General features: G+C 45.2%; 6 protein-coding genes, 1 long non-coding RNA gene and 1 pseudogene across 12 annotated transcripts; 5 read left to right on the top strand and 3 right to left on the bottom strand.

The window, feature by feature from the left end:
* Window positions 1-45,554: 45,554 nt before the first annotated feature.
* On the top strand, window positions 45,555-50,091 carry LOC109868139 (ras-related protein rab7-like). The gene is made up of 6 exons (XM_020457600.2): window positions 45,555-45,877; window positions 46,591-46,669; window positions 47,069-47,195; window positions 47,579-47,797; window positions 48,041-48,169; window positions 48,483-50,091. The coding sequence occupies exons 2-6, from the start codon at window positions 46,617-46,619 to the stop codon at window positions 48,570-48,572; spliced, it is 618 nt and encodes a 205-aa protein (XP_020313189.1). The 5' UTR covers window positions 45,555-45,877; window positions 46,591-46,616; the 3' UTR covers window positions 48,573-50,091.
* Window positions 50,092-56,717: 6,626 nt separating this feature from the next.
* On the top strand, window positions 56,718-81,367 carry LOC109868829 (cGMP-dependent protein kinase 1-like; annotated as a pseudogene).
* Window positions 80,817-83,561, top strand: LOC109867927 (stanniocalcin-like). The gene is made up of 5 exons (XM_020457259.1): window positions 80,817-81,049; window positions 81,314-81,456; window positions 81,572-81,679; window positions 81,968-82,071; window positions 82,232-83,561. Exons 1-5 carry the CDS (start codon window positions 80,932-80,934, stop codon window positions 82,527-82,529), a joined length of 771 nt encoding a protein of 256 aa, XP_020312848.1. The 5' UTR covers window positions 80,817-80,931; the 3' UTR covers window positions 82,530-83,561.
* A 1,969-nt stretch (window positions 83,562-85,530) lies between these two features.
* On the bottom strand, window positions 85,531-103,535 carry LOC109868541 (fibroblast growth factor receptor 1-A). Of its 3 annotated transcripts, none has more exons than XM_020458173.2 (17): window positions 102,973-103,503; window positions 98,061-98,290; window positions 94,488-94,577; window positions 94,184-94,356; window positions 91,592-91,715; window positions 90,448-90,638; window positions 90,203-90,347; window positions 89,888-90,078; window positions 89,581-89,726; window positions 89,291-89,412; window positions 89,049-89,159; window positions 88,670-88,860; window positions 88,362-88,484; window positions 88,025-88,095; window positions 87,744-87,881; window positions 87,533-87,638; window positions 85,531-87,430 (listed from the first exon to the last, which is right to left on the bottom strand). In XM_020458173.2, the coding sequence occupies exons 2-17, from the start codon at window positions 98,167-98,169 to the stop codon at window positions 87,209-87,211; spliced, it is 2,253 nt and encodes a 750-aa protein (XP_020313762.1). In that variant the 5' UTR covers window positions 98,170-98,290; window positions 102,973-103,503; the 3' UTR covers window positions 85,531-87,208. The 3 variants fall into 3 exon arrangements, with proteins under 3 accessions (XP_020313762.1, XP_031658941.1, XP_031658942.1); XM_031803081.1 differs by lacking the exon at window positions 102,973-103,503 and adding an exon at window positions 102,325-102,481 and having other exon boundaries at window positions 85,895-87,430; XM_031803082.1 differs by lacking the exons at window positions 85,531-87,430; window positions 87,533-87,638 and having other exon boundaries at window positions 87,740-87,881; window positions 102,973-103,535.
* A 10,639-nt stretch (window positions 103,536-114,174) lies between these two features.
* LOC109887141 (BTB/POZ domain-containing protein KCTD9) lies at window positions 114,175-118,558 on the bottom strand. 4 transcript variants are annotated; one of them, XM_020478624.2, is made up of 12 exons: window positions 118,186-118,558; window positions 117,842-117,963; window positions 117,705-117,748; window positions 116,714-116,831; window positions 116,578-116,636; window positions 116,351-116,479; window positions 116,194-116,261; window positions 116,026-116,121; window positions 115,769-115,918; window positions 115,454-115,559; window positions 115,213-115,346; window positions 114,175-115,135 (listed from the first exon to the last, which is right to left on the bottom strand). In XM_020478624.2, exons 1-12 carry the CDS (start codon window positions 118,231-118,233, stop codon window positions 115,019-115,021), a joined length of 1,191 nt encoding a protein of 396 aa, XP_020334213.2. In that variant the 5' UTR covers window positions 118,234-118,558; the 3' UTR covers window positions 114,175-115,018. The 4 variants fall into 4 exon arrangements, with proteins under 4 accessions (XP_020334213.2, XP_031658948.1, XP_031658949.1 ...); XM_031803088.1 differs by having other exon boundaries at window positions 114,175-115,168; window positions 118,186-118,536; XM_031803089.1 differs by having other exon boundaries at window positions 114,175-115,105; window positions 118,186-118,518.
* Window positions 118,559-118,645: 87 nt separating this feature from the next.
* Window positions 118,646-119,334, top strand: LOC116356618 (uncharacterized). Its single transcript, XR_004205030.1, has 2 exons — window positions 118,646-118,758; window positions 118,905-119,334. It is a non-coding gene; the product is annotated as an uncharacterized LOC116356618 (long non-coding RNA).
* Window positions 119,335-122,930: 3,596 nt separating this feature from the next.
* Window positions 122,931-127,161, bottom strand: LOC109868576 (E3 ubiquitin-protein ligase MARCH5). The gene is made up of 7 exons (XM_020458231.2): window positions 127,010-127,161; window positions 126,506-126,592; window positions 126,228-126,430; window positions 125,946-126,076; window positions 125,574-125,748; window positions 123,524-123,690; window positions 122,931-123,434 (listed from the first exon to the last, which is right to left on the bottom strand). The coding sequence occupies exons 2-7, from the start codon at window positions 126,532-126,534 to the stop codon at window positions 123,258-123,260; spliced, it is 882 nt and encodes a 293-aa protein (XP_020313820.1). The 5' UTR covers window positions 126,535-126,592; window positions 127,010-127,161; the 3' UTR covers window positions 122,931-123,257.
* Window positions 127,162-127,551: 390 nt separating this feature from the next.
* LOC109868695 (beta-centractin-like) lies at window positions 127,552-135,373 on the top strand. Its single transcript, XM_020458418.2, has 11 exons — window positions 127,552-127,778; window positions 129,435-129,499; window positions 129,616-129,691; window positions 129,782-129,907; window positions 130,130-130,254; window positions 130,362-130,578; window positions 131,962-132,054; window positions 132,175-132,349; window positions 132,465-132,526; window positions 133,203-133,243; window positions 133,333-135,373. The coding sequence occupies exons 1-11, from the start codon at window positions 127,731-127,733 to the stop codon at window positions 133,433-133,435; spliced, it is 1,131 nt and encodes a 376-aa protein (XP_020314007.1). The 5' UTR covers window positions 127,552-127,730; the 3' UTR covers window positions 133,436-135,373.
* The last annotated feature ends 8,806 nt before the right edge of the window (window positions 135,374-144,179 follow it).

Below are 144,179 nucleotides of genomic sequence, written 5' to 3'. Positions count from 1 at the left end.
ATATAGAATGATTATTTCCTTTATGCTGAACTGAAGGGATGCTTGGAGCCAGTGGTGTGCATGAGGTTATATATTTATGTATGCGTGTGAACCTTCTTTAGGGATGTATACCTACCTTGTGTGTGTATGCACATGCGTGCCTGTACATTTGTGTGTCCGTGCGTGCCTACACGCACCAGTGTGTAAGTATGAGTGAGCAAGCAATATTCTTTCCTGTGTGGATGCTGAGGCGTGAAGTGTGTGAAATCAGGGAGGCATAGTTTAAATATTTCTTTATTTCCTTCTCCTACTCTCTCTCTCTCTCTCCCACTGTTATACGCTCCCTCTCCCACGCTCCCACGCTCCCTCTCCCACATCTCATTCTCTCTCATTCTCTCTCTCCCCAAGCTTTCCTTTCACCCTCTGTGCACTTTTTCACTCTCTTAATTTGTCCCCCACACTCTCTTTCTCTCTTTATATCTTCTTTTGTTGCAGAAACAATGAGGTCCTGACACGTCAATCACTTTACATTACCTATCCCTATTTAAATCGGTAGAGTTGAATATGTCATGGAAACACATTGAACTTTAGATTTGAATTCGGTACCTGAAAACTTAAGCAAAATTTTTGGGTGGTGAGCTACGATTTTTCTTCACAACAAGTCAGTTTGGTGGAAACAAACCACTGAAGGGAAAATGAGAGCTTCAAGTTCCTTGGTGTCCACATCGCCAACAAACTAACATGGTCCAAGCAAACCAAGACAGTCGTGAATAGGGCACGACAAAACCTATTCTCAGAACCCCTCAGAAGACTGAAAAGATTTGTCATAGGTCCTCAGTCTTTGCATTGCCCCCCCCCCTTTACACCGCAAATTGCCCCCGCACATTGACTCTGTACCGCTACCCCCCTGTATATAGTCTCCACATTGACTCTGTACCGCTACCCCCCTGTATATAGCCTCCACATTGACTCTGTACCGCTACCCCCCTGTATATAGTCTCCGCATTGACTCTGTACCGCTACCCCCCTGTATATAGCCTCCACATTGACTCTGTACCGCTACCCCCCTGTATATAGTCTCCGCATTGACTCTGTACCGCTACCCCCCTGTATATAGCCTCCACATTGACTCTGTACCGCTACCCCCCTGTATATAGTCTCCGCATTGACTCTGTACCGCTACCCCCCTGTATATAGCCTCCACATTGACTCTGTACCGCTACCCCCCTGTATATAGTCTCCGCATTGACTCTGTACCGCTACCCCCCTGTATATAGTCTCCGCATTGACTCTGTACCGCTACCCCCCTGTATATAGCCTCCACATTGACTCTGTACCGCTACCCCCCCTGTATATAGTCTCCACATTGACTCTGTACCGCTACCCCCCTGTATATAGCCTCCACATTGACTCTGTACCGCTACCCCCCCTGTATATAGTCTCGCTGTTGTTATTTCACTGCTGCTCTTTAATTACTTGTTACTTTTATTTCTTACTCATATTTTTTTAACTGCATTGTTGGTTAGGGGCTCGTAAGTAAGCATTTCACTGTAAGGCTTACACCTGTTGTATTCAACACATGTGACGAATACAATTTTATTTGATTTGAAATGCACATATTTTCTTTATGCGGATTTGAGAATATTTGCATGAAAATCTGTCACCAACAAAATGGAAAGCTAACTAATGATGGTGAAGCTTGGAGAAATTTTGGGAGTGACACAGGGTTGACAGAGGGACAAAATGCAGAATTGTTGTACTTTAGCAAGCCTGTATTCATATTCAAAATGTATTGAGTTATCGATGTGGTCTACAGTGCCTTGCGAAAGTATTCGGCCCCCTTGAACTTTGCGACCTTTTGCCACATTTCAGGCTTCAAACATAAAGATATAAAACTGTATTTTTGTGAAGAATCAACAACAAGTGTGACACAATCATGAAGTGGAACGACATTTATTGGATATTTCAAACTTTTTTAACAAATCAAAAACTGAAAAATTGGGCGTGCAAAATTATTCAGCCCCTTTACTTTCAGTGCAGCAAACTCTCTCCAGAAGTTCAGTGAGGATCTCTGAATGATCCAATGTTGACCTAAATGACTAATGATGATAAATACAATCCACCTGTGTGTAATCAAGTCTCCGTATAAATGCACCTGCACTGTGATATTCTCAGAGGTCCGTTAAAAGCGCAGAGAGCATCATGAAGAACAAGGAACACACCAGGCAGGTCCGAGATACTGTTGTGAAGAAGTTTAAAGCCGGATTTGGATACAAAAAGATTTCCCAAGCTTTAAACATCCCAAGGAGCACTGTGCAAGCGATAATATTGAAATGGAAGGAGTATCAGACCACTGCAAATCTACCAAGACCTGGCCGTCCCTCTAAACTTTCAGCTCATACAAGGAGAAGACTGATCAGAGATGCAGCCAAGAGGCCCATGATCACTCTAGATGAACTACAGAGATCTACAGCTGAGGTGGGAGACTCTGTCCATAGGACAACAATCAGTCGTATATTGCACAAATCTGGCCTTTATGGAAGAGTGGCAAGAAAGCCATTTCTTAAAGATATCCATAAAAAGTGTCGTTTAAAGTTTGCCACAAGCCACCTGGGAGACACACCAAACATGTGGAAGAAGGTGCTCTGGTCAGATGAAACCAAAATTGAGCCAAGAGGCCCATGATCTGAATAATGGGCTGAATAATTTTGCACGCCCAATTTTTCAGTTTTTGTTAAAAAAGTTTGAAATATCCAATAAATGTCGTTCCACTTCATGATTGTGTCCCACTTGTTGTTGATTCTTCACAAAAAAATACAGTTTTATATCTTTGTTTGAAGCCTGAAATGTGGCAAAAGGTCGCAAAGTTCAAGGGGGCCGAATACTTTCGCAAGGCACCTTATATTAAAGTGCACTTCATTTACTATAACAGGCTTTTAAAATTCCACATTGGTGCATAATACCTACTTAAAATATCAAAGGCAGGCAAAAGGCACCCATTTTGTGGAATGACCCGCTTATGTAAGAGTGCTGGTGAATAAAGTATTCCTCAACAGGGCTAATGTTTACTGTAGAGACCCACAGTGTCCGTTTAGAAAACCATACTGGGCTGCATCCTTTGTCACCATTGTATTGACCACCTCCACCAAAGATACTGATACTCCACCATATCCCAAACAAAACATATTCAAATTGCTTTCATAGTGCTCGGGAGTCCCATAGGGTCGCTCCCAATTGGCCCAGCATCGTCCGGGTTAGGGGAGGGTTTGGCCGTCATTGTAAATAAGAATTTGACTTGCCTAGTTAAATAAACACATATATTTAGTAGTGCCAAGACATTCATGTCAATCAGGCATCAATGACTGAATAATGTGAATTACTCAAATAGTTAACACTAATACTAGGACAAGGTAGTCTGTCTGTAGTCACTTCTGGTAGGTATTGTTGTGAAGCCAGATAGCACCAGCAGCACTAGTTGTGGCTTCTTCTACTGATGATTGATCATGTCTTTTGAGCAGAGCGTTATGGGCCCTGGTCAAAAGTAGTGCACTATAAAGGGAATAGGGTATAATTTGGTACACATTCACTGTCAATTGTTAAAGGGATAGTTTGGGATTTGGGGAATAAATGTTTGTCTCTGCGTCCAGTATGAAGGAAGTTAGAGGTAGTTTCGCAAAACGATGCTAATGAGCTTAGCTCAAAGAATGGAAGTCTACCTCTGACTTCCTTCATACTGGACAAAGACACCTAAAAATGGTATCCACGTGTTCATCTGACCGGTTCTTCTTTCCTGTTGTTATTTCAATGTATAGTGTGTATATATATATATATATATATATACACACAGTACCAGTCAAACGTTTGGACACACCTACTCATTCAGGTTTTTCTTTATTTGTACTATTTTCTACATTGTAGAATAATAGTGAAGACATCAAAACTATGAAATAATACATATGGAATCATGTAGTAACCAAAAAAGTGTTGAACAAATCTAAATATATTTTAGATTCTTCAAAGTAGCCACCCTTTGCACACTCTTTTGACGGAGAGCACAACACAGTGTTTATGCTATGTTGTGCAGCTGCAAATCAGCTGTTGCCAGATGAGATAGCACAGCTGGTAAGGTAGGCTACAAAATACATTTGAAACATTACTTGTAGCTTAGTTACTTAGCTCACTCGTTAGCTAGTTAATGAACTAATTAGCTATTAAATGATTTGGTCAAACTAGTGCATTATCTTCATAATTCCTCTAATGAAAGTGTCTGCCCTGTACATGTGCCTGTTTCGCTGGGGACTACTGCAGTGATAATGAGCCAGACACTTTTTACTGCCTTTCCCACTGTACCCTTGTAGAATTATTAGCTATAAGAAAACCATAGTTGTCCTGTGTATTACTCAGGGACTAAAATTAACAACTGCCACCTGCCAAACGCAAGTGTGTGTGTGTGTGTGTGTGTGTGTGTGTGTGTGTGTGTGTGTGTGTGTGTGTGTGTGTGTGTGTGTGTGTGTGTGTGTGTGTGTGTGTGTGTGTGTGTGTGTGTGAGAGAGAGAGAGAGAGAGAGAGACAGAGAGCCCTGACATCTGACAGGTTGAGATGTCAGGGCTCTAAATCTCATCGGAGGGTTTCAGGAGCCAGATGAGACAAGACAGAAGACGTCTGCATGATCTAGCAGGATATAATATAATATACTGCCTCTCTCTTTCTCTCTCTCTCCATTTCTCTCTGGTTTTCATAACCTCTCCTGTTTCATGACACTCACACACACTCCCTCTGCCTGACAGTTATTTTCATTGATTACCTTTTTGTTCCTTCTCTCTTCTTGTTTATATTCTGTCATTATTCCCCTCTTGTGTATATGTCATTAGTCACCCTTCTATATGTCGCTAGTCACCCTCTTCTACATGTAGCTAGTCATCCTCTTCTATATGTCACTAGTCACCCTCTTCTATGTTACTGGTCACCCTCTTCTGAATGTCGCAAGTCACCCTCTTCTATATGTCACTAGTCACCCTCTTCTATGTTACTGGTCACCCTCTTCTGAATGTCGCTAGTCATCCTCTTCTATATGTCACTAGTCACCCTCTTCTATGTTACTGGTCACCCTCTTCTGAATGTCGCTAGTCACCCTCTTCTATATGTCACTAGTCACCCTCTTCTGAATGTCGCTAGTCACCCTCTTCTGAATGTCGCTAGTCATCCTCTTCTATATGTCACTAGTCACTCTCTTCTGAATGTCGCTAGTCACCCTCTTCTATGTCACTAGTGTGGGAATTGAGAATATGTTTTGTTTTCTATGCAGGCTTGTGTTTGAGCTAAAGCTGACCAGTTGTGCACCATATAGTGTGACTATCTGAGAGGCTGTGGTTAAGTTTGGGCGTAAACGGTAGTTTGAGCCATTGACACATGCATAGAAGAAGTGTTGTGAACAGTCAATTTTAGGTTGGAACACGAAAACAGGAACTGAGGCTGCTGCCCACAGTCTCTAGGGTGCGATCACATAGATAATCTGCACATCAACAACTACGACTGCCAACTGGAAGCACCTGGGGGCTGGGACCAGCCTGTGTGCCAACAATAGGTTGAGCAAGTTTAACCTCTGCGCACAGAACACGTTAGCGGGATTAAATTCGACAACATACAGTGATCGCTACATAAATAGTCATATTAAACATTCATGAAAATACAAGTGTCTCACGTGTTTCGAAAGCCTAGAATCTTGCTAATCCAACTGCGTTGTCAGATTTAAGAAATGATTTACTGCGAAAGAATACGATGCGATTATCTGAGGATAGAGCCCCATAAAAAGAAAACTATTTCAACCAGCACAGGCGTATCAAAATCACAAATTGCAATAAAATAAATCGTTTACCTTTGACGATCTTCCTCTGTTTGCAATCCCAATGCTCATTGTTACACAATGAATGGTCTTTTGTTTGATCAAATCCATTTTTATAGCCTAACACAAAACATTTTGTTACCCGCTTGTGTCGTGAATTCCGTCTCATTCAATTTTTGACGACACATTCTATGTAAATACACACACTAAACGTGACTTTTCCAGTCATGTTTGGTTTCATTGCAATCAACTGGTTTTTTGTAACACAACCAAACATAATGGATCATTTCACGGGACATATTGACTGAAAGAAACCGATTTGAAGACAACAAGTAATGACATCATTGTGCACCAATGATATGACTGCTGTTTCGTTGATTGACTGTATTTTAACCCAATGACCACTGATCGTCTTGAAATCTAGCTTGGTCGATAGCCAATGAGCTGAGGTAAACGGCAATATGTAATGGTTATGTGTTGGAAGACCAACCCATGTAGTAAACTCTGGCGTAAAGAGGGTCATTTGCCATTGAAGATTCATACTGGAAGGAGCAGCGCATGTTACGCACAGCACTTTTTTGGTAAAGCGCATCTTCAGCTGTTTATATGTCAATCAGTATGGCGACTAAGTAAGGGAAAGCTACATCTAAGTCTAGATATACAGATGTACACACAATTTTAGAAGAAATTGACCGGGAAAGTGAGACAGAGATTGTTGGAGGACGATTCATTTAGCTAGCATAGCTTTGATTCCCAAATGGAGGAATAATTTTTGAACGGAGAGGACATCATTTTGGACTGGTAAGTTCTTCTCATGCTAATGTCGTTGTTTGAAATTAATAATATAAAATATTATTTGTGATTAAAAAAAAAAATTGTAGCAATATATAAAAATGTAATGAAATGTGTAAAGTACACGTTGGCTATACATTGTGGGTGGGGGTATCTTTGTATGTACAGTATGTGTATGACCCATAGCCTATGTTTGTGTGTGTATATATATATATATTGTGGATTAGAGGGAGCATGGCCGAGATGCGTGTGTCTGCCGCTCCACCCCACCCCCACATTAAATAGCCTATTTGAGGCTGTTGAGGGGAGGGCAGGCCCACAACAATGGCCAAAGTTAAATGGAGATAGTAGATACAGCTGGTCTGTTGTAATATAATAAAGACAGTAGATCTAGCTGGTCTGTCATAATATAATAGAGACAGTAGATCTAGCTGAAATGTCATAATATAAAATAGACAGTAGATCTAGCTGGTCTGTCATAATATAAATGAGACAGTAGATCTAGCAGGTCTATAATAATATATTCAACCTTATGTTCCCTGTACTCTATATATATCTGTTTATTATACCTGTTGATACAGGGCTCATGTGAAACTATTCTAACTGAACATTTTCTTTCACAGTGACACTGACTCTGAATGGGAGCCCCCAGTGCCAAGGTGTCCATCCCCAACTGAAGCTGGTTCATCCAGTCGGACACCTGTTGTCTCAGCGCTACTGGGGCATGGACCGCAAAAAATGTCCCCATTCCAACTACAATAAAGGACTACAACAAGAGCATGGGAGGTGTGGACCTGTCATATGCGCTGATAGGCTATTACAATGTTCTCCATAAGACAATGAAATGGTACAAGACTTCCTTCTATCATTTCATCGATATTGCTGTGGTGAATGCATTTATCCTACACAAGGAAATGGCTAAGAGCTGTGGAAAGCCCCTCATCTCACAGCTAGCCTTCAGAGATCTGCTCATCAAGGAGCTTGCTGGCTACAGCACCACTGCACCACGTTCTGGCCCCTCTATCTCTGTCCCTTCTGCTCCTGCCACAAGTGGTGTTCATCTGCCCAAATGTATTTCTGCATGCATGGATGTGACTCAGGGCCAAAAGGGCACAGCATGGAGGCGTCGCTGTGTTCTTTGCAAAATGAAGTCCCCCATCACCTGCACCACATGCTTGGTGACCCTCTGCTTTACAGCAGAAAGAGACTGCTATGGCACCTGGCATCAGCAGCACAATATTGTGTAGAGGACTGAGGGTCTTCCAAATATTGAAAGTGTTATTTTGTAAATGTTTTTTTGTTTTCATGTTTTTTCTAAAAAAATTTAGGAGGGTGTGTTAGAATACTATTTTGGTATTTTGTATATAGTTATTCCATTCAAAATGTATAACTTCACCAATTTGGCCACTTGGGTACATTCGGGCTACTTGTGTGGGACACCTGGGTTTTTTCATGATAATGTCATGTAGCAAACTCATTTTGGAAGTTATCATTCTGAAACTTTGCACAAGTACTGTTGCCCTCTTATGCTTTTCACTGAAATAGTCCCCATCATCCTATCTGAATGTTTGTTTTATCTTGTTCATTTTAAAGATGATGATACAACAATAAAAAATAAAAAAATGTATGTTTTTTTCATTGTATTATCTAAACCAGATCTATTGTGTTATATTCTCCTTCATTCAATTCACATTTACACAAACTTCAAAGTGTTTTCTTTGAAATGAAACCAGGAATATGCATATCCTTGGTTCTGGGCCTGAACTACAGGCAGTTAGATTTGGGTATGTCTTCAGGCGGAAATTGAAAAAAGTAGGGGAGTGGCTGTAAGATTAAACCACACTCAGCCTCTACTCTGATAGGCCAGCTCAGAAGCGGGAACTATTTCTGTCAGAGTATTTGAGAAGAATCTTGTTAGGAACAGACCAGTCTTGCCGTGTGTAGTATTACAGTGAGCCCATGTACATGAAGATTGCATTTACCATTTATCATTTATCTTTTGACAATAATTAATAAAAGTTCAACAAGAGCATATTAGTTGACTCAGTGTCATACTCTGTTCCGAAACCAGATTTGATTGACGCAACCTAACAGTAGTCACCCTCTTCTGAATGTCGCTAGTCACCCTCTTCTATGGAGAGAGTGATTAAGACATGGAGTGAGAGAGAGGGAGAGAAAGAAAGAAAGGGAGTGAGAGAGAGAGAAAGAAAGCGAGAGCGAGAGAAAGAAAGGGACAGCGAGAGAAAGAAAGGGAGAGCGAGAGAAAGAAAGGGAGAGCGAGAGAAAGAAAGGGAGAGCGAAAGAGCGTGAGAACAAGCAGCTGGACTGGAGGGGGAACTGGTAGCCCGTGGCTATCATAGACCAGGGGAGAGGGAGTACAAGATCCTCTAATTAATACCTGGCTGATGGAAAGAGGGAAGAAGGGAATAAAGTAAGAAAAGAGGGTAAGAAAGGAAGAGGGAGAGAAGGAGCTGCTCAGCGGGCAAGCTGTCAGCCAACAGAACAGCAGCAGGGGGAAATGGTGAGATGTAGAGATGGAGGGGTAAAGAGGAGGGAGAGACAGAGAGAGAGGCAGGAAGAAGAGGAATAGAGGAGGAAAGGAGGGAGGGTCAGAAGGAAGAAAGTCAGTGACGAGAGAAGAAGAGAGGACAAAGATAGAAGGCAGATGACCAGGGTCCTGTGAGTGTGCATGCATGTGCAAACCTGTGTGTATGTATTGTATGTACAGGAAACGGCAACCCCAACATAGTGTCTTAATAGAGCATTGGGCCACCACGAGGCAGAACATCTTCAAAGCACCATAGATTCTATATTGTCTGGAACTCTATTGGAAGGATGGTGTTCAGTTGGGTTGAGAATCTGTTGACTGAGAAGGCCATGACATATGGTAGCCTAGTGGTTAGAGCGTTGGGCCAGTAACCAAAAGGTTGCTAGATCGAATCCCTGTGTAAGGGGTGCGTACTGGCGGCAGAGAAGTCAGGTGCAGGAGAGCAAAAACTGTTACAACGGCGTAGTTTAATAATAAAAATCACCGTAAACAGAACAATCAATACAATGGGTACAAAACCTGTTGCACACCAGAAAATAAGGCACACAAGCACTTACAATAAACAATTCTGGACAAGGACATGGGGGGAACAGAGGGTTAAATACACAACATGTAATGATGGAATTGAAACCAGGTGTGTGACAAAACAAATGAAAAATGGATCAATGATGGCTAGAAGACCAGCAACGCCGAACGCCGCCTGAACAAGGAGAGGAACCAACTTTGGCAGAAGTTGTGACACCCTGAGCTGACAAGGTACAAATCTGTCGTTCTGCCCCTGAACAAGGTAGTTAACCCACTGTTCCTAGGCCGTCATTGTAAATAAGAATTGGTTCTTAACTGACTTGCCTAGTTAAATATGGTTAATATCATTTTCGTGCTCATAACATTCAGTCAACAGTCGTGCACTGTGGAGGGGGGCGTAGACAAAATAATGACCTGCCCAGCATTTTTATACATGACCCTAAGCATGATGTTAATTGCTTAATTAACTCAGGAACCACACCTGTGGGGAAGGACCTGCTTTAAATATACTTCGTATCCCTCATGTACTCAAGTGTTTCCTTTATTTTGGCAGTTACAGTACCTGTACATATGAATGCAAGGTACTGTACTGTATGGTGCTGTATGTACAGTATATGCATTTTATTTATTCATTGCTTTTCTCTGTTACTGAACAAAAGTATCAGAGGACGTTAAAGCGTCTTCAGAATGCATCTGTTAAGGTTAAGGGGATTACCAGGGGAAACAAAAAGAGGAGCAGTCGTTGACAAAGTCAATACACAAATAAATCTGGTTGCAACAGGGAGACACCACTCTCCCTCCCTCCCTCTGCCCCAGGCCAGGCGGAACACAGAGACACCACTCTCCCTCCCTCTGCCCCAGGCCAGGTGGAGCACAGAGACACCACTCTCCCTCCCTCCCTCTGCCCCAGGCCAGGCGGAACACAGAGACACCACTCTCCCTCCCTCTGCCCCAGGCCAGGCGGAACACAGAGACACCACTCTCCCTCCCTCCCTCTGCCCCAGGCCAGGCGGAACACAGAGACACCACTCTCCCTCCCTCTGCCCCAGGCCAGGCGGAACACAGAGACACCACTCTCCCTCCCTCCCTCTGCCCCAGGCCAGGCGGAACACAGAGACACCACTCTCCCTCCCTCCCTCTGCCCCAGGCCAGGCGGAACACAGAGACACCACTCTCCCTCCCTCCCTCTGCCCCAGGCCAGGCGGAACACAGAGACACCACTCTCCCTCCCTCTGCCCCAGGCTGGCGGAACACAGAGACACCACTCTCCCTCCCTCCCTCTGCCCAGGCCAGGCGGAACACAGAGACACCACTCTCCCTCTCTCCCTCCCTCCGCCCCAGGCCAGGCAGAAACACAGAGACACCACTCTCCCTCCCTCTGCCCGAGGCCAGGCTGAACACAGAGACACCACTCTCCTTCCCTCCCTCTGCCCCAGGCCAGGCGGAACACAGAGACACCACTCTCCCTCCCTCCCTCCCTCCCTCCCTCCCTCCCTCCCTCCCTCCCTCCCTCCCTCCCTCCCTCCCTCCCTCCCTCCCTCCCTCCCTCCCTCTGCCCCAGGCCAGGCTGAACACAGAGACACCACCTCCCTCCCTCCCTCTGCCCCAGGCCAGGCGGAACACAGAGACACCACTCTCCCTCCCTCCCTCTGCCCCAGGCCAGGCGGAACACAGAGACACCACTCTCCCTCCCTCTGCCCCAGGCTGGCGGAACACAGAGACACCACTCTCCCTCCCTCCCTCTGCCCCAGGCCAGGCGGAACACAGAGACAACCACTCTCCCTCTCTCCCTCCCTCCGCCCCAGGCCAGGCAGAACACAGAGACACCACTCTCCCTCCCTCTGCCCGAGGCCAGGCTGAACACAGAGACACCACTCTCCTTCCCTCCCTCTGCCCCAGGCCAGGCGGAACACAGAGACACCACTCTCCCTCCCTCCCTCCTCCCTCCCTCCCTCCCTCCCTTCCCTCCCTCCCTCCCTCCCTCCCTCCCTCCCTCCCTCCCTCCCTCCCTCCCTCCCTCCCTCCCTCCCTCCCTCCCTCCCTCTGCCCCAGGCCAGGCTGAACACAGAGACACCACCTCCCTCCCTCCCTCTGCCCCAGGCCAGGCGGAACACAGAGACACAATGCTCCCTCCCTCCCTCTGCCCCAGGCCAGGCGGAACACAGAGACAACCACTCTCCCTCCCTCCCTCCCTCTGCCCCTGGCCAGGCGGAACACAGAGACACCACTCTCCCTCCCTCCCTCCCTCTGCCCCAGGCCAGGCTGAACACAGAGACACCACTCTCCCTCCCTCCCTCCCTCTGCCCCAGGCCAGGCGGAACACAGAGACACCACTCTCCCTCCCTCCCTCTGCCCCAGGCCAGGCAGAACACAGAGACACCACTCTCCCTCCCTCCTTCTGCCCCAGGCCAGGCGGAACACAGAGACATCACTCTCCCTCCCTCTGCCCCAGGCCAGGCGGAACACAGAGACACCACTCTCCCTCCCTCTGCCCCAGGCCAGGGGGAGCACAGAGACACCACTCTCCCTCCCTCCCTCCCTCCCTCTGCCCCAGGCCAGGCGGAACACAGAGACACCACTCTCCCTCCCTCTGCCCCAGGCCAGGCGGAACACAGAGACACCACTCTCCCTCCCTCTGCCCCAGGCCAGGCGGAACACAGAGACACCCACGGAACTCTCAGAATCCTCACCAACACTGGCTCCCCTCTTACCCGCTCTGAGTGGGCACACCAATACCATGCCAGCTTGTGTGTGTTCATTTTCATGTGTGTGTGGGTGTGTGTGCGTGCTCATGTGCTACCTCTCTGTCACGGCACCCAGTCATATCCAGAGTAATGAGACACAGGGGGAATAAAAGCTGGAGAGAAGAGAGGGATGATGGGACAAAAACAGATGAAGGAGGGAGAGAAAGTGGAATGCCATATATCTGCAGGCCATAATGCCGTCCCTGGAAAGAGAAGAGAATCAGAATGTCCTGCTTTTAACACCCACACACCCACATACACCCACATGCACATGCACACACACTCACATACACACACACCCACATGCACACACACTCACATGCACACACACTCACATGCACACACACTCACATACACACACACCCACATGCACACACACTCACATGCACACACACTCACATGCACACACACTCACATACACACACACCCACATGCACACACACTCACATGCACACACACTCACATGCACACACACTCACATACACACACACTCACATGCACACACACTCACATGCACACACACTCACATGCACACACACTCACACACAACAGTGGGGTGCAGTCAGGGTGGGCAAGGCAGTGCTTACACTGTGATAATCAAAAACATTTTTAACTGTTATAAAAAGCCAAACAAAAAATGTAATTATATAAAACGTTTTTGTTATCTAATGTTTTTTTCTCAATGATTCTGGTGGTTTTTATGCAATATCAGAAAATCTGCTAAAACTGCATCAAATCCTCAGGAAAGGCAACAGCGTATTCATGGCTTCCTTTCCTCCATTCAAATCATTGAAGTGCTTGGCAACGCCTGACTCCAGTCACTGTTAATAAACTATTTCATATTTTGTGTATGCCTAAACATGTTCTGTGTGTAACGATAAGCTCTTCACATTTGAGTGTGTCTACATCATTTGGGCGTGTCTACATAACGTAGCTAGCAACAAAAAACGGACAAGTGGACTATATTGCACTTCAAATCATTTTCCAAGTTGTAACAATGTAATGTGCCGTTTGGAGAGGACAGGAGAGGATAGATAGATAGATAGATAGATAGATGGATACTCATTTCAGTCAAAGTGGAGGGATGGAGGACTTCCAGCTACATGGGAAGGTACTCACGCGCATTGCCTTGATGACCCAGGACCATTATCCAGTGAAATTGGGAATCAACTCAGACCTGGGCTTCATAGTAAGAACACAGTTAATTTGTTCTCACAGCCTAGTATAAAATGTTTTTAAAAATTCATAAACATATTTTCCAACTGATCTGATCTCTCCCCTTCTCTGTTTTCTCCCGGCCTCTTTCTCCTTCCCTCCATCTCTCCCTGCAGATTGTTCTGATGAAGCATGTGTTCCTCCCTGATGAGGTCACTGCCAACAGGGCCCTGGTTGAGGAGAGCACGCATTGATGACCCTCCAGCCTGTGCAGGAGGCCTTCCTTTAGTCAGCTACTCCACTGACCTGCTGCCTCTGCTCACTGACTAGGGTGAGTACTCATTCATCCCTTTCCCACCTCATCCTGTCTTTGAGTTGTTGTCTACCTCATCCATCAATAAAAGGATGTGTATGTTCTTGTGGACTATCTGGTCCGTCTTCAAAACTTGACAGCAGGAGTGCATCGACAGGTGCTGTACACCTTTCTGTGTACAGCACATCTCCCTCTCCCTCTCCCTCTCCCTCTCCCTCTCCCTCTCCCTCTCCCTCTCCCTCTCCCTCTCCCTCTCCACCTCCCTCTCCACCTCCCTCTCCATCTCCCTCTCCACCTCCCTCTCCATCTCCATCTTCCTCTCCACCTCCCTCTCCATCTCCCTCTCCATCTCCCTCTCCATATCCCTCTCCCTCTCCCTCTCCCTCTCCCTCTCCCTCTCCCTCTCCCTCTCCCTCTTCCTCTCCCTCTCCATCTCCCTCTCCACCTCCCTCTCCATCTCCCTCTCCATCTCCATCTCCCTCTCCATCTCCCTCTCATCTCCCTCTCCCTCTCCCTCTCCCTCTCCCTCTCCCTCTCCCTCTCCCTCTCCCTCTCCCTCTCCCTCTCCCTCTCCCTCTCCCTCTCCCTCTCCCTCTCCCTCTCCATCTCCCTCTCCATCTCCCTCTCCATCTCCCTCTCCCTCTCCATCTCCATCTCCATCTCCCTCTCCATCTCCCTTTCGATCTCCCTCTCCACCTCCCTCTCCATCTCCCTCACAATCTCCCTCTCCATCCTTTCACCCTTCCTCTTGTCAGTTCAACATCTAGTTTTGACATTTGGGTTGAAATTATGTGCAAACAATGCTGATTCAACAAGTTTTTGCCCAGTGAGTAATTATTGTCATTATAACATACAATAGAACTTTAAAAGTATTTTTTACATGAAAAAAACTACATTTTTACAAAGCTTTTTAACTAAAACAGGTTTGGCCTCCATCCAACAAGAGAGCCTTGTACTTCCAGTAGATTAGTCGTAACCCCTTAAACTGTTACATGTACACATTTAACTGTGCTATAAAATGGTAGTGGTTTTCTCTCTCACCATATTGTTTTCTGAGGTATCACGTTTCCACAGTGTGTCCTGACCTGACAGACACAGCAACTCAATGACATGGAGAAAGAAACACACAATCTAATCTAATATACTTGGCTCCAGTCTCCCTAGACTGACAAAATGAAATGCCCATTAACAGAGCAGATAAGAATATGACTACACAAATTACACAAATGGGATCAAATAGGAAATGTATGCTGCAGTTTAGACAGAACACTCAGACTTCCTGACAAGGTGTTTGTAGCACCTTAGGTGGTGTGGACCCGGGACAGACATGGAACAGGACACACATGGATGCACGCATGCACTCACACACACACAATGTGTCAAACAATGTGTCATATCATATGATCATATGATGTTTCTGCAGACTTCCTGTTAAGTTAATAAAACTATAAACATACTCAGTTTTACAATAACAGAAAGAAAGAAAGAAAGAAAGAAAGAAAGAAAGAAAGAAAGAAAGAAAGAAAGAAAGAAAGAAAGAAAGAAAGAAAGAAAGAAAGAAAGAAAGAAAGAAAGAAAGAAAGAAAGAAAGAAAGAAAGAAAGAAAGAAAGAAAGAAAGAAAGAAAGAAAGAAAGAAAGAAAGAAAGAAAGAAAGAAAGGGGATAAATGAGAGTGAATAGAGGGATAGAGAATAAAGTAAAAGAGAGAGTGGTGAGAAGTTGAGGGTAAAGAGGAGAGAGTGAAGAGAGAGAATGAAAAGAGAGAAAGTGAAGAAGATCTATCCTCTATTTCATGCAGTCTTGACGGACAGACCAATTATGGGAGAAGGAGAGAGAAAGGAGGAGAATAAGGGAGAGTACAGGCAGAAATCGACAAAAAGAAGATAGAACATGTAAAAAGAGGAAGAGAGGGTTTTCTAGTAATCTGGTTGCTGTCAGAAGAGAGGGTTTTCTAGTAATCTGGTTGCTGTCAGAAGAGAGGGTTTTCTAGTAATCTGGTTGCTGTCAGAAGAGAGGGTTTTCTAGTAATCTGGTTGCTGTCAGAAGAGAGGGTTTTCTAGTAATCTGGTTGCTGTCAGAAGAGAGGGTTTTCTAGTAATCTGGTTGCTGTCAGAAGAGAGGGTTTTCTAGTAATCTGGTTGCTGTCAGAAGAGAGGGTTTTCTAGTAATCTGGTTGCTGTCAGACATGTTAGAAAAAAGTGTGCTGGACATTATTATGTTTGTGCTTTTCTAATAACCAATTTCTGTGTTCATGCAAGTGACTGATGGAACGCCTGCACTGTAGTATGTATCTGCAATTTGGCAGTACGCCCAGACCCTTGTTTTGAGAATGATATCTCACTTTGAAGGTTTCGGCTTGAAGAGAAGAAGCTTCAAGAGTTATTGGTCTGTCACATGAATGATAGCAAACGTTACTGATAAATTGATTTATGAATAATGAATAAGCTAAATCATGCAAATATTATTTTCTGTGTCTGTATATAAGAGAACTAACGGGACTGCCCCGTTGGAGCTCCTGATCGACATGAGTATATATGGTGCATTGAGTTGGTTGGAACCTCTTCAGCATGCTGATAATAAACAATGATTCATTTAAGATTGACTTTGAATGTACCTGTGTAAGAATTTCCACAACAGAAGTTAATGTGCGGTTTAGTACAGTCTAATGGTGTCTGTCTGTGCTGGTTTCTCTTGACATTTCAGTTTAAATTTACTCTATACATCCATAGGTCAGTGTTCTATTGATCTCCTGTCCTCTTAAACAATGATGATACGAATACCCACATATGCAAGCACACATGCACACCTGCAGATAAACACACACCTTGCTATCCCAGGTGATCTCTGTGTGTAAATATACAGGAATCTGCAGTTATAGAGGATGAAATGTAGTGGGAGAGAGGTATGAAGGGCTGAACAGCAAGCCAAAGAACATGAAGGATTATGAGAATGAGAGAGGGAGAGGGAGAGAGACAGTAAAAGGGAGAGAGAGTGAGAGTGAGGTATAGAAGGGAGGGAGAAAGAGAGTGGGAGGTTGGGAGTTGAATTAATTGCATTTTCTGGAGTGGTTAGAGCAATATACTATAGAACACTGTGTGGTTAGTAAAAAAAGTAGCTAAGGCCTAGAATGTCCATTCAGCCTCTTCTGCGAGAACAGAAAGACAGACACACACACACATACGCACACAAACATATGAACGCACGTACAAACACACACTAGCAGACACACACACGCATGCACTCACACTAGCTAGAAAACACACACTCACTCACACACACACACACACACACACACACTGTGACTCTTCTCTCACTCTCCTCTATTTGTGTCTTTCTCTCTGACTTAATTTGCAATACAAACCATTTCTCTTTTTAATATTCTCTCTATGTTAACACAGTTGGCTAGTTTACTGCTAACTTGGTGACAGACAGGGCCGGCTCCAGGCATAAGCAACATTTGTGGTCGCTTAGGACCTCCAGACACTAGGGGGGCCACGGCCCCAAAAACAAAACAAAAAAAAACGTTTACATTTTTACTTACTAGGGGTCTCAACTTACTGTTAATTTCTAATTTAGTTATGCATCATCAGTTTTCTGTCAGTCATTCAATTTGCCATGCCAGCTATCTAAACTGGGCATGTGCCCAGGGGCCCTGACCTCAAAGGTGGCCCCATTTATTTGTATTTTTTTCACTCAGATATCATAAACAAGGCAAAGTCTTGGCAAAATGTGTAGAATTGGAATTGCAGGAAATTAGTTGTAAAAATGCAAATGTTTTTCTCTCTGCCCCATGGCAAAATGATTTTTAAAAATTGCATTTCAAAAACAATTATAATAAATAAAAATGATTTTTTAAATAAAATTGCTAAACTTCTCTCCTGCCAAATGGCAACATGTGTAAAATTGCAGAAAGCTTACATTAAAACTGCAACATTTTCTTCACTCCCCATGGCAACATGTGTAGAATTGACTTTAAAACAAAACTATTTTCCCCAGGAGGTGGTCTACCACTGATCTTATAGTGTTGTTTCACTTGTCTCACAGCGATGGTTCCCTTACAATCCATGTCCTTATTGGCAAACATTTTCACACTAAGTATGATATCACCTCCACAGCAGACGTATGTAATCATTGTTTCATTTCAGAACGCCAGCTGCTCGGGGTGAAAGATCATGGCAATAGAGGTGCAATCTGGGATCCGGTTGCAGTGAAACGTGTCACAAAAGGATTTTATCAAATCACACCCTCCTCCTAACGAGCTCTGATGTCATCAGTAATTAACCTTCTGACTGGGCTAATCTGATTAAACAATCACATAGTATGGAATTACAAAAATGGGAAATTATTATAAGGGAATAAAGCCTAATTTCACTAGTATCTTGCACACCAGTGAATCCCAAACCACGGTTAGGTTCTGTGTAACCTTGTTCTACTTTAACTTTTTATGGCTGTAGGGGCAGTATTGAGTAGCTTGGATGAAAAGGTGCCCATTGTAAACAGCCTGCTCCTCAGTCTCAGTTGCTAATATATGCATATTATTATTAGTATTGGATAGAAAGCACTCCGAAGTTTCTAAAACTGTTTGAATTATGTCTACGAGTATAACAGAACATATTGCAGGCAAAAACCTGAAAAATTCCACTTCCTGTTTGTATTTTTTCTGAGGGTGGCAGATTTTCAACCAAACTCTCATTGAAATTACAGCGAGATATGGATGAGTTTTCACTTCCTACGCCTTCCACTAGATGTCAACAGTCAATAGAACTTTGTCTGATGACTCTAATGTGAAGGAGGGTCGAATGACACAGGAAATAGTCACCACTGCCACGAGTTGACCATGCATTCACTATGCGCGTTCACAGGGGAAGGACCTGCGTTCCACCGGTCATCTGAAGTCATTCTAATTCTCCGGTTGGAAAGTTATTCAAGATATATGTAAATAACATTCTAAAGATTGATTCAGTACATCGTTTGACATGTTTCTACTGACTGTTACGGAACTTTTGGACATTTCGTCACGTTATAGTGGACGCGCTTTGTGATTTTGGAATTGTTTACCAAACGCGCTAACCAAAGTAGCTAATTGGACATAAATAACGGACATTTTCAAACAAATCAAGCATTTATTGTGGACCTAGGATTCATAGGACTACATTCTGATGAAGTTCATCAAAGGCAAGGAATTATTTATCATGTATAGTCTGGTTTCTGTTGACTCCAACATGGTGGCTAATTTGGCTACTGTTCTGAGCTGCGTCTCAGATTATTGCATGGGTTGCTTTTTCCATAACCTTTTTTTGAAATCTGACACAGCGGTTGCATTAAGGAGAGGTATATCTATAATTCCATGTGTATAACTTGTATTATCGTCTACATTTATGATGAATATTTCTGTTAAAACGATGTGGCTATGCAAAATCACTTGATGTTTTTGGAACTAGTGAATCTAATACGCCAATGTAAACTCAGATTATTTTAGATTTTTTTTCACAAAACATGCATGTATTGTGTAACATGAAGTCCTATGAGTGTCATCTGATGAAGATAATTCAAGGTTAGTGATTAATTTTATCTCTATTTCTGCTTTTTGTGAATGCTAAATTTCGCTGGAAAATGTCTGTGCTTATTGTGGTTCGGTGGAGACCTAACATAATCGTTTGTAGTGCTTTCGCTGAAAAGCCTATTTGAAATTAACAACAAGATTAACTTTAAAATGATATAAAACACATGTATGTTTTAGGAATTGTAATTATGAGACTTCTGTGGTTTGAATTTGTCGCCCTCTATTTTCACTGATAGTTGTCATATCGATCCCATTAGCGGGATTGCAGCCATAAAAAGTTTTAAAGCTGCTTCAACTTCACGTAGACACACACTCACAGATTGTTCAGGAGGTTGTTCTGGTGACGGTACCAAATCACCTCTACCGGCGCCGAAATCTGCCGTTAATGAGTGGCCTGGCGGGACACACAGACTCTGAGGTGATGTCCATATTGCATGTGTGTGTGGAATATTGCACAATGCTTCCCTCCCCTCTCCTCCCCTGTCCTCCCTACTACTCTCCTCCCCTCCCCTGTCTTCTCCACTCCTTGCCTACTACATTCCTCTCCTCCCATACTACTCTCCTTCCCTGTCTTCTCCTCCTCCCCTGTCCTCTCCTACTACTTTCCTCGCTACTACTTTCCTCCCTACTACTGTCCTCTCCTCCCCTACAACTCTCCACTCCTCCCCTACTACTCTCCTCTCCTCCCCTGTCTTCTCCACTCCTCCCCTGTCCTCTCCTCCCTTACTACTCTCCTCCCCTCCCCTGTCTTCTCCACTCCTCCCCTGTCCTCTCCTCCCCTACCACATTCCTCTCCTCCCATACTACTCTCCTCCCCTGTCTTCTCCTACTACTTCCTCTCTTCCCCTACTACTGTCCTCTCCTCCCTACTCCTCTCCTCACCTACTACTCTCCTCTTTTTCCTTGTCCTCTCCTCCCCTACAACTCTCCTCTCCTCCCGTCTACTCTCATCTCCTCCCCTACTACTCTCATCTTCTCCCCTGTCCTCTCCTCCCCTACTACTCTCCTCTCCTCCCCGACAACTCTCCTCTCCTCTCCTCCCCCACTCCTCTCATCCCCTAGTCCTCTGCTCCCGTACTACTCTCCTCCCCTACTACTCTCCTCTCCTCACCTACTCCTCTTCTCCCCTGTCCTCTCCTCCCCTACTACTCTCCACACCTCCCCTACTCCTCTCCTCCCCTACTACTCTCCTCTCCTCCCCTGTCCTCTCCTCCCCTACTACTCTCCTCCCCTACTACTCTCCTCTCCTCACCTACTCCTCTCCTCCCCTACTACTCTCCTCTTTTTCCTTGTCCCCTCCTCCCCTACAACTCTCCTCCCCTACACCTCTCCTCTCCTCCCCTACCTCTCTATTCTCCCCTAATACTCTCCTCCCCTACTTCTCTCCTCCCGTACTCCTCTCCTCCCCTACTACTCTCCTCCCCTGTCCTCTCCTCACCTACTCCTCTTCTCTCCTGTCCTCTCCTCCCCTACTCCTCTCCTCCCCTACTACTCTCCTCTCCTCCCCTACTACTCTCCTCCCCTACTCCTCTCCTCCCTACTACTATCCTCTCCTCTCCTCACCTACTCCTCTCCTCCCCTACTACTCTCCTCCCCTACTACTCTCTACTACTCCCCTAATCCTCTCCTCCCCTACTACTCTACTCTCCTCACCTACTCCTCTCCTCCCCTACTACTCTCCTCCCCTGTCCTCTCCTCACCTACTCCTCTTCTCCCCTGTCCTCTCCTCCCCTACTACTCTCCACTCCTCCCCTACTACTATCCACTCCTCCCCTACTCCTCTCCTCCCCTACTACTCTCTTCTCCTCAGCTACTCGTCTCCTGCCCTACTACTCTCCTCTCCTCACCTACTCCTCTCCTCCCCTACTACTCTCCTCCCCTACTACTCTCCACTCCTCCCCTACTACTCTCCTCTCCTCCCCTGTCCTCTCCTCACCTACTCCTCTTCTCTCCTGTCCTCTCCTCTCCTCCCCTACTCCTCTCCTCCCCTACTACTCTCCTCTCCTCCCCTACTACTCTCCTCCCCTACTCCTCTCCTCCCCTACTACTATCCTCTCCTCTCCTCACCTACTCCTCTCCTCCCCTACTACTCTCCTCCCCTACTACTCTCTACTACTCCCCTAATCCTCTCCTCCCCTACTACTCTACTCTCCTCACCTACTCCTCTCCTCCCCTACTACTCTCCTCCCCTGTCCTCTCCTCACCTACTCCTCTTCTCCCCTGTCCTCTCCTCCCCTACTACTCTCCACTCCTCCCCTACTACTATCCACTCCTCCCCTACTCCTCTCCTCCCCTACTACTCTCTTCTCCTCAGCTACTCGTCTCCTGCCCTACTACTCTCCTCTCCTCACCTACTCCTCTCCTCCCCTACTACTCTCCTCCCCTACTTCTCTCCTCTCCTCCCCTACCTTTCTCCTCTCCGATACTACTACCCTCTCCCCTACTTCTCTCCTCTCCTCCCCTACTACCCTCCTCCCCTACTTCTCTCCTCTCCTTCACTACTTCTCTCGTCTCCTCCCCTACTACTCTCCACTCCTCCCCTACTACTCTCCACTCCTAATACTCTCCACTCCTCCCCTACTACTCTCCTCTTCTCCCTTGTCCTCTCCTCCCCTACTACTCTCCTCCCCTACTTCCCTCTCTCCTCCCCTACCACCCTCCTCCCCTACATCTCCCTCCCCTACTCCTTTCCTCCCCTCCCCTACTCCACAACACTCCTCCACCACTACTCTCCTCTCCTCACCTTCTACTGTCCTCTCCTCCCCTACTACTCTCCTCCCCTCCCCTACTCTTCTCCTCTCCTCACCTACTCCTGTCCACTCCTCCACTACTACTCTCCTCTTCTCCCCTGTCCTCTCCTCCCCTACTACTCTCCACTCCTCCCCTACTACTCTCTACTTCTCCCCTACTACTCTCTTCTCCTCCCCTACTACTCTCCTCTCCTCACCTTCTCATCTCCTCCCCTACACCTATCCTGTCCTCTTCTCTCCTACTACTCTCCTCTCCTGTCCTCCTATCTCCTACTACTCTCCACTCCCCCCCTACTACTCTCTACTCCTTCCCTACTACTCTCCTCTCCTCACCTTCTCCTCTCCTCCCCTACACCTCTCCTGTCCTCTTCTCTCCTACTACTCTCTTCTCCTGTCCTCTTATCTCCTACTACTCTCCACTCCTCCCCTACTACTCTCTACTCCACCCCTACTACTCTCCTCCCCTACTACTCTCCTCTCCTCACCTTCTACTGTCCCCCTCCTCCCCTACTACTCTCCTCCCATCCCCTACTACTCTCCTCTCCTCACCTTCTCCTCTCCTCCCCTACACCTCTCCTGTCCTCTTCTCTCCTACTACTCTCCTCCCCTGTCCTCTCCTCCCCTACTACTCTCCACTCCTCCCCTACTACTCTCTACTCCTCCCCTACTACTCTCTACTCCTCCCCTACTATTCTCCTCTCCTCACCTACTCCTGTCCACTCCTGCCCTGCTATCTTCTCTCCTACTACTCTACTTCCTCCCCTACTACTCTCCTCTTCTCCCCTGTCCTCCCCTCCCCTACTACTCTCAACTCTCCTCACCTTATCCTCTCCTCCCCTACACCTCTCCTGTCCTCTTCTCTCCTACTACTCTCCTCTCCTGTCCTCTTATCTCCTACTACTCTCCAGTCCTCCCCTACTACTCTCTACTCCTCCCCTACTACTCTCCTCTCCTCACCTTATCCTCTCCTCCCCTACACCTCTCCTGCCCTCTTCTTTCCTACTACTCTCCTCCCCTGTCCTCTTCTCCCCAGTCCTCTCCTCCCCTGCCCGATTCTCTCCTCCCCTATTCTCTCCTCTCCTCCCCTATTCTCTCCTCCACTGTCCTCTCCTCCCCTGTCCTCTCATCCCCCCCCTATCCTCTCCTCCCCTATTCTCTCCTCCCCTATTCTCTCCTCTCCTCCCCTATTCTCTCCTCCCCTATTCTCTCCTTTCCTCCCCTATTCTCTCCTCTCCTCCCTATTCTCTCCTCTCCTCCCCTATTCTCTCCTCCCCTCCCCTATTCTCTCATCTCCACCCCTACTACTCTCCTCCCCTACACCTCTCCTGTCCTCTTCTCTCCTACTACTCTCTTCTCCTGTCCTCTTATCTCCTACTACTCTCCACTCCTCCCCTACTACTCTCTACTCCACCCCTACTACTCTCCTCCCCTACTACTCTCCTCTCCTCACCTTCTACTGTCCCCTCCTCCCCTACTACTCTCCTCCCCTCCCCTACTACTCTCCTCTCCTCTCCTCACCTTCTCCTCTCCTCCCCTACACCTTTCCTGTCCTCTTCTCTCCTACTACTCTCCTCCCCTGTCCTCTCCTCCCCTACTACTCTCCACTCCTCCCCTACTACTCTCTACTCCTCCCCTACTACTCTCTACTCCTCCCCTACTACTCTCCTCCCCTCCCCTACTACTCTCCTCCCCTCCCCTACTCCTGTCCACTCCTCCCCTGCTATCTTCTCTCCTACTACTCTACTTCCTCCCCTACTACTCTCCTCTTCTCCCCTGTCCTCCCCTCCCCTACTACTCTCCTCTCCTCACCTTATCCTCTCCTCCCCTACACCTCTCCTGTCCTCTTCTCTCCTCCTACTCTCCTCTCCTGTCCTCTTATCTCCTACTACTCTCCAGTCCTCCCCTACTACTCTCTACTCCTCCCCTACTACTCTCCTCTCCTCACCTTATCCTCTCCTCCCCTACACCTCTCCTGCCCTCTTCTTTCCTACTACTCTCCTCCCCTGTCCTCTTCTCCCCAGTCCTCTCCTCCCCTGCCCGATTCTCTCCTCCCCTATTCTCTCCTCTCCTCCCCTATTCTCTCCTCTCCTGTCCTCTCCTCCCCTGTCCTCTCATCCCCCCCTATCCTCTCCTCCCCTATTCTCTCCTCCCCTATTCTCTCCTCTCCTCCCCTATTCTCTCTCCTCCCCTATTCTCTCCTTTCCTCCCCTATTCTCTCCTCTCCTCCCCCTATTCTCTCCTCTCCTCCCCTATTCTCTCCTCTCCTCCCCTATTCTCTCCTCCCCTCCCCTATTCTCTCATCTCCTCCCCTACTACTCTCCTCCCCTATTCTCTCCTCACCTCCCCTATTCTCTCCTCTCCTCCCCTATTCTCTACTCCCCTCCCCTATTCTCTCCTCTCCTCCCCTACTTCTCTCCTCTCCTCCCCTATTCTCTCCTCCCCTCCTCTATTCTCTCATCTCCTCCCCTACTATGCTCCTCCCCTATTCTCTCCTCTCCTCCCCTATTCTCTCCTCTCCTCCCCTATTCTCTCCTCTCCTCCCCTATTCTCTCCCCCCCTCCCTCCCCTATTATCTCCTCTCCTCCCCTATTCTCTCCTCTCCTCCCCTATTCTCTCCTCTCCTCCCCTATTCTCTCCTCTCCTCCCCTACTACTCTCCTCCCCTATTCTCTCCTCTCCTATTCTCTCCTCTCCCCTATTCTCTCCTCTCCTCTCCTATTCTCCCCTATTCTCTCCTCCCCTTTTCTCTCCTCTCCTCCCCTATTCTCTCCTCCCCTCCCCTATTCTCTCCTCTCCTCCCCTGTCCTCTCCTCCACTATTCTCTCCTCTCCTCCCCTATTCTCTCCCCTCCTCCCCTATTCTCTCCTCTCCTCCCCTATTCTCTCCTCTCCTCCCCTATTCTCTCCTCCCCTCCCCTATTCTCTCCTCTCCTCCACTACTACTCTCCCCCCTATTCTCTCCCCTCCTCCCCTATTCTCTCCTCACCTATTCTCTACTCTCCTCCCCTACTACTCTCCTCCCCTATCCTCTCTTCTACTCCCCTATTCTCTCCTCTCCTCCCCTACTACTCTCCTCCCCTATTCTCTCCTCTCCTCCCCTATTCTCCTCTATTCTCTCCTCCCCTTTTCTCTCCTCCCCTATTCTCTCCTCTCCTCCCCTATTCTCTCCTCTCCTCCCCTACTACTCTCCTCCCCTATTCTCTCCTCCCCTCCCCTATTCTCTCCTCTCCTCCCCTGTCCTCTCCTCCCCTATTCTCTCCTCCCCTATTCTCTCCTCTCCTATTCTCTACTCTCCTCCCCTACTACTCTCCTCTCCTCCCCTATTCTCTCCTCTCCTCCCCTATTCTCTCCTCTCCTCCCCTATTCTCTCCTCTCCTCCCCTATTCTCTCCACACCTCTTTTCTTCTTTGTATCTCTCCATCTAAATAAATGGAACTGAAGTACTGCATCTTCAGTGTGTCAGCCAGCAACATAGAGCCCAATATTAGACCAATAGCTTATACCACAATGTGATGTTTCCCCATCTCAGGCTACCGCTACTATTCTGATACATATGTCTTTGAGATTCTGCTATTGAAGAGCTGGATGTTGCACAATAACCTGACTCACGTCTAAGAAAAAGTAATTCAACCTACAGGAGCTACTGCTGAAAGACGAAGCAAATCCAGAGTCTTGTTAGGTAACCATATGTGTAGGTTGAGGTTAGAATATCGTTCTATTCGGTTTGAGTCGTATGCATGACTATATCGATCAAATCAATCACATGTATTTACAAAGCTCTTTTTACATCAGCAGATGTCGCAAAGTGCTTATACAGAAACCCAGCCTAAAACCTCAAACAGCAAGCAATGCAGATGTAGAAGCACAGTGGCTAGTAAAAACTCCCGAGAAATTCAGGAAGCTAGGAAGAAACCTGGAGAGGAACCAGGCTCTGAGATATGGCCAGTCCTCTTCTGGCTGTGTCAGGTGGATGGTCAAATAATAATCACAGTGGTTGTCGAGGGTGCAACAGGTCAGCACCTCAGGAGTAAATGTCAGTTGGCTTTTCATAGCCAAGCATTCAGAGGTCGAGACAGCAGGTGTGGTAGAGAGAGAGAGGGAGACTGTGTCATCTTCCATTTTACAGTAAGACTGATGATACCTAAATGCATTAAAAGTAGAACACCAATTAATCATCAAGGTGTCGGAAGTGTTCCTCTTAACTGCCTTTCCACCATTTCCCCACCCCACATTAATCTCCCTCCCCAGGGGAACACTTATATGGATTTGTGTTTCCCGGGTCATCAATCTAATTTGACAGGAGATGAACAAGATTAGAGAGAGAGGACAATCAGAGGAGGGAGGTGTTAATCTAAGGTTGTGCAGTGTGTGTGTGTGTGGTATTACGTGAGTGTGAGTGCACGTGCTTGTGTGTCTTCGTGTTAGTACATGTGTGTCTGTATGTGTGTTTGTGTGTTAGTACATTGTTTTGCTTACAGCATCACCTCGACTCCAAGGTGTCAGACACAGACAAGACTGTATGATCAATCACACTACACTGATAATAATGTCTATATACTGACAGGTTAACTATGTGTCCATAGACATCAAATGCAGACACAGCATGTTAGTGTTCGAAGATAATGTGTTTTGCAGTCTTCTTCAAACCTTGTCGAGGAGAGCATGATGAAGTGTATGTGTTTACACCAGCCCAGCGCCAACACAGCACATTACACACATTAACAGTCCAACTTGATTAGCTAAATCATGTGTGGTGGTGCTGGGCTGGAACTAAAGCCTTCACACCCTGAACACTGGTGAGGTAGATAGAGGAGAGATTTATTTTTGACTCCCGTCTGAGCCACCCACGGCCCACCTACAATTCAGCACAGGCACAAAAGCATCTATTTGCAAGCAGCCATGCGTGTGCTTGCTGAAAGGAGTAATCCATTAAAAGCCTGCAGTCACACACTTCCCCGCATTAGAACTGCTTCTGTGTAACTTCATCTCAACCTCTACTTCTCTCTTTCTCTCCCTCCCTCTCTTCACTCCCTCCCATCTCCCTCTCACACCTTTTTTCTCTCCTCCAAGCAGCAAAGATCATCCGTCTTATTCCCTGTTACAGTTGATTGTATATCATTTCCCTCCCTTACTTCAAGAGGAATAGAATGGTGACCTCAACACATCATGATATCACAGACTGTCAGCTCTATTCTAGTCAATACAGTTCTACCTGAACGCTTTGTAAGTTGGGCCCTCCTGAGTAGCAGGTGAGAGAGAGAGGTAGAGAGAGGGGAAGAGAGGGAGAGAGAGTGGTAGAGAGAGGGGGAGAGAGAGAGAGGTAGAAAGAGGGGAAGAGAGGGAGAGAGAGAGATTCAGTCATGCAGACAAGCTTCATAGGTTTAGATTTGTAGACAGAGACTGAGCTCCAAGAGCAGCTGACATAAACTCTGCCCACATTCTAATGTGAAACAGTTACTCACACACATCCTTCATTTCCTTAATTGTACTGGGAGGTAGTGTTTTTTTAGGAGAGTTATGCCACGTTCACTTGCTAGTCTGAACTAGGAAACTGTGTAATTTCCGACTTGCTAACTGGTTGTTGTTATACACAAACCACGTTCAACCAGTTAGCAAGTCAGAAATTCCAGCTTCCTAGTTCCGACTAGCATGTGAATGTGGCATAAGTGGAGAGAAGCCTGAGAGGTGGCTTTGGTCTCGTTTGTTGGACAGATGTTTTTTGACTGATAGGCTAAGATGTAGAGAGACAAATAATAACTGCTTTATTATCAGATTATCGATTTTTCTCTCTCATAACGTTGACACAATGTAAATCTCAACAACATGGGAGTAAGGAAGAATATTAATATAATTTTGTCTGACTGGAGAGAGCAAGTTTGGATTAGATGTCACTTATCTAATTCTCACTGTGTAGCTGAATATGTAATATGTAGAGAGAAGCAGTCTTGTTTGTGTACTGATTGTGATCGGACTCCAGCTGTGCACTAAAGCCCAGTCTATCTGTGAGATGTAGATTAGCATGGGCTGTGTGGTTCAGAGTTAGGGCACCAGACAATGGCTGGCTCTTGTAAATATTTAATTAAGGTAAAAATTACATAGTTTGATTGTAATGTAAAATATTGTGCCAGATTGAAGGGGGAGAGAGAAAGAGGGAGGAGAGGGAGAGAGCAGAGAGAGAGACAGCGAGTAAAGAAGGAGAGAGAGGGAGAGAGCAGAGAGAGACCGCGAGTAAAGAAGGAGAGAGAGGGAGAGAGCAGAGAGAGAGACAGCGAGTAAAGAAGGAGAGAGAGGGAGGAGTGGGAGAGGGAGAGAGCAGAGAGAGAGACAGCGAGTAAAGATGGAGAGAGAGGGAGGAGAGGGAGAGAGCAGAGAGAGAGACAGCGAGTAAAGAAGGAGAGAGAGGGAGGAGAGGGAGAGAGCAGAGAGAGAGACAGTGAGTAAAGAAGAAGAGAGAGGGGGGAGAGGGAGAGAGTAGAGAGAGAGACCGCGAGTAAAGAAGGAGAGAGGGGGAGGAGAGGGAGAGAGCAGAGAGAGAGACAGCGAGTAAAGAAGGAGAGAGAGGGGGGAGAGGGAGATAGCAGAGAGAGAGACAGCGAGTAAAGATGGAGAGAGAGGGAGGAGAGGGAGAGAGCAGAGAGAGAGACAGCGAGTAAAGAAGGAGAGAGAGGGGGGAGAGGGAGATAGCAGAGAGAGAGACAGCGAGTAAAGAAGGAGAGAGAGGGAGGAGAGGGAGAGAGTAGAGAGAGACCGCGAGTAAAGAAGGAGAGAGAGGGAGAGAGCAGAGAGAGAGACAGCGAGTAAAGAAGGAGAGAGAGGGAGGAGAGGGAGAGAGCAGAGAGAGAGACAGCGAGTAAAGAAGGAGAGAGAGGGAGGAGAGGGAGAGAGCAGAGAGAGAGACAGCGAGTAAAGATGGAGAGAGAGGGAGGAGAGGGAGAGAGCAGAGCAGAGAGAGAGACAGCGAGTAAAGAAGGAGAGAGAGGGAGGAGAGGGAGAGAGCAGAGAGAGAGACAGTGAGTAAAGAAGAAGAGAGAGGGGGGAGAGGGAGATAGCAGAGAGAGAGAGACAGCGAGTAAAGAAGGAGAGAGAGGGAGGAGAGGGAGAGAGTAGAGAGAGAGACCGCGAGTAAAGAAGGAGAGAGAGGGAGAGAGCAGAGAGAGAGACAGCGAGTAAAGAAGGAGAGAGAGGGAGGAGAGGGAGAGAGCAGAGAGAGAGACAGCGAGTAAAGAAGGAGAGAGAGGGAGGAGAGTGAGAGAGCAGAGAGAGAGACAGCGAGTAAAGAAGGAGAGAGAGGGAGGAGAGGGAGAGAGCAGAGAGAGAGACAGCGAGTAAAGAAGGAGAGAGGGGAGGAGAGGGAGAGAGCAGAGAGAGAGACAGCGAGTAAAGATGGAGAGAGAGGGAGGAGAGGGAGAGAGCAGAGAGAGAGACAGCGAGTAAAGAAGGAGAGAGAGGGGGGAGAGGGAGATAGCAGAGAGAGAGACAGCGAGTAAAGAAGGAGAGAGAGAGAGGAGAGGGAGAGAGTAGAGAGAGAGACCGCGAGTAAAGAAGGAGAGAGAGGGAGAGAGCAGAGAGAGAGACAGCGAGTAAAGAAGGAGAGAGAGGGAGGAGAGGGAGAGAGCAGAGAGAGAGACAGCGAGTAAAGAAGGAGAGAGAGGGAGGAGAGGGAGAGAGCAGAGAGAGAGACAGCGAGTAAAGAAGGAGAGAGAGGGAGGAGAGGGAGAGAGCAGAGAGAGAGACAGCGAGTAAAGAAGGAGAGAGAGGGAGGAGAGGGAGAGAGCAGAGAGAGAGACAGCGAGTAAAGAAGGAGAGAGGGGAGGAGAGGGAGAGAGCAGAGAGAGAGACAGCGAGTAAAGATGGAGAGAGAGGGAGGAGAGGGAGAGAGCAGAGAGAGAGACAGCGAGTAAAGAAGGAGAGAGAGGGAGGAGAGGGAGAGAGCAGAGAGAGACAGCGAGTAAAGAAGGAGAGAGAGGGAGGAGAGGGAGAGAGCAGAGAGAGAGACAGCGAGTAAAGAAGGAGAGAGAGGGAGGAGAGAAACAGAGAGCATAGAGGACAGAGCTGACAGCTAAAAGCAGCGACAGTCTGATTGGAGCAGAGGGAAAGGTCAGGGGTCAAGAGAGAAAATTAGCCGGGGTTGGAGTGCTGTCGTCATGGACTACAATTAGAGCAGAATTGACAGGCAGATTCAGACAGAACTTCCTGTTCTGTTCGATTCGTGAATGATTTCTTCTTTAGTCAAATCAAATTTTAAACAACAGGTGTACTGAGTACTGAGTCCATGTGCAGAGGTACGAGGTAATAACATGGCTATATACACAGGGTACCAGTACGGAGTCCATGTGCAGGGGTACGAGGTAATAACATGGCTATATACACAGGGTACCAGTACGGAGTCCATGTGCAGGGGTACGAGGTACTTGAGGTAGATATGTACATATAACTAGGAATAAAGAGACTACCCATTATCCATTGATTAAGATGATATCTATGAGAGTAAAAGGATGGATATGGGTGCATGTGTGTCTCTGTTTGCATTTGATGTTACAGTTGTACTATATTGAAAGAAAGTCAGTAAGCCTAGTTGGGGGTAAAACATGTATTCATAAATATATTCATTCATTAATTTACCTGAAACCAAACAGGAAACACTGTTTCCAATTTCACCATGGTTTATCTCTTCCACACTTTTCTATTGATCGTATTGATCTGTTCTCTTCTCCTGAGCCAGAACCTTGACATCTCTCCCTGCTTGGCCAGTAGGGTGTGTCTGTGTGTGTGCGTGTGTGTGTGTGCGCGTGTCTGTGTGTCTGTGTGTGTATGCATACACCTGTGCATGAGCATACATGTGAGCGTGTCAGAGCCTTAGCTTATCTCCCTGCTTGGCTAGTAGGGTGTGTCTGTGTGTGGGTGCGTGTGTGCGCGTGTCTGTGTCTGTGTGTGTGTATGCATACACCTGTGCATGAGCATGCATGTGAGCGTGTCAGAGCCTTAGCTTCTCTCCCTGCTTGGCTAGTAGTATATTTGCTCCAGCTTCTTCACACAGATCTGTATACAGAAGTATCCACGTATCTGCGTTCCACTGTATTCATCTGTTCTGTCTCCCAGATCCTCCTCCTTCTCTCTACCTCTCTCTCTCTCTCTACCTCTCTCTCTCTCTCTCTCTCTCTCTCTACCTCTCTCTCTCTCTCTCTCTCTCTCTCTCTTTGTAAAGTTAAGACCTTACCTCACCTTCTCTTGTGATAATTTTCCTCTATTTTACTTCCGGTTTCCAAAAGTCCCATCCTATATCTGGGCTAATTAGTAATGATGACTGTCCTCTACACGCACACACACACACACAGAGACACACACACACACACACACACACACACACAGAGACACACACACACACACACACAGAGACACACACACACACACACAACACACAGAGACACACACACACACACACACACAGAGACACACACACACACACACACAGAGACACACACACACACACACACACAAACACACACACAGAGACACACACACACACAGAGACACACACACACACACACACACAGAGACACACACACACACACACACACACACACACACAGAGACACACACACGCACGCACACACACACACAATACACAGTGTCACACAGTCAAGTTAATTTCCCTCATTGCTGTTACTAATGAACTCTGACACACAGGAGGATGGGAGGCGTGCATAGATTCCATTAGATTCCAGGGAAACGTTTTAATCATCGACTTTTACATGTGTTTGATGAGTGTGATGACTGCACCAGAAGAGGGAAACACAGACCTGATTGCTGAATGTGACAACCTCAGTCTCTCTTCCCAGCAAACAAATGCTGAGTGTATGGTTGCTTCCCAAATAGCACCCTATTCCCTATATAGTACATTACATTTAACCAGGGCCCATAGGCCTCCTGTCTAAAGAAGTGCACTATGCAGGAAGTAGGGTGTCATTTGGGCACATACTATGAGTGCTCCTGCAACAATCTCCCATCTGAATAACTATTCTTATTCTAATGAAGTATAATTACAGTAGACACGGTTGATTAGCAGGATTGTCATGGCAACATTGTATTTGTTCATTAGAATTACCCACAAACAGACACAGAGCGGAGAAGACACTCTCTGTAAAACAAAACACACTCAGCAACCCCTAGAAGGTGTTTAGTTTTCTCAGAAAACCAAGCAACTTTCTAGAACAAGCAAAGAACCCTTAACAAAACCTGATGAACATCTATTTCCAGGAACAACACCTTGTGAACCCTACTCTCCCTCGTTATGTTGTTAGAGAGAGAGAGAAAGAGAGAGAGACCCACTGGACACACCACGTCATTTACACTGGGAAATGTGGGTAATATTTGGTTGAGACATTGATCAATGCGATTTCAACCTTTATTCGCACACTCAACAAGACAGCCAGAAGTTTGTTGAATTCCCCATGTGTTATCACTGCGCTTTCAACCATTTAATAGCACAACAAAGTTCAAATGGGAATACAATGTCAGATGTTTAGTATTTATACAACAACGTAACGTGTCATCACTGTGCTTCATCTAATAGCACAACCAAATCACCTGGATTGCTGATGAGATGACATTAGAAGTACCTGGTGTTCCAGATTCTGCTCTGATTATTACAGCCATATTGTTAAGATCTCCACACACCCGGGACCTCAGCATGATATCTTGAACATTAACACTTTTTTACATAACAAGACGTTTATAGTTACATTAACCTGAAAATGTGGCCGTGGATGTGTTACTCATTCTAAGGTTGAATAAATACTGTTACATTAGTTTGTAAGATAGTCTTAACTGTAGGCTGTTTCATGTATTTCAAAAGTGATATTGAATTGTGTTTGGTTGTCAACGCAACAAAATATCAACATTTGAAGGCGATGTATCTTTTGTGCCACAAACTTAGTCTGGCTTTAATTCCAGTTTGTCTACAAATTAATACTTGATATGTTGGATTCATCTCAACCCCCAAACAATTGACAAAAAATACGTTTAAGAATAGGACTAAATCAAATCAAACATTAAATGCACTTTAAATAAAGTTTGATTTGATTTAGTCCTATTCTTTAACTTAGCTTTTTGGTTGAGATGGAGAAGTGAGTCCAACATATTAATTAACAACTTGAAGATTACATTTGAAATCAACCAAAGCTTGAAACCCTTGGCCTATTGTATTGTACCACCCTGCATACCACTCTGCATACCGCCCTGCATACCACTGCTGGCTTGCTTCTGAAGCTAGGCAGGGTTGGTCCTGGTCAGTCCCTGGATGGGACACCAGATGCTGCTGGAAGTGGTGTTGGAGGGCCAGTAGGAGGCACTCTTTCCTCTGGTCTAAAAAATATCCCAGGGCAGTGATTGGGGACACTGCCATGTGTAGGGTGCTGTCTTTTGGATGGGACGTTAAACGGGTGTCCTGACTCTCTGAGGTCATTAAAGATCCCATGGCACTTATCGTAAGAGTAGGGGTGTTAACCCCGGTGTCCTGGCTAAATTCCCAATCTGGCCCTCAAACCATCATGGTCACCTAATAATCCCCAGTTTACAATTGGCTCATTTCTCCCCTGTAACTATTCCCCAGGTCGTTGCTGTAAAAGAGAACGTGTTCTCAGTCAACTTACCTGGAAAAATAAAATGGTCTATTTTTAGTTTAATTGAAACAATATCTGTTGATGACAAATGCGATATAGGCATAAATATTGATGATATATGACCTGTAAAGTATGGTTACATTTCATTTGCACTGTTAAAACGACCCTTTGGAATGACTTCGATAGAAACAGGAAATCCATTTAGTTATTAAGAGATCTCTCAATAATCATTGTCACTATAGCACATTAGTAGTCGGCAACATATTAAAGCTAAGCAGGGCTGGTTTTGGTTTGGTTAAAACCCTGGATGGGAGACCAAATGGATAGCTGTATATAAATCAATTATTCAATAGGAGGTGCTGGCCAGCCTATTGTTTTTTTCTGATAGTGGATATAACTTTGGAGATCTGACATTGTTTCCAAAGTACAAATTCAACAAATATAGTTTGTCTATTTCGAAAATTGGTTACCATGATGATATAATCCTGTGGTTGAAATTTCACCCTCAACACAACAGATTACTTTCTTCAAGTAAAACAACATTGATTCAACCAGTTTGTGCCCAGTGGGGAGTGATTAAAAAAATAGAGGGAGAGGAAGAGAGAGATCGAGAGAAGGAGAGTGAGACAGAAAGAGAGAGAGAGAAACCGAACGAGAGAGTGAGACAGAAAGAGAGAGAGAGACCGAACGAGAGAGAGAGAGACAGAAAAACAGAGAGAGACAGAAAGTGGGAGATAAAAAGAGAGAGCCAGAAAGAGAGATAAAGAGAGAGGCAGTATCGTTGGTATGATAATGTCATTAGCAGTCCCAGACCCAGAGAACCATCAGCTTGCTAGAGGCAGTGGGCCAATAAGCCATTAGCACTGGCTAATCACTAGATGGCTAAAGACGAGCACATCAACTGTGTGAATGTGTTCGTGCATATGTGTGTGTGTTGTGTGTGTGTTCATGCATGTGTGTGTGTCGTGTGCCTATGTGTGTTCAACACTGAGTGAGTGAGTTAGTGTATCCCAGCCTATTGTCAAGTATTAATTCTACTCTATAGATCAAGTTTGATCATTACTGTATTATCCATTGAGGTTGTGAACTAGTTTAGTGGGGGAAGCAATTTAATGCAGAGAGAGAGGAAATAGAATTCTGCTTATAAAAACCCTGGGCTGCTGTGTAGCACACACACACACACACACACACATCTGTAACCCATGGGGGAAGGAAAGGAAGGGAAGAGAGATTGGAGGCATGATGGAAATAGATTTGATCATTTAAGTGTCACAGAGACAGATTGCATTTGTGTGTTTTTTTTTAGAGAGATAGAAAGGTAGTGTTAGAGATGGATAATGAGGGATATGGAGTGGTTGTTATGTGGAGAGATGTGAAGAGGTTTGGCCTTATGTAAATGTGCTGGCTGAGGCTAGCTGGCTGTGCACAGACCAATCAGTCTGAACCCTGTCTGATGTTCTCTTACTTGTGGTGTTGTTTTCTCTCTGTGTCTTTGTCCTCGTAACAGCTTCTATCCCCTAGACATACAGTAAGACTGTTAAATGGCTAACAACTAATGCTCTCGCAGAGACTATTGACTAAGCCCATCCACAGGGATCTACCCACTCAGACACACACCCTCACTGTTAGTCTTACTCCCACGCACACCAGTGGAGGCTGCTGAGGGGAGGACGGCTCATAATAATGGCTGGAACGGAGCAAATGGAATGGCATCAAACACCTGGTTTCCATTGATGCCATTCTACTAATTCCACTCCAACCATTACCACGAGCCCATCCTCCCCAATGAAGGTGGCACCAACCTACTGTGATGCACACACATACTCACATACACACACTCACATACACCCTTACATGCTGACCAGCCCGGACACGTCGCGTGCGCGATCGTCGCAAAATAAATGTAGAAATCCATGTTATTGAATTATTGCACCCACACTGCTCGCGCGCCAACGAACGTCTGTGATGCCAAGGGCTAAAATTAAACTCCTTTCTATTTCTGACACAGATCGCGCTGAATGTCCTGCCTCTCCCATCTCCTCATTGGTTTATAGAAGCAGGTACCCACGTGCCATCTCCTCATTGGTTATACCCACGTGGGTGATTGAAAGACGAACTGTTTTGCCGGTCGTCGTGGTAATACTATGAAAGTTTAGATGCCGATCGCCATATAAGTTCAAAGATGAAAAAGCCTGGAAGGAGGAGACATGACTAGAAACGATTCGGTTCGCCGTGGGCTTCATGAAATGGGTTTCCATGGCCAAGCAGTCGCACATAAGCCTAAGATCACCATGTGTAATGCCAAGCGTCAGCTGGAGTGGTGTAAAGCTCGCTGGCATTGGATTCTGGAGAAGTGGAAATGCGTTTTCTGGAGTGATGAATCATGCTTCACCATCTGGCAGTCCGACAGATGGATCTGGGTTTGGAGGATGCAAGGAGAATGCTACCTGCCCCAATGCATAGTGCCAACTGTCAAGTTTGGTGGAGGGGGCATAGAGCCCTGACCTCAACCTCTTCAAACACCTTAGGGATGAATTGGAATGCCGACTGCGAGCTAGGCCTATTCGCCCAACATCAGTTCCAACCTCACTAATGCTCTTGTGGCTGAATGGAAGCAAGTCCCCGCAGTAATTTTCCAACATCTAGTGGAAAGCCTTCCCAGAAGAGTGGAGGCTGTTAGAGCAGCAAAGGGCGGCACCAACTCCATATTAATGCACATGATTTTGGAATGAGATGGTCAATGAGCAGGTTTCCACATACTTTTGATCATGTAGTGTATCTATTTATCCTGCTACTGGTCGCTATTAATCCTATTTACATGTATAGTGCATTCGATAAGTGTCGGTCTCCACACAATACCCCATAATGACAAAGAAAAAACAGGTTTTTAGAAATTGTTGCAACAAAAAAAAGAAATATCACATTTCCATAAGTATTCGGACCCTTTACTCAGTACTTTGTTGAAGCACCTTTGGCAGCGCTTACAGCCTCTAGTCTTCTTGGGTATGACACTACAAGCTTGGCACACCTGTATTTGGGGAGTTTCTCCTATTCTTCTCTGCAGATCCTCTCAGGCTCTGTCAGGTTGGATGGGGAGCATCGCTGCACAGCAATTTTCAGGTCTCTCCAGAGATGTTCGATGGCTGGGCCACTCAAGAACATTCAGACACTTGTCCAGAAGCCACTCCTGCGTTGTCTTGGCTGTGTGTTTAGGGTGGTTGTCCTGTTGGAACGTGAATCTTCGCCCCGGTCTGAGGTCCTGAGTGCGTTGGAGCAGATTTTCATCAAGGATCACTCTGTGCTTGGCACCTTTCATCTTTCCCTCGATCCTGACTAGTCTCCCGGTCCCTGCCGCTGAAAAACATCATCACAGCATGATGCTGCCACCACCATGCTTCACCGCCACCACCAGTGATGCTTGGCATTCATGCCAAAGAGTTCAATCTCGGTTTCATCAGACCATTAAATCTTGTTCCTCATGGTCGGAGAGTCCTTTAGGCACACCAACCCGGCTGTCATGTGCATTTACTGAGGAGTGGCATCCGTCTGGCCACTCTACCCTAAAGGCCTGATTGGTGGAGTGTTGCAGAGATGGTTGTCTTCTGGAAGGTTCTCCCATCTCCACAGAGGAACTCTGGAGCTCTGTCAGAGACCATCGGGTTCTTGGTCACCTCCCTGACCAAGGCCCTTCTCCCTCCGAATGTACTGTATTAGTATATTAGCATAAACATTTATATTACTGAACAAAAATATAAATGCAACATGCAACAATTTCATTTTTTTTACTGAGTTACAATTCATATAAGGATTGAAAAATCAATTGAAATAAATGAATTGGGCTTAATCTATGGATTTCCCATTACTGTGAATACAGATGTGCATCTGTTGGTCACAGATACCTTTAAAAAAAAGTAGGGGCGTGGATCAGAAAACCAGTCAGTACCTGGTGTGACCACCACTTGCCTCATGCAGCGTGCCATATCTCCTTCGTATAGAGTTGATCAGGCTGTTGTTTGTGACCTGTGGAATGTTGTCTGACTCTCTTCAATGGCTGTGCAAAATTGCTGGATATTGGCGAGAAGTGGAACACACTGTCGCACACATCGATCCAGAGCATCCCAAACATGCTTATTGGGTGAAATGTTCGGTGAGTATGCAGGCCATGGAAGAACTGGAACATTTTCAACTTCTAGAATTTGTGTACAGATCCTTGCAGCATGGGGCCGTGCATTATCATGCTGAAGCATGAGGTGATGGTGGCTGATGAATGGCACGACCGTGGGCCTCGGCATCTCGGCACGGTATCTCTATACATTAACATTGCCATCGATAAAATGCAATTTTGTTAATTGTCTGTAGTTTATGCCTGCCCATACCATAATCCCACCACCACCATGAGGCACTCTGTTCACAACTTTGACATCAGCAAACCACTCGCCAACACAACGCCATACATGTGGTCTGCGATTGTGAGGCCAGTTGGACGTACTTCCAAATTTTCTAAAATGGAAGCTTATGAATGAACATTAAATTATCTGGCTACAGCTCTGGTGGACATTCCTGCAGTCAGCATGCCAATTGAACGTTCCCTATAACTCGAGACATCTGTGGCATTGTGTTGTGTGACAAAACTGCACCTTTTTGTGGCCTTTTATTGTTCCCCAGCACAAGGTGCAGTGTGTAATGATGATGCTGTATAATCACTTTCTTGATATGCCACACCTGTCAGGTGGATGGATCATCATGGCAAAGAAAAAATGCTCTCTAACAGTCATGTAAACAAATTTGTGCACAATAATTTTGTGCGTATGGAACATTCCTAGATCTTTTATTTCAGCTCATGAAACATGGGACCAACACTTTACATGTTGCGTTTATATTTTTGTTCTTTATATATTCCAGTGATTTTTAATCAATTTACATGCATATCTGCCTATCACGCCTACACTGACGTTCTTGCACACTCACACTAACACCCACACACATACACTCAAATACACACACCGCAGGAGGTTGGTGGCACCTTGATTGGGGAGGACGGGTTCATGGTAATGGCTGGAGCGGAATCGGAGTAATGGTGTCAAATACATTAAACACAAGGTTTCCATGTGTTTGATGCCATTCCATTTATTCCGTTCAAGCCATTATTATGAGCCGTCCTCCCCTCAGCAGCCTCAACTGACACACTCACCACCACACATCACTTATGCTGCTGCCATATTGTTTGCTACTATTATTATTATTTATCCTTCTATCAGTGACTTTCTCCTAATCTCCTGCCTACAGGTACATATCTACCTCAACTACTCCAGTATCCCTGCACAGTTAAGCATTTCACTGTACTTGTGCATGTGACAAATACAACTTTAAATGTATCTTTGTCAGTGTCGGTCTCTCTTTCTCCTATTGCCATCTTCCTTTCTTGCTTTCTCTCCCTCTCTATCTCCGTTACAAAATGTGTGTGTGTCTGATATCTCATAAAATAATATGATCCACTATGTTATGCTGTGTTGTGATCTCCCTGTCTCCTACAGGACTCTGTCTCTTCTGTGCAGCTCACCACATGAGTCTACAGCGCCCTCTACTGTTTAACTATAGCAAAACACACACACACGCATGCAGACACACACACACACACACGCACACACACACACAGAGAGAACACACACACACACACAGAACACACACAAACACACAAAGATTTCCGGCTCGGTATTAACTAGGTATGGAATCCCAGACAGCTCCAGAACAACAGTAATGACACCTAAATGTGTTTTATATTGCTGATATAAAAACCTGTTTTCATTTTCATAATGAGCATAATAAACACCTGCTCTCCCCTTATTTTCTCTCTCTCTCGCTCCTGAGGCTTAGAGACTAAGGGACCATAACACAGGAGAACTTAACGTACAAACAAGCCTGATCTCAGATTCTTACGGTTAATTTAGGATGTCTCCTTTCTTCTTCATTCAATCACTTTTATTACTTAAAGCAATTGGAAAATTAAAGCAAAACGGTCTACATTGAACTGTCTTCAAACATGTGAGGAAGTACAGCAGAGTAGCCTACAGTACAGTACATGTGATATTAGCAAAGCAGTACAGCAGAGTAGCCTACAGTAAGTACATGTGATATTAGCAAAGCAGTACAGTAGAGCTATTTGGCACAATTCACTTGAACTGAAGTACATGCATAGCAGTGGGAAGTAGGGTGCTGCAAGCCCCTAAAATTCAGAATATAAAATGTTAAATATTTGTTGAAATAAATACTGGGCCTTTACTAGTATTATGAGACAGATCTGTACTGCAGGCAAAACATTTTTTAAGCATCTCTGCTTTGGCAAAACAGGTAGTTGCATAATTAAGAACAGTATCTTGCAGGATTCTATAGTTGGAATTGTAAGAGTTGTTGCCTTGTCCCTTTCTCTGAGATTAGAATGACAATGGAATCCAGAATGAACAAAACCCTGTCCTCAAACACTTACATCAAAAGGTGCAAAATTATGGGCAAAGACAAAAAACATCCACATCAAATTAAATATTTTTCTTGATCAAATAACATGGAAAACAACCACTTTCTGTGAAGTATTAATTGACCATCCTTACAAACCACATAATGCAAATTGACATTACTGTATTGTACATAGGCTGGTCATCTACAGTAGTAGGTGTGTACCTGTAGACTTGTACCTGTGGTTTTTGGTGATGTGATGATGTGGCTCAGTTAGTAGAGCATGGCGCTTGCAATGGTTGTGGGTTTGATTCCCATGGGGGACCAAACGAAAAAGTATAAAAGGTAAGCACTCACTACTGTAAGTTGCTCTGTATAAGAGCGTAAATGGAATGAATAGACCATTTCAGTTTTCACATAGAAATAAGTTGCATTTGCAAAGTATTGCAAGAAACTGGAAAACATATTGATTAAGTAAAGTTAGATCAAAGCTGAATCATTCTGCCAAGATCAAATAACGATGAATTAGTATTTTACATAACAGAACCAAATATAACAGCATAGTATCGCAGGCCTATCGGGTCATGTTACCGTTCCACCAAAAACACCTCCTCTATTTCTGATGCCGTTTGAGGATGGTTAGCTGGAGCTGAATAGTCGGAAGAAAATGTTATGAGCCAAAACTCAGCAGAGCCACTAGGCAGGATATGTGCTTTGATTGAAATAAAATACAAGAATGGCTTATAGTTTGTTAACATCACCTGCTCTGATTCGCTCACAAAACAGTAATTCGTGAAGATCGAAGTACATAGGCTATTCCTATGAAACTGATTGAGATCAATCCAATGTTGGCATGCAGATGTAGTTTCACTGGTAAAATGTGAATAATCATCATTCATGATTGACAGTGATGATGGCCATAGGAATGCCTAACTTGGTGTTTGAGGGTATTAAAAATAAAAAAAATTCTTGAGACAATATGTGTGGGCATAGGCAGACATTGCAATTGGACAATGGATTTTATGCATATTTTATTACAGGGATCTCCACCCTGTTCCTGGTGAGCTGCCATCATGTCGGTTTTCATTCCAACCCTAATCTAGTGCACCTGATTCTAATACTTAACTGGTTTATTGTTGAATCTATTCATTGCATAGAATCCACTGTAAGTAAGATCTGTGGTAGGTCTGTAGCCATGGTGTCTGTATGCTACATGTGTTCCCTGCTGGATTCATCCATTTGACCAGAAGCCAGAATTCCACCGTCCCGTACTCATTACCAACAGCAGAATAAAGAATCTTGAATAGCAGCACCATAGACAATCCTTTCACCCGGAGAGGATTATTTTACCAAACCAGCATTGCAATCCAATGAATGTACGATTTAGGCAATAAACTGAGATATTTTGCAGCGCTGTAAAAACTGTTTTGGCTGTGCTACAGAAGGCTCTATCTGTCTGCTAATAGGCTACAGGACTAGTAAAGGCCCAGTGCACTAATTTTGTAAAGAAAAAAACAAACAAACAATATACAGTGGGGCAAAAAAGTATTTAGTCAGCCACCAATTGTGCAAGTTCTCCCACTTAAAAAGATGAGAGAGGCCTGTAATTTTCATCATAGGTACACTTCAACTATGACAGACAAAATAAGAGAAAAAAAATCCAGAAAATCACATTGTAGGATTTTTTATGAATTTATTTGCAAATTATGAACAAAAGTTTATCTCAATACTTTGTTATATACCCTTTGTTGGCAATGACAGAGGTCAAACATTTTCTGTAAGTCTTCACAAGGTTTTCACACACTGTTGCTGGTATTTTGTCCCATTCCTCCATGCAGATCTCCTCTAGAGCAGTGATGTTTTGGGGCTGTTGTTGGGCAACATGGAATTTCAACTCCCTCCAAAGATGTTCTATGGGGTTGAGATCTGGAGACTGGCTAGGCCACTCCAGGACCTTGAAATGCTTCTTACGAAGCCACTCCTTCGTTGCCCGGGCGGTGTGTTTGGGATCATTGTCATGCTGAAAGACCCAGCCACGTTTCATCTTCAATGCCCTTGCTGATGGAAGGCGTCAGCCTTCAAAGCATCAGCTCTAGCTCGATGCGGATGTTGCCTGTAATCCATGGCTTCTAGTTGGGATATGTACGTACAGTCAATGTGGGAATGACGTTGTCGATGCACTTATTGATGAAGCCGAAGACTGAGGTGGTGTACTCCTCAATACCATTGGATGAATCCCGGAACATATTCCAGTCTGTGCTAGCAAAACAGTCCTGTAGTGTAGCATCCGCATCGTCTGACCACTTCCGTATTGAGCGAGTCACTGGTACTTCCTGATTTAGTTTTTGCTTGTAAGCAGGAATCAGGAGGATTGAATTATGGTCAGATTTGCCAAACGGAGGGCAGGGGAGAGCTTTGTATGCATCTCTCTGTTTGGAGTAAAGGTGGTCTAGGATTTTTTTTCTCTGGTTGCACATGTGACATGCTGGTAAAAATTTGGTAAAACTGATTTAACTTCTCGAGTGTAGGGGGCAGGATTTTCGTTTTGGCAACAACAACAAAAACATACCCATTTGAAACTGCCTATTTCTCAGGCCCAGAAACTAGAATATGCATATAATTGTCAGATTAGGATAGAAAACACTCTAAAGTTTCCAAAACTGTCAAAATATTGTCTGTGAGTATAACAGAACTGATATTGCAGGCGAAAACCTGAGGAAAATCAAACCAGGAAGTGCTGTTTTTCCTGAAAGATCTCTGTTCCATTGGATGCCTTGCCTCCATTTAAAGGGATATCAACCAGATTCCTTTTCCCATGGCTTCCTCTTTAGACATAGTTTCAGGCTTTTATTTTGAAAAATGAGCGAGAAAGATAGCATTCGCGTCAGTGGATAGCTAGCTGGGTGTTCACAGAGATTTGCTTGCGCAACAGAGTGGGGCAGCCATTGTCTCTCCCTCTCCTATTGAGAAAGCGACAGTCCCGGTTGATATATTATCGATTATATGTTTGACATGTTTCTGTGGACATTACGGATACTATTTGGAATTTTCGTCTGCGATGTCGTGACCGCTCGAGCCTGTGAATTTCTGAACATAATGCGCCAAACAAATGGAGGTATTTTGGATATAAAAATAATCTTTTTGGAACAAAAGGAACATTTATTGTGCAACTGGAGTCTCGTGAGTGCAAACATCCGAAGATCATCAAAGGTAAGCGATTTAATCTATTGCTTTTCTGACTTTCGTGACCAATCTACTTGGCTGCTAGTGTTTGTAATATTTTGTCTACTGAGAGAGATGTTCTTACATAAACGCTTGTTATGCTTTCGCCGAAAAGCTGTATTGAGATCTGACACGCCAGGTGGATTAACAACAAGCTAAGCTGTGTTTTGCTATATTGCACTTGTGATTTCATGAAAATTTAATATTTTTAGTAATTTAATTTGAATTTGGCGCGCTGCAATTCAGCGGGTGTTGATGAAAATGATCCCGCTAACGGGATGGGTGTGTCAAGAAGTTAATTTTGCCTGCATTAAAGTACCCGGCATGTAGGTGCGCCACTTCTGGGTGAACATTTTCTTCTTCGCTTATTACCTTATAGAGTTTGTTGAGAGTCGTCTTAGTGCCAGCTTCGTTCTGTGGTGGTAAATAGACGGCTACGAATAATATAGATGAAAACTCTCATGGTAGAAAGTGTGGTCTACATCTTATCATAAGGTACTCTACCTCAGGCGAGCAATACCTTGAGACTTCTTTAATATTAGACATCGCACACCAGCTGTTATTGACAAATAGACACAGACCCCCACCCCTCGTCTTACTAGAGGTAGCGTCTCTGTTCTGCCGGTGCATGGAAAATCCCACTAGCTCTGTATTGCCCATATCATCATTATAGTCACGTCTCGGTGAAACATAAGATGTTACAGTTTTTAATGTCCCGTTGGTAGGATAATCTTACATCGTAGGTCATAAATTTTTTTCCAATGATTGCGCGTTAGCAAGAAGAACGGACAGCAGTGGGAGTTTACTCGCTCGCCTATGGATTCTCAGAAGGCTGCCCGATCTGCGGCCACTTTTCCTCCTTCTTTTCTTCACGCAAAAGGCGAGGACCTGTTCCAGTGAGAGCAGGATATCCTTCTCATGAGACTCATTAAAGGAAAAGGTTTCTTCCAGTCCACGGAGAGTAATCGCTGTTCTGATGTCCATAAGTTATTTTCAGTCATAAGAGACGGTAGCAGCAACATTATGTACACAATAAGTAAAAATATAAGTTACACAAAATGCTTTTTTTTTTTTTTAAATAGCACAATTGGTTGGGAGAATGTAAAACGTCAGCCATGTTCTTCGGAGCCATCATTCAATCAAAGTTACTGCAGATATAATGTGATTTGTCTATATTTTATCTCTGGCCAATGACCTTGAGCCTTGTTGGATGGGCCCTTCTAATATAACTATATCGCAGCACCCAAGAGGCTTGAGTTTTTGATATCTACCCTTAGATTTGGCGGTGACGCAGTGTCCCAATGAGTGACAGAACACTGAGCCAATCACAGCACAACTAGAGAACATTACCAACCCTTACGCTCTGTATTTTCCACTGGCTACCCCACCACAGAAAGCACTGAGCAAGGCTGAAACACCTGCATTTTGGAGCTGCCTTACTCAAGAAAGCAAAAAAGAGACCATGTTTGTATGCGGCAAACTGATATGTGACAGTATTAATGCCAAAGTAACATGTAAAGCAGGCAACCCCCCCACCCCCCAAAAAATGTGGTGCTCAAAACAGGTGTGACACAGGTATGCCAGTCCATCATTGTTTGAGTCTTTGAAGCAGTTGGCTTCTTGACCACCTGATAATAATTGGTATTTGGCACCTCCAATAGCTCCAGGCAAGAGTGCATGAAAATCGTGTATGGAATGGCATTTTATTTCATACTAGGGTAAGCAACAACAAAAAAGTGTTACGGTATTTTGTTTTTCCAACTGATAATCAAGTCAAAAACAGTCAATTCATGTATTGTTTTGGAATTAATATAACATGCAGGATTAAATGTTGGCATTACAAGAAAGACAGAGTAATAAGGGCGACACATAGGGTGGCACACAATTGGACCAGCGTCGTTCGGGTCTGGCCGGGGTAGGCCATCATTGTAAATAAGAAGTTGTTCTTAATTAACTGACTCGCCTAGTTAAATAAAGAAAAAAAACGCAAAATTGATATAACTGTGATATAAACCTACCAGATATAGTATCTTCTTAATGCCATGTAATGTTCATTGTCAGACTGACATCGTCTTCCTATAACATGGAATGTCATACATTATACATACTGTAGCTATTTGACACAAAGTGTGAAGGGCGTTCATTGGTGTTGACCTGGAGACACGTCAGTCCCTCGTGACTCTTCCAGCAATAGCGTAACAAAAGGCGGATGTTCTTAGCAAGCTAGCTGACCTGGGACAAGGTTTAATGAAGCTGGTTAACGATAGCTAGGTGGTCAGGATTTTCACGTTTCAAAAAATAGACATAGATCCCGGCAAACTGACATAAGGACAACATTTTTGATTTTGTCCCTGCGCCGTATTATCGCCGAACAGGTAATGTTAAAACTGGTCGACATTTTGTCTTTTTACACAATCTGTAGCTAGCTAGTTGGTTAATGTTAGCTTGCTTACTAGGCACTTTTAGCTAGCTTGCTACAACATTTGTGTTTTCTGTGACAGGTCATATAGTTAGCTAATTAGTATTTCGACGATTAATTCGTTTAGATGCATCTGTTTTACATATCCTGTTGCATATTATCGGCGTGCTTGGTTGGTCTCAAACAGCATGAAGCGCTTGCCTATATTAGTTAACTACATATTGTTAACGTTAGCTGTTTGACAGCTCTTCGACAGTCTGTAGACGACACTATAGTGTGACCAGTCGGTAGCAAAGGTTAGCATTCGCTGCACCTGCTGCCTGCTAACGATAATGTCACATTTTGTGTTAACCTAGTCATGGCAGTTGGTAAGATTACAATTTTAATAAGTCCTACTTAATTCGATTTCTACTATGCCCAAAGTTTTCTCGCTAGGTCCACTGTCATGTTTCAACAAGTTAGCTTGCTTCATATTTAGCTAGCTGGTATGCTAATTTGCTAAAGGTTCTTAGCTAGCAAGTCTGTATCACACGATGTGTAAATAAGTTCCCTTTAGCAATGTGTCATCACAATTAACCCAACAGTCTACTGTGTCTTGTAAATGACCTAGAATAGATAATGCCAGCTACAAGTCCAGCCTGTTGACTGTTCCCCCCCGTGTTTTCTCAGCATAATTACGTTAGTCCCAGGGAAGGATGGCCTCTCGTAAGAAGGTGCTGCTGAAGGTGATCATTCTCGGAGACTCTGGGTGAGTGACCTGGGCCCAGTTTCAGTTATCTGAACCTCACCTATCATAAAGTATTAAATGCATAGAAATAAAATGAATAGAACAGACTAATAATTGACTTGAATGGGGACTCTCATTCTATTCATTGTTTCTATGCATTTAGTCGTATCCAATAACTTGAAAAACTGGGCTCAGAAGATCATGGTGTTTACACAACTAGATGTCACTTATTTTGAACGTTACCGCTCAAGTGTGTGTTTGTTCCGTAGCACTCTTACATGTACATCAGCCTCTGTAAAGAAGTCAGGACCTTTATGGCACAGGTAGTTGTGCAGGGGGGGGTCAGTGGTTCAAGTCCTTCTCTGGCTGTTCTACTAAATAGCTACTGTTCTAAATGTGTTTGTGTTGGTGTGTCCCCAGGGTAGGGAAGACATCTCTGATGAACCAGTATGTAAATAAGAGGTTCAGTAACCAATACAAGGCCACTATAGGAGCTGACTTCCTCACCAAGGAGGTGATGGTGGATGACAGGCTGGTCACCATGCAGGTCAGTCTTGTGTGGTTGTGTATGTTCTTCTATATTATTAGCCTAGTCATGGGTGCTTACCTCTGCCAGATATGTCATAGTGTGTTTGAATCAGAGATTGGGCAAATTTCATCCTGTGACTAATGAATCATAGTTTTATCCTTTCTTTTTGACCTTTACACATCTCTCCCCCCACCCCCTTATGTTGCAAGGCACATTTCTGTGAAAACAGACAATGAAATTCTATCTTACCCTCTCATTACCCACTCGCACCCTCGCTCTTTCCCTTCTCATTCCGACCCTCTCGCTCCCTCTCTTCCTCTTAGTGTAATCACATATTGAAAACAATACAATAAAGTACTAAAATACCAAAAACATAGTAATTAACATCTCTCTCCTGACAGATCTGGGACACGGCTGGGCAGGAGCGGTTTCAATCTCTGGGTGTGGCGTTCTACCGTGGGGCTGACTGTTGTGTGCTGGTCTATGATGTCACGGCGCCCAACACCTTTAAGACTCTGGACAGTTGGAGGGATGAGTTCCTGATCCAGGCCAGCCCCAGAGACCCAGATAACTTCCCCTTTGTGGTGCTAGGCAACAAGATTGACCTCGAGAACAGACAGGTAGGTGTATGTACATTGGAGAGCCGGAACAGACAGGTGGTGGAGCGTAGGCAGTACAGTCAGACCTTGTCAAATGTTTTTTTGTGGCTAGAGATGGTTCCATGTATGAGAAAGTGTGTATGACACAGTGGTGTTAATGATGTATGAGGAAGTGTATATGACAGTGGTGTTAATGATGTACGAGGAAGTGTGTATGATAGTGGTGTTAATGATATCATGGTGTGTTACTGTTATGTTGTCTAGGTGACAACAAAGCGTGCCCAGGCCTGGTGTGCCAGTAAGAACAACATCCCCTACTTTGAGACCAGTGCCAAGGAGGCCATCAACGTAGACCAAGCATTCCAGACCATCGCCCGCAACGCCCTCAAACAGGTACACACATACACACACACTATTGCCACAGGGAACACCTGTCCAAACATGCCCTCCTTACACACTGCTTAGGCAGAGCACCTCCACCTGTTCACTGAGGCTGCTCTCTGGAACTTCTATCATAGTCAAACATTGCAAATGTACCTACTTTAAGAGTATGTATTAGACTGTTTTTAGAGGTTTGAATCCTAATCAACCCATCCAATGTGAGTATATCTAAGTACAGCAGATCGTATCGGTCTCGCGAAAATGAGGAAGATTTATTTTTCTTAAATTCTTCTACTTGTTGTTTTTGCACTATCTCTGTCTGTAGGAGTCTGAGGTGGAGACGTATGACTTTCCAGACCAGATCAAACTGAGAGATGACCGGTCCTCCTCCTCCAGCGACGGCTGCTCCTGCTGAGACCAACGATGGACGGACGTTGGATGAAGGAGAGGACATGGGTGCATCGCAATAGTGTTCCTTGTCTCCTTTTGGTCCTCTGCACTGGTGTGAAAGATTGGGACAGGTGAAGCCATCTCCCCACATCCTTCCCGTGTTCTCACATCGGTGCAGATGAAGGGGAGGAAGCCACTTTAGACTATTGAGATGCACCCCATAAAGAGAGGCGCCCCCCCCCCCCCCCGTCTCTGCCCTCCCTTCCTCAGTCAGCTACAGAAGATTCCAGATGAAAAGAAAGAAAACACATTTTTCTTAACTCACTGTCTCCCATGGTGACCTGACAGGAAGGAGAGGAGAATCCCCCATTTGCACAGCATCACTTTTTAATAAGATAGAAGAACCGGTGATACTATGGAAAATACAATCATGATGCTCCTATTATAATCATTTCTAATGTTGTCATGTCTTTTAGTTCTTGTCGTTTTAATTGTTTCATCCTTTTATACTGAGGTATAGACTATTTGTCTGTTTGTGGTCAAAGTAGAAGTTGTCATTAACTACTGATCTAGGATCAGATTACTCTTGGCCAAACCTTAACCATTAGAGGGATTGGTTAGGAGCAACTCTTACTTACTCTTCTCGCTCTGTGCCTTTCATCTCATGACAAGTATTACTGCAGCAGATCTGTCATATTAATCTATATATACAGTATATGTGGTGTTTTTCCTGCCTCTCAGCAGTCCTTATGTTGCCAAACTGTCAACCCCTAGACCCTTAGAAAAATGTCCATTTGAATCTGTTGTATTTGATAAGTTTCTGTTTTAAACAGTTGTGTAGAGGGTGCTAAACTAACCAGATGCAGTGAAGGTAACTGTGCAGTCAGAATACGACGGTGTGCACTGACATTCTCTCGACCCAACAGCAACATCGGTTCTGTTCTTTTATACTGGTTAGTTCAGTACATTTCTTATCTAGTTATCCATACTGCACAACTGTATCCCTGTAGAGGCTGGTCATACATTTTATGGAATGAAGACATGAGATGAGCAGTCACTATGGGCCTGGCTCAAGTTTAAACCCTAGCCCCCTCGAGGCTCCTAATAGATAAAAAATGATCTGATTTGTGTAAGCAGTGTGGTTCTAGTGAAATGGTAGTTGGTCATATTGCTTACACTACTTCTCAGGTCTAACAGGAGGCTATCTAGAAGTGTCTAGGGAAAGAGGGGAGGGTTTGGGACTGGACCCCATGTCCTCTGCCCTAACAGTGTGCCGTGCCCCTCTTTGGTCCTACTGATCACCTCTCTCCTAGTTGTTTTCTATTCCATTGTCTTAAATCTGCCTTCCTATTCTACACCATTCACTAGTGTTGCTGTGTGTTCTAGTAACAGAAATGAATTGACTCATTCATGCCAACAACCAATGAGCAAAAATCCTTAGTCGTCTATCTACGTGAACATTTTTGCACAACTCCTTCAACTGTCATCTTTTGTTGCAAATCTCTTCACTGTAAAACATAAATGTTTACTTTATGGAAATGTCAGTTGTCTTTTCTTATTTTTTTGTCTTAGACCTGCAGGCCCACTGCTCAAAATCACTTTCTAATTCAACAACTACAGAAATGTTGCATTGGTGTAAGAGAATCCAGTTCCTTCAATTTGAATAGCAGAGGATTGAAAGTGGGACATGTCGCTCTGTACCGAGGTGCACAGCATGCTTCTGCTGGGTCTGTCGGCCAGAGAGACCCCTCTGTTCAACATAACACTGCTCCTCTTGGTTCTCTGCAGGTCATTGCAGAACAGAGACTGCTGAGTGTGTAAGTGGTCACTGAGGGACAGGTGGTCCGAACAACTCCATGGTTTCCATCGCCAGGGAGAGGTGGTCTGAACAACTCCATGGTTTCCATCGCCAGGGAGAGGTGGTCCGAACAACTCCATGGTTTCCATCACCAGGGACAGGTGGTCCGAACAACTGCATGGTTTCCATCACCAGGGACAGGTGGTTCATAAACGACCCTACAGTGACACGCAGGATACGGGCCTCATCTGCCCTCCGCCTCCTTATGGGGTATGGAAGAGACGAGATGATGAAAGAAGAGATGAGGGAGGGATTCACATGACCTACAGTAGTACCTCCATACTCTTACACCATTGATTACACTAGGTGATAGTACACATACAGCAGATACTCACACAGACATGGTGGTTATTCTAGTAGGTAAATCTAGTTTTTGCGACCGCATTGCAGATTCCCCGTGAATGAATATAACAAATATATATTTAAAACATGATGTGGAGATTCGTCACGATTGATGACTACACTGCTGTGTTTTCAGACACATAAGAAAGTGGATTTGCCAACACAAAAAATACAAAAACGTGTATTAACTGCTGTCATCAATCTTATTAAACATATAACTATTTATTCAACATATTCAGCTTGAAACATCACAAGCAAACCCTGTGATCATGTGCATGGTGTCAAGGCTATTATTTAATTAATGTACACTAATCGCCCATACATTTATGGGGAAAAATATCAAAACTTTTATGCATTAGTGCACGGCAATTTGCCAACTGTAGAAATTGTCCATTCAGTCCTCTGTTATAAATCTTCACTAGAGCGCAACCGGCAGATGGGGCAAATGTGTCTGGTATCTCTCTCCATCATCTGAAGTTTCCAATCCTTTAAAATTACCCTTTTAATTCACATTCGTCGCGGTCTCTGTTTGATTATCATATTCTGCTCGATTTTCACATCAGCTATAAATCAATTGACACATGATGAGATGAGAGATCCGCACACAACTGTGAATGGAGCGCTAACAGGAGAAGTCGGCACGCGCTTCTTGTTCACACACACCCAACGCTTGGACAAAGGTAGGTCATTTTTTATACCTTTTAAATGTATTTTTCTAATAACTGCATGAACTTTACATTCCCAAAGTATCAGCAAGTGGCGTATGTATGTTTCTATATTTCAGTTTTTTTTTCAGTCATTCCTGTGTGTGTGATTGCTATGTGTGTTCTGAATGTGTGCATATCAAGGCTATGGGTACTCTGAGGGACCTGCAGTTTGCGCTGCAGCTGAAGATCGAGGAGCTCCGTCAGAGAGACACTCTGATAGATGAGCTGGAGTTGGAGCTGGACACTAAAGATGACCTCATCAGACAGCTGCAGACTGAATTGGACCGACACCACAAAGCTCCACAATACCCAGGGACCACTGGGAGCACTGAGAACACAGGTAAGAGATATCCGTACCAAACTAGTCATGAAGTGCATTTGGAAAGTATTCAGACCCCTTGACTTTTTCCACATTTTGTTAAATTGTTTTCCCCCTCAACAATCTACACAAAATACCCCACAATGACAAAGCAAAAACAGGTTTTTAGAATTTTTGTGGAGATTTTAAAAAACTTTAAAAAACTGATATCACATTTACATAAGTATTCAGACCCTTTACTCAGTATTTTGTTGAAGCACCTTTGGCAGCGATTACAGCCTCGAGTCTTCCTGGCTATGACGCTACAAGCTTGGCACACCTGTATCTGGGGAGTTTTGGGGAGTCATCTCCCTGAGCAAGGCCCTTCTCCCCCAATTACTCAGTTTGGCCAGGCGGCCAGCTCTAGGAAGAGTCTTGGTGGTTCCAAACTTCTTCCATTTAAGAATGATGGAGGCCACTGTGTTCTTGGGGACCTTCAATGCTGCAGACATTTTTTGGTACCCTTCCCCAGATCTTTGCCTCGACACAATCCTGTCTCAGAGCTCTACAGACAATTCCTTTGACCTTGTTGCTTGGTTTTTGTTCTGACATGCTCTGTCAACTGTGGGATGTTATACAGACAGGTGTGTTCCTTTTCAAATCATGTCCAATCAATTGATATTACCACAGGTGCACTCCAATCAAATTGTATAGACATCTCAATGATGATCAATGGAAACAGGATCCACCTGAGCTCAATTTCGAGTCTCACAGCAAAGGGTCTGAATACTTATGTAAATAAGGTAGTTCTATTTTATTTAATTTTTTTATGAATTTGCAAACATTTCTAAAAACCTGTTTTCGCTTTGTCATTATTGAATATCGTGTGTAGATCGATGAGGATTTTTTTTATTTAATCCATTTTAGAATAAGGATGTAACAAAATGTTGGAAAAGGGAAGGGGTATGAATACTTCCCAAATGCACTGTATACTATATAACAATTACTGTGCACTACTTATGCAAGAAAGAGCTAAAGCCTAACAGAAATATGTGTCCGTCAGCATCTGGGCTATCCCCACCAGTGCCTGATGAACCGCAACGGACTAAGAGACAGGCAATATCAGCAGAACCCACTGCCCTGGACCCCGCCGACCTCACACACGTCACACTCACCAACTACAGCAAGAGCGAGAAGTACACAAACACATGCATACACATACACACACAAACACATGCATACACATACACACACACACACACACACACACACACTTTCTCCATGTACAGGTCTAGAGAGCTGATCCAGAGGGCTCTGCTGGAGAATGACTTAATGAAACACCTGGAGCAGGGACAGGTACTATGACTATATAGTGTTAGTGTAATACTGCTGTAGTATTACTCTCAATGTCTTTGATGGATATCCATTTCTCTCTCTCTCTCTCTCTCTCTCTCTCTCTCTCTCTCGCTCTCTCTTCCCCCCCTCCCCCCAGACCATAGTGGACTGTATGCATCCCACCCGTCTGGCACAGGGCTGCTGTGTCATACAGGAGGGAAACAATGGATCTATGTACTGGAGGGTGAGAGACATTAAGGGGAGGTGGAGGGATGGTGAGGAGAGATTCATGATGAGGTGGGAAGATAAGTAAAATGTTCAATGCAGATATTTTGATCTCAATATCTGGATAACAATTAAGTAACTTTACTGTGATTGTTTTCAATTAAAATGGCAAAAAATAAACAAAAATAGCTTCTGAGCAAATCATTTAGCTTGGACTGTCTGGAAGTAGCCTGAGTGGGGAGGGAAAACCTGGAAATTATCTGCATGGAATTCCCTTTCATACTGTCCCACCAAAACATAGTATTATTCAAACCTCATAGTGTGAAAATATATATAATACACAGGAGGGAGGGGGGGAGGGAGGGGAGGGAGGGAGGGAGGGAGGGAGGGGAGGGAGGGGAGGGAGGGGAGAGAGGGGAGAGAGGGAGGAGGGGAGGGAGGGAGGGAGGGAGATGATGGGAGGGAGGGAGGGAGGGGAGGGAGGGAGGGAGGGGGGGAGGGAGGGAGGGGAGAGAGGGAGGAGGGGAGGGAGGGAGGGAGGGGAGGGAGGGGAGGGGAGGGAGGGAGAGAGGGATAGAGAGATGATGGGAGGGAGGGAGGGAGGGAGGGAGGGAGGGAGGGAGGGAGGGAGGGAGGGAGGGAGGGGAGGGAGGGAGGGAGGGGAGGGAGGGGAGGGGAGGGAGAGAGGGATAGAGAGATGATGGGAGGGAGGAGGGAGGGAGGGAGGGAGGGAGGGAGGGAGGGAGGGAGGGAGGGAGGGAGGGAGGGAGGGAGGGATAGAGAGATGATGGGAGGGAGGGAGGGGAGGGAGGGAGGGAGAGGAGGGGAGGGAGGGAGGGGAGGGGGGGGAGGGAGGGAGGGAGAGAGATGATGGGAGGGAGGGAGGGAGGGATAGAGAGATGATGGGAGGGAGGGAGGGGAGGGAGGGAGGGGAGGGAGGGAGGGGAGGAGGGGAGGGAGGGAGGGGAGGGGGGGAGGGAGGGAGGGAGAGAGATGATGTGAGGGAGGGAGGGAGGGAGGGGAGACGGTGAGAGAGAATGTAAAGAGGTGAGAAGGTGTAATAGTCTAGCAGAAAGGGGAGAGGGAGAGAGATAATACTCTATATAAGGTCAGTATAGTGAGCTCACTGTAGCAGGGGCAGACAGGTCACTCACACACAAAGACACTCACACACAGACATACACAGACACACACACCTTGCTCTCGCAGGCTCTCTGAGTCATCTGTTCCTGGCACCTTGACTTCTATCCTCTTAAAAATATCTGTTAATCTCTCTCTTTTTATTACAGTTTATTTTCCTCTCTGTTTCTCATTCACATGTACACATGTTACATCATCAAACCTTCCTGAACGGAACTCCCCAACTCCCCACTCATTCACACTTAAAGACATTCATTAATATTACCCATGATCTGTTTCATTAACACATATGATGAATACAATCATGTTTCATGGTAATACACCCACACTCTCCTATTCATTTGTGGATGTTTATAAAGTGAATGGAGTATATGATCAACATTATCTAATTGTGTGTGTGTGTGTGTGTGTGTGTGTGTGTGTGTGTGTGCCTGTGTGTGTGTATGTAGAGGGTAAGGTGGAGGTTACTAAAGGGGGACAGAAGCTGTGCACCATGGATCCTGGGAAGGTCTTTGGAGAACTGGCCATCCTCTACAACTGTACCAGGACCGCTACTGTTACAGGTTACAAACACACACTGCTATTTTAGGTAGAACTAACCCTAACCCTAACCCTAACCCACTAACCCTATCCCTAACCCACTAACCCTAACCCTATCCCTAACCCTAACCCTATCCCTAACCCACTAACCCTAACCCTATCCCTATCCCTAACCCTAACCCTAACCCTAACCCTATCCCTAACCCTAACCCTAACCCACACAGTCATTTGATTGAATTCAGGATTTGGATTTGTTTTAGTCTTTTTTGTAATCTCTTCATTCTCCTTTCTGCCACTAACGTTTAGTCTGATGGATTGAGGTGAGATTTGTTGTCAGAAGAATGTGTGTGTGTGTTGCGGCTGAGTGATTGGGGTGAGGGGTGGTGTCACATCTATGCTGCTAAGACACACAAATGCACGCACACACACAGGCACACAAGCATGCACATACATTACTGACTCTTAGGCATAGAACTGAGGCAGGCAAAATCCTACCTGTTGCTTCAACTGCTCTAGTGGGAATCATGCCTGTATGGTAGCTAAAGAATTCAACTTTATATCAGAAAATATAGCTATTTCTATTCCATGCAGTCCTATTGGTAGGTAGGAACAGTAGTCATCATCACCATGGTAATTCTTACTTGTGTTTTTGGATGTCCTTCACCCCGTTCATCTGTTTCTCTTTCTCAGACTCACTACAGTGAAGGTGTTTACATCATCAGACAGGGCACCACAGGAGACACATTCTTCATCATCAGCGAAGGACAGGTGATGAAGAGGAGGAGGAGGAGTCATACTATCACAATCATACTGCCACTGTGTGGACATATGCAGTAATGCATAATTCATAATTTAAATTCAAAGACTTCCTCCCAATAACTTCCTACCTCTTCCCCTACTCTCTCCTCTCTTCTTCCCCTCTACTGCCCTCCTTCTACTGCCCTCCTTCTTCCACTCCCCTCTCCTCTCCCTCCTTCCCCTCTCCTCTCCCTCCTCTTGCCCTCTCCTCTCCCTCCTCTTGCCCTCTCCTCTCCCTCCTTCTTGCCCTCTCCTCTCCCTCCTTCTTGCCCTCTCCTCTCCCTCCTTCTTCCCCTCTCCTCTCCCTCCTTCTTCCCCTCTCCTCTCCCTCATTCTTCCCCTCTCCTCTCCCTCCTTCTTCCCCTCTCCTCTCCCCCTTCTTCAGCTCTCCTCTCCCTCCTCTTCCCCTCTCCTCTCCCCCTTCTTTGGGTCATTTCTTCTGTCTGCCCTCAGGTAAAGGTCACGCAGCAGAAAACAATCAAAGAGGAGCTAGAGTTTCGAACAACTCTCACTAGGGGGGACTGGTTTGGAGAGCAGGCGCTGAAAGGGTGAGACAACAGCACTGCTAAACACTAAACAACAAGCAGCTTTAATGGACATCCAAACACAAATCTGACATACAATGTATGAGTGCATTTAACATACCAAACACACCAACCAATAAACAAACATACAGTCTCAAATAATAAGAGTAGAGTTTTGTTAGGCAAAGGGAAGATAAAGATAAAGATTACTTCATATTTCTCTCCCACCAGGGAAGATGTTCGTACGGCCAGTGTCACGGCAGTAGAGAAGTCACCTGTCTGGTCGTTGACAGAGAGTGAGAGAACCCAGGAGAGAGAGAGAGTGTGTGCGTGTAATTTAATGGTTCTTCATTGGTTGATGTGGAGTTGTGTAACCCTACCCCTCCCCTGTTCCAGGTCATTCATGCATCTGATTGGAGGGCTGGATGATGTCAACAGCAGACAGAATGATGAGCTCAACACCAAGTAAGTGTCGCTACAACTCTAAAATTCCCATCTTCCACTCTCACTCTCTTTCTCACTCTTTCTTCTTTCACAAAACCGAGTTTAGTAAATTCAGTTTATGATGTACAGTTGAAGTCAGAAGTTTACATACACCTTAGCCAAATACATTTAAACTCAGTTTTTCACAATTCCTGACATTTAATCCTAGTAAAAATGTCCTGTCTTAGGTCAGTTAGGATCACCACTTCTTTATGAGAATGTGAAATGTCAGAATAATAGTCATTGTCCATTTGGAAGACCCATTTGCAACCAAGCTTTAACTTCCTGACTGATGTCTTGAGATGTTGCTTCAATATATCCACATACTTTTCCATCCTTCTGATGCCATCTATTTTGTGAAGTGCACCAGACTCTCCTGCAGGAAAGCATCCCCACAATATGATGCTGAAACCCCCTGTGCTTCGTGGTTGGGATGGTGTTCTTTGGCTTGCAAGCCTTCCCGTTTTTCCTCCAAACATAACGATGGTCATTATGACCAAACAGTTATATTTTTGTTTCATCAGGCCAGAGGACATTTCTCCAAAAAGTACGATCTTTGTCCCCATGTGCAGTTGCAAACCGTAGTCTGGCTTTTTTATGGCAGTTTTGGAGCAGAGGTTTCTTCCTTGCTGAGCGGCCTTTCACGTTATATCGGTATAGGACTCATTTTACTGTGATATAGATACTTTTGTACCTGTTTCCTCCAGCATCTTCACAAGATCCTTTGCTGTTGTTCAACAGGTACATCCACAGGTACACCTCCAATTGACTCAAATTATGTCAATTAGCCTATCAGAATCTTCTAAAGCCATGACATCATTTTCTGGAATTTTCCAAGCTGTTTAAAGGCACAGTCAACGTAGTGTATGTAACCTTCTGACCCACTGGAATTGTGATACAGTGAATTATAAGTGAAATAATCTGTCTGTAAACAATTGTTGGAAAAATTATTTATGTCATGCACAAAGTAGATGTCCTAACTGACTTGCCAAAACTATAGTTTGTTAACAGAAAATTTGTGGAATGATTGAAAAACGAGTTTTAATACCTAAGTGTATGTAATCTTCCGACTTCAACTGTATATAACCATATAGACTCGCTAATTACAGTGAAAGATAACGGGCAATTGATTGACCCCTTGTCAATCAAGGTTGGAGGCAGAGGCAGGGTTTTTCTCCAGTGTGTCTCTCACTGATTTCCACGTCATCTGCACCCTCGGACTAGGAGGCTTCAGTCGCGTCCAGCTGGTAAGTGTGAGTGTGTGTGTATATAATGTGTGTGTGCTTACATGAGTGTGTGTCTGTAATGCCTGTGTGTGTGTATGTTTAATTTGTATAATGTGTGTGTCTTCAGGTTCAGTTAAAGAGTGACACCAGTCGGTCCTTTGCTCTGAAGGTTCTAAAGAAGCGTCACATTCTGGACACCAGCCAACAGGGCCACATCCACTCAGAGAGACGCATCATGATGGATGCACACAGCCCCTTCACCGTCAGGTACACACACCACACAACCCCTTAACCGTCAGGTACACACACCACACAACCCCTTCACCGTCAGGTACACACACCACACAACCCCTTAACCGTCAGGTACACACACCACACAGCCCCTTCACCGTCAGGTACACACACCACACAGCCCCTTCACCGTCAGGTACACACACCACACAACCCCTTCACCGTCAGGTACACACACCACACAGCCCCTTCACCGTCAGGTACACACACCACACAACCCCTTAAATGTCAGGTACACACACCACACAACCCCTTAACCGTCAGGTACACACACCACACAGCCCCTTCACCGTCAGGTACACACACCACACAGCCCCTTAACCGTCAGGTACACACACCACACAACCCCTTCACCGCCAGGTACACACACCACACAACCCCTTCACCATCAGGTACACACACCACACAACCCCTTAACCGTCAGGTACACACACCACACAACCCCTTCACCGTCAGGTACACACACCACTCAACCACTTCACCGTCAGGTACACACACCACACAACCCCTTAACCATCAGGTACACACACCACACAGCCCCTTAACCGTCAGGTACACACACCACACAACCCCTTAAATGTCAGGTACACACACCACACAACCCCTTCACCGTCAGGTACACACACCACACAGCCCCTTCACCGTCAGGTACACACACCACACAACCCCTTCACCGTCAGGTACACACAACACACAGCCCCTTCACCGTCAGGTACACACAAACACAGATACACACACCACACAGCCCCTTAACCGTCAGGTACACACACCACACAGCCCCTTAACCGTCAGGTACACACACCACACAACCCCTTAAATGTCAGGTACACACAAACACAGATCCACACAGCCCCTTCACCGTCAGGTACACACACCACACAACCCCTAAACCGTCAGGTACACACACCACACAACCCCTTAACTGTCAGGTACACACACCACACAACCCCTTAACTGTCAGGTACACACACCACACAACCCCTTAACCGTCAGGTACACACACCACACAACCCCTTAACCGTCAGGTACACACACCACACAACCCCTTCACCGTCAGGTACACACACCACACAACCCCTTAAATGTCAGGTACACACACCACACAACCCCTTAAATGTCAGGTACACACACCACACAACCCCTTCACCGTCAGGTACATACACCACACAACCCCTTAAATGTCAGGTACACACACCACACAACCCCTTCACCGTCAGGTACACACACCACACAACCCCTTAACCGTCAGGTACACACACCACACAGCCCCTTAACCGTCAGGTACACACACCACACAACCCCTTAAATGTCAGGTACACACACCACACAACCCCTTCACCGTCAGGTACATACACCACACAACCCCTTAAATGTCAGGTACACACACCACACAACCCCTTCACCGTCAGGTACACACACCACACAGCCCCTTAACCGTCAGGTACACACACCACACAACCCCTTAAATGTCAGGTACACACACCACACAACCCCTTCACCGTCAGGTACATACACCACACAACCCCTTAAATGTCAGGTACACACACCACACAACCCCTTCACCGTCAGGTACACACACCACACAACCCCTTAACCGTCAGGTACACACACCACACAACCCCTTCACCGTCAGGTACACACACCACTCAACCACTTCACCGTCAGGTACACACACCACACAACCCCTTAACCGTCAGGTACACACACCACACAGCCCCTTAACCGTCAGGTACACACACCACACAACCCCTTAAATGTCAGGTACACACACCACACAACCCCTTCACCGTCAGGTACACACACCACACAGCCCCTTCACCGTCAGGTACACACACCACACAACCCCTTCACCGTCAGGTACACACACCACACAGCCCCTTCACCGTCAGGTACACACAAACACAGATACACACACCACACAGCCCCTTAACCGTCAGGTACACACACCACACAGCCCCTTAACCGTCAGGTACACACACCACACAACCCCTTAACCGTCAGGTACACACACCACACAACCCCTTAACCGTCAGGTACACACACCACACAACCCCTTAACCGTCAGGTACACACACCACACAACCCCTTCACCGTCAGGTACACACACCACACAACCCCTTAAATGTCAGGTACACACACCACACAACCCCTTCACCGTCAGGTACATACACCACACAACCCCTTAAATGTCAGGTACACACACCACACAACCCCTTCACCGTCAGGTACACACACCATACAACCCCTTAACCGTCAGGTACACACACCACACAGCCCCTTAACCGTCAGGTACACACACCACACAACCCCTTAAATGTCAGGTACACACACCACACAACCCCTTCACCGTCAGGTACATACACCACACAACCCCTTAAATGTCAGGTACACACACCACACAACCCCTTCACCGTCAGGTACACACACCACACAGCCCCTTAACCGTCAGGTACACACACCACACAACCCCTTAAATGTCAGGTACACACACCACACAACCCCTTCACCGTCAGGTACATACACCACACAACCCCTTAAATGTCAGGTACACACACCACACAACCCCTTCACCGTCAGGTACACACACCACACAACCCCTTAACCGTCAGGTACACACACCACACAACCCCTTCACCGTCAGGTACACACACCACTCAACCACTTCACCGTCAGGTACACACACCACACAACCCCTTAACCGTCAGGTACACACACCACACAGCCCCTTAACCGTCAGGTACACACACCACACAACCCCTTAAATGTCAGGTACACACACCACACAACCCCTTCACCATCAGGTACACACACCACACAGCCCCTTCACCGTCAGGTACACACAAACACAGATACACACACCACACAGCCCCTTAACCGTCAGGTACACACACCACACAGCCCCTTAACCGTCAGGTACACACACCACACAACCCCTTAAATGTCAGGTACACACAAACACAGATACACACACCACACAGCCCTTCACCGTCAGGTACACACACCACACAACCCCTTCACCGTCAGGTACACACACCACACAACCCCTTCACCGTCAGGTACACACACCACACAACCCCTTAACTGTCAGGTACACACACCACACAACCCCTTAACCGTCAGGTACACACACCACACAACCCCTTAACCGTCAGGTACACACACCACACAACCCCTTCACCGTCAGGTACACACACCACACAACCCCTTAAATGTCAGGTACACACACCACACAACCCCTTAAATGTCAGGTACACACACCACACAACCCCTTCACCGTCAGGTACATACACCACACAACCCCTTAAATGTCAGGTACACACACCACACAACCCCTTCACCGTCAGGTACACACACCACACAACCCCTTAACCGTCAGGTACACACACCACACAACCCCTTAACCGTCAGGTACACACACCACACAGCCCCTTAACCGTCAGGTACACACACCACACAACCCCTTAAATGTCAGGTACACACACCACACAACCCCTTCACCGTCAGGTACATACACCACACAACCCCTTAAATGTCAGGTACACACACCACACAACCCCTTCACCGTCAGGTACACACACCACACAGCCCCTTAACCGTCAGGTACACACACCACACAGCCCCTTAACCGTCAGGTACACACACCACACAACCCCTTAAATGTCAGGTACACACACCACACAACCCCTTCACCGTCAGGTACACACACCACACAACCCCTTAACCGTCAGGTACACACACCACACAGCCCCTTAACCGTCAGGTACACACACCACACAACCCCTTAAATGTCAGGTACACACACCACACAACCCCTTCACCGTCAGGTACACACACCACACAGCCCCTTCACCGTCAGGTACACACACCACACAACCCCTTCACCGTCAGGTACACACACCACACAGCCCCTTCACCGTCAGGTACACACAAACACAGATACACACACCACACAGCCCCTTAACCGTCAGGTACACACACCACACAGCCCCTTAACCGTCAGGTACACACACCACACAACCCCTTCACCATCAGGTACACACACCACACAACCCCTTAAATGTCAGGTACACACAAACACAGATACACACACCACACAGCCCCTTAACCGTCAGGTACACACACCACACAACCCCTTAAATGTCAGGTACACACAAACACAGATCCACACAGCCCCTTCACCGTCAGGTACACACACCACACAACCCCTTAACTGTCAGGTACACACACCACACAACCCCTTAACTGTCAGGTACACACACCACACAACCCCTTAACCGTCAGGTACACACACCACACAACCCCTTCACCGTCAGGTACACACACCACACAACCCCTTAAATGTCAGGTACACACACCACACAACCCCTTAAATGTCAGGTACACACACCACACAACCCCTTCACCGTCAGGTACATACACCACACAACCCCTTAAATGTCAGGTACACACACCACACAACCCCTTCACCGTCAGGTACACACACCACACAACCCCTTCACCGTCAGGTACACACACCACACAGCCCCTTAACCATCAGGTACACACACCACACAACCCCTTAACCGTCAGGTACACACACCACACAGCCCCTTCACCGTCAGGTACACACACCACACAGTCCCTTCACCGTCAGGTACACACACCACACAGCCCCTTCACCGTCAGGTACACACAAACACACAAACACACTGACGCTGTGTGTCCTGTCCAGGTTGTATAGGACATTCAGGGACTCTAAATATCTGTACATGCTGCTGGAGGCCTGTCTGGGAGGAGAACTGTGGACTCTACTGAGAGACAGGTGGGTGTGTGAACTGCAAGTAAAACCTGACTGTAAACAAATTGCCAAACCAGCTATGCCCTAACCCTAACCCTCGCTTCATGTCCACATCCCAGTTTAACCCTACCCTCAACCAAAACCCTAACCCTTGCTTCATGTCCACATCCCAGTTTAACCCTACCCTCAACCAAAACCCTAACCCTTGCTTAATGTCCACATCCCAGTTTAACCCTACCCTCAACCAAAACCCTAACCCTAGCTTCATGTCCACATCCCAGTTTAAACCTACCCTCAACCAAAACCCTAACCCTTGCTTCATGTCCACATCCCAGTTTAACCCTACCCTCAACCAAAACCCTAACCCTAGCTTCATGTCCACATCCCAGTTTAACCCTACCCTCAACCAAAACCCTAACCCTTGCTTCATGTCCACATCCCAGTTTAACCCTACCCTCAACCAAAACCCTAACCCTAGCTTCATGTCCACATCCCAGTTTAACCCTACCCTCAACCAAAACCCTAACCCTAGCTTCATGTCCACATCCCAGTTTAACCCTACCCTCAACCAAAACCTTAACCCTAGCTTCATGTCCACATCCCAGTTTAACCCTACCCTCAACCAAAACCCTAACCCTAGCTTCATGTCCACATCCCAGTTTAACCCTACCCTCAACCAAAACCCTAACCCTTGCTTCATGTCCACACCCCAGTTTAAACCTACCCTCAACCAAAACCCTAACCCTTGCTTCATGTCCACATCCCAGTTTAAACCTACCCTCAACCAAAACCCTAACCCTTGCTTAATGTCCACATCCCAGTTTAACCCTAACATCAACCACAATGGAGCTGCATTGGAAAGCGGACGTTTTATGGTCTCCTGACCAATATTGTGCTATTTTGTGGAGGGTTTTTGCCCTGATCGTAACTTGTTTGTACATAATGTTTCCACCATCATTTTCTATGACTGAAAATAGCTACTGGACATCAGAAGAGCGATCACTAACCTCCATTTGGATGAGGATGTCTACTTCATATTGAATTTTATGGACCAGGCCCAATTTTTTTTGTAGCTGTCTATTTACCACTACAAACCAATGCTGGCACTAAAACCACACTCAACAAGCTGTATAGGACCTTAAACATACACTCTAGATCACCTTTACTCCATACACAGAGACACATAGTCTAGATCACCTTTACTCCATACACAGAGACACATACACTCTAGATCACCTTTACTCCATACACAGAGACACATACACTATAGATCACCTTTACTCCACACACAGAGACACATACACTCTACATCACCTTTACTCCACACACAGAGACACATACAGTGCTCTCCCTCACCCTCCATTTGGCAAATCTGACCATAACTCTATCCTCCTGATTCCTTCTTATAAGCAAACATTCAAACAGAAAGTAACAGTGACACGCGCTCAATACAGAAGTGGTTTGATGAAGCGGATACTAAGCTACAGGACTGTTTTGCTAGCACAGACTGGAATTTGTTCCGGGATTCATCCGATGGCATTGAGGAGTTTACCACATCAGTCACCGGCTTTATTAATAAGTGCATTGACAACATCATCCCCACAGTGACCGTACGTACATATCGCAACCGGAAGCCGTGGATTACAGGCAACATCCGCACTAAGCTAAAGGCTAGAGCTACTGCTCTAGAGCTTATTAGAAATCCTGCTATGTCCTACTATGAACCATCAAACAGACAAAGCATCAATACAGGATTAAGATCGAATCCTACTTCACCAGCTCTGATGCTCGTTGGGTGTGGCAGGGCTTGCAAACTATCACAGATTACAAAGGCAAACCCAGCCGAGGGCTGCCCAGTGACGCTAGCCTACCAGACGAGCTAAATACCTTCTATGCTCACTTCGATGCAAGCAACACTGAACCATGTATGAGAGCACCAGCAGTTCCAGATGACTGTATGATCACGAACTCTGTAGCCGATGTGTGTAAGAACTTTAAACAGGTTAACATTCAGATGGATTACCAGGACGTGTACTCAGAGCTTGCGCAGGCCAGCTGGCAAGTTTCTTCACTGACACTTTCAACCTCTCCCTGACCCATTCGGTAAAACCTACATATTTCAAGCAAACCACCATAGTCCCTGTAGCCATGAAATGCTTTGAAAGGCTGGTCATGGCTCACATCAACACCATCATCCCACTCCAAATCGCTCCAATTTGCATACCGCCCCAACAGATCATCAGATGACACAGTCTCAATGTTCATTGACTACAGCTCAGCGTTCAACACCTCCCTCTGCATCTGGATCCTGGACTCCCCAGTGGTGAGGGTAGGCAACAACACATCCGCCACGCTGACCCTCAACACGGGGGGCCTTCAGGGGTGCGTGCTCAGTCCCCTCCTGTACTCCCTGTTCACCCACGACTGCATGGCTTCGCATGATTCCAACACCGTCATTAAGTTTGCCGCCGACATGAAGGTGTTAGGCCTGATCACCGACGATAATGAGACAGCCTATAGGGAGGAGGTCAGAGACCTGGCAGTGTAGTGCCAGGACAGCATCCTCTCCCTCAATGTCAGCATCACAAAGCAGCTTATCATGGACTACAGGAAATGGAGGGCAGTACACACCCCCATTCCCATCAACAAGGCTGTAGTCAAAAAAGGCTGGTCAAGAGCTTCAAGTTCCTCGGTGTCCACATCACTAAGGACCTATCATGGTCCAAACACATCAACACAGTCATTAAGAAGGCACAACAACGCCTCTTCCCCCTCAGGAGTCTGAAAATATTTGTAATGGGCCCTCAGATCCTCAAAAAGTTATACAGCTGAACCATTGAGAGTATCTTGACTGGCTGCATCACCTGCTCGGCAACTACTTGGCAACTGACTGCAAGGCGCTACAGAGGGTAATGTGTTTGGCCCAGTACTGGGGTCGAACTCCCTGCCATCCAGGACCTCTATACTAGGCAGTGTCAGAGGAAGGCACTAAAAATTGTCAAAGACTCCAGCCACCCAAATCCTAGACTGTTCTCTCTGTTACCGCGCGGCAAGCGGTACCTGAGCGCCAAGTCTGAGACCAAAAGGCTCCTGTACAGCTTGTACCCCAAGCCATAAGACTGCTGAACAGTTCAACAGTTCTTAATTTTTTGGCACAGACTCTCTTGCACTGGCTCTATGCTCACTCACAACACTGACACTTCAACACACACACACATACACTCACTACAGACGCTCACACACAGATGCATATTGATGCCACACACACACACACACAAAGACACACTTTCACATTTTTCACATAACATACGCTGTTGCTACTCTGTTTATTATATATCCTGATTGCCTAGTCACTTTTAACCCTTACCTACATGTACCTACTGTATTACCTCAACTCCCTCGTACCCCTGCACATTGACTTGGTACTGGTAGTCCTAGTATATAGCCTCGTTATTGTTTTACCATTTACCTTTTTCTTTAGCAAATATTTTTCTTACTTTTTAACTCTGCATTGTTGGGAATGGGCTCGTAAGTAGCATTTCACGGTAAAGTCTACACCTGTTGTATTCGGCGCATGTGACCAATAAAATGTGATTTGTACCTAAACACTGTCTTCATGTCCACATCCCGGTTCAACGCTAACCCTAGCCTCAACCACAACCCTAACCCTTACTTCATGTCCACATCCTGGTTCAAACCTAACCCTAGCCTCAACCACAACCCTAACCCTTACTTCATGTCCACATCCCGGTTTAAACCTAACCCTAGCCTCAACCACAATCCTAGCCCTAACTTCATGTCCACATCCCGGTTCAAACCTAACCCTAGCCTCAACCACAACCCTTACCCTTACTTCATGTCCACATCACGGTTCAAACCTAACCCTAGCCTCAACCACAACCCTAACCCTAACTTTATGTCCACATCCCACTTCAAACCTAACCCTAGCTCCAACCTTAACCCTAGCTCTAACCTTAACCCTAGCGTGAAACCTAACCATAGCTCTAACCTTAACCCTAGCTCTAACCCTAGCTCTAACCCTAACCCTAGCTCTAACCCTAACCCTAGCTCTAACCCTAACCCTAGCTCTAACCCTAACCCTAGCTCTAACCCTAACCCTAGCTCTAACCTTAACCCTAGCTCTAACCTTAACCCTAGCTCTAACATTAACCCTAGCTCTAACCCTAGCTCTAGCTCTAACCTTAACCCTAGCTCTAACCCTAACCCTAGCTCTAACCATAACCCTAGCTCTAACCCTAGCTCTATCCCTAACCCTAGCTCTATCCTTAACCCTAGCTCTATCCTTAACCCTAGCTCTATCCCTAACCCTAGCTCTATCCCTAACCCTAGCTCTATCCCTAACCCTAGCTCTAAACATAACCCTAGCTCTAAACATATCCCTAGCTCTAACCTTAACCCTAGCTCTATCCCTAGCTCTAACCTTAACCCTAGCTCTATCCCTAACCCTAGCTCTAAACATAACCCTAGCTCTAACCTTAACCCTAGCTCTATCCTTAACCCTAGCTCTATCCTTAACCCTAGCTCTATCCTTAACCCTAGCTCTAACCATAACCCTAGCTCTAACCCTAGTGTGAAACATAACCCTAGCTCTAAACATAACCCTAGCTCTAAGCATAACCCTAGCCTCAACCACAACCCTAACCCTATCTTCATGTCCACATCCCGGTTCAAACCTAACCCTAGCTCTAACCTTAACCCTAGCTCTAAACATAACCCTAGCTCTAAACATAACACTAGCTCTAACACTAGCTCTAACCCTAGCTCTAACCCTAGCTCTAACCCTAGCTCTAACCGTAACATTAGCTCTAACCTTAACCCTAGCTCTAACCTTAACCCTAGCTCTAACCTTAACCCTAGCTCTAACCTTAACCCTAGCTCTATCCCTAGCTCTAACCTTAACCCTAGCTCTATCCTTAACCCTAGCTCTATCCCTAACCCTAGCTCTAACCCTAGATCTAAACATAACCCTAGCTCTAACCTTAACCCTAGCTCTATCCCTAGCTCTAACCTTAACCCTAGCTCTATCCTTAACCCTAGCTCTATCCTTAACCCTAGCTCTATCCTTAACCCTAGCTCTATCCTTAACCCTAGCTCTATCCTTAACCCTAGCTCTATCCTTAACCCTAGCTCTAACCATAACCCTAGCTCTAACCCTAGTGTGAAACATAACCCTAGCTCTAAACATAACCCTAGCTCTAAGCATAACCCTAGCCTCAACCACAACCCTAACCCTATCTTCATGTCCACATCCCGGTTCAAACCTAACCCTAGCTCTAACCTTAACCCTAGCTCTAAACATAACCCTAGCTCTAAACATAACCCTAGCTCTAACCCTAGCTCTAACCCTAGCTCTAACCGTAACATTAGCTCTAACCTTAACCCTAGCTCTAACCTTAACCCTAGCTCTAACCTTAACCCTAGCTCTAACCCTAACCCTAGCTCTATCCCTAGCTCTAACCTTAACCCCAGCTCTATCCTTAACCCTAGCTCTATCCCTAACCCTAGCTCTAACCCTAGCTCTAAACATAACCTAGCTCTAACCTTAACCCTAGCTCTATCCCTAGCTCTAACCTTAACCCTAGCTCTATCCCTAGCTCTAACCTTAACCCTAGCTCTATCCCTAGCTCTAACCTTAACCCTAGCTCTATCCTTAACCCTAGCTCTAAGCATAACCCTAGCTCTAAACATAACCCTAGCTCTAACCTTAACCCTAGCTCTAACCTTAACCCTAGCTCTAACCCTAACGCTAGCTCTAACGCTAGCTCTAACCCTAGCTCTAACCCTAGCTCTAACCGTAACATTAGCTCTAACCCTAACCCTAGCTCTAACCCTAACCCTAGCTCTAACCTTAACCCTAGCTCTAACCTTAACCCTAGCTCTAACCTTAACCCTAGCTCTAACCCTAACCCTAGCTCTAACCCTAACGCTAGCTCTAACCCTAGCTCTAAACATAACCCTAGCTCTAAACATAACCCTAGCTCTAACCCTAGCTCTAACCCTAACCCTAGCTCTAAACATAACCCTAGCTCTAACCCTAACGCTAGCTCTAACCCTAGCTCTAAACATAACCCTAGCTCTAAACATAACCCTAGCTCTAACCCTAGCTCTAAACATAACCCTAGCTCTAAACATAACCCTAGCTCTAACCGTAACATTAGCTCTAACCTTAACCCTAGCTCTAACCTTAACCCTAGCTCTAACCTTAACCCTAGCTCTAACCCTAACCCTAGCTCTAACCTTAACCCTAGCTCTAACCCTAACCCTAGCTCTAACCCTAGCTCTAACCTTAACCCTAGCTCTACCCTAGCCCTAGCTCTAACCTTAACCCTAGCTCTAACCTTAACGCTAGCTCTAACCCTAGCTCTAACCCTAACCCTAGCTCTAACCCTAACCCTAGCTCTAAACATAACCCTAGCTCTAAACATAACCCTAGCTCTAACCCTAACCCTAGCTCTAAACATAACATTAGCTCTAACCTTAACCCTAGCTCTAACCTTAACCCTAGCTCTAACCTTAACCCTAGCTCTAACCTTAACCCTAGCTCTAAACATAACCCTAGCTCTAAACATAACCCTAGCTCTAACCCTAACCCTAGCTCTAAACATAACATTAGCTCTAACCTTAACCCTAGCTCTAACCTTAACCCTAGCTCTAACCTTAACCCTAGCTCTAACCTTAACCCTAGCTCTAACCTTAACCCTAGCTCTAACCTTAACCCTAGCTCTAACCTTAACCCTAGCTCTAACCCTAACCCTAGCTCTAACCTTAACCTTAGCTCTAACCTTAACCCTAGCTCTAACGCTAGCTCTAACCCTAGCTCTAACCCTAACCCTAGCTCTAACCCTAACGCTAGCTCTAAACATAACCCTAGCTCTAAACATAACCCTAGCTCTAAACATAACCCTAGCTCTAACCCTAACCCTAGCTCTAACCGTAACATTAGCTCTAACCTTAACCCTAGCTCTAACCTTAACCCTAGCTCTAACCTTAACCCTAGCTCTAACCTTAACCCTAGCTCTAACCTTAACCCTAGCTCTAACCCTAACCCTAGCTCTAACCTTAACCCTAGCTCTAACCCTAACTCTAACCCTAACGCTAGCTCTAACCCTAACGCTAGCTCTAACCCTAGCTCTAAACATAACCCTAGCTCTAAACATAACCCTAGCTCTAAACATAACCCTAACCCTAGCTCTAACCCTAGCTCTAAGCATAACCCTAGCTCCAACCTTAACCCTAGCTATAACCCTAGCTCTAAACATAACCCTAGCTCTAACCCTAACTCTAACCCTAACCCTAGCTCTAAACATAACCCTAGCTCTAAACATAACCCTAGCTCTAAACATAACCCTAGCTCTAACCCTAACCCTAGCTCTAACCCTAGCTCTAACCCTAACCCTAGCTCTAACCCTAGCTCTAAACATAACCCTAGCTCCAACCTTAACCCTAGCTATAACCCTAACTCTAACCCTAACGCTAGCTCTAACCCTAGCTCTAAACATAACCCTAGCTCTAACCATAACCCTAGCTCTAAACATAATCCTAGTAACTTGTTGCATATCACTAGACATGCATTTTATAGTTTGTTGATAGTTTGATCATCCATAGATCATCTATAATAGGGCACTATTCAAATAAATTCATCTGGACTCTTCCAGGGGTTTATTTGATGATGGCACAACAAGATTTTATACAGGCTGTATTGTAGAGGCCTTGTCCTTCCTCCATGTTAGAGGGATCATCTACAGAGACCTCAAACCTGAAAACATCCTACTGGACCACAGCGGATATGCTAAACTGGTACACGCACACACACCTTTTCCTGCGGTTAACATCTCTGACACAACATACAATTTCTGAATAAACCAGCAGTGTGCTTTTTCTTAATTTGCAGACACACAGAAACAGGAAATGCTCCCAATGTAGTGTGTGCGTGCGTGTGCGTGTTTGCGTATGCGTGTGTATCAGGTCGACTTTGGCTTTGCTAAGAAGGTGGGTCTTGGTCAAAAGACGTGGACATTCTGTGGCACTCCAGAGTACGTGGCCCCAGAAATCATTCTGAACAAGGGACATGATGTTTTGGGTTGACTGCTGGTCCCTGGGGATACTCATCTACGAACTGCTCAGCGGCAGGTACACCCACCTGTGTGTGTCAGAGATGAGATCGTATTAGTCTTTTTATTAGTCTAAATGTTAAGCTGATGTTTCTCTGGCATCCCCCCGCCCCTCCCTCTCTCTCTCCCTCTCTTTCTCCAGTCCTCCGTTCTCCGGTTCTGATCCTATGGAGACCTATAACATCATCCTGAGAGGAATCGACATGGTGGAGTTCCCCAAGAAGATCTCCAAGAGTGCTGCCAACCTCATCAAACGCCTCTGCAGGTTACACACGCATACACACGAGCATAGAGACTTCATCAAATGGTGCTTGTGCAGTGTGTGTGTGTGTGTGTGTGTGTGTGTGTGTGTGTGTGTGTGTTGCACAGGGGCAACCCATCTGAGAGGGTGGGGAACCAGAAGAATGGGGTGAAGGACATCCAAAAACACAAGTAAGAATTACCATGGTGATGATGACTACTGTTCCTACCTACCAATAGGACTGCATGGAATAGAAATAGCTATATTTTCTGATATAAAGTTGAATTCTTTAGCTACCATACAGGCATGATTCCTACTAGAGCAGTTGAAGCAACAGGTATGATTTCGCCTCAGTTCTATGCCTAAGAGTCATTAATTGACTTTTCAGGCCTTCACTTGAAATGGAATCCTATTGGCCACATAGGGCTCTGGTTAAAGGCAGTGCAGTTTATAGGGAATTGGGTGCCATTTCGGACACAGCCCAGGTCGTCTTGACACTACAAGGAGAGGTGTGATTGTTTGGTTCTGGGTGTGACTGCTTCCTGTTTGTCTCCAGGTGGTTTGAAGGTTTTAACTGGGAGGGACTCCGACAGGCAACTCTGGCCCCTCCCTTCACTCCTACTGTGAGTACACACACACGCACACACACTCAGCACTATCTCCTCTCTCCCAGGTGAAGGGTCCACTGGACACTGGCAACTTTGACTGTTTCCCTGATGACAACGAGGACCCGCCCCCAGATGAGGAGTCTGGCTGGGATCTAGAGTTCTGACTTAAAAACACACACTGAGTATACCAAACATTAGGAACATTAGAATGGTGGTGGACCATTATTGATAGACACAGGAAACTGTTGAACATGAAAAACCCAGCAGCATTGCAGTTCTTGACACAAACCGGTGCGCCTACCATACCCCGTTCAAAGGCACTTAAATCTTTTGTCTTGCCCATTCACCCTCTGAATGGCACACATACACAATCTACAGTGGTGTAAAGTACCTAAGTCAAAATAATTGAATGTACTACTTAAGTAGTTTTATGGGGTATTTGTACTTTACTATTTATATTTTTACTTTTACTTCACTACATTACTAAAGCAAATAATGTACTTTTTACTTCATACATTTTCCCTGACACCCAAAAGTACTCGTTACATTTTGAATGCTGAGCAGAACAGCAAAATGGTCTAATTCACACGTATCAAGAGAACATTCCCGGTCATCCCTACTGCATCTGATCCTCTGGACTCACTAAACACATGCTTCGTTTGTAAATGATGTCTGAGTGTTGGTGTGTGCCCCTTTCTATCTGTGAAAGAAATGGGGACGTCTGGTTTACTTAATATAAGGAATTAATTTAGATACTTAAGTATATTTACGCAATTATATTTACTTTTGAAACTTAAGTATATTTCAAACCAAATACTTTAAGACTTTTACTCAAGTAGTATTTTACTGGGTGACTTTCACTTTTACTTGAGTCATTTTATATTAAGGTTCCTTTACTTTTACTCAAGTATGACAACTGGGTGCTTTTTCCACCACTGACAATCCATGTATTCATTGTCTCAAGGCTTTAAAAATCATTTGAATGCGAACTTGCCTAGGTGTAGGTGCTTTTACCAGGTGTACTAGGTTTACCAAGTGTACCAGGTGGGTTTATCAGATACACAGGCTGTCTCTGCCAGGGTGAGCTGAGGATTATAGAATCTCCAGGTAATTAGACAATCAGCTGTTGCTTTCACATGCTCTTCATGACAGTTTTCTACAAAACAAAGTATATTCTAGAGATTTGTTTGTGTTGATATGTTCTGAATGGGTAGGGGAATAGTGTACAGTTTCACAACATTTAGTCATAACATATAAGCAAAATAAAAACCTGAAACCCTGTATGAAATTTCTGAATACCTTAACAGAACACAGTGTCATGCAGAAACACCCAGAAGGAGGGAGAGGTGACAGTGTGTGTGAAAGGAAGAATTTGAGAAATAATGAGAGGAAGAGTGTGAGAATGAGTGTGAGAGTGAATGAGGGGAAAGTTAATGAAAGGTAAAACAGGATCATTTCCGTTCTCAGACGTCACAGCACTGAGGTCCTTATCAGATCATTTAACTCATTATAGGCTGAAGAGGTGTGTGTGTGTGTGTGTGTGTGTGTGTGTGTGTGTGTGTGTGTGTGTGTGTGTGTGTGTGTGTGTGTGTGTGTGTGTGAGTGATCCAAAGAAGTTGCCCTGGAAACTCCGCCACCTTCACAAATTACCTCTTTCCCCCTGATAACACACATACAGTGCCTTCAAAATGCATAGAATATATTATTTTTTGCACACAATGCCCCATAATGACCAGGTGAAAACATGTTTTTCAAAGACATTGCTAATTTATTGAAAATGAAATACAGAAATATCTCATTTACATAAGTCAATACTTTGTAGAAGCACTTTTGGCAGGGGTTACAGCTGTGAGTACTTCTGGGTAAGTCTCTAAGAGCTTTCCACACCTGGATTGTGAAACATGTGCCCATTATTCTTTAAAAAATTATTCAAGCTCTGTCAAATTGCTTGATCAATACTAGACAACCATTTCAGGTCTTGCCATAGATTTTCAAGTAAATTTTAGACTAAACTGTAACTCGGCCTCTCAGGAACATTTACTGTCTCCTTCGTAAGTAAGGAGTAAGTGTAGATGTGCTTACAGTAGCTCCATTCCATGTATGTTTTATCCTGAAAAACTCCCCAGTCCTTAACAATTACAAGCATACCCATAACATGATGCAGCCACCACTATGCTTGAAAATATGGTACTCAGTAATGTGTTGTATTGGATTTACCCTAAACATAACACTTTGTATTCAGGTCAAAAAGTGAATTTCTTTGCCACATTTCTTGCAGTATTACTTTAGTGCCTTGTTGCAAAAAGGATGCATGTTTTGGAATATTTGTATTCTGTACAGGCTTCCTTGCTTTCACTCTGTCAATTAGGTTAGTATTGTGGAGTAACTACAATGTTGTTGATCCATCCTCAGTTTTCTCCTATCACAGTTACAGTTTAAACTAACTGTTTTAAAGTCACCATTGGCCTCATGGTGAAATCCCTGAGTGGTTTCCTTCCTCTCCGGCAACTGAGTTAGGAAGGAAGCCTGTATCTTTGCAGTGACTGGTTGTATTGCTACACAATCCAAAGTGTAACTAATAAGTACACCATGCTGAAAGGGTTATTCAATGTCTGCTTTTTTTTTACTCATCTACCAATAGGTGACCTTCTTTGCGAGGCATTGGAAAACCTCCCTAGTCTTTGTGGTTGAATTTGTGTTTGAAATGAATTACTTAACTGATAATTGTATGTGTGGGGTACAGAGATGAAGTAGTCATTCAAAAAATCATGTTGAATGCTATTATTGCACAAAAAGTGAGTCCGTGCAACTTATTATGAGCTGAGAGAGAGAGAGAGACTAATAAGAAGTGATTGTTCTGAGGAGGAGAGGTGCGCAGAAGCCCAGGCGCCACTGAACACTGTTTGTTTATTTGAAAGATGGAGGACTGGTGGGACACAAAGATCACACAAAACCAGAAATATTCATAAAACCATATTCACAGTTTCGGGCTCTTTTCAGTAACAATAAGCCTACACAATGCACCAAATCACAGATATGAATGTTCTCATGAAAAGTACTTGTGGTTTGGGGTGAGTGCAGCTAAACCATTCTACATGCCGCCAGTTAGTAGTGAAAACAGTATATTGTGCTGCTGCTGCTGTTCACAATGATTGATCTGATTTTCAAATCAAATTGTATTGGTCACATATACACATGGTTAGCATATGTGAGTGTAGCGAAATGCTTGTGCTTCTAGTTCTGACAGTGCAGTAATATCTAACAAGTACTCTAGCAATTCCACAACAACTACCTTATACACACAAATGTAAAGTGATGGAATATAATAATATGTACAAATAAATATATGGATGAGCGATGGCCGATCAGCGTAGGCAAGATGTAATAGATGGTATAAAGTACAGTATATACATATGAGATGAGTAATGTAAGACATGTAAACATTATTAAAGTGGCATTATTTAAAGTGACTAGTGATCAATTTACTAAAGTGGCCAATGATTTGAGTCTGTATGTAGGCAGCAGCCTCTCTGTGTTACTGATGGCTGTTTAACAGTCTGATTGCCTTGAGATAGAAGCTGTTTTTCAGTCTCTCGGCCCCAGCTTTGATGCACCTGTACTGACCTCGCCTTCTGGATGGTAGAGGGGTGAACAGGCAGGGGCTCGGGTGGCTGTTGTCCTTCATTCACTTTTTGGCCTTCCTGGGACATCGGCTGCTGTAGGTGTCCTGGAGGGCAGATAGTTTGCCCCCGGTGATCAAATCAAATGTTATTTGTCACATAAACATTGTTAGCAGATGTTAATGCGAGTGTAGCGAAATGCTTGTGCTACTAGTTCCGACCATGCAGTAATGTCTAACAAGTAATCTAATGTAACAATTTCACAACAACTACATTATACACATAAGTGTAAAGGAATGAAAAAGTATATGTACATAAAAATATATAAATGAGCGATGGCCGAACGGCATAGGCAAGATGCAGTAGATGGTATAAAGTACAGTATATACATATGAGATGAGTAATGTAGGGTATGTAAACATTATTAAAAGTGGCATTGTTTAAAGTGGCTAGAGATACATTTATTACTTCAATTTTTTCATTATTAAAGTGGCTAGAGATGAGTCAGTATGTTGGCAGCAGCCACTAAATGTTACTGATGGCTGTTTAACAGTCTGATGGCATTGAGATAGAAGCTGTTTTTCAATCTCTCGGTCCCTGTACTGACCTCGCCTTCTGGATGATAGCGGGGTGAACAGGCAGTGGCTTGGGTGGTTGTTGTCCTTGATCTTTTTGGTCTTCCTGTGACATCGGGTGGTGTAGGTGTCCTGGAGGGCAGGTAGATTGCCCCCGGTGATGCGTTGTGCAGACCTCACTACCCTCTGGAGAGCCTTACGGTTGTGGGCAGAGCAGTTGCCGTACCAGGCGGTGATACAGCCCGACAGGATGCTCTCGATTGTGCATCTGTAAAAGTTTGAGTGTTTTTGGTGACAAGCCAAAATTCTTCAGCCTCCTGAGGTTGAAGAGGCGCTGTTGTGCCTCTTTCACCCCACTGTCTATGTGGGTGAACCATTTTAGTTTGTCCATGATGTATACGCCAAGGAACTTTCCACCTTCTCCACTACTGTCCCATCGATGTGGATACAGGGGTGCTCCTTTTGCTGTTTCCTGAAGTCCACAATCATCTCATTTGTTTTGTTGACATTGAGTGTGAGGTTATTTTCCTGACACCACATTTCCAGGGCCTTCACCTCCTCCCTGTAGGCCGTCTCGTTGTTGTTGGTAATCAAGCCTACCACTGTAGTGTTGTCTGCAACCTTGATGATTGAGTTGGAGGCGTGCATGTCCACGCAGTCATGGATGAACAGGGAGTACAGGAGAGGGCTGAGAACACACCCTTGTGGGGCCCCAGTGTTGAGGATCAGCGAGGTGGAGATGTTGTTACCTACCCTCACCACCTGAGGGCGGCCCGTCAGGAGGTCCAGGACCCAGTTGCACAGGGCGGGGTCCAGACCCAGGGTCTCGAGCTTATTGACGAGTTTTGAGGGTACTATGGTGTTAAATGCTGAGCTGTAGTCAATGAACAGCATTCTTACATAGGTATTCCTCTTGTCCAGATGGGTTAGGGCAGTGTGATTGCGATTGCGTTGTCTGTGGACCTATTATGGCGGTAAGCAAATTGGAGTGGGTCTAGGGTGTCAGGTAGGGTGGAGGTGATATGGTCCTTGACAAGTCTCTCAAAGCACTTCATGATGACGGAAGTGAGTGCTACGGTGCGATAGTCATTTAGCTCAGTTACCTTCACTTTCTTGGGAACAGGAACAATGGTGGCCCTCTTGAAGCATGTGGGAACAGCAGACTGAGATAAGGTTTGATTTAATATGTCTGTAAACACAACAGCCAGCTGGTCTGCGAAATGCTTTGAGGGCGTGGCTGGGGATGCCGTCTGGGCCGGCAGCCTTGCGAGGGTTAACTCGTTTAAATGTTTTCCTCGCGTTGGCTGCAGTGAAGGATAGTCCGCAGGTTTTGGTTGCGGGCCGTGTCAGTGGCACTGTGTTGTCCTCAAAGCGAGCAAAGAAGTTGTTTAGTTTGTCTGAGAGCAAGACATCGTGGTCCGCGACGGGGCAGGTTTTCCTTTTGTAGTCCGTGATTGACTGTAGACCCTGCCACATACCTCTCATGTCTGAGCCATTGAATTGCGACTCTACTTTGTCTCTATACTGACGCTTAGCTTGTTTGATTGCCTTGCGGAGGGAATAGCTACACTGTTTGCATTCGGTCATGTTTCCGGTCACCTTGCCCTGATTAAAAGCAGTGGTTCGCGCTTTCAGTTTTGCGCGAATGCTGCCATCAATCCACGGTTTCTGGTTGGGGATTGTTTTAAAAGACGCTGTGGGTACAACATCACCGATGCACTTGCTAATAAACTCGCTCACCGAATCAGCGTATTCATCAATGTTATTGTCCGACGGTATGCGGAACATTTCCCAGTCCACGTGATCGAAGCAATCTTGAAGCGTGGAATCCGATTGGTCAGGCTAGCATTGAACAGACCTGAGAACGGGCGCTTCCTGTTTTAGTTTCTGTCTATATGCTGGGAGCAACAAAATAGAGTCATGGTCAGATTTTCCGAAAGGAGGGCGGGGAAGGGATTTATATGCGTCACGGAAATTAGAGTAACAATGATCTAGGGTTTTGCCAGCCCGGATCGCGCATTTAATATGCTGATAAAATTTAGGGAGCCTTGTTTTCAGATTAGCCACGTTAAAAAATCCCCAGCTACTATTAATGCAGCCTCAGGATATGTGGTTTTGTTACGGTTTTCTTCCGTCGAAGGAGAGTCGGACCAAAATGCAGCGTGGTTAAATCGAGACATCTTTAATAATGATGAAAACAAACAATACAAAAAACAACAAACGGAAATGTGAAAACCTAATACAGCCTGTCTGGTGAATAACTAACACAGAGACAGGAACAATCACCCACAAACACACAGTGAAACCCAGGCTACCTAAATATGGTTCCCAATCAGAGACAACGAGAATCACCTGACTCTGATTGAGAACCTCAGGCAGCCATAGACTATGCTAGACACCCCTACTCAGCCACAATCCCAATACCTACTAAAACCCCAATACCACAACACAACACAAAATAACCCCATGTCACACCCTGGCCTGACCAAATAAATATATAAACACAAAATACTAAGACCAGGGCGTGACAGGTTTGCAGTTTACATAGAGTCAAATGAAGTTCATTCAGGGCCGTAAATGTGTCTGTTTGGGGCGGGATATACACGACTGTGATTATGATCAAAGAGAATTCTCTTGGTAGATAATGCGGTCGGCATTTGATTGTAAGGAATTCTAGGTCAGGTGAACAAATGGACTTGAGTTCCTGTATGTTGTTATGATCACACCACGTCTCGTTAATCATAAGGCATACACCCCCCCCCCTTCTTCTTACCAGAGAGATGTTTGTTCCTATCGGTGCGATGCGTGAAGAAGCTAGGTGGCAGTCCGCACCACCCTCTGGAGAGCCTTGCAGTTGATGATGGTGCAGTTGCCGTACCAGGTGGTGATACAGCCCGACAGGATGCTCTCAATTGTGCATCTGTAAAAGTTTGTGAGGGTTTTAGGTGACAAGCCAAATTTCTTCAGCCTCCTGTATCCACAGTTAAAGGAGTCCTTTATCGACATAACCTGAAAGACTGCTCAACAAGGGAGAAGCCACTACTCCAAAACCACCATAAAAAAGCCAGACTATGGTTTGCAACTGCACATGGGGACAAAGATCATACTTTTTGGAGAAATGTCCTCTGGCCTGATGAAACAAAAATATAACTGTTTGTCCATAATGACCATCGTTATGTTTGGAGGAAAAACGGGAAGGCTTGCAAGCCAAAGAACACCATCCCAACCACGAAGCACAGGGGGTTTCAGCATCATGTTGTGGGGATGCTTTCCTGCAGGAGAGTCTGGTGCACTTCACAAAATAGATGGCATCAGAAGGATGGAAAAGTATGTGGATATATTGAAGCAACATCTCAAGACATCAGTCAGGAAGTTAAAGCTTGGTCGCAAATGGGTCTTCCAAATGGACAATGACCCCAAGCATACTTCCAAAGTTGTGGCAAAATGGCTTAAGGACAACAAAGTCAAGGTATTGGAGTGGCCATCACAAAGCCCTGACCTCAATCCTACAGAAAATTTGTGGGCAGAACTGAAAAAGCGTGTGCGAGCAAGGAGGCCTAAAAATCCTGACAAAATTCACCCAACTTATTGTGGGAAGCTTGTGGAAGGCTACCTGAAATGTTTGACCCAAGTTAAAGAATGTAAAGGCAATGCTATCAAATACTAATTGAGTGTATGTACACTTCTGACCCACTGGGAATGTGATGAAAGAAATAAAACCCTGAAATAATTCATTCTCTCAACTATTATTCTGACATTTCACATTCTTAAAATAAAGTGGTGATCCTAACTGACCTAAAACAGGGAATTCTGGGATTAAATGTCAGGAATTGTGAAAAACGGAGTTTAAATGTATTTGGCTAAGGTGTGTGTAAACTTCTGACTTCAACTGTAATTTACAAGCGAAGCATTTGTGTTTAGTGAGTCCGCCAGATCAGAGGCAGAAGATGACCAAGGATGTTCTCTTGTGTGTGGATTGGATCAATTTCCTGTCCTGCTAAGCATTCAAAATGTAGCTTGCACTTCTGGGTGTCAGGGGAAATGTATGGAGTACATTCTTTAGGAATGTAGTGAAGTAAAAGTAAAAGTGTCCAAAATATAAACAGTAAAGTCAAGTACAGATACCCGCCAAAAAATAATTAAGCAGTACTTTTAAAGTATTATAACGACCCTGGGTTTATAAACGCGGATAACGACTCTGCTGCTTGAGCATGCTTTTGGGGCACAGTCGATAGCGCGTTGGACTTCGGGCTAGGATTCGAGGCCTGCTCCCTCCCTGCCTGTTTCAATACAGTATTTTACTTAAGTAATTCACAACACAGTGCACTTGGGAATAAAATCATCACAAGAGTTTCAGTGTTCACAATGAAAGTTCTATCATGAATAAATATAAGCCCACGCACGGAAAGTTTAAAAGTTCCAAAGCGCAAGCTCAGTGGAAACATTCTATGGCGCGCGCCGCTGACCCCCACTGGAGATGCCGGGCGCTGATTGGACAAACCCGTGGGTTATCTAGTGATGTATGTAAAAACGGCTATAAAAACAGCCCGTAACTAACACCGGTCAGTGAGCGAACAAGATATCAACAGCCCAACTGTTCTCCACCAACAATTCAAGCCGACCTGTCCAACCTATCCCATCGAAGAACATCACCATCTGACAAGATGCTCGCAAAATTCGGCCTGTGCGCGGTCTTCCTCGTCCTGGGAACTGCCGCCACCTTCGACACCGACCCGGAGGAAGCTTCTCCTCGCCGTGCACGCTTCTCATCCAACAGCCCCTGTGAGTAGCCTACATCTGGTTAGCCAACTGTGAAAAATATTCAAACGGCACTTCTTATTCGAAAAGTCTGCAGAGACAGGATGTATTAGGTCCATGCACAAGAGTTGGTTATGAAAGTTGCCTTTCTTCTAAAAATATGTACACTGCCATGGCTAGAGATATAGGCAAATTCCTTAATGTATGTTAGTTTATTCCATTACAGCCTCTGTCAAGAGGACTGGACCATTGCTAAAATGTTATCTCTCTCTCTCTCTCTCTCTCTAGCGGATGTGGCTAGGTGTTTGAATGGCGCTCTAGCCGTGGGATGTGGTACGTTTGCCTGCCTGGAGAATTCTACCTGTGACACTGATGGCATGCATGATATCTGTCAACTGTTCTTTCACACCGCAGCTACCTTTAACACACAGGTAAGCCTACACACACACACACACACACACACACACATATACACACACACACACACACACACTTTTTGACGACCCACTTCAGTGACTCTAACCCAGTGTGTGTGTGTGTGTGCAGGGTAAGACATTTGTAAAGGAGAGTCTGAGGTGTATTGCCAACGGCGTCACGTCTAAAGTCTTTCAGACCATCAGGCGCTGTGGAGTCTTCCAGAGAATGATTTCTGAGGTCAGTCCCTCTGCTTTATTAGACATGCACACCATGTCAGCCTTCATATCATCCTATCTGTGCTGAAATGAGCTCTACATTTTTGTCATATCCAGAGCAATTAGAGTTAAGTGCCTTGCTCAAGGGCACATTGACAGATATTTCACTTAGTTGGCTCTGGGATTCAACCCAGCAACCTTTCAGTTATTGGCCCAACACTCTTAACCACTTGGCCACTTGTCGTCCTTTACTGTGTGTCAACATGAAGTGCTAGTTTCTGAGTTTAAATGATTGTGTGTGTGTGTTTAGGTCCAGGAGGAGTGTTACAGTAGACTGGACATCTGTGGTGTGGCTCGCTCTAACCCTGAGGCCATTGGAGAGGTGGTGCAGGTCCCTGCACACTTCCCCAACAGGTGTGTGTGTGTGTGTCGCGGTGTATGTGTGTCTAACCTTTTACATTTTTAGTCATTTAGCAGGTGCTCTTATCCAGAGCAACTTAAAGTAGTGAGTGCAGACATTTTTATATGTGTTCGTACTGTGTGTATGTCATAACATGGTGTGTGTGTGTTCCAGGTACTACAGCACTCTGCTCCAGTCCCTGCTAGCCTGTGATGAGGAGACAGTGGCTGTGGTCAGGGCAGGGCTTGTTGCTAGGCTGGGGCCAGACATGGAAACTCTCTTCCAGTTGCTGCAGAACAAACACTGCCCCCAGGGTTCTAACCAGGGTCCTAACTCAGCCCCCGCTGGCTGGCGCTGGCCAATGGGGTCGCCTCCTTCCTTCAAGATCCAGCCCAGCATGAGAGGAAGAGACCCCACCCACCTATTCGCTAGGAAACGCTCTGTGGAGGCATTGGAGAGAGTGATGGAGTAGATTGGAGAAGAGGAGGCAGACATACACACCACTTATACCTTAAGCATACATTCACATGTACACACACACATACACACACCACAGCTACCTTAAACACAAAACACACTCATGATAGCTTTGCTCACACACACACTGACTCACACGCACACTGACACACACACATTTTCACACACATGCACACACACATAGCTTTACCCTCAAATGATTAAGGCTAAATTATTAATGGAAGTTTGGGGCTGTTGTAATGTAGTATTTGATTTGGGGAAGCATCTCTCTGTAAATGCTGTTGAAGGTATTTTTGTGTGGGTTGATACTTGATGAAGGGGAGATGAAACCTGTTACCTAGAGCTTGAATGTGGAGGATTATATCTGCTCAGAATAGACTCGACTAAACATGAGAGCTATTGAAAAGTCTGAACATTTAATATTAACAAGTGAAACATTTCAAATGCCACCTAAGAAAACGAACCATCACTGTAGTTCCATTGGATTTCAACGTGGCCACTACGGCCATAACATCCCCGTTTGGACCAGTCATTAAAGACCGATGGGTATATTATTATAATAATATTATTGATATTTATTTTCTTACAGAATGTTTATTAATGATGTTGTGTTGTATCTAGTTGTAACTCGGTTTGAGTTTCCCCCAGTGGGTGGGGTTTGACATCCTGATATGACGTCACTGGCTGATGTATTGCTCTATGAGGATGTCACCACCTCAGAGGGACAGTGTGATGTCACCATGCTGGTTGTGGGACTCACCGCGTCCCTCTCTGTCTTCATCTGTGTTAATGTAAGATCCTGTAGTGTGTAAAGACATTATAGAGTGATCCTTTGCTGTGTTCCTCAGATGTGGTTATGTGGTGTATGTTTTGAGATCCTGTGTGAGAATGTGTGCTAGTCAGGTACTATACACCTTGGGGCTTGGGGTCATTCTCTCTGCTATGAATACATTTTGTGATCTTCATAATTTTGTCTGAGGTGATTTGTGTCGAGACTCACTGGTGATTAAACGCTCACAGTTTCAAACATTGGTGATCTTTAATCATTTGCATTGGTGTAGTGTGAGGTTAAGGTATTTTCTAAGTTTGCTGTCATTCCCATTTCAATCCAATGGGTGGCAATATAGTCCTGTGGTTGATCCCTGGTCAGGGGCAGTGCTATGTTGGCTGATCCCTGGTCAGGGGCAGTGCTACATTGGCTGATCCCTGGTCAGGGGCAGTGCTACGTTGGCTGATCTTTGGTCAGGGGCGTTGCTACGTTGGCTGATCCCTGGTCAGGGGCATCGCTACGTTGGCTGATCCCTGGTCAGGGGCAGTGCTACCTTGGTACAGCCCAGTCGTTGGTACAGCAAGACTAGTTGTATGTCTCTCCAGTCCCAGCCAAACTCCCCAGGCCTATGTCTTTACCAGACTTCTGTACATATAGCCAGCAGTCTAAATTACAGGTCTGTAAAACCTGTCTTCTCACCACTTTCTCAGTCATTTTCTATGCTTTCACATACTCATCTGTTCAAGTACTTAGGGCCGGTTTTCCAAACAAGTCTGTGTCCAGGAAACCAGTATACAGCAGTGGTTCAAAATGTCCTGTTTATTGTGATCAAGTGTTGAGATAATACCACTGACAATATAACTAATGATAATGGGTCCTTTATCAATCAGTCTGATCAGTTATGATGTCATAATAATATGGCTAATGATTGTGTGTGATCAGGTTGTTGGCCCCCAAACAGTGTGAAGGGGGGGGGGGGGGGGGGGGGGGGGGGGGGTACCAGAGGGAATCCTCTATACTGCTAATGAGTCCCTAAGTGTTCAGTAATGACATAGAAAACGTGATTTTTCTCTCTGTCTTCTACCTCTTTTTTCTTTCTCTCTCTCCTACTCCCGAGTGGTGCAGCGTTCTATGGCACTGCATCTTAGTGCAAGAGGTGTCACTGCAGTCTCTGGTTCAAATCCATGCTGAATCACATCCGGCTGTGATTGGGAGTCCCATAGGGTGGTGCACAATTGGCCCAGTGTCATCAACATGTCAGGAATACATGTGATAAAACATACCTGTCTCAACTGCCTCAGAAACAAATGGCTGTAGTAAAAAGTTATGTTTCTAAAATGGTGGTTTGGATCACAGCAGATCCATTCCTTCTGGATTGTTATTGTGGTCGCATCAGGGAATTCTGGAAGGCTTTAGATGGGTCACAGTGTAAAACAGTCTAGGAACCACTGGTATGAGGTAGGCTACATGCTGCTGACCTGAATACAACTGTAACTCTTTTTTTCTGTGTGTCTGTCTCTCTCACACACGCACATGTTTGTGTGTGTGTGTGTGTGTTAGTGGTCATCAGCTGGGCAATAGGGTAGATGGCTGGGTTAACAGGAATACGAGGAGCCTTGAGAACACACATTTACACAAGCCTAAATTTACAGTCACTCAGGTAGAGTTCATGGAAGCTTAACCCTTTCAGGGAAAACAGGTATATCAACAAATCAAGACAGAGAATTGGAGGGATCCTGAGAATTTCTATGATCTGAAACTGTAATAATAAGGACAAGATCTGTGTGAAGTGGTTTTGTTATAACACATAGTCATGAGCTGTGGAATAGAATACAGGACACAGAACCATCTAAAATCTCACTGGAGAGAATGCAGCCAGAAGTTTAACATGTTTCCTCTAAGGGACAGACATGCTCTCCAGACTCTGGACCTAAGCCATGTGTATGTGGGTGTCTGTGCCAGGGAGGAAGCTGCTCTCTGCTGCTGTGATTGATAGAGCGACCGTACTGACCAATCCTCTCTTCCCACCATTAATCATACAGACACACATACACATCTGGTGGAGTGAATGCTTCCTCTGCAGTCAACAGCTGAACCTATCCTCGCTGTTTCTCTCCCATCACACAGTCTTTCACCTCTCCTTCATTCAGCCCTGAAGTCCTGGCTGATCAGTTCAGCATGTGCTCTCTCTCTCTCCCTCTTTTCTTTCTCATTCAAAAACACGCCATTGAAGTTTTGTAATGCCATTTTCTTTATTACAATACCTTTAATAAAGGCATTCTCTGTAAAGGCAGGTAGACTTCCATTGGAGATAAGTGAATTTGCCACTGTTTTAAAACCATGGCATTATCATTTACATTATCATTAACCTCAACATAACACTGTAGTGTCCATAGACTCCAGACAAGAGAGTGATACTGAAGGCAAGCCCTGACTGACTAACACTGCTGCTATAGTAGCTTATTAAAACACATAGTATCATAGCCACTTCTTTCCTTTGATTCTAACACATAGCATCATATCCACACCTCTCTTCGATGTCATTTCAATGACAGGGATAAAAACAAGCTCCCATGTACAAAATAAAAATACTGGAAATATGTATTCATATTAACAATTCGGAATATACTGTATTTACAAAAGAACATTATTTTTCCTTTATCAATTTCCTTTTTATATCCTGTATGGTTTGCTCAGCAAAGCAGCAGTTTGTTTCATAATATGGCGATGAAGATCAATAATGTGTAGCAGCCTTATCTTCCTCCTCCTCTTGCTCCTGGGAGAGTCTCCCTACATTAAAGGGATAGTTCACCCAAATAAAAATACACATTGGTTTCCTTGCCCTGTATGCAGTCTATGGCCCTGTATGCAGTCTATGGCCCTGTATGCAGTCTATGGCCCTGTATGCAGTCTATGGCCCTGTATGCAGTCTATGGCCCTGTATGCAGTCTATGACCCTGTATGCAGTCTATGGCCCTGTATGCAGTCTATGACCGTGTATGCAGTCTATGACCGTGTATGCAGTCTATGGCCCTGTATGCAGTCTATGGACAATGTATGACAGCAATCAATGCATTGGTTTAGTTTCCCTTGCACTGTTTTAGCATTTGTGGCACAGATCCAATTCAAGTCATGGAACCGATATTATACTTTTTTGCACATTATGTCCAAATTATCCAAAAGTATTTTAAATTGATTGTGAAGCTCAACAAAGTCACTTAGATGTTTTGTCCATGGGTGACAAATGCTAACATCAGTCCCATGACTTGAATGGGATATGTGTCACAAATACTAAAATGTTAGTGCCAGGGAAAATAAACCAAAGCATGGATTGCTCTCATACATTGTCTCATACCTTGCTTACAGTTTAAGAAAACCTCCAGGTAGCCTAGTGGTTAGAGCGTTGGGCCAGTAACCAGAAGGTTGCTAGATTGAATCCCGAGCTGACAAGGTACAAATCTGCCGTTCTGCCCCTGAGCAAGGCAGTTGGTTCCTGTTCCCTGGGCGCCGTGGATGTCGATTAAGTCATCCCCCGCACCTCTCCGATTCAGAGGGGTTGGGTTAAATGCGGAAGACACATTTCAGTTGAAGGCATTCAGTTGGACAACTGCCTAGGTATCCCCCTTTCCCAATGTTTCATTTGGGTGAACTATCCCTTTAATAGTTCAGTATAGTCCTGGGGAGGAGGAGAGAAGTCCATTTTTGTGCAAACTCTATTTCATGTCTTATGACTCTGTTATAACCGTCCATGTGTCTGTCTTTTCCATTGTCTTTATCTGTGGATAAAGAGGGAGGTGGATAGGTTAAGGTGTACGGGCGGGGCAGTGTTTTTAGATCAGCGTAGGCTGTGTCCGCGGGTGTACGTCAGGGTAGATGCTGTGGTGACCGTAGGCTAGGATGGAGGTTCAAGACGGGGTTGTGGAAGGTTTGTGGTGTGCGTAGGCCAGGGTGGAGGTATGAGAGGGGGTCCTAGAGGGGGTGTGCTGGGTGGAGGTCCAGGATGGGCTCAGGGGAGAGTACTCTGCTCCGTAAGTCGTCTCCCTGGAGAAGACAGAGTCAGAGGAGCTGCTGGTGTCTGGACCCAATGGAGAATACTGGACCACAGGGATGGAAAGATTCAAATACTCCTAGAGAGAGTTGAGAGAGGGAGGACACGTTCAGGGGAATAATTCAAATGATACGAAAATGACACTGTTTGTGTGTGTGCGCACGTGAATGTGTTTGTTTACCTGGTTGGTCATGAGGGAGAGTGTGCGGTCCAGATCCTCTACCAGCTGTTGGAAGGTTGGTCTGCGAGATGGAACAGCGTGCCAGCAGTCTCTCATCATGATATACCTGAGAGCATGCCACAGTGTTACAACAGAGCGTGTGTTTGTATTACTCTACTTGCGAGGACATTCTTACAGTATACTTGTTTTTTTGTGTGCTTTGTGTACTCACAGCTCCTCTGTGCAGGCGGCTGGCCTGTCCATACGATGTCCCTCCTTCAGCAGTTTGAACAGCTCCTCTACAGGGACCCCTGGGTAGGGAGATCCTCCTAGAGTGAAGATCTCCCACAGCAACACCCCAAACGACCACCTACAACAGAATTCAATACAATCAACATCACTTTCTCAGGGACAGTTATTGCTGGGCTTGAAAGTAAACCTACAGGCACATAACAACAGGATGGATAGCACAACATCACAGAATGTATATTAGGAGTTAGGAGTGTGACTTACACGTCACTCTGGTGTGTGTAGATGCGGTCGAACAGAGCCTCTGGAGCCATCCACTTCACTGGCAGACGACCCTGGGAGGAAAACAAGGGGTTAAACCACGTGTTAAACTCTTTCCACAGAGGGCTAAATGTCTGCAGGTTTTCGCTCCACCCTTGTACTTAATTGATTAATTAAGCTGACTAATTAGTAAGAAACTCCCCTCACCTGGTTGTCTAATGCTTTTGTCTAGGTTTGAATTGAAAAACTCATTCCCTCTGTGGAATGAGTTTGACACCCCTGGGTTAAAACATCTATATGTCCGTCTGTGTCTGAATTCCACTGTGATCATGTTACTTACATTGGTGGTCTTCTTGTAGTAGTCTATGTGGTGGATGTCTCTGGCCAAACCAAAGTCTGCTATCTTCATCACATTGTCCTCTGTCACCAACACGTTCCTGGCTGCTAGGTCTCTGTGGATACACTACAGAAAAAAATGTGATTGATTCATTTATTGGTGGACTGATTTACACTAATGTCCAGTAAAGGAGAGGTAGCGTAAGATAAAATAGATTCAGACGAAGAGAATGAAACACCGAAAGATGAAAAGGAGAGAGAGAGAGACAGACAGACAAAAAGACAGACAATAACACGGGTCTCTTCTCTGACCTTCTGTAAGGCGAGGTATGCCATGCCCCTGGCCACCTGGTAGGCAGCAGACACCAGCTCCCTGACCTCTACGCTGTCCAGGGGGGCCTGGGTTGGCCCAGACCAGTACTCCAGATCCACAGGCCTCCGACAACGCAGGTACTCCCTCAGGTTGCCCTGAGATGCATACTCTACCACCACGTAGAGAGGGCCTGGAGAGAGAGGGAAGGGTTATAATAAACAATGTGGTGTTCCCCAAGGTTCAGCGCTTGGACCCCTGCTGTTATTTTCACCCCTTGGTACTGTGGCCATTGTACTCATCTGTGCAAATAAAATGCTATTTCGCTCACACGCACGCACACACACACACGCACACAAACACACACAGCACCAGTATTACCATCCTGTGTGCAGGCTCCCAGCAGGTTGATGATGTTTTTGTGTTTCCCGATCATCTTCATCATCTCCATTTCAGCGATCAGATCACTCAGGTCCTTCTCTGTGGCGTCCGCTACACAGGAAACAGGATGTGACATCAAATCAATATCAAATATCAACCAATACAAACACTGTTTTTCAGTTTATTTTGAATTATCTCCTTAAATAATTGTGGAATATATTTCAGGAAGTAGTTTTATGTACCTTTGAGCATCTTGACGGCAACCTTGGTGAGACGAGAGGGTTTTTCTCTGTCCAGACCTGCAGCCTCTGCTAGCACAACCTGACCAAAACAACCTTCACCCAGTGGCTTCCCCAGAGACAGCCTAGAACACAGACACGCAAGGCTATGAATGTCCTGTGCATGGAGGTTATGAATCTCCTTGGTTACGTTATGAGTACCGTGTGCAGATGATGTAAGCAATATGTAGGGTTATGTATGCCGATATTATAGATTGGGTATTCTCTATGCAGGGATATAAGCCCTCTAGTACCTGTCTCGTGACAGCTCCCAGAGTGGGTCTGCGGGCAGCTCATACACTGACACGCCAACCAGGGTGGGCGTGGCTCCACTGGAAAGGCGGTACGGCCTGACCAGACACACCCCCGACTGTAGAGAGGAGGAGGAGTCTACTGACACCTTGAGAAAGAGAAGGGGAGGTAGTGAGAGAGGATATACTGTAATAAGAGTTAGCCCGCTGAACTAAAGCCTATGGATTAGCTCAGGAAAAAAAGTATTCACATCTCAGGCAAAGGTTACCCATCACACGATCATGGGTCACTAGTGTGTGTGTGTGTTACCTGTCTGTGTAGGGGAATGCTCTTGGCCAGTTTGTGAACAGCCAGCTGGCTGCTGAAGTCGCTCTTCTTCGGGGAGCAGCGTAGTCGGCAGGCGGTCACTATGGCGACCATGAACATGATGATGAAGAAACCGACGCAGTAGATGAAGATCTCCAGGTAGGCCTGAGATGGTACAGGGGAGGGGGGCAGATCTGGAGGAGAGGGAGTGAAGTGGGATAAATTCATAACATTTTTTACATTGTTTTTTTTCTTCTTCCATTTTCAGTGCAAATATACAAAGCTCATTGGGCTGCAAAGGTTTGTACACAAGTGTACCTTTGATCACACTGAGCCAGGCAGAGTGGTGAGAGACTCCTATAGAGTTTCCTGCCAGACAGGTGTACTCTCCTTCATCCTCCACAGACACGTTCCTCAGAGTAAAGACCTCCATCTCCCTGTCTGTGGTGTTAAACCCTGCAGTCTGAGAGAGAAAGAGAGATTTTGTGACATAGCCCTCGTCAATATAGTGTGCGTTAACCTTCAGAACGCGTACATATATGTGTGTGTGTGTGTGTGTGTACCTTCAGTGCGCGTACGTAAGGCAGTCCGTCTGGTCCCACTCTGCTGCCATTAATGGTGATGCGTTTGAGCCACTGGATGTGGGGCTGAGGGTCGCTGAACACTCGACAGACAAACTCCACGTCGCTACCAACCATGGCCGTACGATTAGCTGGCAGGCCTGCCTGGAGGATGGGCCTGTGAGGGGAACGTTCTAGAATACACAGAAAACATCAATGCAATGTGAGTGATACAAAAACACTAACATACACACTCCCACCACTCAAGGTACACATAACAAAAGTAAACACACACAATATATATACAGTACCAGTCAAAAGTTTGAACACACCACCACTGCAGAATGCTGTGGTAGCCATGCTGGTTAAGTGTGCCTTGAATTTTTTTTTAAATCTGACAGTTTAACCAGCAAAGCACCACCTACACCATCACACCTCCTACTCCATGCTTCACGGTGGGAACTACACATGCGGAGATCACCTACTCTGCGTCTCACAAAGACATGGAGGTTGGAACCAAAAATCTCTAATTTGGACTCATCAGACCAAAATACAGATTTCTACCGGTCTAACGTCCATTGCTCGTGTTTCTTGGCCCAAGCAAGTCTCTTCTTATTATTGGTGTCCTTTAGCAGTGGTTCTTTGCAGCAATTTGACCATGGCCTGATTCATGCAGTCTCCTCTGAACAGTTGATGTTGAGATGTCGGTTACTTGAACTCTATAATACGGACTTGGTCTTTACCAAACAGGGCTATCTTCTGTATACCAACCCTACCTTGTCACAACACAACTGATTGGCTCAAACACATTAAGAAGGAAAGACATTTCACCAATGACCTTTTAATAAGGCACACCTGTTAATTGAAATGCATTCCTGGTGACTAACTCATGGAGCTGGTTGAGAGAATGCAAAGAGTGTGCAAATCAAGGCAAGGGGTGGCTCCTTTGAAGAAACGCAAATATATTTTGATAGGTTTAACACTTATGGTTACTACATGATTCCATGTGTACTATTTCATAGTTTTGATGTCTTAACTATTATTCTACAATGTAGAAAATAGTAAAAATAAAGAAAAACCCTGGAATGACTAGGTGTGTCCAAACTTTTGACTGGTACTGTATTTATATGCACACATACTGACTGACCCACTACGTCCAGCTGGTAGGTGTGTGTGAGGCTGCCGTGCTTGTTCTCCACCAGACAGGTGTAGTTGCCTTTATCAGACGGAACCACTGACTCCATTATTATTGTCCACATGTGGTCCCGGAGCTGAAAGAGGGAGACAGCGAGAGAGGAAGAGCGTGAGAGAAAGAGGCAAAGGAGTGAAAACATGAGAAGAGCCATGAAAAATACACATTTTGTGTTGTGTTAGTAATTTAATTTAATTTTTTAAAACATTTGTGTTCTCCAAGGTTCAGTGCTTGGACCCCTGCTGTTGTCTTTTTACACGGTATCCCTTGGTACTGTAATATTAGTTTTTAAGGTATGCTATTTACTCTCTGACTTACAGGCTCAATGCACCCATTTTTATTTCAATATCAAATAAAAAAATATTGTGTAACACACCTTACTGTGATTGTTTTTATTTTTATTTTTTATAGCAAGAGCCATTTCTGAAGCAAGAATTTTGCTAAGACTGTCTAGAATTGGTTTGAGTGGGGAGGGGAACACTGAAAACTAGCTGTTATTGGCAGAGAGGTTTGGAACTAACTAATTTATCACCTGGTGATGTCACCAGGCAGGACAAAACTCCATCCCACAAAAACAGGCTGAAATTTCAGGCGGCGTTTCAAAGTTCTTACACTAAAAGGGCATTCATATAATTTCCACAATTTCTCAGTATTATTCCAACCTCATAGTGTAGAAATACAGTTAAGGTCAGAAGTTTACATACACTTAGGATGGCATCATTAAAACTAGTTTTTCAACCAGTCCACAAATTTCTTGATAACAAACTATAGTTTTGGCAAGTCGGTTAGGACATTACTTTGTGCATGACACAAGTAATTTTTCCAACAATTGTTCACAGACAGATTATTTCACTGTATCACAATTCCCGTGGGTCAGAAGTTTACATACACTAAGTTCACTGTACCTTTAAACAGGTTGGAAAATTCCAGAAAATTATGTCATGGCTTTAGAGGCTTCTGATAGGCTAATTGACATAATTTGAGTCAATTGGAGGTGTACCTGGCGATGTATTTCAAGGCCTACCTTCAAACTCAGTGCCTCTTTGCTTGACATCATGGGAAAATCTAAAGAAATCAGCCAAGACCTCAGAAAAAAAAATGGTAGACCTTTACAGTCTGGTTCATCCTTGGGAGCAATTTCCAAACGCCTGAAGGTACCACGTTCATCTGTACAAACAATAGTATGCAAGTATAAACACCATGGGATCACGCAATTGTACTTTAGTACGAAATGTGCAAATCAATCCCATAACAACAACAAAGGATCTTGTGAAGATGCTGGAGGAAACCGGTACAAAAGTATCTATATCCACAGTAAAACAAGTCCTATATCAACATAACGTGAAAGGCTGCTCAGCAAGGAAGAAGTCACTGCTCCAAAACTGCCATAAAAAAAGCCAGACTATGGTTTTTAACTGCACATGGGGACAAAGATCGTACTTTTTGGAGAAATGTCCTCTGGTCTGATGAAACAAAAATAGAACCGTTTGGCCATAGTGACCATCGTTATGTTAGGAGGAAAAAGGGGGAGGCTTGCAAGCAGAAGAACACCATCCCAACCATGAAGCATGGGGGTGGCAACATCATGTCGTGGGGGTGCTTTGCTGCAGGAGGGACTGGTGCACTTCACAAAATAGATGGCATCCTGAGGATGGAAAATTATATGGCTGTATTGAAGTAACATCTCAAGACATCAGTCAGGAAGTTAAAGCTTGGTCGCAAATGGGTCTTCCAAATGGACACTGACCCCAAGCATACTTCCAAAGTTGTGGCAAAATGGCTTAAGGACAACAAAAAGTAAAGGTATTGGAGTGGCCATCGCAAAGCCCTGACCTCAATCCCATAGAAAATGTGTGGGCAGAACTGAAAAAGCGTGGCAAGGAGGCCTACAAACCTGACTCAGTTACACCAGCTCTGTCAGGAGGAATGGGCCAAAATTCACTCAAATTATTGTCGGAAGTTTGTGGAAGGCTACCCGAAATGTTTTACCCAAATTAAACAATTTAAAGGCAATGCTACCTAAAACTAATTGAGTGTATGTAAACTTCTGATGAAAGAAATAAAAGCTGAAATAAATAATTCTCTCAACTATTATTCTGACATTTCACATTATTAAAATAAAGTGGTGATCCTAACTGACCTAAGACAGAGAATTTTCTACTGGGATTAAATGTCAGGAATTGTGAAAAACTGAGTTTAAATGTATTTGGCTAAGGTGTCTGTAAACTTCTGACTTCAACTGTATATACACTGAGTGTACAACACATTAAGAACACCTTCCAAATATTGGGTTGCAATTGTTGTCTCATCTACATTGATTGAGGTGGATTTAATAAGTGACATCAATAAGCAATCTTAGCTTTCACCTGGAATCACTTGGTCAGTCTTGGAAAGAGGTGTCATGGAAAGAGGTGTCCGTAATGTTTTGTACACTCCGTGTATAAAACACAGGACAATCACGTTTCTGGCTGTACTGGGGCTTTGACAAATGATACACAACTCAGACAACCCAGTATGAAGCAGAGGGCTGTACAAAAAAACACATACCTTGAAGCCTCCAATGCGCTGGTCTTTCCTGAACTCTTTCCCATTCCTGTACCACCGCAAAGTTGGTGTGGGATTACCAGTCGCCTGGCAACGAAATTTAACAGTCTTACTGGCAGGAACGGCATGGAGCCTCTTCTCCATCTTGTCTGGAGTCGCCCACTGAGGAGCCATCACTAGAGAGAGGGTATTTATATTTCACATTTTTGATTTAAAATCAATCTTTCTTCAGTTGGTTTGGCTAGTAACTACTTTTTCAGACCAATAAAAGGGGAGAGAAAGGAAAGTGGCAGGGGAAAGAGCTTACATTGGAGATTCTGATTGTTGGATAGTTTATTTTCCTCTGAAGAAGACTCATCATCATCATCTTCGTCCTCAGAAGATGCCAGCATGTCAGCTATGGAGAGAGAAGAAAACGTAAACCAAAAATAGAAACCAGTGTGTGTGTGTTTAAACAGGAAGAGCTGAGGCAGGGTTACTCTGTGGGGGTCTGGGATGCTCCTGCTGAGTGAAAAGGGAAATGGCTTAAAGATTAACCTTTCACATTTTTACTCCTTTAAGCTGCCACACAAACACACACACACACACACAGTTCCCCTGTTGCTCCCTAACCCCCAGCTCAGAGATAAACAAACACACTAATAATCACCACCTTCATCCTGACAAATGGTTGTGAACAAAGGGTGAGGAGGGATGTGAGGGTGAGTTGGGAGAGAGGAGGGGAAAGCAGCAGGTTTCAGATCTTTAATGGGTCCTGTTTGAATACGTTGAATGAGAAAAAGCCTACTTCCTTCTACCATTAGACACAGTCGGCTCAGGTTCCATTCCACAGCATTCACAGATCCGGCCACATCAGATCAGTGATTACTATAAGCAGGGATATTTACTACCACACATCCCTTTTCACCTCTCATCAGGATTACTGATTACTATACAATATATTGGTAACTCAGGACATGTTCTGCCACAGATTCAATACCTCCCAAACTCTCAGCAGGACCTACACCAGAAAAGCAGTCATAATTTCTCCTCTAATCTACAGATATTAGGTCCATAATCAGCATCACCACAGACTGACACACCCCTGAATTCAAGCTCCCAACCTGACTACATTATGTATGTAATCTACAGGGAGAGGTCTACAGAGACTGCATTATAGGAGGTCTTGAATACAGCATGTCTGTCATCTAGAGGGAGAGGTCTACAGAAACTGCATTATGGGAGGTCTTGAATACAGCATGTCTGTCATCTAGAGGGAGAGGTCTACAGAGACTGCATTATGGGAGGTCTTGAATACTGCCTGCTCATAGCAGGGGGAACATTCTCAATGAGAGGTTGTCAAAAATAGACAGAGAGAGCGCGTGAGAGAGAAAGAGAGAGCGGGGAAGCAACAGAGAGAGGGGATAAAGACAAAGAACAAAAAATGACTGAAAAAAAGAAAGGAATCCACTAAAAGAGAGAAAAGCAAGGGGAGTTGGTTGAAGTCCAAAAACATAAACCTTTATTTGAACGAAGCAACGAGAAGGAGAGAAGGATATGGGAAATTGGGAGCAGACTTTGTTTATGGAAAAAGAGTTTGCGGCACAAAAGTTACATTTAGGTGTTTTTGACTGAGAGAGAAAAACAAGAATTTATGGGTTCAAAACAACAGTATTACACACACACACATACACACTCTCAGCTGGATACCAGATGGCTGGAAGCGAAACACACACATACACACGCATGCGCGTACAAACACACACACACACAACACAGGGTGTTAGGGTTGGTCAGGATGGTTGTGATTACAGTACTCGCCAATACAAATAAAACAATGTCCTTTCAGACGGCATTCATCCTTTCCTACCAAAAACAGAATCTCTGTTCCACCTCCAACCAGCTGTGTGTGTGTGCTCATGTATGTATGCGTGCGTGTGTGGACAGGATATGTAAACCATTGCACCATGAAAAATCACTGTAAACATCCTCAGCTTTAAACTAAATGGACAAACCTTGAAGAGCTTCTTTCTAGCTCAATATAGAATCTCCCCACCCCAAACACACATCCATAAATGTAAGTGTATGTTCTGTTTTCTCGAGCTCAGAATAGAGACCCACTACTAACAGAACAGTTCCAGATAGCAGAACAGAGTCAGTGGGATTGAACCACCATGGTAGCAGCCTGAACCTAGAACCCTCAGCCTGAACCTAGAACCCCTAGTCTGAACCCTCAGCCTGAACCCAGAACCCTCAGCCTGAACCTAGAACCCCTAGCCTGAACCCAGAACCTTCAGCCTGAACCTAGAACCCTCAGCCTGAACCTAGAACCCCTAGCCTGAACCCTCAGCCTGAACCTAGAACCCTCAGCCTGAACCCAGAACCCTCAGCCTGAACCCAGAACCCTCAGCCTGAACCCAGAACCCCTAGCCTGAACCCAGAACCCCTAGCCTGAACCCTCAGCCTGAACCCAGACCCCTCAGCCTGAACCTAGAACCCCTAGCCTGAACCCAGAACCCCTAGCCTGAACCCAGAACCCCTAGCCTGAACCCAGAACCCTCAGCCTGAACCCAGAACCCTCAGCCTGAAACCAGAACCCTCAGCCTGAAACCAGAACCCTCAGCCTGAAGCCAGAACCCTCAGCCTGAAGCCAGAACCCTCAGCCTGAAGCCAGAACCCTCAGCCTGAACCCAGAACCCTCAGCCTGAACCCAGAACCCTCAGCCTGAACCTAGAACCCTCAGCCTGAACCCAGAACCCCTAGCCTGAACCCAGAACCCTCAGCCTGAACCTAGAACCCCTAGCCTGAACCCAGAACCTTCAGCCTGAACCTAGAACCCTCAGCCTGAACCTAGAACCCCTAGCCTGAACCCTCAGCCTGAACCTAGAACCCTCAGCCTGAACCCAGAACCCTCAGCCTGAACCCAGAACCCTCAGCCTGAACCCAGAACCCCTAGCCTGAACCCAGAACCCCTAGCCTGAACCCAGAACCCCTAGCCTGAACCCTCAGCCTGAACCCAGACCCCTCAGCCTGAACCTAGAACCCCTAGCCTGAACCCAGAACCCGTAGCCTGAACCCAGAACCCCTAGCCTGAACCCAGAACCCTCAGCCTGAACCCAGAACCCTCAGCCTGAACCCAGAACCCCTAGCCTGAAACCAGAACCCTCAGCCTGAAACCAGAACCCTCAGCCTGAAGCCAGAACCCTCAGCCTGAACCCAGAACCCTCAGCCTGAACCCAGAACCCTCAGCCTGAACCCAGAACCCTCAGCCTGAACCCAGAACCCTCAGCCTGAACCTAGAACCCTCAGCCTGAACCCAGAACCCTCAGCCTGAACCTAGAACCCTCAGCCTGAACCTAGAACCCTCAGCCTGAACCTAGAACCCTCAGCCTGAACCCTCAGCCTGAACCCAGAACCCCTAGCCTGAACCCTCAGCCTGAACCCAGAACCCCTAGCCTGAACCCTCAGCCTGAACCCAGAACCCTCAGCCTGAACCCAGAACCCTCAGCCTGAACCCAGAACCCTCAGCCTGAAACTAGAACCCTCAGCCTGAACCTAGAACCCTCAGCCTGAACCTAGAACCCTCAGCCTGAACCTAGAACCCTCAGCCTGAACCCAGAACCCCTAGCCTGAACCCAGAACCCTCAGCCTGAACCCAGAACCCTCAGCCTGAAACTAGAACCCTCAGCCTGAACCTAGAACCCTCAGCCTGAACCTAGAACCCTCAGCCTGAGGGATTAAAATAGATTCAATAACAAAGAGGAAAAGAAGGCTCACAAGCGAGTACACACACACACACACACAGCTAATGAGACGTAGCACTGCCTGTCAACTACAACCGAGAGAGCACAAGCAAGAAAGAAAGAGAATTTAAGATCTTTATGTGGCCCATGTCTCTTACCTGTGTCGCTGACGTGGGCAGCAGCTGGTCTGGACTGGGTCAGGGGAGAGTAAATCAGTAGAAACAGCAGTGACCAAAGGAGCAGCAGAGATGAGCGGGACAACAACATACTGGCACTGGTATAGGTTAACTGGTACAGTACTGGAATGGTAGGGGCTACTGGTACAGGGCAGGCTGAAGAGGGTGCTTAAATGTATCAGCCTACAACCATCAACTCTTCAGGTGGGGAACTGTAAGAGGAAAAAAAGAGAGGGACATTCATGAATATGTTAAAGACAAGACAAGGCATTTTATGAAAATAAATGGTAAGACAAGGATGTGACACTGCTACCCTTTCTAGAGCCCGTCCGATATATCAGGTCACCAATACTATCAGCCGATAACCAATATTTAATAAATAGGATGAAAAAAGGGAATCTCATGCTTATATGAACACTCGTCATTATTGTCACAATGTATGAAATCAATATTTGAAGCACAATTATTGGACAATTGCTCTTTTGGATGGCAATTTATGAGAACTTAGTGTGGAAAATGTATATCAGTATCGGTAAGTTTGTCCCCCCCCCCCAAAATCGGAATCGGACCCGAAAAACATATGGGTCAGGCTCTAACGGGTCAGCCCATGCTCGCAGGAGGACATTGGTAGAGACTGTGACACATGCTCTGGTGTCTCTTTTCACAGATGAGAACTCCGCTTCCAACACTCCTCACACTATAACATCTTTCGACACTTGTCCAATAAGCTCACCTGTCACATATTAATGCCCATCAAACATTCCAAAACTGAGCTGTGTTTTATCACAGTTTTGTTATGCCTCCCCCTAAAGGCATCAGCATGCTTCGGTTTGGCTGGCGCCTAGCCGAGTGCTGAATGAGTGTGCTCGCATACTCCCTTAAAAGTCATTAAGCAGCAATAGTACTGTTTGTCCATCTTGAGACGCCGTAGCTAGTATACACTTCCTCAAAATAATCAGACTTCATCTAAGGTAACTCAAGAATTCTGTCATTCATTTTGAAGTTTTTTGCAGAGGAGATCTTAGTTGCACAATTTTAGATTAACTAAGATGTTTGGTGCAGTATGTCTCAATGAAAAATATAGCATGAAAATGATTCATTTCTGGTTGAATGACAAACACTTAATTGAAGAATCCCTACTGTTGACCAATCACCGACAAAGGGGCGTAGACTTCGGCCACCGACTTCGGCTTTTCTCGAGAAAAATGTTTGTGTACAAGATCAGCCACAAAAACCTTACCGAATACCAAAACCAACAAGAACGTCATGATTAATATATGCACAAACTATTTGATGGGAAGCATGCGGAGATTGCGGACACCTTAACCCGCACCCCCAGCCCAAACACCATATGCCCCCCAGTCCGCCTGCCAGTGCCACAGTGTTAAAGTCTCATTGAGAAGATGGATCTGGTGTTTAGGTGTTATGAGATTGCTTCAGACCACAAACAAACACTGATGTAGAGAGACTAACACCCAGGAGAGCTGTAAACATATTCTATAATACATCATCTCCCTTCTCATTATATATTGTTGTAGTCAGAAACATGTTGAACAGCTTGACGGTACATTAACATTACTGAAACTTGGACACTACTATAGCTGGCAGCTTGGGATGGTGTGGGCATTACTGAGGGTTACTCTGTCCTTCAGAACTGGCAGCCAGTGTGCATGTGGTTATGCATGTGGTTATGCGTGTCAGGGTGATGACCCAGAGTGGGAGATATGTAACAGTAAAGAGTAGAGTGGCAGGTTTATGAAGATGTCATTAATGCCCTTGGTTTACACCACACACAGAGAATTTACCCTCATTGACACCGCCATTAACTCAACCCCACACTAACGTAAAGAGTCTCTTAAATTGATGAGTTTGTTTGCAGATTTATGAGTTTTATGGTGGAGAGTCTCCATCGTACTGCTGGCTGGCTGACAGCAGAGCCCAGCACAGAAACAGCTAGGCAGACAGTCTTCTTATTACATACTGTAGGTGAGAGAGAATGAGGGAGAGTAAGAGAGAGACAGAGTATGCAGGCTTTTGCTCCAGCTCTACCCCCCCCCCCCCCCCCCCGCCCCCAGCCTTGCTGTGTGGCTTCTTTAACTTCTAAAAGGAACTTCAGAGAGAGGAAACAGCAGATAACAGTAACTTTGACATCCATTTCAGCAATTTAACAGACGGTCTTATACAAAGAGAGTTGCTTTGAACCAGAGCAGGGTAGAAAACCCCTACAAATGATGATCATTGCTAGTAAAACCTTCCAAAATAGCTTCAAGTCCAGTGCTAGTTGTTTTCTGAGCGGTTATTCTGCAGATGCTGTTGGTTTAAACTAGAAGCCACCGGGTCAGCTTGCTGGTTCTGTGTATAGCTTAGAATGATTCAGGGAGGTTGATATGATAAAAAACTGATGGTAACTACACACATACAGGGTGGCATATAGTCGCTAGGCCAAGAATAGAGCATCACACCAGCTCTCTATTGAGGAGAGGGCTTCAACATACCAGAAACATCTCCCTACTCCATCTTTCTCCCATGCCTTCCTCCCTATACATCCCCCCTCTAATCCCTTCAGTCAGACAACTTCTAGTTCTCCTAAGATTACCCCCCCCCCCCCCCTCTAATCCCTTCAGTCGACAACTTCTAGTTCTCCTAAAATTACCCCCCCCCCTCTAATCCCTTCAGTCGACAACTTCTAGTTCTCCTAAAATTACCCCCCCCCCCTCTAATCCCTTCAGTCGACAACTTCTAGCTCTCCTAAACTCCCCTCCCTCCATCTAATCCCTTCAATCAGACAACTGCTAGTTATTTTAAGATTACCCCCCTCCCTCCATCTAATCCCATCAGTCAGACAACTTCTAGTTCTCCTAAAATTACCCCCCTCCCTCCATCTAATCACTTCAGTCAGACAACTTCTAGTTATTTTAAGATTACCCCCCCCCCCCCCTCCATCTAATCCCTTCAGTCAGACAACTTCTAGTTCTTTTAAGATTACCCCCCCCCCTCCTCCATCTAATCCCTTCAGTCAAACAACTTCTAGTTCTCCTAAAATTATATGTTTAATTCCCCCTCCCTCTCTTTCTGGCAGATGTGACCTCTCCAGGTGTTCCATTCCAAAAGCCTTTACCTACACACCACATTCTGCCTCAGCCCTGGCCTGGTCCACCCGTCATAGTAACGCTGTCATAGTAACACACCATTTTCCTGTAAACTGGAAAACAGCTCCTGGTGTGTACCTGTGTGTCAAGGGGAGCCATGGCAGAGATATGCTACCATGAAGCATCCATGAAGGCATTGATTGTGCACCTATACAACCCAGCTGTAGTACTGTTACTTACAGAGGCTGAATGTCTGGAGACAGAGGACAGGTGGAGAGTAGAACAGAAAGCACACAGGTCTGCTGTAGGACTTTAATCCTCCTAACTCACTCACACACTCCTGGTCAGTGACCCTGGAGTCTTCTATAGGCCTGGATAACAGCTCAGTGCCTTACCATACACCTCTATCTACCTCCCCACTCATCTTTTTATCACTCTCTCAGTCTATCTGTTATATTATCTCTCTCTCTACTCATCTGTTTCTCCTCCCATAATGTGGTATCTGACACAGATTAGCAGCCATCACACATTCTCTCCATTCCCAAATGGCAGAGTGAGTCAGTTCTCACACTCAGTATCTCTCTCACTGTTACCCTGGCGAGTAAGATTTAGATTTCCAATGTATTCATTACACAAATACACTTGAAACTGAACTCTCACATCACACCATTATTATCATCATTGTGTGTATGTGCTGACATAAACATCCAAAATGGTCTTCTGATCATAATGAGCCATTTCTGGACAGATAAAAAAAAACATACTCAAAGGAGAATCTCGATTGAAAGTGTTTTTTTTTGTTGAGCACCAAGTTAAATCTCGGTCCAGGAAACCAGCCCAATAACTTCAATGTCATGCATGGCCCACAGATCATGTGGCAACAGTACTACTGTTATTCCCATTCTACTAAGGAGTAGGTGACAGTTCGGTAGCCTAGTTGTTAGTGTTGGACTAGTAACTGAAAGGTTGCAAGGTCGAATCCCCAGCTGACAAGGTAAAACAAAAATGTGTCTTGTGTCGTTCTGCCCCTGAACAAGGCAGTTAGCCCACTGTTCCCAGGCCTTCATTGGAAATAAGATGTTGTTCATAACTAACCTGCCTAGTTAAATAAAAGGTAAAATAAAATAAATAAACAGTTGGTTCTGCGCGTGACTCACCGGTCAAGCAGTAGCGCTGTGATGAGTCAACGAACAGCAGATATGGCGCGTGCTGCTGAATGAACAGCCGGATCTCATCAGAGTTGGAATGTCACACGCACAAACCTCATTTACCGTAAACAGATTAAATTGATACAAGTACACCCACGGCGGTCAGTGTGCCCAGTCTGCCCATTGCGGTGGCATGTGACTCGACTGACTGCTTTACGGTGTGTTCCTCAGTCAGAGAGAGACATGGGTCAAATCTTACTAGCTGGACTGTGGTTTGTAATTATGTAGTCATCTTTGTGTATATATTATACATGATTAATGAAGCCTTCATAATAAGGCATTATAAAGGTTGGCATTTATGAAATGGTTACAAATAGTTATAGTTTACGACGGCATCTAAATCAGGATGATTTTATTTTTTACTTTGTTAGGGCTAACACTGGCACGGCCCCCTAAATTGCATAACATTCTTCTAGCCTATGTAGGATAATTCCAATATGATCATGAATGGCCAGATCGGTCTATACCTACTTTATTTAAAAGTATAATTGTTTTCTCAAATGTTTACAGATCACGTAGGCCAAAGCAAGCTGCAACATTGTATCCTTGACAGTGTGGACATCTAGGCTATTGGTCGCATTGAAGGTAGTGTCTCACCTGAATTTCGGATCCTTGTGCAACTCCCCTCGAAGGTAGGTTAGACGTCTAAAAGAAAGTAATTCAATGTCCGATTCGATCGATGTCTTTTAAACCTTAAAGTCACAACTCTCGTAAACAATGCGGTGTTTTTCCAGAGTTCAAACGCAGTGGCGCGGTGAAGCTTCGAGTAACCTTAATGGCCATTGATTTCGGAGTAGCAATGGAGCGGTCTCTATCTTCCGAGAGAAGAGGTATAAAAACACGTTCAGCACAAATACCTCACACGTAGCCTAAAGTTTTCGACCGGTTTCAGTAAAGATGTCTCGAACAGCAGCAAATCTCAAGGCATTTGACTTTACTCAATACGTTCCTATTCTTGGAGAAAACATGTGGAAACTTCGACCATCTTCTGTATTGTCTTGCAACTATCGGGGAAAACATTTGCAGAATACTGCAACCCGCATAGATCTATTTGCGAGGCGAATTGTCTGGCAACATTATAACGTTAGGTCATTGAATGTATTTCCGAGCGGCGAATTCCAGCTCTCTGACCTCCCCCAACCACTTCTCACCGTGTGTTGAGAGATTCTGAAGGAGACCTCCCACTTCACTCCCCCTTCTCACTCCCCCTTCCCTCCCCCTTCTCACTCCCCCTTCCCTCCCCCTTCTCCCTCTCCCTTCTCACTCCCCCTTTCCTCCCCCTTCTCACTCCCCCTTCCCACTCCCCTCTCCCTCTCACTTGCAGGAACTCAAAATGATTAAGCCTACACTGTAGACTTGTAGGTCTGTCACAAATAAAATAAAACGTTGGCTACTGGCTTGACTGATCTTAACACAGCATATTTTGGAAATAGACAGCCTGTTTATTTGTGTTTTGGCAACATTCTCACAAGACGTTAAATACTAGGCTACTCAGCATGTGTCTACTGCCCTTTTAACTAAAATTCTGACAGAGGGAAATGGCTTTCATATCTTGGAGAGCCCTGGTGTGTGTGTGTGTGTGCGGCTAACTGGTTGGGCAGTGGTGTAACTGGGCCTGGTCTGAGTAAACAGTTGATTAAAAATCAGAGGAAGGTGATGCAGAGAGAGAAACACACAAAAACACTTGTATGTTCTGTCTGCGTCCATTGACTGATGCTGTGTGAAATGTGTCTGCATGTCCAGGAAACCTTGACATGGGATACAGGGGGCTGGCTAGACTACAGTAGGAATGGCTGCTTTTGTCACTTCTAGGTTAGACTACTGCAATGCTCTATTTTCCGGCTACCCGGATAAAGCACTAAATAAACTTCAGTTAGTGCTAAATACGGCTGCTAGAATCCTGACTAGAACCAAAAAATTTGATCATATTACTCCAGTGCTAGCCTCTCTACACTGGCTTCCTGTCAAAGCAAGGGCTGATTTCAAGGTTTTACTGCTAACCTACAAAGCATTACATGGGCTTGCTCCTACCTATCTCTCTGATTTGGTCCTGCCGTACATACCTACACGTACGCTACGGTCACAAGACGCAGGCCTCCTAATTGTCCCTAGAATTTCTAAGCAAACAGCTGGAGGCAGGGCTTTCTCCTATAGAGCTCCATTTTTATGGAACGGTCTGCCTACCCATGTCAGAGACGCAAACTCGGTCTCAACCTTTAAGTCTTTACTGAAGACTCATCTCTTCAGTGGGTCATATGATTGAGTGTAGTCTGGCCCAGGAGTGGGAAGGTGAACGGAAAGGCTCTGGAGCAACGAACCACCCTTGCTGTCTCTGCCTGGCCGGTTCCCCTCTTTCCACTGGGATTCTCTGCCTCTAACCCTATTACAGGGGCTGAGTCACTGGCTTGCTGGGGCTCTCTCATGCCGTCCCTGGAGGGGGTGCGTCACCTGAGTGGGTTGATTCACTGTTGTGGTCATCCTGTCTGGGTTGGCGCCACCCCCTTGGGTTGTGCCGTGGCGGAGATCTTTGTGGGCTATACTCGGCCTTGTCTCAGGATGGTAAGTTGGCGGTTGAAGATATCCCTCTAGTGGTGTGGGGGCTGTGCTTTGGCAAAGTGGGTGGGGTTATATCCTTCCTGTTTGGCCCTGTCCGGGGGTGTCCTCGGATGGGGCCACAGTGTCTCCTGACCCCTCCTGTCTCAGCCTCCAGTATTTATGCTGCAGTAGTTTATGTGTCGGGGGGCTGGGGTCAGTTTGTTATATCTGGAGTACTTCTCCTGTCCTATTCGGTGTCCTGTGTGAATCTAAGTGTGCGTTCTCTAATTCTCTCCTTCTCTCTTTCTTTCTCTCTCTCGGAGGACCTGAGCCCTAGGACCATGCCCCAGGACTACCTGACATGATGACTCCTTGCTGTCCCCAGTCCACCTGGCCATGCTGCTGCTCCAGTTTCAACTTCCACCTGACTGTGCTGCTGCTCCAGTTTCAACTGTTCTGCCTTATTATTATTCGACCATGCTGGTCATTTATGAACATTTGAACATCTTGGCCATGTTCTGTTATAATCTCCACCCGGCACAGCCAGAAGAGGACTGGCCACCCCACATAGCCTGGTTCCTCTCTAGGTTTCTTCCTAGGTATTGGCCTTTCTAGGGAGTTTTTCCTAGCCACCGTGCTTCTACACCTGCATTGCTTGCTGTTTGGGGTTTTAGGCTGGGTTTCTGTACAGCACTTTGAGATATCAGCTGATGTACGAAGGGCTATATAAATAAATTTGATTTGATTTGATAAGAAGCAGTAATGCTATTGGCTGTGATGGATGAACTGGGAATGGTGTTACAAGCTGTACTTCCTGGTATAGTCAATAATGGTCAAAGGTCAACTACTTTCCCAGCATGCATTAGGGATCCCAAATTGGAAAATAACCCAATAACATTTATTTATTGAGTACCTCATATATCTGACTGTCTATCAGTCTGTTCGATGGTGTGCAAACTCCACTGACGACAGGTTAGCTAAATGCTGCATTACAGCCTCAAAAGGAATATGGGCTGTATAAAAATGCTTCATATAAGGCACAAAAATGTCAACAAGTAAGTGCAGTCAGTGCAGTCAAAAACGTGATTTGCCTCTGTTTTAAAAAATATATTTAGTACTGTGAAATTGTGAAAATGAGGATAGTGCCCTCTTAGTGTAAGAGCTATTTGAAAAGACCGTCAGAAATGTCAGACTGTTTTGGTGGGAGTTTTGGCCTGCCTGGGGACAGCACCAGGCAGTAAATTACCTTCAGATGCAATATGTAACATTTTGGGCAACCCAACCAAATTCATATAGAAATGTGAGTTATAGATCTGTCGTTCTCATTAGAAAGCAAGTGTTAGAAGTGGTAGATCTGTTCTATGTGCACTATTTCTATGCTTCCCATTCTTAAGTTTAATGTTGGCTTCTTTTTCATTTCAGTTTTGTACACCAGCATAAACAGCTGAAAATACAATATTTTTGGTTATTGAAAATATATTTCACAGTGGTTTAGATAGTACAATGATTCTCTACACTACACATTGCTTGTTTTATCACATAAACTGAAATTCTGCGAACTATTAGACTTTTAGCAACCAGGAGGTGGCAAAGTGATTTCTGCATATTGCACCTTTAATAGAAAAATAAGAAAGAGAGTTCCAAACCTCTCTGCCAATAACACACACACCATTTTAATTGAAAACTATCCCAGTTACCAAGAAATGATTTGATATTGACACACACACACACACACACACACACACACACACACACACACACACACACACACACGGCCTGGTCCGCCCTATGGGAGTCTTAAACAGACTTTTCAAAAAAAAAAACACGTCATAAACCCAGAGCTTCTCTTCTCCTCTGGTGGCTGTGTGCACACAAGCAAGTGTCCGTACGGGTGTGTGCGTTTCTGTGTAGGGCGGGGTAGAGGATAGGCAGGGTAGGCCGGGAGCATATCGTCCAGACCACATCACATGTGCAGAGGGTGTGTGTGTGTGTGGGGTTGTGTGTGTGTGTGTGTGTGGGGGGGGGGGGGGGGGGGGGCACATCTGGAGCTGGTTGCTGCTGACGCCACATTGGCAAGTATAGCAGAGGAGGGGGGAGATGAGGAGAGGGAAGATGAGGAGAGGAGGGGGACAGGAGGTCCTAAACCAGTGGTTTATTTTTAAGAATGGAATAAAGCAAACAATTGTTTCTAGTTCCGACCCAGCCAGCCCTGTCTCCAGCCCCAGACAATCAGCTTTACACACCATTAAAGGGGCAATCAGCAGTTGCTACATACTTTTAAAACTTTTAACTTATGATATGTACCAGAGGAAGCTGGTGGGAGAAGCTATTGAAGAACGGCTCATTGTAATGAGCCCATCCTCCTATAAATCCTACCACCAGCATCCACTGATATGTACCTATATTCTTCAAGAATCAATAACTTCAAATGTTCTTAGCTCAACTGTCGTAACCCATCAGAAACAAAAATATAAGCTCATTTTACTACGTTTGTAACAAAGTAAATGTAAACAAATGCTATACAGCCTCAAAACATGGTTAAAAGTATTATTTGATATCATTGATGGTCAGTCCTTGCATCCACAGCTCTGTTTATGAGAGTGCTTACTTTTTACCGAAACAGGGATGGGAGTAAGCTTTGTTATTGTTTCAACAGCTGATTGCCGTTTTAAGGAAACTCTAACACTGTGTGTGTTTACCCTCTAGAGAATGCAGTTCTGAATGACTCAGAATTGCAGAGCCCCAAACACACATCTACAATCATTATAAAGTGCCCATAGATCTGCCCCAGACACAAGCATACTGATGCACATACAAATGCATGCACGCACACCAGATGTTACCAGCTGTTGCAGGCTCAGTCCACTCCAGTCTAGCTGAACACAGGAGAGGAAATAAGAAGATATTTGTGTGTTTAGAACATAGCAGACAGTTAGAGAGGATACCCGCTGTAGACACAGAACAGGGGAAAAGAGAGGACAACTAAATACAGAAACACACAGATCCCTTCTGAGCTAAAGGCCAAAACCACACAAACAGCCTCAGCCCAGGTCCTCTCCCCAGCCCCAGCCTCATCACCCAGCCCTAGCCTCAGCCCTCTCCCCAGCTCTAGCCTCAGCCTATCACCCAGCCATAGCCCTCTCCCCAGCCCCAGCCCTATCACCCAGCCATAGCCCTCTCCCCAGCCCCAGCCCTATCACCCAGCCATAGCCCTCTCCCCAGCCCCAGCATCAGCCTCAGCCCGGGGCCTCTCCCCAGCTCTAGCCTCAGCCTATCACCCAGCCATAGCCCTCTCCCCAGCCCCATCACCCAGCCATAGCCCTCTCCCCAGCCCCAGCCCTATCACCCAGCCATAGCCCTCTCCCCAGCCATAGCCCTCTCCCCAGCCCCAGCCTCAGCCATAGCCCTCTCCCTAGCCTCAGCCCTATCACCCAGCCATAGCCCTCTCTCCAGCCCCAGCCCTATCACCCAGCCATAGCCCTCTCCCCAGCCCCAGCCTCAGCCCTAGCCCTCTCCCCAGCCTCAGCCCTATCACCCAGCCATAGCCCTCTCCCCAGCTCCAGCCCTATCACCCAGCCATAGCCCTCTCCCCAGCCCCAGCCTCAGCCCTATCACCGGCCCCAAACCTTACCAGCCTTGTCAGCGCACAACAGCCCTCTCACACCACAGTAGACTGTGAGACCCGTGACTTCAGCTTCTGTGATCTCAGCCTTTACCATGTCACTGATCACAGCTGTCACTGTAACCCAGACACACACACACACCCCTCATACACATATTTCGCACAAGCATATGCACAAACAAGCATACGACGACATCAAGTCATGACCACTACTGCTAATCAAACACTTTAACCAGGCCAGCCGAGCTGTGTGTGTGTGTGAGTTCAGTCTTATGGTTCAGCCCTGTATGGTCAGGCTGACCTTGGTAGAGCAGCGAAATGTGAGTGTCTTTGTGTTGAATGTGGCTTTATATGAAGCTGTTTTATAAGGCGTTACCCAAGACGATGTCGGACCACAGAGGGTGGAACCAAAATGGTTGCCAAGAGAGTCTGAGAAAGAGAGGAAGATGGAGAGAAAAGAGCAGGGGTAGAGTCAAAGAGAGGAGAGTGGAGATGGAATGGAAGAAGGATGGGTGAGACTACCAAACCCTTTAAACCACAGTTCTAATATAAGGAAAATAACATCCTAAAACATCATTTAAATTATTCAACATTTCTGGAAACCTGTAGGAACATCCTGGAACAAGCCTTGTTAAAACAGTAGAAACACGTGATCACACCTGTGTGTAGATGGGAGAGAAAGACTGGGTCCATATAACCACCTCTCCAGTTATGCTGGATTCACTCCCCAGGCAGGGATGAGCATGAGTGATGACCATGCCTGCCTCTCTGCTTCGCCACTTCTTCACTCTCACTAGCATACACACAGTATCAGCTAGCATGAACTAAAACATGCACCCAGCTCAACTAAACACAGGACCTTCCAGAGAGGAGAGTGTATTTATAAAGGAAGTGGGTTCTGGCCTGACTGAAGGGACATTCTCTGTCCTCCAAATAAAACTGCTTGGCTGTGGAAACTCCACATTCCCGAGCTTGTGGTCTCTCTCAGAGGGAAGGACTGAGGCAAGACTACATCTATACCTTTTGAACCTGTTAAATCAGTATGCTTTAGAAATAAAAGAAATCACAAAAAAATTGTTTCCAAAGATCAATCAAGACCTTGCACATGCTTGCCTGCCTGCACCATAAGTGTGTGTGTTTTCCTCCCATGAGCTCATGCTGCAGGAGAGTGTTCAAGCAGACAAGGTATTGAGGAAGGAAGGGAGGAGGCCTGAGGGGTTTAGGAATGGAACGTGTCCCGCCCTTTAACCCCAAATCTAAGGATTCCAGCCCACACCACAAAAGGCACACCCTCTCTCTCTCTCTCTCTCACACACACACACGCAAACACACACACACACACACACACACACACACACACACACCAACCAGGGGTTATCTAGCTATCCCTCTGTGAATGGCGTCGCTGACCTTCAGTACTGCTTGGTTGGGAGGGAAGGGGCACATACACACACACACACACACACACACACACACACACACACACACAGAGCAGGATCATCTGTGATGTCATCGGGATTAAAGCTTCTCCACCACACTCAAGGATACACTGTAAATACAATGCATTACCATGCATTTTACACACATAATCTAGCCCATTATCAAGACTCTATTATTATTGTGGAGTTCACTGACTTGTGACAGTTTGAATCTCACCTAAAATAACAGTTTCACAGCCCACATTCATGATCTACAGAGAGAGAGAGAGAGAGAAAGAGAGAGAGAGAGAGGAAGAGGAAGAGAGAGAGAGAGAGAGGAAGAGATAGAAAGAGAGAGAGAGGGAGAGAGGAAGAGAGATAAAGACTTTGTGTCTCTGCCCCTCCAAAAATAGCTAGTTGTTTTGGTATGCCATTTTCAATTCTACTAAAAGATAGGGAGAATACAAATAGGAAGAATTGAAGCTGAGTTATATCATGAGAGTTCTTGCTGAGGAAAGCACTTTGATGAACAGCCATTCTACCTATGATGTGTTTGTTTGTGTTCAGTAATTAGCATATCCGTGCCATCGCCCCCTTTGATTTGACCACAGGCCACAGGACCCCTCTGTGGTCCCGCCCCCACAGCCTCATGCCACCATACAGGGTCTCCCACCCACAAATCCGACACACACACACAGACAGACAGAAACACACAGGCACTTCCCCTTCCATCACGGGTCGTTAGTGAAAGCCACATCCATCCAATCAGCTCTGTGGTTTGTCTATAGAAACAAATCAAATCAATCAAATTGGATTTGCCACATGCGCCAAATACAACAGGAATAGACTTTACCATGAAATGCTTATTTATAAGCCCTTTCCCAACAATGCATAGTTAAAAAGTACAAAAATTTTAAAAGCTAATATTTACACAATAAAAATAATGAGAGTGTAAGGAGTACCAGTACCGAGTCAATGTGCAGGGTTATGAGGTAGTTGAGGTAATATGTACATGTAGGTAAGGGTAAAAGTGACTAGACAATCAGGAGAGATAATAAACAGAGTAGCAGCAGCATATGTGAAGAACGTGAAAGTGTGAAACTGTCTATGTGCATGTGTTTTGTGTGTTTGAGCATATGTAGTGTGTGTGTGTGTGTATGTGTGTGGGTTGGAGTGCCAGTGTAGTATATGTGAGTGTGTGGGTAGAGTCCATTGAGCCGGTGCAAGAGAGTCAGTGCAAATAAAAAGGGGGTCAATGCAAATAGTAATTTAGCCATTTGATTCACTGTTCAGCAGTCTTATGGCTTGGGGGTAGAAGTTGTTCAGGAGCCTTTTGGTCCCAGACTTGGCTCTCCGATACCACTTGACATACGATAGCAGAGAGAACATTCTACAACTTGGGTGACTGGGGGCTTTTACAATTTTTAGGGACTTCCTCTGACACCGCCTTACATATCTTACTAAAAAGTTAGGAAAAATCCTAAAGGAAAACCCACAGGAAAAATCTCACAAAGGCAAAAATTCCTCAAGGAATCTGGTAAGCATTTTCTGTAAGGTCAGGTGTTTGACATCTGCTTTGAGAGAGACCAATCCTGGCCACAGATACTGAGAATACTGTCCTCTTCTGCATACAGAAGGAATTACAGCAAGCAACAGTAAGATGAAGCTTGTGGTTTTCAAGTTTTAATGTCAAATGCACAGTGACATGCCTTTCTTGCCAGCTCTAACCCCAACAATGCAATAATCAGTAACAATGTACTAAAAATAACAAGGTAGAACACGATAAAGTATGTAAGCAAATATATACAGGGTAAATTCCAGTACCATATTTACAATGTGCATGGATACTGGATCTGCAGTTGAAGTCAGAAGTTTACATACACTTATGTTGGGGTCATTAAAACTCGTTTTTCAACCAGTCCACACATTTCTTGTTAACAAACTATAGTTTTGGCAAGTCGGTTAGGACATCTACTTTGCGCATGACACAAGTCATTTTTCCAACAATTGTTTACAGACAGATTATTTCACTTATAATTAACTGTATCACAATTTCAGTGGGTCAGAAGTTTACATACACTAAGTTGACTGTGCCTTTAAACAGCTTGGACAATTTCAGAAAATGATGTCATGGCTTTAGAAGCTTCTGATAGGCTAATTGACATAATTTGAGTCAATTGCAGGTGTACCTGTGGATGTATTTCAAGGCCTACCTTCAAACTCAGTGCCTCTTTGCTTGACATCATGGGAAAATCAAAAGAAATCAAGACCTCAGAATTTTTTTTGTAGACCTCGACAAGTCTGGTTCATCCTTGGGAGCAATTTCCAAACGCCTGAAGGTACCATGTTCATCTGTACAATCAATAGTACGCAAGTTAAACACCATGGGACCACGCAGCTGTCATACCGCTCAGGAAGGAGACGCGTTCTGTCTCCTAGAGATGAACGTAATTTGGTGCCAAAAGCGCAAATCAATCCCAGAACAACAGCAAAGGACCTTGTGAAGATGCTGGAGGACACTGGTACAAAAGTATCTATATCCACAGTAAAACGAGTCCTATATCGACATAACCTGAAAGGAAGTGCTCCAATAGGAAGGAAGTGCTCCAAAACCGCAATAAAAAAAGCCAGACTACGGTTTGCAACTGCACGAGGACAAAGATCATACTTTTTGGAGAAATGTCCTCTGGTCTGATGAAACAAAAATAGAACTGTTTGGTCATAATGACCATCATTATGTTTGGAGGAGAAAGGTGGATGCTTGCAAGCCGAAGAACACCATCCCAACCGTGAAGCACAGGGGTGGCAGCATAATGTTGTGGGGGTGCTTTGCTGCAGGAGGGACTGGTGCACTTTACAAAATAGATGTCATCATGAGGAAAGAAAATTCTGTGGATATATTGAAGCACCATCTCAAGACATCAGACAGGAAGTTAAAAGCTTGGCCGCAAATGGGTCTTCCAAATGGACAATGACCCCAAGCATACTTCCAAAGTTGTGGCAAAATGGCTTAAGGACATCAACGTCAAGGTATTGGAGTGGCCATCACAAAGCCCTGACCTCAAACCTATAGAAAATTTGTGGGGCAGAACTGAAAAAGCTTGTGCGAGCAAGGAGGCCTACAAACCTGACTCAGTTTCACCAGCTCTGTCAGGAGGAATGGGCCAAAATTCACCCAACTTATTGTGAGAAGCTTGTGGAAGGCTCCCTGAAACATTTGACCCAAGTTAAACAATTTAAAGGCAATGCTACCAAATACTAATTTCGTGTAAATAAATAATTCTCTCAACTATTATTCTGACATTTCACATTCTTAAAATAAAGTGGTGATCCTAACTGACTAGAATTAAATGTCAGGAATTGTGAAAAACTGAGTTTAAATGTATTTGGCTAAGGTGTATGTATATTCCTACCTCAACTGTATAGAGGTAGATATGTATTGGGCTAAGGTGACTATTCATCACGATATATGATAAACAGAGTAGCAGCAGCATATACTGTATGTCTGTATGTGAGTGGGTGAGTAGTCAGTGTATATATATATATATATATATGCATATTATGTGTGTGTGAGCAAATTGTGTTTGTGTGTGTTGGAGTGACTGTGTATAGGGCCCTGTGAGTGCGTTTTTCTTTTTTAGATATATAGGTCAACTCAGTCCGTGTAGCCATTTTGCTAGCTATATAGCAGTCTTATGGCATGGGGATAGAAGCAGTTCGGGAGCTTGTTGGTGTCAGACTTGATGCACCGCTACCGCTTGCTGTGCAGAAGCAGAGAGAACAGTCTATGACTTGGGTGGTTGGAGTCTACATTTATTTGGGGCCTTCCTTTCACACTGCCTGATATAGAGGTCCTGGATGGCAGGAAGCTCAGCCCATGATGTTCTGGGCTGTCGCACCACCCTCTATAGCACCATGCGATCGAGGGCGGTGCTATTGCCTTACCAAGCAGGGACACAGCCAGTCAAGATGCTGTCAACGGTACAGCTGTAGCACTTTTTTTTTTAGGTTTGTCCCGAAAAGGCAGGTTTCAAACACAAACCTTCACAATAAGGTACATTCCAGTTGCACACATACAAGGGTGTGTAGGGTATCACTACTGCCTCGTCAGCCGGGGCCATCCTTCCAAATATTCTCTCTTTAACTCAAGTTTCCGAGGGTAAAGCATGCCAAATATACGTGCGGATCACTTAGAGGAACCGTTGACATAAAAACACAACTAGATACTAAAAACAGGCTAGAGCCTTTATTGCAAAAGACACAAGACAGTAATTATACAGTGATACAAAAATAGAACAAATTTTCACAATGATAAAGTGTAGCACCATGTGATGGAAATCCAACCCCTGGCATGGAGAAGATGGTCCATGTAGGATAATGTACATGTGGACCCATTAAAGTGAGACTCAGCCATATAACTTTTGCCATGAACCTTAGATATTGCAGATAAGTGCATGTGCATTTCACACTGCTGCAACGTGATAGCTGCGAGACCAAAACAGCGAGAAGTTTAGCCTCACACTGTTTGTTGTTGCGGAAGTTGGCCCGAATCTGCCGTATCTACCTTCAAAATACATATATTATTTTACAAACATGTAGAACCTTTTACGCCATATATACAAACATGTGTACCAGAACTAAAACATTCCTGGGTCTCGTTTCATATTCACTCATGTCAGAGGAACAACCACTGCCCTCAGGTAGCTAAGTGACTACTAAGGGTTGATATAGTATTGGGCAACTAGTCTCTTCTGAGAAGAGAAATATCAGTGGTGAGCTACACAGGGGGTTGGGAGGAATGACTTAAGGACCAGGAGTGTATGTTTGTGTGGGGTTCAGTGGGGTTATCGCACACGCTGAGACATGTGCAGTGGGGTTATCGCACACGCTGAGACATGTGCAGTGGGGTTATCGCACACGCTGAGACATGTGCAGTGGGGTTATCGCACACGCTGAGACATGTGCAGTGGGGTTATCGCACACGCTGAGACATGTGCAGTGGGGTTATCGCACACGCTGAGACATGTGCAGTGGGGTTATCGCACACGCTGAGACATGTGCAGTGGGGTTATCGTACACTCTGAGACATGTGCAGTGGAGTCAGCATCTCTTCAAAGATGGCTCCCTTCACGTTGGAGCCCCGAAGGTTAGCTTCCTGTAGATCACACCCAGACAGGTCACAGTTCTGAGAGAGAGGGGGAGAAAGAGAGGGAGGGAGCTATGTTTGAGAGGTGTTTTGTGTGTGTGTGTGTGTGTGTTTACCTCCAGGTCTGTGCCAGCCAGTGTAGCTCCTCTGAGGTTGCAGTTTTTCAGCTTGGCGTTCTTCAGTGTGGCAACTCGCAGGTTGATACCCGTCATCTGACTACCCTCCATGTCCACCCCCTTTAGGTTGGCACCTAACACACACACACAATACGAATCCAAGTATGATCGAAAAGGTATTGAACCTTGCAATCCAAGTGTGTGTTGAGTCAAGTCAAATTTGTTTATATGTGCGTGTTACCCTCCATGTTGGCTTTGACTCCAGCAGGGTCCTCAAAGTTACAGCCTCTCAGAGATGCACCCTCCGCATTAGAACACAGCATCTTAACACCCTGTAGGTTAGCTCCCTGTAACACACACACACACATTAGAACAATTCATCTTAACACCCTGTAGGTTAGCTCCCTGTAACACACACACACACATTAGAACAATTCATCTTAACACCCTGTAGGTTAGCTCCCTGTAACACACACACACACATTAGAACAATTCATCTTAACACCCTGTAGGTTAGCTCCCTGTAACACACACACACACACACACAGTAACACACGTCAAGGCAGGCTGAGGACAGGTCTGCCCGCTCCAGGTTGGCACCACTGAGGTTGGCGTGAGTGAGGTTGACAGCTCTCAGGTTGGCCATCTTAAAGTTGATGTAGCGCAGGTCCAGGCGAGACAGGTCTGCACCGCTGAAGTTCAGACCCTGTGTGTGTGTGAGAGAGAGAGATAGAGGGAGATCAAAGAGGACAGTGTCAGACAAGATGGAGCATAGCCACTGAAAACGGATACATTTTGGTGAGTATGTGCTACCTGACAGCGCAGCTCTGACTTGGTGGGTGTGGCCAACAGGAAACGTACAAACTCCTTCCTGGTTAGAGGGGAGTGGTCATCAGCAGGCTGGGAACTCTGGGAAGGAGAAAATATGGTATAGTTAGGATAGACAAGCCTCATGCACACTTATGGTATTCACACACACACCTTGATCAGGTCCTCCAGTTGCTCAGCCAGCTGCTCAATGCCGAAGAACCGAGCTTCCTCCAGGACCCCTGAGACAGAGAAAGAGATGAAGTAGCTATTAGTGTGTGTGTGTGTGTGTGTGTAAGTCCAGTGTGTACATTGTGAGTGTGTGGCATACCCAGTGGGTTGATGCCGTCATTGATGATGAGTTGTCCGTGTCTCAGGTAGTTGAGGATTGGTTCAAAGTAGCCTGGACTCCTGTCTATCAGGTAGGCACCCTGGGAGTCCTGTTTATTACCCCACACATCTACACACACACACACACACACACACGGAATTCGGGACATGAAAATTGAGTGGAGGAGACAGGCAGTGAGTGGTGCATTGTGGGAGTGACATCATCACCTTTGTCTCGGAACATGTGGGCCAGCATGCTCGCTGGTTCTTTACTGACCAGAGTGCTCCTGAGGAGAAAACACACCACACAGGTTATGTGTATCAATAGAATGGAGTGGACAGACGGCAAGGTTGTCATGGTTACCGTGTGGTGGTGAAGCAGCAACCCCCAACGTTGAGCGTCAGCCAATCAGTGTGAGTTTGGAACCAGTCTGGACAACCAGGGTCATCCTGGGGGTCTGCACACTTTGTCTTACTCGCATCTGAGGGAAGTCATACAGATAGAAGCACAGAATATAACCCAAGGGGTACGTCACCTGAGTGGGTTGATTCACTGATGTGGTCATCCTGTCTGGGTTGGCACCCCCCCTTGGGTTGTGCCATGGCGGAGATCTTTGTGGGCTATACTCAGCCTTGTCTCAGGATGGTAAGTTGGTGGTTAGAGATATCCCTCTAGTGGTGTGGGGGCTGTGCTTTGGCAAAGTGGGTGGGGTTATATCCTTCCTGTTTGGCCCTGTCCGGGGGTGTCCTCGGATGGGGCCACAGTGTCTCCTGACCCCTCCTGTCTCAGCCTCCAGTATTTATGCTGCAGTAGTTTATGTGTCGGGGGGCTAGGGTCAGTTTGTTATATCGGGAGTACCTCTCCTGTCCTATGTGAATCTAAGTGTGCGTTCTCTAATTCTCTCCTTCTCTCTCTCGGAGGACCTGAGCCCTAGGACCATGCCCCAGGACTACCTGACATGATGACTCCTTGCTGTTCCCAGTCCATCTGACCGTGCTGCTGCTCCAGTTTCAACTGTTCTGCCTTATTATTATTTGACCATGCTGGTCATTTATGAACATCTTGGCCATGTTCTGTTATAATCTCCACCCGGCACAGCCAGAAGAGGACTGGCCACCCCACATAGCCTGGTTCCTCTCTAGGTTTCTTCCTAGGTTTTGGCCTTTCTAGGGAGTTTTTCCTAGCCACCGTGCTTCTACACCTGCATTGCTTGCTGTTTGGGGTTTTAGGCTGGGTTTCTGTACAGCACTTTGACATATCAGCTGATGTAAGAAGGGCTATATAAATGAATTTGATTTGAATATCCCACACTGTACCTCCTGATAGAACTGTTGAGAGGTTGTAGTCAACTTACCATCAAAGGAGTCGCCCGCAGACACATACAGCACGTCATCATCCCTGCAGAACACACACACGGTGTTAGCAGTGAACAGAACTTTATCCTGCCTAGCTAGCTGATTAGTTCGGCTATGTCGCCAATTTTGAACTCACCTTATAAGCGTTATGTCGTCTATAAGACCGCCTGTTCCGTTATAAACGCTGGAGGCTCGGATTCCCAGTTTACTGCTAGCGACGGACAGCAGGTCTGTCAGCGATCCATATAGCGCCACAACCTGCGGCAAAATACACACGAAGCCCACAGATACAACCCTGCGACAATATATATCTGGCGATGTACACTGACAAAAGACGAAACTGCTGGCAACCTAGCGTACCTACTGTGGTCAGATGAGATGTAGCTTGTAGCTAGCTACAGCAGTAGCTATGCAGTGATGTTATCTGTGCTGCCGTTGATATAGAAAGGGATCCGATAGGGTTCTCGGAAACTAGCTTACCTTGCCATTGGAAGACGTTCCGTTGACAAACAGAGTGACTCTCTTCATGATAGTCCTGGTTATTTAGCTGCTCGGCTTGAGTCAACTAGCTAAATACTACACCCGTTTCTGATTTTTTCGATTGGAACCAAAACATCCGCAATCAAATAAAAAGCTTGAAAAAGCGTTGCAACGATGTCGTCCAATCAACGATTAAAGAGTGAATGTTGTCCAATGGCGATGAATAAGGTGGTAACTCACATGCAGTTACCGAGATGTCATTGGTCATAATTATTTTTTCTAAACAATGAATGCTTCCTTTCCTCGCTTCCTGTCCTTAAGAAGATGCATTGGCAACAAAAATGGCTTACAGACTAACAAAATACATCAGCAACCACTACGTTAACAGCATATCTAGACTGACATCAATCAACAATAGGCAGTCAATCATTGGCCAGAAGTTCATCAACAGAGCCACTCACAACCCATCATTGAAGGAAGCCGTGGGACAGGCCAAATGGACCACAGATACACCCACACCCAGATACACCCAGATACACCCATGCACCCCGACCCCTCTCCCCATGCACAACTGTGAGCTATAATTTTAATTATGTTCTTTTATCCCTAATCTTTTCTTTTTCTTTTCTTTTTTACTTCTATTTTTAAAACAAAACACCACAAACTCATGTCGGGAAAAGCAAAAAACTAATCTACAACCGTTCTGATAAAAACCTTAGGGCATTCAGCCTCGGGGGATGCCTTGCTGACCACACCCTCCTTCCTTGCTCCTGGCCTGCCCTGCCTCTTCCACCAATCCAATTGTTTCTTATGGACAGAAAAGAGCAGAGGCTCTGAGCTGTCCGATCAGGTCCAGTGTGTGGAAAAATCATTGTTATCGAGCAATAATGACAAACCTGGCATTGACAACTTAGATGGAAAGCTACTGAGGATGATAACTGACTCTATAGCCACTCTTATCTGTCATATGTTTAATCTAAATCAGCTTGCTGCCAACTTTAGTCAAACTGTTGGAAAAAATTGTTTTACCAAATTTTTCTCTGTGAACAAATGAATACGACTTTCAGCAGGTATATAGAGAATGTCACCCAACATGTACAGCACTGACACATATAACAGATGATTGGTTGAAATAAATTGATAAAAAGATTGTGGGAGCTGTACTGTTAGATTTCAGTGCAGCCATTGATATTATTGACCATAACCTGCTGTTGAGAACGTAGGTGTTATGGCTTTTCAACCTCTGCCATATCGTGGAATCAGGGGTATCTATCTAATATAATTCAAAGGGTTTTCTTTAATTGAAGTTTCTCTAATGTCAAACATGTAAAGTGTGGTTTACTGCAGGGCAACTCTCTAGGCCCTCTACTCTTTTCACCAATGACCTGCCACTGGCATTAAACAAAGAATGTGTGTCCATGTATAATGATCAACTATATTAACATCAGCACCCACAGCTAATGAAGTCACTGAAACCCTTAACAAAGAGTTGCAATCTGTGTTGAAATGGGTGGCCAGTAATAAACTGGTTGTGAACATCTAAAACTAAGAGATCTGTATTTGGCACAAATCATTCCCTAAGTTCTAGAACTCAGCTGAATCAAATCAAATTGTATTTGTAACATGCGCCAAATAAAACAGATGTAGACCTTACAGTGAAATGCTTACCTACAAGTCCTTGGCCAACAATGCAGTTTTAAGAAGAAGAAAAAAAAGTAAGATAAGAGCTGTTGTTGTCTTACCAGTTGTTGCCTTAGCTAGCTCTCCCAATCAACACCAGTGATTGCTTTATGCCTCACTTTACCTCTCTCTCAAATGTCAATATGCCTTGTACACTGTTGTTTAGGACAGTTATCATTGTTTTAGTTTACTGCGGAGCTCCTAGTCCCACTCAACATGCCTCAGATACCTCCTTTGTCCCACCTCCCACACATGCGGTGACCTCACCCAGCATAACGAGCCCGTCCAGAGATGCAACCTCTCTTATCATCACTCGGTGCCTGGGTTTATCTCCACTGTACCTACACCCCACCATACCCCTGTCTGTACATTATGCCCTGAATCTATTCTACCACGCCCAGAAATCTGCTCCTTTTATTCTCTGTCCCCAATGCACTAGACGACCATTTATGATAGCCTTTAGCCGTACCCTCATCATAGTCCTCCTCTGTTCCTCAGGTGATGTGGAGGTTAACCCAGGCCCTGCGTGTCTACAGGCACTCTCATTTATCCCCAGGCACTCTCATTTGTTCAGAAGCCTCCTCACTAAGTTTGTTTTACTCACTGCTTTAGCACACTCTGCCAACTGTTATGTCCTTGCCGTGTCTGAATCCTGGCTTAGGAAGGCCACCAAAAATGATGAGATTTCCAAACCCAACTACAACATTTTCCATCAAGATAAAACTGCCAAAGGGGGAGGAGAACTGCCAAAGTTCTGTCATACTTTCCAGGTCTATGCCCAAACAGTTCGAGCATCTAATTTTACATATTATTCTCTCCAGAAATAAGTCTCTCACTGTTGCCACCTGTTATAGACCCTCCTCAGCTCCCAGCTGTGCCCTGGACACCATATGTGAATTGATTGCCCCAACCCCGGTCAACAGCTCCGCACCCCCCGCAGCTACTTGCCCAAGACTCTCCAGCTTCTCCTTCACCCAAATCCAGATAGCAGATGTTCTGAAAGAGCTGCAAAACCTGGACTCGTACAAATCAGCTGGGCTAGACAATCTGGACCCTCTCTTTCTAAAATTATCCGCCGCCATTGTTGCAACCCCTATTACCAGTCTGTTCAAACTCTCTTTCGTATCGTCTGAGATCCCTAAAGATTGGAAAGCTGCCACGGCCATCAAAGGGGCCCTCTTCAAAGGGGGTGACAGTCTAGACCCAAACTGTGTTATTGACTGTATGCTTGTTTATTCTATGTGTAACTCTGTGTTGTTGTTTCTGTCACACTGCTTTGCTTTATCTTGGCCAGGTCGCAGTTGTAAATGAGAACTTGTTCTCAAATAGCCTACCTGGTTAAATAAAGATGAAAAAAAATAAGAATAACAAATAATTAAAGGGCAGCAGTAAATAACAATAGCGGGGCTATATACAGGGGGTACCGGAACAGAGTCAATGTGCAAGTAGGTAGAGTTATTAAAGTGACTATGCATAGATAATAACAGAGAGTAGCAGCAGCATAGAAGAGGGGGGGGGGGGGCTTAATGCAAATAGTCTAGGTAGCCATTTGACTAGATGTTCAGGAGTCTTATGGCTTGGGGGTAGAAGCTGTTTGGAAGCCTCTTGACCTAGACTTGGCGCTCCGGTACCGCTTGCCGTGCGGTAGCAGAGAGAACAGTCTACGTCTAGGGTGGCTGGAGTCTTTGACAATTTTTAGGGCCATTCCTCTGACAACGCCTGGTATAGAGGTCCTGGATGGCAGGAAGCTTGGCCCCGGTGATGTACTGGGCCGTACGCACTACCCTCTCTAGTGCCTCGTGGTCGGAGGCCGAGCAGTTGCCATACCAGTGATGCAGCCCGTCAGGATGCTCTTGATGGTGCAGCTGTAAAACCTTTTGAGGATCTGAGGACCCATGCCAAATCTTGAATAGGGAATAGGTTTTGTCGTGCCCTCTTCACGACTGTCTTGGTGTGCTTGGACCATGTTAGTTTGTTAGTGACGTGGACACCATGGAACTTGAAGCTCTCAACCTGCTCCACTACAGTCCAGTCGATGAGAATGGGGGCGTGCTCGGTCCTCCTTTTCCTGTAGTCCACAATCATCTCCTTTGTCTTGATCACGTTGAGGGAGAGGTTGTTGTCTTTGCACCACATGGTCAGGTCTCTGACCTCCTCCCTATAGGCTGTCGGTGATCAGGCACTGATCAGACACTGTTGTGTCACCGGCAAACTTAATGGTGTTGGAGTCATACGCTGGCCGTGCAGTCATGAGTGAACAGGGAGTACAGGAGGGGACTGAGCACACACCCCTGAGGGACCCCCGTGTTTAGGATCAGTGTGGCAGATGTCTTACCTGCCCTTACCACCTGGGGGCAGCCCGTCAGGAAGTCCAGGATCCAGTTGCAGAGGGTGTTGTTTAGTCCCAGGGTCCTTAATCTGGTAATGAATGGTGTTGCTGTTGAACAAGTTGAGGAGACTAAATTACTTGGTGTTACCTAAGATTGTGAACTGTCATGGTCAGAATATATAGATTCAATGGTTGTAAAGATGGTGAGAGGTCTATCCATAATAAAGAGATGCTCTGCTTTTTTGACAACACTCCACAAAGCAATTTCTGCAGGCTCTAGTTTTATCTTATTATTAAATGTTTTTTATAAGAAACTGTTTTCATAGTCAACTTACACACAGCACTGACACACACACACTTACCCCACTAGACATGTCCCCACAGGTCCAGAACAAATTCAAGGAAATGTAGAGTATTATACAGTCATGAGTTCTCCCTTCCATCTTATATAGTGCAGGTGAACAGCAAACCTGGTTTAAAAAGAATTATAATAAAGCAACACCTCAGGGCACAACGCCTCTCCCTCATGTGACCTCCTTGTTGTATGTACTGACATGTATGTGGAACTGTTAGAGGCACACATACACTACATGTTGTTTTTAAATGTATGCAAATTGAAAAGTATTTAGTCTGTCTTTTTTGCTTTATGTTGGACCCCAGTAAGACTAGCTGTCGCCATAGGAGTTTACTAATGGGGATCCTAATCAACCACATCAAACAGAGAGAATGCAGAATGTAACAATCAAATCACTTTATTCGCCAATTCATTCATACAGGCAAATAAAATAGCATGGGCTCTACAGTGTACACACACGCTCACACATACAGTCATGGTTGGGTGGATATCTTACAATGCAAATAGAAGACCTGGGTCGCATTCAGGAGACAAATGGGAGAAAAAAAACTAACAATTGCATTCCTATTGGACAAGTTATCTTTTTGGAAATGTAATGCACCTCCTAAACACACCCCTTGTCTGAGTAAAATAAAACTACATGGCGATTGGGAACCGAGGATTCTGTTCCCAATCGGGGGTCAAGGTTGGGGAGGGAGAGTCTTGCATTCACTCATTTCCGCTGTCCTCTGTGTCGTCTTCTCCTCCCTCGATCCGTCCCTCCGTCTCTCCATCCCTCCCTCTCTCGGGGTAGTTGAGGATGTGGCGGTTGGCCTGAATGAGGTACTGCTGCTGTTTGAAATACACCTTCAACACTCCCTTCATCACCACAAATGCTATACCACCCTACAACACAGAGAAGGAGAGCGAGAGACAAACATAAAACAAATGCTACCCCAGCCTTGAGACATACTGTACAAATACTCTCCCCTCACCAGAACGGTGCGTTGCAGAGATGAGGGTACCCTGCCGAAGATCAGTCGTCCCACCAGGCTGGCTACAGAGGGGAAGATGAGAGCTCCACACAGAGTACGAGACACTGACAGGTGGTCCCCTCCATTACCCCCATCAGCTGGCACACGGGGCAACGGACGACCTATACCTGGGAGGGAGGGGAAGAGGGGAAGAGTTAAAAATTGTTTTGTTAAATTCATTTCATTTGCAGAATGTACTATATGCTGTAACGTTTACTAAACCTCTAGAGTTAACCATACCTCAGACAGACCGACCCCAGGCAGACAACCTGTCTTCTCACTTTTGTATGCATGCATGTATGTATGTATGTATGTATGTATGTATGTATGTATGTATGTATGTATGTATGTATGTATGTATGTATGTATGTATGTATGTATGCATGTATGTATGCATGTATGTATGTACATACAGTGGGGCAAAAAAGTATTTAGTCAGCCACCAATTGTGCAAGTTCTCCCACTGAAAAAGATGAGAGAGGCCTGTAATTTTCATCATAGGTACACTTCAACTATGACAGACAAAATGAGAGAGAAAAAAATAAGTAATGGTGGAAAATAAGTATTTGGTCACCTACAAACAAGCAAGATTTCTGGCTCTCACAGACCTGTAACTTCTTCTTTAAGAGGCTCCTCGGTCCTCCACTCGTTACCTGTATTAATGGCACCTGTTTGAACTTGTTATCAGTATAAAAGACACCTGTCCACAACCTCAAACAGTCACACTCCAAACTCCACTATGGCCAAGACCAAAGAGCTGTCATAGGACACCAGAAACAAAATTGTAGACCTGCACCAGGCTGGGAAGACTGAATCTGCAATAGGTAAGCAGCTTGGTTTGAAGAAATCAACTGTGGGAGAAATTATTAGGAAATGGAAGACATACAAGACCACTGATAATCTCCCTCGATCTAGGGCTCCACGCAAGATCTCACCCCGTGGGGTCAAAATGATCACAAGAACGGTCAGCAAAATTCCCAGAACCACATGGGCGGACCTAGTGAATGACCTGCAGAGAGCTGGGACCAAAGTAACAAAGCCTACCATCAGTAACACACTACGCCGCCAGGGACTCAAATCCTGCAGTGCCAGACGTGTCCCCCTGCTTAAGCCAGTACATGTCCAGGCCCGTCTGAAGTTTGCTAGAGAGCATTTGGATGATCCAGAAGAAGATTGGGAGAATGTCATATGGTTAGATGAAACCAAAATAGAACTTTTTGGTAAAAACTCAACTCGTCGTGTTTGGAGGACAAAGACTGCTGAGTTGCATCCAAAGAACACCATACCTACTGTGAAGCATGGGGGTGGAAACATCATGCTTTGGGGCTGTTTTTCTGCAAAGGGACCAGGACGACTGATCCGTGTAAAGGAAAGAATGAATGGGGCCATGTATCATGAGATTTTGAGTGAAAACCTCCTTCCATCAGCAAGGGCATTGAAGATGAAACGTGGCTGGGTCTTTCAGCATGACAATGATCCCAAACACACCGCCCGGGCAACGAAGGAATGGCTTCGTAAGAAGCATTTCAAGGTCCTGGAGTGGCCTAGCCAATCTCCAGATCTCAACCCCATAGAAAATCTTTGGAGGGAGTTGAACGTCTGTGTTGCCCAGCAACAGCCCCAAAACATCACTGCTCTAGAGGAGATCTGCATGGAGGAATGGGCCAAAATACCAGCAACAGTGTGTGAAAACCTTGTGAAGACTTACAGAAAACGTTTGACCTCTGTCATTGCCAACAAATGGTATATAACATTGAGTATTGAGATAAACTTTGTTATTGACCAAATACTTATTTTCCACCATAATTTGCAAATACATTCATATAAAAATCCTACAATGTGATTTTCTGGATTTTTTTCTCTCTCATTTTGTCTGTCATAGTTGAAGTGTACCTATGATGAAAATTACAGGCCTCTCTCATCTTTTTCAGTGGGAGAACTTGCACAATTGGTGGCTGACTAAATACTTTTTTGCCCCACTGTATGTATGTATGTATGCATGCATGTATACCTGGCAATAGCAGCTGTAGTTTAGAGGAGTGTCTCTGCCATAGTCTCAGTATGTAGTCCTCCCAGCGGATCATCTTGCCCAGGACAAGCATCACTGGGATGGTAGGTAGACCCATCAGGAGGAACAGAGGATCTGCTCTCTCCATCACATCCAAGCCCTTCTTATGGCCCACCACCTGGAGAAAGAGGGAGGGAAAGAGGTGAACTGGGACTCTTGTGTTTTGAGTTGCATTGTTGTTTGCAATGGATTCACTGAACTAGTTACTGAACTAGTGAGTAGTTAGTGTTAGTTATGGGTCAAAGGTTAGAGGTCAAGGGTATAACGGGTATGACAGGGTTAAGGTTCAGTGGTCAGAGGTCAAGAGGCATGTACCTGCATGACAGTCACAGCTCCATAGGTGACAGCTGACCAATAGACTGTCCCCACCACCACACCGGCAGCAGTGAATGGACTGGCCCGTGACAGAGCACTGTCCATCTGCTGGAGGAAGTATACCAACGGCCCTGGAGGGTGGGGGGGACAAACATATACAGACAGCCATGAACTAACTGACACACCTGGACATGAAAGCTACAGAATAGAGCTTTCATTGTGGTGTGTAGTGTGTTTGTTCTATATCCCACCTTGGGTAAGATGGGTGTGTGTGTTAGTTACCCATTTTGGGAAAGACAATGCGGTACTCTGTGCCACACTGAGGGCAGCTGACGGCTCCTCCACTGTTTCCTTTCTGCTTCTCATCGAGCCAACGCTGCAGACAGGCCTGGTGGATCCACTTGGTACAGCCCTTACATCTGCAGGGGCTCACCCACTCTGCCACGCGATCCTCTCTCTCTGTCGCAAAACACACCCAGCAGTGCCTGGGAGACACAGGTTAATGCGCACGCGCGCGAGCACACACACACACACACACACACACACACACACACACTTACTTCTCAGGGGGCTCCTCCACACAGGCCATCTTGTGTCTGTTCAGTTCCTCTAGGTCCCCGTCTCACCATGGGCCAGCCAGGCAAGACCTACACACACATTATTTCACTAAAATATAGACAGCATTTCGCTAAATATAGACAGCATTTATTTACTAACTGCCTGTATTAGCTTGCTTCTTCTACGTTCACAAACTCACTTCCGGTCAAACGTGTAACTGGCTACAAAGGCCTTGGCTAAATTACATGCCCCAGTGACCACTGCAAACTAATCTTAGCTATAGTTAATGCTGTGATGCATATTTTCTATGTTTTAGTTGGATCAGAAAATGACATGTCCATACAATTTGCCATTCATAAGTTTTAATCGCTTTGTGATACTTGCTAACGGGTAAGTGTTAAGAGTAGCCATACTAGCTCCGGTACGTAACTACCTAGCTAGCTAACTATAGATTAGAAGAATTCATAACTTTAAGTTGTTGTTGAATAATGACAGTGGTTTCTTACCTCGACAATACCTCTATATAAAAATCCCGAAGTAGCTTTACAGTCAGTTTTTAAACTGGTTGGATGACAATAAAAGAGTTTGGATTTATACAAAATATTCCAACTGCCTGTCCTACGGACGGACAAAAATACAAAACAGTCTTTCCGGTTACAGACACTTTTTTCTTAAAGGCAAATACATGTTTTTTCTCAAACTTGAACATTTTTGGATGTTGTGGAATTTACAGACAAATAAAACAGACATAATTTCTGTAATTGCCCATGATTTCCCAAACATGCACATAATGTAATAATGTAATAATGTAATGTAATAGACATTATGTTTCCACCCTCTCTGATGCTCATCTATTCATCTTGTAAAGGGGGAAAGTTTATTTAGCTGAAGGTACATTTATTCATAAAGATGGTGATGATGATAATAATGATTATGATGATGGAAAAGCAAGCCGGCAAAAACAGTGCACAAGCTCACAACCCTAAATCTGGGGTTGACAGCGAGCACGTGGGCTCCAGCTGGCAGTATTGCCATTGGCTGTTGCCACTGTCAGTCTACTCTAGAGACAACCGCATACCTACTGGGTTGGGTTGTGATCAACGCAAGCAGCAGCGACCAGTGGTCTGAGACCAGAGTGACAGGGCGTTATTTACATGATTAAAATATATAATAGGCAAGATTGTATCAAAGGATTAATAGAATCATATCTTAAACAATTAGTTCGTCATGGAGTCCTATGACATTATAGCTAACCAGCCGGTTGTGATCGATAATGTAAGTATGATGTCACTCATCCACACCCTTGCCTAGCTAACGACTAGCCAGGGAGGTTAGCTAGCTAGTGTTGTGTTGGAGGTTTTGATCAAAGATTTTTTATAACTAAACCAAGATAGGCCACGGCCTGTCGTTTCCAATGGAAACAAAATCATAGTGGGCTGAACAAGGAAAGAGGTGGGCAGAGCGGAGTACGAGCTAGCGAGAACCTATCGGCCTGTTCTAGCATACATCTGCATATTTCCGTCAGGGAATGCCTATTCTGAAGTGCGCGTGTGCAATAACTCAATTCGCCTTTGCACCCCGTCTATACGCCACTTTTTTTTTACTTTGGCAAAGGGTTAGTCTACAACATATTCTATTTTTGGGAAAAGAAAACTGTAATGAGATCAAATGTTTCATCTATGAGTACATTTGCATAATGTTGGCCAAAATCCATCTTCTCCCACTGCCCGCCACTGGGCTTCCTCTCACTACCATATTCGGTAGTGAGTGGAAACGCCAAGCGGATGATTCACATTTATACATCCGGTGAAATATCTTCTTATTGTTCTAGCTGTGCTTTGATAGCTGACATTACTGAATACATTGTACTAGCTTATTATTCATAAATATATTCCACTTGCGCTTAGCCTCCTCTTTCCACGTGCACCTCGTGTAGTAGAATGTCTCTTTGTCAAATATGTATGTTGCTGTGTGTGCTGCAGAATCAGCTAACGTTGTTATTTTTCATCCAAACACTGGTTTGCCTGTATCGTCCTCATCATATATGTTATGTTCTGGAAGAATAACTATCTAACTAGATTGATATGATACATTTACAGTTAACGTCAGGCACTAGCTAGGTAACTAGCTGCAACACCGGCTAGATATACAGTTGTGTCGCCGGGAGACAAACCCCACCTTGCGAACGGCTAGCCATCTATGCGAAATGCGTTGGCCGAGAAAGAAGTTAGCTAGCAGCGTTAGCTATCGCCACCTGTCACTGATTATGCGCACCACACTAGAAATAAAAAACTTAATTCCAAAATGAGCTTATTTGCTAGATAATTGGACATGAATGAGTGTACCGGACCTTGCAGGTGATAACTGTTGTGTTGTTGTCAACATAATACTATTTATTTTTTAAATTTTTATTTCACCTTTATTTAACCAGGTAGGCTAGTTGAGAACAAGTTCTCATTTGCAACTGCGACCTGGCCAAGATAAAGCATAGCAGTGTGAGCAGACAACAAAGAGTTACACATGGAGTAAACAATTAACAAGTCAATAACACAGTAGAAACCAAAGGGGGAGTCTATATACAATGTGTGCAAAAGGCATGAGGAGGTAGGCATGAGCCCAGAGGCCTTTCATGGGCTAATGCTTTACTCAAACCCTTATAGGAAGGAAACACTAGGCATGTTAAAGCCCAGTGATGCTGCCATAACCCAGAAGATAGGGGCTGTAATGTGTGTGTGATGTCTCAGACAGAGTGGGATAATGCCATCCGCTACACACACACACAGACACGAGGAGTGTTAATTGTGGTGGGTTGGGACAGACAACTTAAGTAGTCATAGCTTGATAGGAATAACTTTCTCTCCTGTCCTATCTCTCCTAATCTTCCCTCTACCTCTCCTACTCTTCCCTCTACCTCCATCTGTCTCTCCCCAGGGTTCAGGTGTTGTCAAAGCTGGCTTTGCTGGAGACCAGATCCCCAAATACTGCTTCCCCAACTAGTAAGACCTCCTTTATTTGTACCTATCCTACATCAATAAGACACAGCTGTGATTCAGATCAATAACATCTGTGGGGTTGTTTCTAACTGTGTTGTGTTCTGCTGTGTGTGATCCAGTGTGGGCCGTCCCAAGCACGTGCGCGTGATGGCAGGAGCCCTGGAGGGGGACCTCTTCATTGGACCCAAAGCAGAGGTAGGCTTCATACCATAGCCTTACACACACACACTATGAAGGGGCCAGTTTCAACAAGCCTCTAACCCTTCTCTTATCCCTCCCTCCCAGGAGCATAGAGGGTTGCTGTCAGTAAGGTATCCTATGGAGCATGGTATAGTGAAGGACTGGAACGATATGGAGAGGATCTGGCAGTACGTCTACTCTAAGGAACAGCTGCAGACCTTCTCAGAGGAGGTGGGCTCTCCTCTCATCTCCTTATTCTCCTCCTCCCCTTTTCCTCTCTCTAATCTCCTCAATGTGTGAACCGTTAACCATTGTTGTAAATGTTAGGCTTCTTGATTTATTGAATTGTATAAAAAATTATGGATGTTGTGAAAAGTAGGGAGCTAGTATGACTAAGAAAGGGATTTTCAGCCTTCTGGCTCACATGCTAACTAGATCTGTCTTCCCCTCCAGCACCCTGTCCTGCTGACTGAAGCCCCTCTGAACCCCAGTAAGAACAGGGAGAAGGCGGCTGAGGTGTTCTTTGAGACCTTCAATGTTCCCGCCCTCTTTATCTCCATGCAGGCAGTCCTCAGTCTGTGAGTACGCTACACTGTTTGTGTGTTTGTGTACATACCGTGTGTGTTAGTGTGTGCAGGCACGCTTCTGTGTGTTTGTTATACTCACGCCCCTTTCTCTGGTCCAGCTATGCGACAGGGCGTACCACAGGTGTGGTGTTGGATGCGGGCGACGGGGTGACCCATGCGGTGCCCATCTACGAGGGCTTTGCCATTCCCCACTCCATCATGAGGGTGGACATCGCTGGCAGGGACGTGTCCCGTTACCTCCGGCTGCTGCTACGCAAGGAGGGCTATGACTTCCATACCTCCGCAGAGTTTGAGGTGGTCCGCACCATTAAAGAGGTAAGGGACGGACAGTGTGTGTGTGTGACCTAACTAGAAGAAAATGAAGGGCTCAATAGGAATTGCTGTCAATTAGGGCTGGGCGATATGGCCTAAAAATCACACCTCAATTTTTTTTTCAAACTTATGGGTGATTCACAATATATATCTCTTAGAATTTTTTTTTTTTAAAGTTCTCTCTAAATAAGCATTGTTGTACAATTAATGGTCAAATGCACTGCATTTCACACAGTCAGCAATAATCGAATGAATTCAGGGCTTGTGAAGTTATACCTAGGATAAATATAAGCCTTCCACAACCATAAGACACACTAATAATTATTTTATCAAAATAATTCAACCTGCTTTTTACATTTTTTATAATCGCTGATCCAGCTTTCAAGTCTGTCTATGAAATTGCCCTTTTTTGTTGCAAATGTACCCAGAACCATGCACATCCACTAATAATGACTAACTTCTTATAGCAGGCAGGCTATAGGACATTAACACAGGTCTCATCAACAATCTCTCCAGCCCACGTGCTGGTGATTAGCCAGCTAATTTTATATTTCAAGTTTAAGCCAACTTAGATGTATCTGCTAGCTAACAAGGCAAAACAGTTGAATAGTTATAAACACACCCTGCTGTCTGTCTCCAACAGTTTGAACACCATGCTAGCCTGTCCACTTTGTTCACATGTTGAAATCAAGTGGTCTACCTTATTTCTCAGAATGACAATGAGTTGACAATTCCTTATATAATTGCGTTTTATGCTTATTGCACATTTATAAAACACAGACTAGACCATATAAGTCTTTGGCTAAAATGCTGCGAGTGGTATGTGACACAACAAACTTAGCCTTATTTTTCCAGAATCAATGTTTATTGATACTCCTGTTTTAGTAATGTCTGCTCTGTACGCAATGTGAGTAGTGGAGACATACAAAGGGTATCTTCAGAAAGGTTAACTTGTCCTTTATTACAGTTAAATAATGTCCAATGTGTTTGTGTCCATATGACTGATTCTGTTGACCTCAAATTCAAATAGCGATTTGAAACCGCTTATTTTCTTTGTGCTTATTTTGGACCTAAGTTTGTCATCTGCCTTCCCGACTTTGGGACAACGACTCCCATTGTTAGGGTTGAGATGTGCATCTCATCATTACATACAGATCTCTGGTGTAAATGGGGAGGTGCACACAGCACAGAAGGAGCAAAAGAGACGGGACCAAAAATACAACACGAGAACAAGCGGACATAAACGCTCATAAAGACAAAATGCGATACAGGCATTTGGAATATCGCGGAAAAACATATATTCAAATTAATCTAATTAATTCAATATATTGGACAGCCTTACTGTCAATAGGGATGTCTTGGTAATGTGTGTGTTTCTGTCCTCAGAGAGCCTGCTACCTGTCCCTGAACCCACAGAAGGATGAGACTCTGGAGACCGAGAAGGCCCAGTACACCCTCCCTGACGGTAGCACGCTGGATGTGAGTCAAACATCACACACACCTTTGTTTTATTTTGAGGGACTACAATCATCAACATCATCATCACTTCGACACTCAGTTGACCCAAACTCTGACCTTTGACCTCTGCCCCCTGTCCAGATTGGTCCAGCCAGGTTCCGCGCCCCAGAGCTGCTGTTCAGGCCAGACTTGATCGGAGACGAGAGTGAGGGGATCCACGAGGTGCTGGCCTTCGCTATCCAGAAATCTGACATGGACCTCCGACGCACACTCTTCTCCAACATCGTACTGTCTGGAGGATCCACACTGCTCAAAGGTTACACACACACACACACACACTGACCAACAACAACTAATACTAGTGTGTTGTGAAAGTGGGTGTTTTCTCATGTGGTTTAAGGCTCCTTAGCTAACAGTCTTTTCTGTTGCAGGCTTCGGGGACAGGTTACTAAGCGAAGTGAAGAAGCTCGCTCCCAAAGACGTGAAGATCAAGGTATAGTAACTAATGACCCAACTTTTCACCTCTTCTTGGCCAGAGCTCAGCATGTTGCTATATGAGTCTGTTTTTAGCATGTGTGGACAGGATGTCTCCTCAGCATGTTGCTATATGAGTCTGTTTTTAACATGTGTGGACAGGATGTCTCCTCAGCATGTTGCTATATGAGTCTGTTTTTAGCATGTGTGGACAGGATGTCTCCTCAGCATGTTGCTATATGAGTCTGTTTTTAGCATGTGTGGACAGGATGTCTCCTCAGCATGTTGCTATATGAGTCTGTTTTTAGCATGTGTGGGCAGGATGTCTCCTCAGCATGTTGCTATATGAGTCTGTTTTTAGCATGTGTGGACAGGATGTCTCCTCAGCATGTTGCTATATGAGTCTGTTTTTAGCATGTGTGGACAGGATGTCTCCTCAGCATGTTGCTATATGAGTCTGTTTTTAGCATGTGTGGACAGGATGTCTCCTCAGCATGTTGCTATATGAGTCTGTTTTTAACATGTGTGGACAGGATGTCTCCTCAGCATGTTGCTATATGAGTCTGTTTTTAGCATGTGTGGACAGGATGTCTCCTCAGCATGTTGCTATATGAGTCTGTTTTTAGCATGTGTGGACAGGATGTCTCCTCAGCAAGTCCCTGCTGACTTTCTGTCTCTCTGTGTTTCCTGTCCAGATTTCCGCCCCTCAGGAGAGGCTCTACTCCACGTGGATCGGGTAAGAGATCACCACACACAGACTCACTCTCACATCTCTCTGTTCCCTAATCCCTCTCTCCTTTCCTCCCTCTATTGTGTTCTGCGTAGTGGCTCCATCCTGGCGTCGTTGGACACCTTTAAGAAAATGTGGGTCAGCAAGAAGGAGTATGAGGAGGACAGAGCACGGGCCATCCACAGGAAGACCTTCTAACACCGCGGCCCTTAAACTGACCTCAACATGATCTATCTGCCCTGTGCTGCCCCAACCTGTCACGACACTACCCTCCAATGCTCCTGTATTTGCTCTGTTGCCCCACATTACTGATTTGCCCCAACATCTGGAACTATCCCACAGCCCCATGTCTGCCCCTCCCCTTAAGGCCTCCCCCATCCTCTGGCAAGGGGACTTTCCATATACACCCTCCCTCAATTCAGCATGCCTTCTGTTACCAGCCATGTGGGAGAGAGCGGGGTGGCCCTTCAGGCAAGCCTGTGGCCCTCTCACCTCCTCCCTCCTCACACACCCAGGGCTGAGTGGGAATTTGTCAATACTGTGGACTGTTCTTTCTGTTCTTAAAGGGGAAATGCTATACTCAACCCTGAAGTATTTATATTACTCTCCTATCTACCCTGCCCTGTACGATACCTTGCAATCATCCAATGACAAAGAAGGTGAATGTTTTTCGATTCTGTAAGAATTCCATTCCAAACCGAAGATTGATTTAATTGTTTTGCGTTCTTTAAAAAAATATCTTGGTCGTCACAGTTACAAATCACCATGTTAATGTCAACGGTTGAATTCACCATTGTTTTCTTAATTTTTTTTGTTTCCATTTGTTGAATTAGATTGTGTTGAGGGTCAGGGTTAAGATAGTCTGCTATAGGAATAGGTCATGCTGTAGACTGGTAGAGAATACCACTGTGTTTTACATTGCCTCATCACATATTCAAGGAATTAATTGGAAAACATTCAAAGAACTTCTCTTTCCACCAACCCTCCCACATGTGTTCTTCATCAACAACTAATGGACATGTTTAGACGACAGCGATGTTTAACCCTTCGTTATGATGTGTAAAGTATCTCCATTCAGTTAGCTGTGTTTTTTTCTCTTTGTTTGAAAATGACATTAGTGGAAATGGTTTGATAACAAAGGACGGGTGAGATGTATCCTCCTCACTCGGTACCAAATCCAACGGGGGGATTTCAACTTTAAATAACCATTAGATCACCATTGCTATTTCTAAATGACCGTTTAAGATATGACAGTTAAACTTTGGGACCAGCTGAATGGGACCCTTGAATGCCTTGTAAAGATTAAACAGGACAAAGTGCTGTCCATAAAGCATGTTAGTGTTCTGTACTGCACAGAGACTGATCTGAGAGCTGTATGCCTGGACAGGATCATCTCTGAGGAGGTCCAAGTCTCCACTAACCATTGATACAATACAGGTTCATATTTAATAATCACCTTTCTGGTTAACCTTCAGATTGATGAAGGCTTATCTGATCCTAGATCTGTGGTTATGGGCAGCTACAACCTGGAGTGATCTCTGATCTCGGTGTTAGTCAAGGGTCAGGGACTAGCTGAATATTGGGTGAAAGGCCACAGAGATCAAACATTGTAATTTGATTTCTCTCCAAAGACTCCATATTTGGCTCCATTTAAAGGATGGTGGAAATCACCTGTTAAATGTTCCCTGTAAGTTATTTTAAAACACCATAAGTGTATGGGTTAGAACAATTGAGAGAGAGCAATGTTTAGTTGCTATAGACTGTAGTAGGACCATTCACATAATAAGCATGTAGAAGCACAAGATGGTGGATTATTATCAGTTAGTTTTCTACCCTCTATTCCCCCTCATGTACAACTAGAAGCCTGGGTGTTATTATGGCTGATTTCCCTATGTCTCAGTGGCAGTAAAGGGCTTGTGTCCAAAGCTGTGTCCGCCTTACTCCTGTGCCCTGGCACCGGAAAGTCCACTTCAGATTCTGGGTGTTTTTTAAAAGGTTCTATACTTAAAAAGCCTTGTGTACAGTGGACTGCTTTTCAAAACGTCAAAAAAGAAAATAAATGTACAATACTGTTTATTCAAGTGTTGCTTTTACCTTTCATTTTGTAAATTCAGTATAATAAATACGTTAATGACAGCTGTTGGAGGTGTCTGGTCTTTAATTAATTCATCTTTATGATAATCATAACCAACAAGATGCTATGAATTGTTTCATACATTGTGACCCACTTCAGTTAAACTCTGGTGACTTTGGTCACATATTAAACTATCTTCTAAAGGCTTTATAAGGCATTCATTCAGAAGTACTACACTTTACAATGAAAGTCATACCACATCCAGGAGCATGAGGTAGATATTAGAACACTCAGTGAAAGAACCACTGAACTGGAGAGACAGGTGAACGAAGAGAGGGATGAAGAGAATAACATTTGGTATTTTATTAGGATCCCCATTAGCTGTTGCAAAAGCATAAGCTACTCATCCTGGGGTCCAACACAAAACATGAAACATTACATAATACAGAACATCAATAGACAAGAACAGCTCAAGGACAGAACTACATACATTCAAAAGAGAACTGGAGAGGAAGCTGAAGAGAGAATCTGGCAGGAGGGAGGAGATGGAGAGAAAGCTAAAGAGACTGAGAGCGAAGAGAGAATGAGAGGAGGGAGAGGGAGGGAGGAGAGACACAGACAGGAGATTGAGGAGATGAGAGGAAGCTATGAAGGAGAGGCCAGAGTTGAAGCAGAGAGAAACCTGGTGAAGATAGTCCTGCCTGAGTTACAGAGGAACATCATGATCTCACAGACTAAGATGGAGAGGGAGTTAAGCAGACAGATGGAGAAGAAGAATAGACAGATGGAGGAGAAGGATAGAGAGAGGGAGGAGAAGGATATAGAGATGGAGGAGAAGGATAGAGAGATGGAGGAGAAGGATAGAGAGATGGTGGAAAAGGATAGAGAGATAGAGGAGAAGAATAGACAGATGGAGGAGAAGGATAGAGAGATGGTGGAAAAGGATAGAGTACCTCCTGTATATAGCCTTGCTACTGTTATTTTACTGCTGCTCTTGAACATTTTTTTTTTTCTTATCTATTTTTTACTTAACACTTCTTTTTCTTAAAACTGCGTTGTTGGTTAAGCGCCTGTAAGTAAGCATTTCACTGTAAGGTCTACCTACACCTGTTGTATTCGGTGCATGTGACAAATACAATCATTCACAATGTGAGATCAAAAGTGGTCGTCTTACTATTTCAGCAGTGTCATTTTTTCTATTTGTATAAGTGGTTATGTTACATGTTGAAACTTGAAATATAAGTATCTCTACAGTGAAGGATTTATTAGTAATTCATTTATTTTCGTTGTCATGCATAGTTTATTAGTTCAAAGAAACCCTTTAATAATGAGTGATTTGAATGACACATCCATTGTGAATTTACTCCCACATTAACAATCAGACTCCCAATGACAACCACCACCTGAGATGGCTATTATTATGGCTATTATTATGGCTATTATTGCAACAAAACTTAGTAAGGAGTCAGTGGGAATTTCTTGTCTTGAATGATTCAATCTCAGGAGACCAGAGGAAGTTATGGAGCATCAGTCTGAATGGAGGTGTCCATATGACTGACAGGCGAGGAGTTAAACAGACATGCAGTAACCTTCTCTGGCCACTAGATGTCTCTGTGGCACCACCAGAGGAGCAGGAGGAACCATGAGGAGTATAGGAGCAGGAGTAAGCTACAGATAACTGCGAAAAATAAAGGAAACACCAGCATAAAACATCTCAACAGGGCGTTGGGCCTCCACGATCCAGGACAGATTCAATGCATCTTGTCATAGATTCTACAAATGTATGGAACTTGGAGGAATGCGACACCATTCTTCCACAAGAAATTCCATCATTTGATGTTTTGTTGATGGAAAACGCTGTCTCAGTCGCCGCTCCAGAATCTCCCATAAGTGTTCAATTGGGTTGAGATCTGATGACTGAGATAGCCAATGCATATGGCTAACATCATTTTCATGCTCATCAAACCATTCAGTGACCACTCGTGCCCTGTGGATGGGGCCGTTGTCATCCTATGGGGGCATAGCCATGGAGCCAAAATAATGACCTGGCCAGCATTTTTATACATGACCCTAAGCATGGTGGGATGTTAATTGCTTAATTAACTCAGGAACCACACCTGTGTGGAATAACCTGCTTTCAATATACTTTGTATCCATCATTTCTCGTGTATCCATTATTTTGGCAGTTACCTGTACACTTACTATGGCTGTCTCGATTCTTCTATGAGGAAGAGAGATACGAAACCCGCTTTCTTTATCTTCTATATGGTATGTTTGCTCTCAGCTCATTGAGCCCAAAGGGACAGATATTAATTCACATATCAGCCGAGGGCCACCGTAGTGTAGGGACAGTTTGAGTGTTAGTGTGTATGTGTGTGTGTATCTGTATTGTGTTAACACAGTTGCTATGCAGTTATCTTTGCTGTGGCATTGTGTGCAGTTATCTTTGCTGTTGCATTGTGTGAATGGCTCCTGCCCAGATCCCCAGTCACCAACACACAGAGCACAGACAGAGAGAGAAAGTTATAAAAGAGATATGATACTAGTGGTTGGCATATACACTTTCACCTGGCAGTGTGTGTGAGTTTGTGGGCATGCCTGTGTCTGCTTGTGCACATGGTTTTGTGTGTGTGTGTGTGTGGGGGGGGGGGGGGGGGGGCTCATAATAATGGGGCGGCAGGGTAGCCTAGTGGTTAGAGCATTGGACTAGTAACCGAAAGGTTGCAAGTTCAAATCCCTGAGCTGACAAGGTACAAAATCTGTCGTTCTGCCCCTGAACAGGCAGTTAACCCACAGTTCCTAGGCCGTCATTGAAAATAAGAATTTGTTCTTAACTGACTTGCCTAGTTAAATAAAGGTTAAAAAAATATATAATAATTTAGTTCCAGCCATTACTACGACATCATCATCCCCAATTGAGGTTCTACCAGCCAACTGTGGTGTGTATGATAGTGAGAGTGTAGGTGTGTGTCTCCCCCATGGTGTTGCTATGGTATTTATGGAGCGAGAGAATATAAATAGAGAGTATAAATAAAGTACTAGTCTGGCGCATCTCTGATGTTTTCTGTCTTTATTTGGAAGGAAAATAAAATAATGAATAATGGATGAGTTATCAAGAGATAAATGAGGAGAGAGCAGAGTGTGGGGCCAGGGGAAAGAGAAAGGAAAGAGGAGGTAAGGATAAGGGGAGGGGAAGAGGGAGGAAAGAGGAGGGGAAGAGGATGGGAGGATAAGGGGAGGGGAAGAGGGAGGAAAGAGGAGGGGAAAGAGAAGGGAAAGAGGAGGTGAGGATAAGGGAAGGGGAAGAGGGAGGAAAGAGGAGGGGAAGAGGGAGGAAAGAGGAGGTGAGGATAAGGGGAGGGGAAGAGGGAGGAAAGAGGAGGGGAAGAGGATGGGAGGATAAGGGGAGGGGGAGAGGGAGGAAAGAGGAGGGGAAGAGGATGGGAGGATAAGGGGAGGGGGAGAGGGAGGAAAGAGGAGGGGAAAGAGAAAGGAAAGAGGAGGTGAGGATAAGGGGAGGGGAAGAGGGAGGAAAGAGGAGGTGAGGATAAGGGGAGGGGAAGAGGGAGGAAAGAGGAGGGGAAGAGGATGGGAATATAGGGGAGGGGGAGAGGGAGGAAAGAGGAGGTGAGGATAAGGGGAGGGGGAGAGGGAGGAAAGAGGAGGGTAAGAGGGAGGAAAGAAGATGGGAAGATAAGGGGAGGGGAAGAGGGAGGAAAGAGGAGGGGAAGAGGGAGGAAAGAGGAGGGGAGGATAAGGGGAGGGGAAGAGGGACAAAAGAGGAGGGGAAGAGGATGGGAGGATAAGGGGAGGGGGAGGAAAGAGGAGGGGATGATAAGGGGAGGAGAAGAGGGAGGAAAGAGGAGGGGAAGAGGATGGGAGGATAAGGGGAGAGGGAGGAAAGAGGAGGTGAGGATAAGGGGAGGGGAAGAGGGAGGAAAGAGGATGGGAGGATAAGGGGAAGGGGAGAGGGAGGAAAGAGGAGGGGAGGATAAGGGGAGGGGAAGAGGGACGAAAGAGGAGGGGAAGAGGATGGGAGGATAAGGGGAGGGGGAGGAAAGAGGAGGGGATGATAAGGGGAGGGAAAGAGGGAGGAAAGAGGAGGGGAAGAGGGAGGAAAGAGGATGGGAGGATAAGGGGAGGGGGGAGGAAAGAGGAGGGGAGGATAAGGGGAGGGGAGAGGGAGGAAAGAGGATGGGAGGATAAGGGGAGGGGAAGAGGGAGCAAAGAGGATGGGAGGATAAGGGGAGGATAAGGGGAGGGGAAGAGGATGGGAGGATAAGGGGAGGGGGAGAGGGAGCAAAGAGGAGGGGAGGATAAGGGGAGGGGAAGAGGGACGAAAGAGGAGGGGAAGAGGATGGGAGGATAAGGGGAGGGGGAGGAAAGAGGAGGGGATGATAAGGGGAGGGAAAGAGGGAGGAAAGAGGAGGGGAAGAGGGAGGAAAGAGGATGGGAGGATAAGGGGAGGGGGGAGGAAAGAGGAGGGGAGGATAAGGGGAGGGGAGAGGGAGGAAAGAGGATGGGAGGATAAGGGGAGGGGAAGAGGGAGCAAAGAGGATGGGAGGATAAGGGGAGGATAAGGGGAGGGGAAGAGGATGGGAGGATAAGGGGAGGGGGAGAGGGAGCAAAGAGGAGGGGAGGATAAGGGGAGGGGAAGAGGGACGAAAGAGGAGGGGAAGAGGATGGGAGGATAAGGGGAGGGGGAGGAAAGAGGAGGGGATGATAAGGGGAGGGAAAGAGGGAGGAAAGAGGAGGGGAAGAGGGAGGAAAGAGGATGGGAGGATAAGGGGAGGGGGGAGGAAAGAGGAGGGGGGGATAAGGGGAGGGGAGAGGGAGGAAAGAGGATGGGATGATAAGGGGAGGGGAAGAGGGAGCAAAGAGGATGGGAGGATAAGGGGAGGGGAAGAGGATGGGAGGATAAGGGGAGGGGGAGGAAAGAGGAGGGGAGGGTAAGGGGAGTGGGAGAAAAGAGGAGGGGAGGGTAAGGGGAGGGGGAGGACAGAGGAGGGGAGGGTAAGGGGAGAGGGAGTAAAGAGGATGGGAGGGGGAGAGGGAGTAAAGAGGATGGAAGGGGGAGAGGGAGTAAGGAGGAGGGGAGGGTAAGGAGAGGGGGAGGTTTTTCTCTCTCTCTCTTTCTCTCTCTCGCTCTCCCACCACATGTGAGGTGGAAAGGACCACTGAAATGTATAGAAATATCAGGGACAGAACACACAAAGAGGACAGAGTAAGACACTAACACACAAACACACACACACAGACAGATTTACTCCACAGGCACTGTAATCTGCTCCCAGGAGTCTCTCAGATCTGCAGCAATTACATAAGAGAGGGAACAAAAACTAGCAGGTGGCAACAATCTCTCAGACATGATGATCTTGTTTCTCTAAGCCCTGACTCCTCTCTCCATCACTTCATCCCTCTCTCATCCTCCTCTGACCTTATGTGACATTATAGCAAAAAAAAGCAACAGAGACAGAGAGGAGATGGGAAGAGGAGAGGATAGGAGATGAGAGAGTAGAGGGGAGAGAGGATAGGAGATGAGGAGAGAGGAGAGAAGAGGGGAGGATAGGAGATGAGGAGAGAGGAGGGGAGAGGGGAGGATAGGAGATGAGAGAGTAGTGTGGAGGGGAGAGAGGGGAGGATAGGATAGGAGATGAGGAGAGAGGAGAGGAGAGCAGAGGCGAGGCGAGAGGGGAGCAGTGGATAGGAGATGAGAGAGGAGAGGATAGGAGATGAAAGAGGAGAGGGGAGAGGATAGTAGATGAGAGAGGAGAGGGGAGGGGAGAGGATAGTAGATGAGAGACGAGAGGGGAGGATAGGAGATGAGAGAGGAGAGGATAGGAGATGAGAGAGGAGAGGATAGGTGATGAGTGAGGAGAGCTCAAGTTTCTCTTGACTCATGTTGATCTATTTGTCCTAGAAAGAACAGACAACCACAGAGATACAGGTTGGACTCTTATATTCAAACACATTTACAGAACATTACTGCCACAGAAATATCAATATGGAAATTATAGTAGGAATCAATGAAGAGGTCACAGGCTACATCTGCTTGAGGCTTGCTACACAGATCAGAGAACAGAAGAAGAGACAGAAAAAAGAGAAAGATAAAAGGTTTAAAAAATAGAGCGTCTGGACTCGTTAGAGAAGTTCTAGAGGGCGATGCTTACAGTTTGTACTATCCACTGATTGGCCATCGGCTCAGAGACATGAATCACCTCACAACATCGCTAACGAGCTCCGGTAACGGTTACCCTGGAATCCAGAGACCATTCTGAACAATCATATTCCGGAGCAGACAGAAATAGTTCTCAAAGAAAATATTTTCAGAATGAGAGAAGTTATCATTCAGTTCAACAATCAGTTGAATCACAAATCACGGGTACAGACACACTGAAAAGGACGCCCCCCCCCCACCACCACCACCACCTCCACACACAGACCAGATCCATTTTCCAGATATCTTGTAGTCATGTCCAGCACACTGTAGGGTCATTAGATGTCTGTGTTTGTTGTACCTGTAATCTATGTGAGGGTCCCTGTATATGTTGTGTGTGATCATGAGTGAGGTCAAACACACTTAGGGTGGTGATTATTCACATACACACACACACACACACAACATTCATAAATGCATGATGATAAGTGTTCAAACACACATTAGTTGATGATTTTGTATGTTATCACTCATACAGTCCTAACCACCTGTTTTCTATGTTTTGTGTGTGTGTGTGTGTGTGCATTTGTGTGCGTGTGTCAAATTGGCCAGCAACATGCATCAGCCTACTAAACACTCCTCTACAACAGCACAGAGTGAGGTATCATGGGGCACCAAGGCAACAGAAAGGAACGTCACAGACAGAAATACATGTAACATCACAGTCACACTGCTAGTTTGCACCTCTTCTTTTCACATGAATAAAAATAAACGGAAACAAAAACAGACATAAACCCTGATTCAGTCATCACCTAGCTGTAAAATGGCTGCATGTGTGTCAGTCTGACTATGTGACTGTGTGTCAGTGTGTGACTGTGTGTCAGATTGTGACTGTGTGTCAGATTGTGACGGTGTGTGTGTGTGTTTAGCCCTTGGAGTTTAGGGTTTAAACAGTATCTTCTTGGCAAGGAAATCATCCAGAGATGTCGGATCAAATTTGTCATGTCGAGTTGCTGTGATGTTTTGGGGCACTAAACACCCTCCCATGGGAGTTGAACAGCTGGTGAGAGCAGTCCTATAGCCTGTATGTGTGTGTGTGTGTGTGTGTGTGTGTGTGTGTGTGTGTGTGTGTGTGTGTGTGTGTGTTTTCCCGTGTGTAGTGTTTACTCTGTGAAGTTTGTTGGAAGTGCATACACTATAATGATATCTATACTGAACAATGAATTTCAATTCCGGATTTCTTATTTAGACATATGAACATAAACAACAACTATGATGCCGGGGCATTCCCAGCACTTCAGTTTTAAGCATGTGCCGTTTCTCAGTACCATATTTCTCACCACAGTATTTCTAGGTAGTATTTAGGTAATTATATTTTAACAGCTGTACAGTAATTTGTCAGAAGACAGTAAGCCTGAGTAAAGCCTGCAGGCACAGCGAACGGGAGGGTAATGTCATTTGTAATTTATGAAATGTCTATATTTTTCAGTTTTAGAATGAGTTGCTTATTAGGCTATATATGGATGTGTGCCCGATGTCGCCCCTCATTTCTTGATTCTCCGCTGGGCGTGCAATATCAAGTGCGTCTAAAGGCGATTTAGTGCGGTCTCTATTAAATGATCCACAGCCTATAGGCTTTAGGCTACGAAGTGCATGCTCGTAGAAGCACAGAGCACAGTTATATTTATAAGATAGCTGCTGAGACGGTGTAAATACAACTAGGGTGCATTACACGTCCAACTTTTTTTGTGTGTGCAGCCTAAATAATGGCTGTGCTGTGTATTACTACGCTGTCAGTTCAGGAGTCAAAGGTTTCTTCCAAATAGCCGAAAGCTTATCTTCTGTTCAGTTTGAGGAGAAGGCGCAGGTGATAAGGAGGACCGGTCAACTTTGATAGCTTGTTACTACTATAATAGATTTGATTAAAAACAATGTTTCTTGCCCATGATGTATTTATCACAGTTATTGACCTCACAATAAGCCCGTTTTTAGAAACTTACATTGTGGTGCTGAAACTTGAAGCAGCAGCCGTGTCACAATGAATCGGAAATGGACAGCTCATGGTGCTGAAAGTAGGCACATTAGAGTAGGAATAATTCATTTCAAGAGGGCTTCGTGTTGGAGCCTATTTCTAATTAAATAAATAATAGGTAGGCCTATCGGTTTGACAGATGAAATTAGGCTATAGGCCGCTATATCCATAGATTTTGTCGGTCAATTCCTCCACCCACCATGTACTCTTTAAAAACAGCCCACCTTCATGTCAGTGAAGAGCTGTTAAGTTAGAATCAAGACTGGAATTGTTGGGGTATGAGAGGGTATGACAGTAATATATATATAGTTTATATAAACTGATCCGATTATATAAAGTAATCTATAACAACTCTTTTGTCCGCGATACTAGAAACAAGCTGTAAAATAGCCAAGAAAGACGTGGCAATATCATTGTTTCATTTCTTTGACATTCAGAGGCTGAGCTACAACCTGCTGTAGTCAAGGATACAATTTTTTTTACTTTGCTTGGGAAGTAATCTAATTTTGTCACTATCAATTGATTAAGCTATTCACTTTCTGTACAATAGAAGATGTTTAAACCCAGGCAGCTTTTAGGTTAGCACTTGTGATGTGACCTTCTCTCATTGTGGTTTCCACTCGGGGGGAAAGGTAGGCCTAACTTGAAAATACCATGCTCAGATTCCAAATGAAGTCTC

This window comes from Oncorhynchus kisutch, linkage group LG23 (genome assembly GCF_002021735.2).
Source record: "Oncorhynchus kisutch isolate 150728-3 linkage group LG23, Okis_V2, whole genome shotgun sequence".
Taxonomy (NCBI): Eukaryota; Metazoa; Chordata; class Actinopteri; order Salmoniformes; family Salmonidae; genus Oncorhynchus; species Oncorhynchus kisutch.
This window is presented reverse-complemented; position numbering and strand designations above follow the sequence as displayed.

Excerpts from the sequence above, each read along its gene's own strand:
- LOC109887141 (XM_031803088.1), bottom strand. The coding sequence starts at position 118,233 with ATGAAGAGAGTCACTCTGTTTGTCAACGGAACGTCTTCCAATGGCAAG. Across the intron at positions 116,832-117,704 it reads TGCGGGCGACTCCTTTGATG|ATGCGAGTAAGACAAAGTGT; the intron begins GTAAGTTGACTA and ends GACTTCCCTCAG. Across the intron at positions 115,169-115,212 it reads TGGCTGGCACAGACCTGGAG|CTCCCTCCCTCTCTTTCTCC; the intron begins GTAAACACACAC and ends TCTCAAACATAG.
- LOC109868695 (XM_020458418.2), top strand. The coding sequence starts at position 127,731 with ATGGAGTCCTATGACATTATAGCTAACCAGCCGGTTGTGATCGATAAT. Across the intron at positions 130,579-131,961 it reads TGGTCCGCACCATTAAAGAG|AGAGCCTGCTACCTGTCCCT; the intron begins GTAAGGGACGGA and ends TTCTGTCCTCAG. Across the intron at positions 132,350-132,464 it reads AGGATCCACACTGCTCAAAG|GCTTCGGGGACAGGTTACTA; the intron begins GTTACACACACA and ends TTTCTGTTGCAG.
- LOC109868541 (XM_020458173.2), bottom strand. The coding sequence starts at position 98,169 with ATGTTGTTGTCCCGCTCATCTCTGCTGCTCCTTTGGTCACTGCTGTTT. Across the intron at positions 88,861-89,048 it reads GGGAGCCTGCACACAGGATG|GCCCTCTCTACGTGGTGGTA; the intron begins GTAATACTGGTG and ends CTCTCTCTCCAG. Across the intron at positions 87,639-87,743 it reads GCCGCCTGCACAGAGGAGCT|GTATATCATGATGAGAGACT; the intron begins GTGAGTACACAA and ends GCATGCTCTCAG.
- LOC109867927 (XM_020457259.1), top strand. The coding sequence starts at position 80,932 with ATGCTCGCAAAATTCGGCCTGTGCGCGGTCTTCCTCGTCCTGGGAACT. Across the intron at positions 81,680-81,967 it reads TCCAGAGAATGATTTCTGAG|GTCCAGGAGGAGTGTTACAG; the intron begins GTCAGTCCCTCT and ends GTGTGTGTTTAG. Across the intron at positions 82,072-82,231 it reads CCTGCACACTTCCCCAACAG|GTACTACAGCACTCTGCTCC; the intron begins GTGTGTGTGTGT and ends TGTGTGTTCCAG.
- LOC109868576 (XM_020458231.2), bottom strand. The coding sequence starts at position 126,534 with ATGGCCTGTGTGGAGGAGCCCCCTGAGAA. Across the intron at positions 126,431-126,505 it reads GTGGAGGAGCCCCCTGAGAA|GCACTGCTGGGTGTGTTTTG; the intron begins GTAAGTGTGTGT and ends TGTGTCTCCCAG. Across the intron at positions 123,435-123,523 it reads CTCTGCAACGCACCGTTCTG|GGTGGTATAGCATTTGTGGT; the intron begins GTGAGGGGAGAG and ends TCTGTGTTGTAG.
- LOC109868139 (XM_020457600.2), top strand. The coding sequence starts at position 46,617 with ATGGCCTCTCGTAAGAAGGTGCTGCTGAAGGTGATCATTCTCGGAGAC. Across the intron at positions 47,798-48,040 it reads TTGACCTCGAGAACAGACAG|GTGACAACAAAGCGTGCCCA; the intron begins GTAGGTGTATGT and ends TATGTTGTCTAG. Across the intron at positions 48,170-48,482 it reads CCCGCAACGCCCTCAAACAG|GAGTCTGAGGTGGAGACGTA; the intron begins GTACACACATAC and ends CTCTGTCTGTAG.